Consider the following 136,303-nt stretch of genomic DNA (forward strand, 5'->3'; position numbering starts at 1 on the left):
AGATTTCCAAAGGCGGCAAGAATAGACCTTTTGCAAAATATGGAGGGTCTCTTCCCACTTATTTTTCAGAACCACACTTCAGATGTTTGAGTGTCAACACCTGAGACACCAATGAGATAAACATGTTCACAGATGTGTGCGTGACACAGAGACAAGTGTCCACACAGAGGCAGTCTTGGGGAGGAGGCCCTATCACTGATGTCTCTCAACTGTTCTTCCTCGGACATTAATGTGATGGAGCAGCTTGAGCCACCTAGGCATGACTGCTGAACGTTCCACTGATCCATCCACCACAGGTGGGCAGCTTCATGGCAAAGTCCATATTTATTTATTTAATTTTCCTAGGCTCCTCCCCCCAATCTTTGACCAATTTAAAAAAGCAGGAAGTTATGAGGGAAATAAAGCAAAGATTATTCCGTCTGGATTTCAGCAGTACTCAAATACAGCACATTGAGTTTGCCCTACTGCTGCAGTGGGAATACCTCCCCCAGAAGTCCTTCCCATATATTTTAACGTTTTGACCCTTCCTAACCAAAGGCACGCTTTTACTTTTGCGAGACTGAACGCATTCCCTACTTAGGTATTGAATGATTGTTTTTTTAAAAACTCATTTTAGCAACCTTCTTTGTGACTGTGGAGCCAGGGTGGTTGAAACTTTCGATCACCTGATCCTCTTTTGTAAGAAGTGGAAAGCAGAGAGAGAGAACCCTATGGATTTTGCCTATTTTAGTAAAGAACGGTCTCCCCTTAAAATCTTGGATTATACCATTTATTTTATCAGATCTCGACTCAGATACTTAGAAAGTACATCCGATAGCGAAATATGTAGCATACGTAATGGCCCTCAAGTTATCAAATAGCTCTGATAATGTAAGTTTATCCTGTACCACAAACGGATATAGTATTTTATTAACTGTGTTTATTCTAAAATTGTAAAACTGCTTATTTCTATGTTTCTCTGGTTCTCTAAACTATGAATGCTTAAGACTTTGTCAATGAGCAATGAAGATTTTTTTGGACTATTTATTTATTTATTTGCCCACCTTTCTCCTGAGCTTCTCGGGGTCCAAGGCAGTAGAAATAATATAAAAATGTTTTTACAAAACAAACATTTAAAATGTTAAAACTAGTCTAAATCACCTCAAGCCACTCACCCAAGGGTATTCTACCTCTGCCTAGGCTCAGACTGCCACCAAAGCATATGATAAGCATGTCATTGGGGCAGGGGGAGAATAAGCTTCAGTCCAAATAGGCTTTTTGTCCCTTCGTCTGCCTTTGCTGATGCCTAGGTTTAGGGTTGCCAACCTCCAGGTGGTGGCTGGAGATCTCCCGGGATTACAATGGGTCTCCAGGTGACAGAGATGGTTCGCCTGGAGCAAATGGCCACTTTGGAAGATGGACTCTATGGTATTATACTCCACTGAAGCCCCTCTCCCCCCCAAACCCCATCCTCAGGCTCCACCCCCCCCCCCCAAACTCCAGGTATTTCCCAATCCAGAGCTGGCAACCCTAGATGAGAGAAGGTTATTGGAAGCAGAACTTTGGCCTGTATGACAAATTTCTTTTCACACTCACCTGGTTCAGCAAAAGCCTGCAACGTTGTGCAATAAATGCTAGAAAACTTGCACACACAGCTGCTTCCCAATCCAGTACACAAAGAGCCTAAGTATGCACAATACACAATCTGTATTGTTCTGGCTGGGTCCAGCTGAAGGACTTTCTATCAGGCTTGAGCTGTGAGCTCCCCACTGGCGACTCAATTCCCAGGTGTGTGGAGGCCTTGGCTAGAAGTGGGACCGTGGCACATAGTGAACAACATGATGCTCACACCATTTTCCTAGATTGAAATGGTCTAGGGAGGGGGATGCTGTTTGTTCCAGTGGGGAAATCTACATGGAGTCGTCAGGATACGTGGAGCTCCCAAAAGCAAATAGCAACTCTCCAGAGGCATTTTGCTGGGGGAAGGCCCCCACCTGCTGTGATTCCCATTGGAACTGGACTCCCACTCACCTGGGAACTGAGTCCCTAGAATGGGCACATCTGTTGACAGTCTGCATGCCTGCCAAATGGAGTCTGCAATGTTTGAATCAACCTTAAAGGCGAGGGGCCCATTTCTCTAGAATTCCACAGGCATATTAGGATATAGTTGCATGCAGTTGGCACAGGTTTATTCTGACAATGGTGTTTGGCGCTGTGTTGCCGGTTGGCACCATCAAGAGCAACCATTAAAAATAGCACCGTAAAAGCCTCTGAGAAAAAAGAATGCAAGTTTCTAGCCCTCATGGCTGCAAATACAAGTGTGACACATGTGACACAACAAAACAGTTACTAAAGGGCATGGTATGGATTCAACTGTGGGATAACCAGGCTGCTTTTCTGTATGAGCAAGGAAGCCTAGTGGTAGTTGCTGCTGCTGATTCCTGGTGTGCCGGTCTAAGACTGATCTCCTCCTGGGGACACATTATAGGCTTTGAATGATTTGCCTGTCTTTAAAAAGCAAGAATGCATTGCCCAAGTTGTCTCAATGCGCTTCAACAAGCCCCTTTTGTCAAATGAGGCCAGAATAAGATGTGTTCGGAAGTACCAAAAGATAAACCACAACTTTTCCCTTCCCCCTTGCCATTCGGGCCCGGGCCGTCTAGATATAAGGACCAGGATCATAGTGCCTTTTCCACATCAGAATATGGTGAATGATTCTCCTTCCAATGGGTTGGAACCAACCAGCTTTTGGCTGACCAAACTAAAAGGCTATGCTGGGGATCATGGGATCCACATGTACCCCCCCCCCCAAAAAAAAAGCCATGCATGAAGTAAGGAGCAGAATTGGATGTGACCGAATGAGAAAGTTGACTGGATCCAGCCCATTACGTCTACTTTGCATGTGCTGCCAAACTCAAAAGAAGTCAACAAAAAGCAATCAAACCTTTCAATGGACAAGGGGAAGAAATAAACACATCTGCTTTCAAGGCTATATTTTGAAAGTGTAATTTCTCTTTTGGGTTAGAAAAAAACCAAGAAAGATTCCTGACCAATTAATGTTTAACAATTTTAAAATACATTTGAGTCCATTTACATTGCCATTTGCTTAAGAAAAAAGAAGTGTGTGTGTGTGTGTGTGTGTGTGTCTGAATACTTTTTTTTTTCCAAAATAAAAAAGAAAGACATGAATGTACACATTACATTGGTTTGGCACTGGTATGATCATTTGTTAAAAAAACATTTTTTTTTGTTCATATCGATCATGTTTTGTACAAAACTGTAAACTATTTTCAAGTTTGTTCTTTAAACATTAGTTCATTGTCATCTTCCAAAAACTGTCACTGTGAAATTAACAGGAGCACTAGAAAAAGAAAAAAAATAAGCAAACAAATATCTTCAAAGGAGACAGTTTTTGAAAGGACATGCAGTGATGCAATTGGTGAAGACGCGCTTCCTGCAACAGCGGCTTCCCTTCTGCAGAATGTGGTTCTCAATGGCTGTCCAAACACAGGAAGTGGCTGCTTGGGAACAGGAAGTGTTTGCTCACCAATCACATATTCACACCTGTAGAGTAGACAAAGATGGCTCTTTAGGTAATTTAATTTTATTTCTTTTTTTTTCTTGATTTTTCTTGCCTTTTAATACAAAAAGTCTACATCTAAATCACTTTGCTAGAAACATTTTTTTTCCTTTTCTGTTTTATACATTTTTAAAGCAGAATCCTGCTTTTGTGGGGGGAAAAGAGAGACAAAGATCGTTTTGTTTCATGCAGGAAAAAAATGCAAATTAAAGAAAGACCATAAAAACAGGTGTTTTTCCCCCCCTTTTGTCATTTTGGAAACACTGTACAGGATGCAAAGCAGCCACCCAGAGAAGGTTAAAGATGGTTCAGAGCAGTTCCTTCCACCACATACACTCCAATGCCATGACAGTGACGCAGGTCTCCTTCCCTGATTTCCTCCTTTGATTTTAAGTTCTAGCCTCCCATTTGCAGGTGATGTTGCCTCTTCACTGGCTGTCAGATTTAGGTGGAGGCTTCTTAAATCAGCAGCTTGCCTGCCTCATCATCTGAAGACCCAGTTAGGTGTTCTCCTTGCCTATGCCGTTTCGCATCGTAGCGTGAAGTTGTGGATGCCACCTCAACCTTTCCATTGATTGATGTGTAGCCTGTCTTGCTGAATGTTTGACATATTTTGTGTTTTTGCTGAATTGCCATGCTGAATGTTAACAACCTAGCTTCCCTTCTGGAGAGAACTCACCTGTTCATGGAGAAATTACCCAGTATGCCAAGCAATATCTCCTGTTACCTACAGCACAAGATCTCACCAGCATCATGGCATCCACATGCGCCTACCAACAGCTTCTTAATACAGTTCTGAAAATGTCCTGAGCTTGCCATCCTCCAAGTCACTTGGCCTTAGTTGGTTGACAAATTTCCTGTAGTTTTCTCCCTGTCTTGACAGAGAGAGACCAATACTGCCATGTTGGACTTAGAGAATAAGCATTAAAACATAGACAATGCAACAGGTTCTAGGGGATTGAGGTCCACCCTTGTTAGAGTATGAAACACTTCAAATTCCACAACATGATTCATTGGGCAGAATGAAGTCATTTTTGTAATGCAGAAGCTTGTATATTCTTACACGTGGCCCATGAAAGGTAACACATTCTCAGTATCTTTTTTTTATTTCAAAGACACTAACACATTCAATCTCCTGCCTCCACCTAAAACACATAATTGATTTGCCTTCAAAACAAAAAGATCTGCATGATTTGTCTTGTTTAGGGCTTGATCTGAAAGGGGCTGGCCCTCTTTATCCCAATAAAGCATAGGGATGAAGAGCATTATTATGGGAAACCCAATTTCACGTAAACTTTGGGACCCTGTCTTGGGGTAACAACATCAGGAGTGAATCTGATCTCATCCTTGTGTGAGCAGCTGCACCAGACCAAGGCCTTCCTGAGTTGCTTTTGATTGGCGGGTCCTGATTTCACCACCCACCCACTGCAGATTCATTCAGACACTGTTGAGCCCCTCTTTATACCACAGTGCACATTAGAACCTCCAGTTTCTACAAACATGTGTCCCATAAATATCTCAAGCCATACGGCCTTTTAGACAAGTGTTTTAGGAATAGCAGATAGGTAGCAAACTCTGGGCTGGAAAGAGCGAGAGAAAGCACACTTTTTTTCTGGAACAGGATGTAGACATGGTACCTCTCAATCATCCAAAGCCTTAGTGAATAGGGTTGCCAACTCCAGGCTGGAAAATTACTGGAGGTTTGGGACAGATCCTAAGGAGGGTGGAGTTTGGGGAAAGGAGGAATCTCATAACAGATGTGGTGCTCTAGAATCTACCTTCTGAAGCTGCCAATTTCCTCAGGGGAACTGATCTTTGCAGTTTGTAATCCTGGGTGAACTCCAAGCTCCACCTGGAGTTTGGCAAACCTATTAAAGAAGCATGTGGGAGGAGAGATAGAGGAGGCTGTTCCATACCACTGTGAGGAAGAACCACTGGAAAGGCCTGCATGAGGCACTGCTGTGTGCCATATCCCTCCTCTCTCTGGCCTTTTCCCTGAGCATTCAGCCCTCATCCTTCTGGCAACATAGCAAGAAGGCCCATGCCTATCCTTCCTTTCTATGGTTACTTCTAAGTGCACAGTGGTAGCAGCAGAGGCGCCCTGGCAGTACTGGGAGCAGGGTTGCCAAGCTCCAGGTACTAGATGGAGATTTCCTGCTATTACAACTGATCTCCAGCCGATAGATATCAGTTCCCCTGGAGAAAATGGGCACTTTGGCAATTGGACTCTATGGCATTGAAGTCCCTCCCCTCCACAAACCCTTCCCTCATCAGGCCCCACCCCAAAAATCTCCAGGTATTTCCCAACCCGGGGGTTGGCAACCCTAACTGGGAGTGGTATCTTTGCAGGCTGGGATCCTGGGACAAATATCTCTGGCCCTGCATTTGAGGCACAGTCTTCTTGTCCAGTGCCATTTCCAATCATTTTAACCATCTTCCTTGCCCATAACATCTGCACATCAGAGGATGGAAAATTTATTCACTTTTGACTGGAATCTCACACTATTTCCACATGCAAACGGCTCGTGCTGTCACGGCCACATTATGCTCTAGCGCAGTCAGCTGAATAAAACAGAGATCGTTGGAACTCTATCCAACCATGTGGCAAAAGAATCACTGGGTGCCCCACAAGTAACACTGCCCTAGGGACTGGCCTAGAGGTCCTGGAGCTGTCTCCAAGCTATTGTCTGAGTGTCTCCCAGAACAGGAGTGCAAAATGTATCCTTAGTTTTGGGGAGCCATATATACGCTGATAGGCATAATGAAAAGAAAGAAGGGAATATGGACCAATTCCTCTCCCAAAGCAAGGATGGAACAATCCTCTCCTTCAAAATCTCTTGTCTGCTCCTTGGCCCGTCCCAGATTCACAGTATAATTTCCCTCACATTCAGACCTTCTGAATTCCACAGGAGCTCAGCCACCTGTTTATATCTTGAGCAGCTAGGCCACTAGTTATGGGCCAACTGAGGAACTGAGCAATATATACTTAGTCTGAATCAGACATGAGAGGATGGCCAACTTGGGTTGATCATCCTTACCTTAAGGCCACCGCCAAAGACACAAAAACAATACGGCCAGATTGAAAAAGAGGCATTGAACATCCCATGTGAATGTCTCCCAAGGTCTTATAATTGATTTTTTGATTGAAACAGACCATGAACTCCTGCTTTCAACGGTGATCTCACCATTGAGGAATCCAACAGGAGGGGGAGGTCTCCTCCCTCATGCTTAAAAAGAGGCTTGAAGGACCTTTGCCATCTGAGGGCCCCCACCAGCCAGGCCATGGAGAGCATGGAATGGATGAAGAGTTTATTAAGAGCCCAATCAATGGAAGGCCAAGTGAATTTGACCCATGGGGCTCAAAAGCAGTCGTGGGCAATACGCAATTGAAAGGTTCTATTAAATTGGGGTGTGAGTGAGATTTAGATAGTTTCAGAGATATTCAAATCTTTTCACTACTTTTCAATACAAGTACATGAGTTTTTTATATGAGAAATGTAGGAATGAGCGTCTGGCTTTCCCAGACACTGGAATTGGGTTTGACTTTAGATAGCACTGCTTGTTGAACCTGATTATAGCATGGCTGTGAGACATTCAGAGTGGAAGTCTGGGAAAGTTTGATTTTGTGCAAGGCCATGCCCCCTCAGTAATCTCAGACTTTGTCCATGCAAAAGCACATAAGCACATCAACCCCCATGTCATGACCCATCTTGGTTTTGCACCACTTTTGGGTTTTCTTACCAAAAAAATCCAGTCAAAGGCCCCAGTTTTCATGCGACAGGCCTGGCAGCCAGACTTTGCACTGCCCCTCTACTCAGCCATTGTCCTGTTAGAGAGCAGTCGCTTCTGAAAACCTTTCACCGGTGAATTTGCAGCCATGCAACTTCGAGGCTCTTTGCTCACATTGTTTGCTAATGCCCTTTCCAGCCACTTCACAATCCCATTCTCAAGTCAAGCCCCTCCCCCACTTAGTGGGGGGTGTTGTTGTTTTTTGGCACATTGCATATTAGATATGAGAAGAGCACAACTGCACTGTTGCAACATAGATAATCAACTTTTTTTAAAAAAATCTTACAACTATGGGAGGAGCCATGTGCATGCCCAGAAAACACACACACACACATACACACAGAACGGAGCGGAGGGACCAAATTGTGGGCAAAGGGATGAAATGCAATATGATGTTGCTGGTGTGAGCACAGCCTCAGCATGAGGCTCGTGCCTCTCATGCTCCCTGCACACTTGCGCATAAGACAAAAGCTCACTGGCAGCATGATGCCTCCCACAAAAAAATGGCCTGACTGAATTGCTCCTGAGTTGAAAGAGAGGAAAGGACTCAGAGGGACTTTCCTCTAAGCAGGATCTTTGGAGGCTCCTCAGGATTACAACAGGGGCTTAGGTCAGGGCACACAGACGACACTCTGCAACAGCAGGGCAGGCGCTGCTTTTCAAGTACCCCACCACTAAGCCAGTGGCCTTCTCCAGCCTCTCCTCTTGCCGGGTGTCTTGAGATTCGACCTCTCTGCAGCTAGAGACAGAAGCCAGCCTCCTCCGTCCCACCTCATGCTCTCTTGCATCCTGCAATGGGGAGGGCTAGATCTCACTCCTCCCCATGCAGAGAGCTGCCATACCTACTTATTGAGCCTGTGACATGTTTGCTGCGGTAGCAGGGCTGGGCACCTCTATGCCCCAAAGACTCGCTGCTTTGAAAGATCACAGCTTGTTCCTTTCCCCTTTGAACTTGCCAGTCCTTCTGTCTCATAAATCTTTCACAAGGAGAACGGGGCAGTTGGGGACTAGCATGTCCGACCGAGCTCCAGGCCAGGGATTTAGCTCTTGCTTTGCCTGCCATGTTCTCCTCTGGGCTGATTTGGGAGGAGCAGCAACCAAAGAGGGGAGGGGGTATTGCACACACATCTGTCCCTGCTTCTCTCGCCTGTTTCCCTCTGAGACACCTTGTAGCCAAACTCTCTTTCTGCAACATGACCACTGGACCTTGCCAGCTGTTCATGCCACCTTTCTCCTGAACTTATAGAACCACACTTATTTGGTTTAAAATAAGACATTGTTAAATGGAAAAAAAAACAAACCCAAGCAAATGCTATATACAGCCCCTTCCCACCCTCCTATCCCCACCCCACATCCTCCCATTCTTTGTCCCCACAAAGTGGCTCCCTGGCCAATCCCATATCATCAACCATTGCTCACCCTTTGACTGGGTGGCATGGACCTTTGGCGCAGGGAGTGACCACCTGCTTTGGGGCTCTTACTGGCAATTAGGATGCACCTTATTATCCCTTTCTGAGCTACCACAGAGCCCTATCAGTGCCCTCCCCCCACCCTCAGTCAGAATACTCTTGGAATCTATACAGGCCAGGGGGTTGCTTTAAGACTCCCTAGCCAAGGCCCTCCCACAATCCCATCACTCCCCCCCCACCTTGAATTGCATCCCAGGCTGCTTGCTCTCCCCTCCAGCCCAAGAGACTGGTTTCCAACCTCCCCTGTCTAGCTGGCACCACACACTTTATTTCCCCAGAATTTCTCTGATACACTGGCCAAAGCTCAAAATCTATCACCCCCCTTGCCAAATTACCAAACAGTAGGAACTTGGGGGTGATCACGGCAGAGCAGGGGAGAGCTGAGCCCTGGCCCCACTTAAATGTGCCAGATATGCCGATATTAGGAGCCTACAAGATGGATGTCCATTGAGACACTCCTCTTAGTTCCAAGGATTGTGTACTTTTCCCATATCGGGGACAGGCAACCTTCTGGTTGAAGCTTTGAATCATAAGCATAGAATGTCTTTCACCCCCAAAGCTGTCCTTTTCTCCATTCACATGGCATTTGATCAGCATGTTCATTTCCCTTTGTTCTTCCTCCATGGAGGAAGGAGTGGAGTGTGGAGGGGGAAGGGGGTTAACTTGGTAGGATGACAGTCCCCAATTCAGAAAAGTCCCTGAGTGACGGCCCTATGCCAGCAGCGGGAAATGAAGCACACGTGTTGGTTGCGCTGTCCTGAGATTGTCCTCCTTTCCCCCACCTCGCAAAAATGAATTTTGATGACTATAAAACTTCACGTTGCTCCTCCAGCTAGTCCACAGTGACCCAAATGAGCAACCGGTTGAGCGATCCCGGTTGTCGCCCAATTTTCACTTGTGCGAAGATACTCTCTTCTCCCTTGTGGTTGCATCCGCATCACAAACAGAAGCAACCCGTGCTTTTTGCACAGGCTGTAGAGCAGAGGATCAGCCCAAATGGTCTTGAAATCCTGAAGTTCGGGGTGGCCTGGAAGAAGGCTGAGCAGCAACTGTGGCTCATTAGCCTCCAGCCATTGGAGAAGATGTCGGTCAAACTCTTGCTGAGGAGACAAAGCCTCGTGCGGGAAGCCCTGGCTGCTTCTGAACTGTCAGGATGATTTCCAAGCAAGTCCTTGACGGAAGGATAGAATCGTAAAAATAGGGCTATTTTTGGTACAGGAGGTGACTAGGTGGAACTGCAGTCAATGAAAGACGTTAGTGATGGTGACAGACGCACAGAACGCAGGAGTTGCAAGGGACAGCTCTGGTCCTGTAGCCAAACCCTTTGACCAAACAGTGAGAAGTTTGTGGCTGCTGTGGGGCAGCTACTAAACGATGATGGCCTCTACCCCCCTCCCCCACAATTTGGCTGGTGCCCTCCTTTCCTTGGTCGAATGTACAAAGGTTCCTGCTTTGCAGCAAATGAGGTCCGAATACAGCAGACAGAGGTGCAGTTGCTAGATTTGCACGTCTGAAGCAAATGCACATTTGCGAGTGACAGAGAGACTCACACACACCACTAATGACCCAAAATGGGCCTTGCTATCATGGATCAATTCAGGATTTCTTGGTACAAAAGGGGATCCAACAACCCACCCCAATATGCAGAGAACTGTTCTGTGTTTCTCCACAAGACATTCTCAGCCAAAAGCATCAGTCTTTCATGAGCTCAAACTCAGCTAAAGACACACATGCTCGATACAGCATGTAGCTGTAACATGCAGCATTGATGTGTTACCCCTATTCCCAACAAGAAGCGCATCCCCAAATCTGGAGTTGACCAGATAACATTGGGCAGAGCATGGAAAGCTGCCCATGGAGGGGGTGGTCTCAGAGGGGGATAACTCTTCACTGGTTTAGCTGGAGTAGTAGCTGAAATGCCTGACTAGGACCTGGGAGACCCAGGTTCAAATCCCCACCCGGCCATGAAGTGCACTAGGTGAACTTGGACCAGTCTTTCTCTCTCAGCCTAACCTACCTCACTGGGTTGTTGTGAGGATACAATGGGGAAGGGAGAACTATATATGCCACCCTGAGAATAAGGGCAGAATAAAAAAAACGCACTCAGTAGATGGTGCACATGAAGTTGGAGGATCCTTCAAAACTTTGTAACTCACTATAAGCACAAAGGATAAAAAAAGTTGCATTTATTTTTAGTATGGCATTTGCATCTGCTGAGGTGGAATGTCCCTTGGCTTTTTGAGATGCTCCCAGTTCGAGTCATCTGGCACCAAGAATGGAGAAGGGGATGAGGAAGATGCTGGAGATGGAAAAGGGCAATTCTGGATCAAGGCAAAGTGTGTGAGGAGAGAGTGGTAGAGAATAGCAACAGGAGTCCTCAAAAGAGCTGACGAAGCTTGTGCACGTCTGGGTTTGTTTTTCACATGGTATTGACTTCATGCAGTGATGAAGGGAAACACTGAAGCCAAAATGTCCAAAGTGCTTAATGCAATTCCTCATCATGACTTGGTAGCAATAAGATCTGAGGCTTGAGACAAGCAGATGAGGATTCTTCCAAGCACTGCTGAGCTGCTTGGCCGCTTTCACTTCCTTGCAGACCTGTGCAGTTTCCGGCATGCTTCACCAGACTTCAGGCATTCCCTGGGCATCCGAAGGAAAATTGGGGTGGTAAGGGACAGTGCTTTGGGCATGCCTCTTCTACAGCATGCCAATTCAGGCCATGATGGGAAATCAAGGTTCACTTGAAGGATTGGGCATTAGATCTCCCCCCCACACACACACAAAAAAAACCCCTGGTTCTTTCTTGCCACAGAGTTTGGGAGGATCTCCCATAGCTTTCTCTGGCTAGAAATGAAATGAGCCAATTCCAGAACCTTGTCTGCAGAAAGATGCTGCCCCAGCCTTGATCGCCACAGCTGCCACCATTTCCCTCCCATCTGGGGACACCATGTTATGAAAGCAGTAAGTGTCACCATCTTCTGAGTTTAGCTGCCTGAACATACCTGAGGCTGGGATTCACCCTTACATTCCTGGGACTCACAATACAACCACAAGACTTCCCACATTCCAGATATACCTCACCAATACCTTCTTTCTACAAAAGACATTACAGCTCCCCCCCTCCCCAGGCCAGAAAATGTGTTTGCACGCGTGCACGCACACACAGACGCTCGCACATTTGCACCAGAAACAAAACGACAGCTCCCAAACTCCTGAAAAAGGGGAGAGGCAGCTTAGAAACGTGCCTTTGATTGATGTGGGCCTTCCCTCCCTGCCCCGCCCCTTTCTTCCCCTTCCCTTGGATAATTTCCTGTTTCTGCCCAATGGGGATGCAACGTAGACATTTCCTTTTGAGAAAGCTTCTCATAGACTCCGGAGACAGAGAGAGAGAAGAAGAAGAAAGGCAGTTCATGCTGTGTGAGAATGCAGTTCCTTCTTCAAATGAAATAAATGAGAGAGAGAGAGAGAGAGAGAGAGGAAAGAAAGAGAGAGAAATGACCCCCAGAACAAGGAAGTGAGAGTTTCACAAGCCGGTGGAGCTTAATAACTGTGCATCTGTCGGCACCTTCCAACTTTACCACACTCAGCGCCACCCTATTGATCGAGTCAACTGCAACATTGGGGGGTGGGATGCTTTGTTTTTCAGGAGGAAGATGTTTTTCCCCCCAAAGTGGTGAAGTTCATCAAGCAAGAAACTCAAAACCAACCAAGAGAAAGATGACCCTGTTCATCCCCGAAACCAACCCCTCCCCCCTCCACATGCCCGTTTCCACCACACATAGGCTGTGTGTCGAATGTGCTGAAAAAGAGAAGAGATATCTAGGAGAAACTTAAACCAAAGGTGGGGAGGGGGAGAATTAAGCATTGGTCATAAGTAAGAGAAAAACCCAAACCCCAAAGACTGCAGCACTCCTGTGGTGTTGTCATAGTTTGAGTGTCTTTCCCTATTTCTCGCGGAGCCTGCAGGCATCAATTGACATAGTACAACCAGTAAACCAGGTTGAAGAATCCAAAGGTGATTGGGAAAATGATCCGTGACCACTTGTCAATGGTGCTGACATCTGCCAGGTCCGGGATTTTGAGCTTCAGCTTTGACGACCGCCGGCGGAGTCGGCAGTTAGCACGGTTGCGGGCGGCAGTGTGGTGGGACAGCGGGACGTGGCGGTCTAAGGTGGGGTGGTGTCCAAAGCCATCTCGGGAGGCCAGCGGCTTGCGGAACTGGATCCCTGATCCTTCAAAGGACATGACAGAGTTTCGGGAGTCTCCCACGGTGCTCATCATGTCCGTAGCCAATAACTCATTGTTCATTTCTAGAGTGCTGAGAAGGATGTTACCGTACGGGTCGACCTGGAAAAGACGAGAGACATTGTACGGAGTGAAAATTCAATCTGTTGTTGGAAACTGGGCCCCTAGGTGTAATTGATGGCTTGTTTTGGCAGCATCTGCTCAATGGCTTGTTGGTAGCAGGACTGCACGGAGACAATTCCATAGCGCTTTCACTCGGGGGGAGGGGGGTCACAGACTACAGTAAGAGATACCTGCTGCTTTCAACCAGGTCTCAGCAAAATGTATTTAACTTACAGCAAAACTGCAGTCCTATTTTTAGATTTCATGTAATAACGTTCAAACTCTAACTCTGAAAAATCCAGAAACAAACAATTGTAATGTGTGTGTGCGTGTGCGGGGCAGGGGGATAATTGGACAAAATGACTGGTGTTTGCCAAAATAAATTCCAAAATTTTTTGGAAGAAGTGTTGAGATATAGGATTACAGCAGCCAGAGTTTGCAAAATAGAAAGCCAAAATAGAAAGCCAAAGAGTGCCCATGCAGAGAGGCCTGGGAGAGCAAACTAACTGAATATGCAGTAATGGTAAAATTGACAAATTATGAGAACAATAAAAAAAATCCCTAAAAATGAGAACTAGAAAAGGAGATTATTGATAGAATTATAAATTCTGAAAAATCTTCTTGATATATTATATCAAATATGTGTCAAAAATGGGGAGGGGGACTTAATTGTCAATGTTTACGAAGTATTCTTAGAAACATAAAACAATAATTAAGTATTATTAGAAATATAAAACAATAATTAATACTGTATATACTTTTTATCTGTTTTACTTCATAACTCATTTTAAAACATTGTTTAATATAAATATTGTGTTTATTACATTCCAAAGCATTTTATGATTTATGCTAAAATATTACAATAATTATTGTTTAATGGTCATTATTACTTTATTATATACTGCTCATAATTGCCATTGTCCTTTATTACATATTGTTCATAATATCACCATTGTTATATATATATATATTTCTTTTTCTTTTGGTGTAATAGATTTCATTGTAAATGTGGTCATGACATGGCCCTTTGTTTCTCTTTTCTTTCATGTTTTGTTTATATTCTTAAAAAATAAAAATAAAAAGGAAAGGTTAAAAACCCTCTGCCCCCACACTCCCCCACCCAGAACCTTCAGAACCTGCTTTGCAGATAGAAACCTGTACATGCTGAGACTTCCTTGCATGTCCTATGTGTCCCCCCACCCTGCTGCTGCAGCGAGAGTGTAAGAAGGAGACAAACCTGCTCTCTCATCCGCTTCTCCTCGTATCGGTGCCTCTCGTTATTTGCTCTGTTGATGCGCTCGCTCTGTTTCTTCTGTTGTTGAGGGCCTCGCCCAAAGAAAATGTAGTTGACAAACGCGTACTCCAGGAGTGCCAGGAACACAAACACGAAGCAGCCCATGAGATAGACATCGATGGCTTTGACGTAGGGGATTTTGGGGAGGGTCTCTCGCAAGTGGGTGTTGATGGTGGTCATGGTGAGCACCGTGGTGACCCCTGCAAAGACACAAGAGCATGCGCTGTTCCTCAGCAAGGGCTCTACAGCAAGGGATAACTCCATGTGGTTGGCTGCTAAGCAAAGGGTGGCTGCAGTCACTTTGCTTGAGCTTTCAACAGCGGTCCGTGCCTGGCATCTGTCTATATAGTGGATGTGAAAGAGGAGTGAAAATGGACAGACATGGTTCGCAGCAGAGCTTAACTGATGCTTGACATGCATTTAGATGAGATAAAAAAAACACATAAATTTCAAAGTCCAAATTAAAAATTTTAAATTTTGGGCCCCATTTTTCAAATGACTAATTATTATGTGTCATCAAAATGACTGGTCTCAATAGTTTTAATATCAGAGAGATATAAACCCCTTCACGAAGGACGGCTGTTAATCCTGTAAAAAAAAATGTTTTTTTAACTTCCCTGAAAAATCCTACCAATGGTTTGTCAGATGCATGATTTCCATAGACAAGCTCAAATTTTCCCTTTAGGCAAAACTCAGGAGGCAATGTAGAGATGGTCAAAATCCACCTGAGAGAAATTTCATGAATGCTGACGAAATTTCTGTAGGCAAAATTCAGTGGCAACTCGAAAACGGGCAGATGCAGCTTCCTTCTACTATAAAATTCCTGAGGGGGAGCCGTGTGAGTCTGCAGCTGCCAAAATAACAAACAGTCTTGTAGCATCTTAAAGACTGATGAGTTTGTTGTCGTAGAACCTTTTGTGGACTAGAGTCCACTTCATCAGATGCACATGATGTATCTAACAAAGTGTGCTTTGGTTCACCAAAGCTTATGTCACTAGGAATTCATTAGTCTTCAATGTGCCACAAGACTCTTTGTCATCGAATCTGTATTTGCTCATCAGGTAGGTAAGGCCCATCAATAGCTCACTAGCCTTGGTGACTACAGGAAACGTCCATATTTAGAGGCAGCAAGCTTCTAAATACCTGTGCTAGTGTGAGCCAGCGTGGTGTCGTGGTTAAGAGCGGTGGACTCTAATCTGGTGAATGGGGTTTGTTTCCCCACTCCTACACATGAAGCCTGCTGGGTGACCTTGAGCTAGTCAAACTCTCTCAGAACTCTCTCAGCCCCACCTACCTCACAAGGTGTCTGTTGTGGGGAGAGGAAGGGAAGGTGATCGTAAGCTGCTTTGTGACTTCTTAAATGGTAGAAAAAATCAGGATATAAAAATCAACTCTTCTTCTATTCCTTGTCCAATGGCCCTCCAGAGCAACTGGAGTGGCCACTGTGTAAAACAGGATTATGGACTAGATTGACCACTGGTTTGATCCAGCAGTGCTCTTCTTATGTAATAATAATAATAATAATTGTGTAGTGTGTATTTGCAACTGAGTCATGGCGACCCCAGGACCATGGGGTTTTCAAGGCAAGAGATGCGCAGTCATGGTTTGCATTGCCTTCTCTGCACAGCAACCCCCGCCTTCCTTGGTGGTCTCCCATCCCATAGCCAATCCTGCTTAGCTTCAAAGCTCTGATGAGACTGGGCTAGTCTGGGCTACCCTTCCCAAAAGGAACATTGCAAAAACCTGGGACAATTAGATAGCTGAGCACAAAACAGGGCCATCAGCAAGCTGTTCTTAAAACTGAGCTTCTTGGTGTTTTGTGTGAAATGTGACCTTCGTTGTCGGTGTCAGGTAGAGAGCTTGTTCTGCACTGACGGCTGTAGCAAACATACCATTTGAGGCGCAACTTTTTAACTTGACTGTTTTGCATATCAACATAATTTGCATAGTATTTAAATGATCCTGGGCCAGTCAGTAGTGGGTGAGCTGCTCATCTGCAGTACTCTTGTTTGAAAATGTTCCCTTCTGAGTGTGAAATCTTTTTGTCAGTCTTCAAAAACTGAAAAAAACAGCCTCTTGGTAGCTGCCTCCTAGTTCAAGCAGCACCCTCCAGTTTTTCTTAAAAGCTCAACTCTGCTATGCACCAAAAAGGTCTGTTGGCCCATCTCCAGCATACATGACATTTGCAACCAATTTGTAAAGGGAACCAGACAAATTACAAGGGAACCAGAAAAATACATAGAGGCCAAGAGGCCTATCAAAGGCCACAGTGGCAAATTGTGAACTGATGAAGCTACTTTCTACTGAGTCAGACCACTTGTCCACCTCCTCTGACTCGTAGGTGCTTTCTAGGGTCATGGGTAAAGAGGGGTTTTTCCCAGCACTGGCTACTTGTGCTCCTTTAAAATGGAGATGACAGGGATTGAACCAAGAAGCTTTCAGAAGGCAGAGCATGTGCTCTCCCATATGCCCTTCCCCTAAAGGTGAATTTTGCTTGATTCCACATTTCTCCATTATAAGACACAAAACTTCCCTTTTCAGAAGCAGTCTACCTCTGAATACCCATTGCTGGGGGTCAACAGTGGGGAAAAACCTTCCCATCCTGTTTGTGGCCTTGCTGGAAGCAACTTGTTGGCTATGGGAAAGGGGATGCTGGCAACTTTGCAGGTCTGATCCAGCAAGTTCTTCTTATGCTCTTCTTATGAAAAGGAGTGTTTGAGATACTCCATAAGTGATGAATGAGCAACATTTCAGACAGCCACATGGTCCTTGTTCTCTCTCCCTCCCTCAAGCCAGGAAAACCTAGAAAGCAGCTTGGAGACAAAAGACCTACCAAGGGCAACCCGGGCAGCAGAGGCATCATAGTTGATCCAAAAGGAGACCCAGGAGAGGATGGTGATGAGGATAGAAGGCATGTAAGTCTGCAGGATAAAGTAGCCGATGTTCCTTTTGATCCGGAAACTCAAGGATAACCGAAGGTAGGATCCTGGCAGAGAAATGATAGGTCAACTTTAGGAAATGGGCAAAGACAGAATTTTTTTTCTCTACAGTGGGAAGAATCTCTTACTTTTTGGTTCTGACTGCACAAATCCCAGCACTGGGGGGACGAGCTATCCATCTTAGGGAAGAGGTGCAATTTTTTCAAACCCCAGGGTATTTCCCTGCAAACTGTTCATTGATGGGGGTTAGGAAAGAAGATTAATTAAGAAGCCGCATTGGTCCCAAATTCCAGCTTGTTGCCTAAAGCTAATGTTAAATTACTGATCCTATACTGGGCAACCACCAAATAATGAGTGACATAAAAACAACACTTAGAAAGGCTTTACTGAACTGGCAAATGCTGTGGAATTTACAGTATAGGGCCGTAGAGTATGAATGGAAGATGTTAAAGCAGGATAGGCAAGAGAGCCCCAAATAACTCAATGAGCGACAAAGAACAGGAAGTAAATGCCACAAGTAAATAATGTGGTGTAATTTTGCACAGGTAAATGTAAAGGCATAATAAAAAAGCGGAAAAGAATACAGACATTCAAAAAGAAAATGACAAGAAACTTCAAGAATAACACAGAGAGGGAATCCAAGAGCCAAAGCAGAACCAGACCATAAATATCACAACACACTGAGCAAACCACAAAATTTGTCCAAGCTCTTTGCAGGCTGAATGATAAGCAAAAATGTGTTGGGGGAAAGAAAAAGATGGTGCTGGGCATGATGGAAAGCTGGTGACTGCAGGGTCTAGGGAGAAAGAAAGAAAGAAAGAAAGAAAGAAAGAAAGAAAGAAAGAAAGAAAGAAAGAAAGAAAGAAAGAAAGAAAGAAAGAAAGAAAGAAAGAAAGAAAGAAAGAAAAAGAAAGAAAAAGAAAGAAAAAGAAAGAAAAAGAAAGAAAGAAAGAAAGAAAGAAAGACCCAACTATTGCTGCTACCAGACATCATAAATGAGGCACTGGGATGGCAGAGTCAGGCTTCCTCTGCATAAAGGAGGAGGGCTCAGCCAAATGGTTTGAACCAAGCAAATGCACACAAGGAAAGACAAAATTTCTTCCTCAGAACAGGTCTCTCTCTTTAGGGTTGCCAGCCTCCAAGTGGTTGCTGGAGATCTCCTGCTTATAACTGATCTCCAGGTGACGGAGATCAATTCACCTGGAGAAAATGGCCGCTTTGGAAGGTGGACTCTATGGCATTATATTCCATTGAAGTCCCTCCCTTCTCAAACCCTCCCCTCCTCAGGCTCTACCCTCAAAATCTCCAGGTATTTCCCAACCCAAAGCTGGCAACTCTCTCTTTGAAATCAAATGATACAGCAATGCCTTTCGATCCTTCTGATCCAGGCAAGGGTATATTCTTTTACGGGGGGTTTCTGTGCCTGAGCCTTTCCCAGCTCCCCAAGATGATTGTTCTGCGGGTACTTTGAAAGGTTGCAATCTCAGTTGAATTTTATTTTTAAAGTTTTTTCTGTTTGAATTCTGTTGCTTTTAAAATTATGTTTTGGGGTACTGTTTTTATTGTTGCTACACCCTTGGTTCCAGCACTGGGAGAAAAGTGGCCTAATAAATGTTTTAAGTAAAGCAAACAGATAGAATAACAGTTTGCTAAACTGAAAACAAATATGAAAACACCAATCCAGAAGTTCTTCATTTTGCAAAGCTAAGCAGTTAGAAAAAGGCAAGAGAAAACTGGGGGGAAACTTGGAGTCATGGTTGCTAATCCTAGTAACCTGTGCCAAAGAACCATATTTAGAGAACATCCGAATGCCTATAAAATCCTTTTCTTGCCACCACTCTTTTTCTCTTCCCTGTCACTTGCTCCATAGAGGGTTAGGCATGTTTGCTGCAGCAAAAAGTAAACAGGAGTTATGTGGCACTTTAAAGAGTAAGATTTTATTCTGGCATAAATTTACATGGACTATAGCTGCTTTGTTAGATGCTGATGAAGTTAGCTCTAGTTGTGAAAGCTTCTATTGCAATAAAACCCTGTTAGCTTTTTAGGTACCTTAAGAGTCATGTTTATTTTTTTCTCAACCAATTGTCTCTCTCCAGGGCCATCCCTGCAGCTTTCCCCGGAGAGCCAGTATGGTATAGTGGTTAAGAGTGGCGGTTTGGAGTAGCGGACTCTGATCTGGAGAACCGGGTTTGATTCCCCACTCCTCCACATGAATGGTAGACGCTAATCTGGTGAACCAGGTTTGTTCCCCACCTACACATGAAGCCAGCTGGGTGATCTTGGGCTAGTCACAGCTCTCTTAGAGCTCTCTCAGCCCCACCTACCTCACAGGGTGTCTGTTGTGGGGAGAGGAAAGGAAAGCGATTGTAAGTTGGTTTGATTCTCCCTTAAGTGGTAGAGAAAGTCAGCATATAAAAACCAACTCTTCTTCTTCTCCTTCTCCTCCTCCTTTCCAGCCCTACCTACTGAAGAACCCTAAGGTAATGGAGTCTGTGGTTTATGCTCAAAAGTAGGGTTGCAAACCTCCAGGTACTAGCTGGAGATCTCCTGCTATTACAACTGATCTCCAGCCAATAGAGATCGGTTCACCTGGAGAAAATGGCTGCTTTGGCAATTGGACTCTATGGCATTGAAGTCCTTCCCCTCCTCAAACCTGCCCTCCTCAGGCTCCACCCCAAAAATCTCCCGCCAATGGCAAAGGGAGACCCAGCAACCCTACTCATAAGAGTGGGATATCTGTGGAAGTACCACCGCACAGAACTTCCTGTAACACTCCTGAATGTATACAATACAAGGGATTGCTTTTTAAATCAGGCCTGTAACTTCAGCTGATTAATCGATTAATAGTGCTAGCCTAAAAAACATTTTCCTGGAAGCAAGCCCTTGCTAAGAATATTTCAGTAGGATTCTGAGTAATCTTGCTTAGGATTGTTCCACAATATAAATGCTGGCCCAATTAATATCGATACTTCCAAAGCCAGCAAGAGTAGTTTAGGTGTCATTCTAGCAGAAGCATTTTTCTCGTACATACTGCAGGGGGAATGTCTCTTCTAAGGAGAAAGATGTTTTATGAGCCTGGGTGACAGATTCTTCAACAGCTACAGCAAGGCCTTAAGGCTACAGCCCTTCCTGGGAAGAAAATGTCTTGCTCCTTTGGTGCATGCACTGGTAACATCTAGATTAGATTACTGCAAGGCACTCTACTTGGGGCTGCCCTTGAAGACTGTCTGGAAGTTACAGTTGGTACAAACTGCTTCAGCCAGAGTGTTGACTAGAGTGGGTTGTAGGATCCACCTTCTACCATATAAACATACCCCTCTCATTCAAGTCATCTTCAAAGGCCCTGCTTCAGTTGCCCCTGCCATCTGAGGCTACACAGGTGGTGACTCGAGAAAGAGTTTTCTTCGTGTTGGCACCAAAACTCCCCAGGGAGATTCATCTGCCTCCCTCTATCGGTGTCTTTTGCCAGTAGGTGAAGACCTTTTTCTCCCACGACGGCCCAGCGCTGGCCTATCCCCCACCCAGCGACTTACCCAAGAGCCGGGAGAGCCGGTAGCCAGCCCAGCCCCGGAGAGAGCGAAGGGCCGGGTGGGGCATGCCCGGGAGGTCCACCCTCCGTCCCGTTTCCCCCAGCGGCTGGAGCCGGGGGAAAGAGGAGGCCCCGCCTGCAAGGGCCGGGAGCAGCCGAGCCAGCTTGGCGAGACCTTACCGGCCCATCCTCTCTCCCTCGCAGGACGCTGACCGGGGGGAGGAGCCGCCGGAGAGTCGAGGAGAGCGTGCTGGGAGGAGCCCACCAGCCAACAGGATGGGGCTGAGCTGGCGTCCATGCGCCAACCGCCCCACCCACCTGCCGGCCAGCTGATCATCGGGCGGGCAAGACTGGAGCGGGAAAGGGGCGGGCAGGGCAGCCCGGGCTGACGGAAACAGGGCTGATACTTGTAAACTCAGGGGAGCGGGACAAGGGGAGGAAACCATATAAAAGGGATTGTGGGGTGGAGGCAGAGGAGGATTGCCTGGGTAGGGCTGGTTGCGCAGAGCCCACAACACTGGCGGACTCAGATAGGGACAGAAGCTCCAGTTCCCCGACTGAGTGGTCTGAGGCCGAGGAGACCCCACAGCCCAGTGAGTCGGCAAAAGGGAAAGCACGCGAGGCCGCTACTGCGGGCTGGGGTCTCTACAGAGTGGTGGAGAATGCGGGCACAAGAGGGGGGTCACCGTGAAGAACCCCCCGCCCCAAATTCCCACACCGCCAGGTTGGCGGGCAAGTAGGCCCCTGCTGCGGCCAGCGCGTCTGATACCCTCAACCCCCGCCTCTCGCAGTCCCATGGAGGCCACGGAAGCCGGGGGTTCCAACTCAGCGGATTTGGGACAATTTGGAAAATGGCTGGCAGCGCAACAAAGCCTGCTCATGCAGGACATGATGCACCAACAGCAGGAGGCACAGCTTCGCCTCATGAAAGATATGTCGTTGCAACACCAGGAAGCGCAGGCAGCGCTGATGTGGGACATGCACAAGGCCTTCGAGGCGGGACGGGGCGCCACCGGAGGGGTCGGTGGAAAGGGGACACTCGGAAGAGTGCCCCCGATCCCTCTGGCCAAGTTAGGGCCCGAAGAAGATATAGACAGCTATCCCGACACCTTCGAAGTGACGGCCGAAGCCTTGGGCTGGCCCATAGAAAGGTGGGCTTTCATCATAGGGCCCCAGCTGACAGGGCCAGGCCAGGTGGCTTTGAGAGCAATGTCAAAGATGGATAGCGCCAATTACGACCGGTTGAAAGCCACCGTCCTAGAGTGCTACGCTATCTCCGAAGAGACCTACCGCCAACGGTTTAGAAGTATGACATGGAAGAAGGGGGAAACCCCTAGGGCCTTTGTGACGGCCCTCCGGGATGCAGCCTATCAGTGGTTGCAGCCCACCACCGCAGGGGAGCACACTATCAGTGACAAAATGATACTGGAACAATTGGTCCAGGTGGTGCCAACCTGTGCCCAAGATTTGCTCCAGTGTAACAAGCCCAAGACACTAGAAGAGGCCATGACGTTCTTAGAGAACGTGGCATCCCTGGAGATGCGAGATGGGCCCAGAAGGGAAAGTCGAGCAGGGAATAGTACCAGCTTACTCCGGGGAGGACGAGCATGGTTGGTACCTTGTGTCCTGAACAGCTTCAGCCCCCGTCTCTGGGTACCTCCTCCTGGGGCCCCAAGTCCTGTCCTAGGGAGTCCAATGGATGGGCCAAAGACGCCAGCCGAGGAAGACCCCAGCGCTGGAGAGCCAAAAGGGCGTGGGCCCTGCTACACCTGCAGTCAGTGGGGGCATTTTAAGAGAGAGTGCCCCCTCATGGAGTGCGAACTCGGATGGGAGGAGGTCATGCAGGTGGGAACTGGGGGGCCTGGCCCCCTCCGTTGATAGCCTCCGTCATGCTTCAGGGGAGGTCTGTACAGGCGTTGGTAGATAGCGGCTCTTCCATCTCTATGGTGCAGACTCACCTTTTGCCTGAGGAATTGTCAGTCATCTGGGTTGCGACAGTGGTTGCTTCCACCGGCACCTAGAGAAGTACCCCGTAGTGGCCATCGGCTTAGAATGGGAGTCTCGCTATTACAAATGTGAGGCTGCCCGAGTGGAGGCGTTGCTTTACCCGATCCTGATTGGGCAGGATGCCCCCTGCTTCCACGAGATGATACGTGCCCTTAGTTGCCATCGGGAGGAGGATCCAGTGAAGGAAACCAACCTCGGGGAAGAGAAAGAAGCCGACAGCCTGGGCCCTTCAAGAAGTGAGGAGACGACCGGAGGAACCCAGGGGATGTCTGAATGAGCCCAAGACTGGGTCGGAGACCCTGACTTCCAACAGGCCCAAGGCCAAGACTCGTCATTACAGGCCCTGTGAGGAATGGTGGCTGTGAGTGAGGGTCAGTTACAAGATGGGTGGCGGGCGGGGTGGTGGGTGCATATCGCCTTGCGGCGGGGTAGTTGGTATCGGATGGTGAAAGAGGCTGGGAGGGAGGTATATCAGCTGTTGGTACCCCAGAGATACCGGGAGGAGTTACTTCGTTTAAGCCATGACCACTCCTGGGCGGGCCATCAGGGGGTAAAGAATACCTTATCTCAGCTCTTGGCCCGGTTCTTTTGGCCTGCCATCTCCAGGGAGGTAAAAGCCTTCTGTCGGTCCTGCCCCCGGTCCCCGCAGTGGACCCAACAAGCCCCGCCCTGGGCCCTGCTTCACCCCTTGCCAACCATCCAGACCCCGTTTGAACATATAGGCATGGATTTTGTCAGACCCTTAGCCCGTATGGCCCGTGGGTTCCGGTACATATTAGTAATTGTTGACTACGCCACTCCGTTCCCGGAGGCAGTACCCTTGAGAAAAATGCAGGTGCCAGGGGTGTGCTGAGTGCTGACCAACTTGTTCGCGAGGGTGGGGTTGCCCAAAGAAATCTTGACGGACCGGGGGGCTTCCTTACGGGAGCCATCACGAGGCAGCTGTGTAGGGTCCTCGGCATATGACAAATCTTTACATCAGTCGCCCATGCCCAGACGGACAGGCTAGTAGAGAGGTTCAATAGGTCCCTCAAAGGCATGCTGGGAAAGTTAGCTGGAGACTGGCCCCAACTGTGGGACTTGTACCTTAGATCCTGTCCTATTCGCGTTGTGGGAGACTCTGCAGGCCTCAGCTGGGTTCTCCCCGTTTGAGCTGCTGTATGGGCAGAACCCCCGAGGGATTCTGGGGGTTGTGGATGGTTAGTGGGCCGAGCAAGAGCCTGTGGAGGAGGGGCAGGCAGCCCCAGAGTACATGAGGCAGCTACAAGAGAGGCTGCGTGTGGCCCCAGAGGTGGCTGCCCAGAACCTGCAGGAGGCGCAGCAAGCTCAGAAAACTTACTATGACCGGATGACCAAACCTTGAAACCTCCAGTTAGGCAGTCAGGTCCTGGTCCAGAGTCGAGTCTTTGGCCCAGGGGGCGGGGTACCTTGGCAAGAGCCCTTCGAGGTCACCAAGGTATTAGGACCTTGCATCTATGAGGTACAGTGTGGTCCGGGATGCCGACAACGGAAACAAGTACACCTCAATGACCTCAAAGAGTGGGTTCCCCAGGTAGTGGGGCAAGATCGATGTAGTCTGGGGGAGGAACCACTGGACTTACCCGAAGGAGAAGTACCCTGGGAGCCCGGTCGGCAAGAAGGGTTGATGCCTCAAGTTGACAATGACCTAACGGAAGAACAGAGGGCCCAGGTAGGGGACGTACTCCACCAGCAGGCCACAGCCTTTCCCCTTAGACCCGGGCATACCATAGTGGTCGAGCATGAGATCCGGACTCCTGAGGGCACGGTTGTGAGGGCACCCTGGAGGCCTATTCCCTGAAAGCGGTGGCAGGAAGTGGAAGCCGAGGTGGCTAAGATGCTAGAAATGGGGGTCATCAAGCCCTCGCGCAGTGCCTGGTGCAGTCCGATTGTGCTGGTGCCCAAATCGGACGGTAGTGTCCATTTCTATATCAATTATCGGGAGATGAATAAGTCAGCGCAGTTCGACACCTACCCCATGTCTTGAGCTGACCTCCTTATCGACCAACTGGGCACCACCCAGTACGTGTCAGCGTTGGACCTAACCAAGGGGTATTGGCAAATCCCAGTGCGACCCAGAGATCAGGAGAAGACAGCATTTGCCACACCCTCTGGCTTGTATCAATTCAAAGTAATGCCGTTCGGATTGCATGGGGCCGCCACCACATTCCAAAGGTTGGTGGACAGGGTGTTGGCTCAATGTCACCAATTTGCTCTAGCCTACATTGATGACATCGTGATCTTCAGCCCCTCCTGGGAGTCTCACCTCCATCACTTGGCAACCATTCTCCAGGCCTTGGTGACGGCCGGGTTAAAAGTCAATGCTCCAAGAGTTGTATAGGGTTCAGGGAGCTCCAGTACCTCAGGTACATGGTCGGTCAAGGGCAGCTGAAACCCCTGCTCGAAAAGGTGGCTTCCTTAGAGGCCCTTCCTCCACCTCAGACTAAGCGTCAACTCCGCAGGTTTTTGGGCGTCGTGGGCTATTATAGCTGATTCATTCCCCATTATGCCAGCCGAGCGGCCCTGCTGACTGATAGTCTCCAGAAGTCCCAGCCGCAGAAGATCTAGTGGACTTCACGGCGGACACAAGCTTTTCAGGATTTAAGAACGGAATCCCAACTTCGACCGCCCATTCCTCATCCATATGGACGTCTCTGGGTCAGGGCTGGGAGCAGCCCTGATGCAGGTACATGACGGATGGGAGCACCCGGTCCTATACCTCAGTCGGAAGCTACAGGCCACCAAGCGTAACTACGCCACGGTCGAGGTGGGCCATAGGAGCCCTACAATACTACCTCACCGACAATCCGTTCATACTGGTCACTGACCACGCCCCCCTCCAGTGGCTGAGTCGGGTGAAGGAACACAATGCTTGCATACTCCGATGGTATGTGTCTCTCTTACCTTTCCGATTCACCATTCAACACAGACCCGGGGCCCACAATGTGTTGATGGACTACCTGTCACAAGCCTATGAAATGACGGACGACCTCTCTCCGGTCCGACCTAAAAGGGGGGGTTGTGTCCCACGACGGCCCATGCAAGGCCCGGTGTGGGCCTTTCCCCCACCCAGTGACTTACCCAAGAGCCAGGAGAGCCGGTAGCCAGGCCAGCCCCAGAGAGAGCGAAGGGCCGGGGTGGGGCACGCCTGGGAGGTCCACCCCCCGTCCCACTTTACTCAGCGGCTGGAGCTGGGGGAAAGAGAGGAGGCCCCGCCTGCAAGGGCCAGGAGCAGCCGAGCCAGCTTGGCGCGACCTTATCGGCCCATCCTCTCTCCCACGCAGGAAGCCGGCCGGGGGGAGGAGCTGCCGGAGAGTCGAGGAGAGCGTGCCGGGAGGAGCCCGCTGGCCAACAGGACGGGGCTGAGCCGGTGTCCGCGCACCAACCGCCCCACCCACCCTCCGGCCAGCTGATCGTCGGGCAGGCGAGACCGGGGTGGGGGAGGGGCAGGCGGGGCAGCCCAGGCTGACAGAAGCAGGGCTGATTCTTGTAAGCTCGGGGGGTCGAGACAAGGGGAGGAAACCATATAAAAGGGATTGTGGGGTGGAGGCCGAGGAAGATTGCCTGGGTAGGGCTGGTTGCGCAGAGCCCACAACCCTGGCGGACGGGGACAGACGCTCCAGTTCCCCGGCTGAGTGGTCTGAGGCTGAGGAGACCCCACAGCGAGGGAAAAGGGAAAGCACGCAAGGCCGCTACTGCGGGCTGGGGTCTCTACACTTTTTGTTTTGTCTGCCATACCCCCAATAATGGTATCAGCCCTCCTAGTGCTGTGTGTTTATGTGTTTTAACTGAATTTTATAACTGCATTTTTAATTGGCATAACATGTTTTAAATAAATAAGTAAAATAAACTTAAGGCAACAGCTCTGCTTCTGCTAGCCAAGAGAAACTCAGGATGCATCTAAGAAGGGAGCCCACCTGTGGTGAAGACAACTTCTCTTGTGACCAGCCTCTGCTCAATGATGGTGAACTGAGGCAGCTCCAACGTCTCCATCCCAGTCACAGCTGAGTTGTTTCCTTGCCAAAAGAAGACAATATCATCGATCGTGTAGCCATCTGGATGGAGAGAGCAAAAGGGGAGCACAGTGAGAACTAAGACAAATAGCTGCAGTGACTAGAGATGTTTGACAAAGATGGCAGCCTCCTTGAGGCCATGCATGACCAAAACTCTTGCCCAGCCCAGATGTTTTGTGCTTCCTGACAGGGGCAGGATAAAGGGGTTGGAAGCCTTGGCATCTGCAGAGTCTGGGGCAAAGGCCTCTGGGTACAGTGACATTACTCACCCTCTCCGAGACAGACTGGCTGAAGGCTTGCATTGGCAGTACAGATTACCACTGGCTTCCTTCCTACTAGGGTAGGTGCACCTTGTGGCATCACAGATTGGGTCCTTTGCAAGCCTCCCTGGAGTCTGACCAATCTCCATGAGAGGATGGGAAGGGATAGCTGAGGGCCTAGGGTTGCCAGCCCCAGGTTGGGAAATTCCTGGATATTTGGGGGTGGAGTCTGGGGAAGGCAGGTTTTGGGGAGGGCAGGAAGCTCCACAGGATGTGATGCCATACAGTCTACCCTCCAAAGCTGTCAGTTCCTCCAGGGAAACTGATCTCTATCATCTGGAGATCAGTTGTAATTCCAGGAGATCTGTAGGCCCTCCCTGGAGGTTGGCAACCTTACTTGTTCTGTGCTGGTTCTGGATTGGGGGACCTACGATGGTCAGCTGAAATCAAAGATTTGAGTTCTTGGAGTCTGAACCCTTTGAAAGTTGACTTTTTAAAAAAGACGTCAAGGTAGTATTGCATTTGGCAGCTGATGCTTCACATGATTACCTAGAGCAGCTCTAGTCTGTAACGGCCAAGAAAAATAGATGTGGACATTGCCGCATTCTGCCTGGGGCTGAGCATCAAGAGGAAGAGGCTCAGGAGTGTTCCAGTGGTGGCAGAATGCAGGAGGAAAGCAGAAGGAGCCCTTTTGGCCCTTCCTCCAGGGTCACACCCCCGCTGTTGCCAAGGAGACCTTGGGCCCAGGTATAGAGATACGCACAGCTCTCGATTTCCAGCGTGCAGTTTTGCTGGTCCAGAGGGTATCTCCTCAGGTCCATCATACAAGCAGCTGTGGTGGTGATTCTGAAAAAACGAGAGAGAAGGAAGACAAGTCAGCATGAGGAGCTGCTGTTGCTATGACAACCAGAGAACGAGACTGTGGGGAAGGAGTGTGTGTAGGGAGTGCAGCGCATCTCAACCCCAACTGCATGGTTTAAATCATTCGTGACTCACTGCAGCCAGCCTGTATCTCTATTAAAAGGGGGGAGGAGAGAGAGCGCATGGGAAAGAGTGGGAAGAGCGACGTTTGTGTTTGTGACGGTGCAGGGGGAGGTCTGGAAGAAAACAGATCTACCAAAGAGAGAACGCACATGACTCGGATCTTCTAGGCTTGTTAGGGAAGAGATGGTTCAATCATGTGGTCTGGAACAAAATGGGCCGTTTTGAATCTGACTTGGAAATTGCACGTCACTGAGCGTTTGGGTTTTCAAAACATTGCTTCTGTACATTCGATGCAGCCTCGACTCCTTCCCCACATGCCACTGTGGTACATGCGACCCACAAATCACCAGCCATAAGTTACATAAACAAGTTACATAATCCCCAATTCACCAACAGAGAAGAGAGAATTACGAATTCATGAATATCAAATAACGAATTCATGAATGCCAAGATGGCAAACGCCACCGTGATCGGCAAATGCAGAATTGACACACTGAAAGAGGCCTTCCATTTCAGTCCACAAAATCAGCCAGGTTCAGTTCCGCAGGACAGCCTGATCCAGCCTAAACACAGCGTCTCGGTTATCCATCCCAATCTCAGAGCGCCCCGCATGCAGAATAGGTCTGCCGCACCTTAATGGCTGCATTAGATGGAATCGTGTACACATGAGAGTGAAAGGAGCGGCACTTGCCAAATAATCCCACCAATGCAATTCTTAGAGCCTCTCCAGACCTGGATTTACCTGGAAGCGCCACACACACATCACTAACTCCTCGCTTGTTCACTCAGGCACTATTGCACTTTACAAGAGCTAATACGGATGGTTTCCCAGCACACAGCTCATCAATTGAAGCTGGTGCGTGCTACTTGATCCATAGCTTAGCAAGAACAACTATCCCACAATGTTTTGCTGTGGAAATGGCGGTCAAGAGAATGCTGTTGGCACCTATTGGATGGTGCCGGTGACATGACTGCCTGCCCATAGCATCACTGGTCCCTCCCTGCCTAGTTGTACCACTTTTAAATGATCACAATTTGCAAAAAAGTGTTTTTTCCCACCACTCCCTTTTAGTTATTTTTATGTTTTTTCTTCCCCCACCAAATAGCTTTAAAGAGTCCCGCTGGGCCTCTAGCAACATGTCAATAAATCAACAATAAATCCTGCCATCATAGACAAAATATAAACAGATGAGCATCATCAACTTTAAAACACACACACACACACACACACACACTCAAGCCATCACCTAACAGCTATTCCCAGAAAGAAAGTACAAGGAAGATGAGAAATGCAATCATTGTTCCCAAGACCCACTGGGATGCCACATATTCCTCTACTCAGACAAGCACTTGCGGTTTTTTCAAAGGGAAAAGGAACCCCTCCTTCTCCCCAGCAGCTAGGATAGCTCCGAGCCATGGCAGCATGGCCCTTGCTTACAGATGGCAAGCGGCAGTCCAGAGCTATCCAGCTGATGTGAGGCTGTACAGAAAGAAGCCCTCAGTTTGGAAACACCTTTAGACTCATACTACTTTAGCGACCACCTGTGTGATTGTGGAACCAGTGAAATAGAAACCTTAGGGCACTTCTATTTTGCAAAAATTGGAACAAGGAGAGAACTACGTGGCTCACACCTAGCTTAACAAAGTACAATCTTCCCTCTGAAGTCTGGATTGTTCCCTTTCTCCTATCAGATTTAGAGGTGGATATCGAGAAAATCCATCAGGTCGCCAAATATTTAACCCAGGTAATGGTTTTAAAATTGTCCCAGTAAATGACGCTGGCATTTGGCCTAAGAGATTTTGTTGAACATGTATAACTTTATTATAAGCTTTATACACTTCATGTATTTTATACATTTTAGGCATCTATGTGTTATTTGTATATGCTTATGACTTTGTTATGCAGCCTCGTGGCACAGAGTGGTAAAATGCAGTACTGCAGTCAAAAGCTGTGCTCACGACCTGAGTTTGATCCCGACGGAAGTCGGTTTCAGGTAGCCAGCTCAGGGTTGACTCAGCCTTCCAGCCTTCCAAGGTCGGTAAAATGAGTACCCAGCTTGCTGGGGGTAAAGGGAAGATAACTGGGGAAGGCACTGGCAAACCACCCCGTAAACAAAGTCTGCCTAGTAAACGTCAGGATGTGACGTCACCCCATGGGTCAGGCATGACCCGGTGCTTGCACAGGGGACCTTTACCTTTTTATGACTTTGTTAATGAGCAATAAACAACTACTACTAGGCATGAGGATAGCAGTTTTTGTATTTGCAGTTTGTACCTTTGTCTCCATTTGCTTATAAAGTGGAGAGTGAAGGAGGAGAGAAATCTCTATTATTAAAAGGAGGTGAGAGGAGCTGATCCATCTCCTGCCTATTTGCCCCATTGGGGCAAGCATATGGATATTGATATGGGTACCTGTCTGTTTCCCCAGTGGGGCAAATAAGGGCTCCTTGTAGCAATCTGTAGACAAAGGTACCACATACTGAGTCAGACCTTTTGTCTAGCAAGGTATTTTCTGCTCTGACTGGCATCAGCTCTCCAGGGTATCAGGTGGAGGTTTTTCACATCACCTCCTACCAGGTCTTGTTAATAGAGCTGCTGGCGCCTTTAGAATCCAAAGCAGATATTCTACCACTGAGCCATGGCCCCAACACAAGGGCCAAACCAGATAAGATGCTGGGGAAACAGGTGGGATGAGGGTAGGAAAACGTATATTTATTTATAAATTAATTGCTTTTGTCCCCAATGAGGACCCAAGGTAGCTTATATCACCGCTCTACTCTGCTCCATTTTATCCTCAGAACAACCACTCTGCAAGATAGTTTAGGCTGAGAACAAGAGACTGGCCTAAGGAAACCCGGTGAGTGGGGATTTGAACCTGAGTTTCCCGGATCCTAATCTGGAACTCTAACCAGTACGCAATGCTGTCTTTCTGGTATTGGGGGGAGGTTCAACTCTACCTCCTCTCATGCCATGGGGCACTGCAACCTGATAAATACATTTTACAGAATGCTGGAAGCTCTATTTATGGAGTTTCAGTGTCTTATCTGATCTGGCCCTTATATTCCTCTCTCATGATCTTCAGGTATTTGTGAAGGCCTTTGGTAAGCTTTTTGGATGGGCCTTCTGGAATATATATTGCTGACGGGTTTTATCTTGCACAAGTGTAATTATGAGTTTTTATATTACATTCTACAAGGATTGGTTTTAAAACTTTGTTACAGTTTGTGCTGGGAAAGGCAGGACAAATATTTTCAGTGCATGTCATTATTGTATGGCTGATGAAACCCGGGAGATTTGTCTGGAGAAAAATAGTGGATGGCTTGTATATGTGAACCAGTTGTCAGAACAGTTGGCATGCAGGGATTTCATTGGACAGTGATCAGACTGACTACTGCTTTAGTGTTCACACAGACACATCCCTTTTGCAAGACTGATGGGGACCATGGCTATCTACAAGTGCAATGTTGAAATTGCTTTTGTTCCCATTCTGGGAACAGGAATCTGCTCTTCCAGTTGGAAGCTTGTTGAAAAGCTAGCTTGACTAGAGTTCTCAGTGGGAAAGGAAAAATGCACACAGGTACTCTGGGCAGCAGTGGTGCTATCTGACTGGCTTCCACTTCAACCAGAACCAACGGGTTGAAATTAAATCAAATGAGTTTCCATCTAGACATTAGGAAGAATCTTTTAACAGAGCGGTTCCTCAGTGGAACAGGCTTCCTCGGGAGGTGGTGAGCTCTCCTTCCCTGGAGGTTTTTAAACAGAGGCTAGATGGCCATCTGTCAGCAGTGCTGATTCCATGACCTTAAGCAGATCATGAGAGGGAGGGCATCTTGGCCATCATCTGGGCATGGAGTCACTGGGGGTGTGGGGTGGGGGAGGTAGTTGTGAATTTCCTGCATTGTGCAGGGGGTTGGACTAGATGACCCTGGTGGTCCCTCTATGATTCCTCTGAAAATCTTACATCTGTACATAGCCTTGTGGTTGGGATTGTGTGAGTTGATGTGTGAGGATCTGGTAACATGCAGCTGTGTCATGTGGCTTGTAAGGGTAGCCAACCCAAAGTGAACAGAGAACCTTCCCATGGGTTCTGCCCCCCCCCCCAATATACTGAGCCCAGCCCAAGTGCAAGAATTTTAAAATAAACAGCTGGCAACCCTACAATGTCAGTTCTGTGCCAGAGGCAGCTTTCACATAGATTTGCTCCACCCTGGCTCTCAAACTGCAGCAGGATTTTTTGGACCATTCTAAAAACGGTGACACCTATAAATCACTGGATATTGCTCTATCATTACACTGTAGCGATCCTTTGCAACTGAATTGGCTTGTTTATGTGGGGAATGGAGAAATGCCCTCCCTCCAAGAATCCACCCCCAATATTTCAATTAATGCCATGTACAGGAGCACAGCTGCAGACCAGTAGCTGGCAGAGAGGAGGAGCTGAAGAAGACAGCCATCAAGCACAGGGCACTCAAGATCTCAGTCATGCTAATGGTACTGGACAAGGTAGGACAAAGGCTTACCAACTCACACCCTGCTAGTAGGTCAGGCAGAGCCATGAAGCTGGGAAGACTAAAGTGTAGGAAGGAAAACTCTTCCTTTGTGGCAGGAAGGGGCAGGAAGGTCATCCCAAGAGGGGAGGGAAGAAATACAGAGGTTATTTAAACTCAGGACATGAGGAGGAAGCTCTCTGACTCTCTTGCTCTGTTGTTGGGAGCACGAGCCATGATGGATTTTGCTTATACCTAAGGACTCCATCTTGTCCGTGTGACAAGAGACAATGGACAGAAGTCGCAGCCACGAGATCTAATGTAATGATGAACCTCAAACGACTGCACCTTCAAGAAAAGTTAGCCCATATAAACACCATTTAGAAACTGCTTAGTATAAGGAACCAGGATGGTGTTTTCACCTTTTCTTTGTTCCCTTGCTGAGCCTGAAACACTTGAACACAACTTGTGCAATATTTTTATTCATTTATTAAACTTGTTTATATTTTAAATGCTCCAAGTCTGATCTCTGGGGGGAAAAACAATGCCTATTCAGCCATTTATTTGTTATTTATTTATTTATTTTAACTTTACAACGTTTATACCCCACTTTCTGTCCTGATAAGGGCCACCAAGGCAGCTAACAAATTAAAAATGTACAGAATTATCCAGCAGTAGGCCTGGGTCTAAGAGCACCCCTAGACTATAGACCTGCTCCTTCAAGAGGAGTTCAACCCCACCCAGAACAGGTGACACCTTAAATTCTTGGCCAGACCTTCCACTCACCAGTAGTACTTCCATCTTATTGGGATTAAGCATCAGTTTTATTAGCCCACATCCACTCCAAAACTGCCTCCAGGCACAGGTTCAGGGTTTTTACAGCCTGGGATTGTCTGGAAGTCTGAGAAAGAACTGTCATCAGTACATTGGTGACAACCCAGCCCAAATCTCTAGATGACCTCACCCAGTGGTTTCACCTTCTGAAACCTACCCTCCAGGTAGGACTAGAACCACTGTAAAATTGTGCCTCCCAATCCCAGCCTGGTTGAGAATTATACCATAATTGATGGCATTGAAAGCAGTTGAGAGGCTGGAGAATCAACAGAGTAGCACACCCTCTGTCCATCTCCCAGCACCAGGGTGACCAAGGCTGTTTCAGTCCCATAACCAGCCCTAAAACCAGACTGGAAAGGATCCAAACATGCTATCCAAGGTGCGGTAACAGGGAGAGGCAGCAGAGAAGCTTGCCATCCCCGGAGCATGATAGCTCTAAATTGCAAAGTTGCGATAGATCACTCCCACGCTTGCTTGTAGGAGTGTAGTGGGAGATGCAGCAACTAGGCGGAGCCTCTAAACAGCAACACAGGTACAGAGTTGTCTGGCAGGAGATACTGTCAGAGTCATTGGTGGCAGCAGGTGGTTACCCCAATTGTTTTAGGCAATCCTGGGGAGAAAGGGGAAGGGGTGTCATCTCCAGGCAGAGACGTAGGAGAACGGCAGGGTTTTTTTTCTGACGTCCCAGGGAACAACTTGAAGGAAAGGGAGGTGCTTGTGAGTCCATTCCTTCACAAGAGATAATGCAGTTGCGGGTGACTGCTACAGCACAATGATAGCACAAGAGCTGAAGGTGTATGGATACAACCTATTCTATTCCTTCCATCACCTTTTGTGGCTTCCATTCCTTTGATTCGATGTTTCCGGACACATTTGGAATCAAAGTGGGTTAGCCGCCATGTGGATGGGGAAGGTGTGGATTTCCAAAACTCCTGCCCGCATCCAGCTCCATTCTTCCCAATTCCCCTGTGCTCAATGCCTTACCTCCCCCACAAGCCCTGGCTCATAACAGGATTTTGGATAACTTTGAAAAAGAAGAAAGAAAGAAAGAAAGAAAGAAAGAAAGAAAGAAAGAAAGAAAGAAAGAAAGAAAGAAAGAAAGAAAGAAAGAAAGAAAGAAAGAAACAAAGAAAGAAGAGGCAACAGGTATATCGCTGAAACACTGCAGTGATGTGCTTATTACTGGTTTTTTTAAGCCAGCCCCCCAAAAAACCCCTCTAGTGGTGAGGGTGGGGCAGGAATTGTGGGTGCAAGTTAATGGGAAAAACCTGAGAATATGGATGTTTCACTGCTGCTGAGAATGCAGCAATGAGACCATAATGAGGAATCATCTCAGTGTGGACTCATCCAGAATGTTATCACACTTAAAATAGTCCTGGCTAAAGAGAGGATGCTGGTGGTTCACTACAATTTGTAGGGTTGCCAACTCCATTTTCGGAAATTCCTGGAGATTTGGTGTGTGGGGGGTGTGTGCCTGGGGAGGGTGAAGTTTTGCAAGGGGAGAGAGCTCAGCAGAGCTGTGATGCCATGGAGTCTGCCCCCAGGAGCTGCCATTTCCTCCAAGTGAACTGATCTCTGTAGACTGAAACTCCAGGTCTAGGCTCCACCTGGAGGTTGGTGACCTTAACAATTTGGATATCAAGTGGAGTTGAAAAGGACCAACTTCTGGCAGAAGGAATCATATATCTTTATAAAGCTCACTTTCCAGCCCCCAAAGTCCTCCCAGCGTAGCCCTTGCCTATCCCAGGGGCCCAAAACATGCAGGATGAAAAAGAGTTAGTTTTTATACGCTGACTTTCTCCCAGGGCCTACCAAAACCTGGAACCGGCGCTGGTCAGAAGGGCCATGCATGTTCCTTGCATGTGCCCGGGCACGCATGAAGGCGGATAGTCCACATTTGCTCTTTGCAATTAACCATTCATAAGGCATGAATCAAGCAGCACATTTTATGATGCAGGCATAACCAGCCAACTGTTAAAGCTTTGTTATCCCCTAAGGCTAAGCCCTAGAGAGAGAAAGAGAGAGAATGTGGATGGAGGAATAAGAGAGATGGGAGGGGGGAGGCAGGGAAGAAGAGTGAAAGAGGGACGTGGACGCAGGATGGGAGGGAGCCAGAAAGAGCCCCTCCCAACGAGAGAACAGGGCAGGGAATAGCCTGGTCAGGCTGCTGTCTCTTTAAGAACTCTTGCATGCTAAATTTATCTCTCTGCTGTCTGTGACGAGGGTTGTAGGAAGCCTTGAGGAGTGCCTCTGCCACTGCTTGTCATGCTATAAATAGATCTGAAGAGACAGAGGGAATATATATATACAGGGTGGAGATACTACATTGCAAATGAGTAGTGGGTCACCCCTTTGCAGGAAGGAAGCCGCTATCTGCATACACCTTGCAAGGATCTGTGGGGTGTGTGCATGAGTGTGGGTATTACACTGCCATTTTCCAAATGTTTCCTTTCTATGGTGAATGAAAGGCCCATTTCCTTTTCTTCTTCTTTCCCCCCCTGATCCTGTTCCTAGAGACCGGAGAGAATGAAGGCATCCTCCCAGGGCATTCCCAGCCCTCTGAGAGAGATGCAGCAGTGGAAGACTGAGGGACCGCAAAGGCCTGTGACTCATCCCGCATGCTGCACACGGCTTGTGCTGTATATATTATCCTGCACCCGTGGGAAACAGCATCCACAACCGCATCTTCCCTCTTTCTTTTCCCCTAAAGTGTGAGATGCAAAAATGTATTAAATGACATTTTTTCCAGCTCATTTGCAGGACCCCATGGGCTACAACCTCCCTGCGGTGACCATCCCAAGATCAGTGCCAAGCGAAGGCTGGCAAGAGGAAAGCCCTGGCGTTTGACTGGCCCTCTGGCTTTGTGGGCAGAAATTAGCTCAGTGCCACCTGCACTCTGGAGACTCCCCGGGCCAAATCTGCAGGTGCTCTCTGTTGAATGCCCTGGATTGCCTTTACTTTTATACCAGAAGATGTAACTCTCTGCCTATTTTGTAGCAAAACACCATCTTGCTTCTTTGCCAGGGATGCTTCTATTTAGGGCAAAGATGCCGTGGCATCTTTAACAGTAAGAACGTGGTTGTGGCAAGGACTTCTGTACACAGTAGCCTTCTTCATGAGGTGGCTGAAGTAGTCGAGATTTTGGCGGAGGTTTATTACAGCCTTTCTAGATGAGGGCATTTTCTTGCAACACGTGCAGATCTGTTAAGTTTTTGTTGTGGGGATTCTAATGTCTTTGCGTAGTGGTTACAGATCTGGTCAGTGGAACAGCTGTTGCGGGAAAAGCTTGTCTTGCCGGAGCTCAAAGCTCTGTTTCTAGTTGCTAACAAAACTAAAATCCCTCTTCACTCATACATCTGCCTTTGTTTGAGGAGAGGGGCTGTTTGAGGGGAAGGGATGTGGCTCAGTGGTAGAGCATCTGCTTGGCATGCAGAAGGTCCCAGGTTCAATCCCCGGCATCTCCAGTTAAAGGGACTAGGCAAGTAGGTGATGTGAAAGACCTCTGCCTGAGACTCCGGAGAGCCACTGCCGGTCTGAGTAGACAATACTGACTTTGATAGACCAAGGGTCTAATTCAGTATAAGGCAGCTTCATGTATGTGAAAAGTGCTGTGAAATGTCATCTCCTAAGCATCATGGGCACCTGTTGGCTAACACATCTGTGACATCACAGGATCATCACCACACTTCTTCTTTGGAACCTCTTTTCCAAAGAGGTAATTATGGGAATGCTGCTCTGCTGTACTGCCCAAGCATGAGCGCTTTACCAATGAAAAAAATGTATATAATCAAATGATGGTGGGACAGGTGAGTGTGCTCGGCTGGGATTCTCAGAAACATGCTGCCTGCTTCTTTTGCGCTTGCATAGAGTCAGAGTACATGCACAGACCTGGGCATGTAGAATCACCAGCAAGATACATAGAAGCTGTGCTAATTCTGGGAGAAGTCACCGCTGGGGGTGGCAAATTTCCCTCCACTTTATTCACTGGGGAGAAGCTGCATGGATTCAGCCTCAAGCTACCAAATGTTTCAGAATACAACCGCGCTGCTGCTCTGGAGAACTTTTGTGGGGGAGACTATAGAAGCATTTACATGGGTGCTCCGTTCCAAAACCACTTCCCTCTTCCTGCCTCTTAGAAATGTGCTGGGAGTTATTTATCTTTGCAACACCATTTCTGTAGTTACTGGTGCTGCCAGCAGATCTGTCCTTTAAAAAAGACTTTAAGTGTTCCAGATCAAACCGGAGCTCAAGATGTCAATATGTCCTGGCTTCAGATTAATGGAGGGTGGGGGCTGGATGTCACTTACATGGGATTGTGATACTATGGAAAATGCACAGGCAGAAGGGACATAAAACAGAGGTGTACTAGCACAGGTAACTTGTACACATATTCTAATTCACACAGTGAAAAATGAATGAGAGTGAATGGATATACTGAAATTGAACCTGGGCATGTCCAATGCATTCAGTGGCATGAATAAGGAACAAAATAACAACCTGGCAAGGCTGAAACTCTAGCAAAGTCTCACACTCTTCTTATGTGAGTTATTATTTATATATTTCATTTATATCCTGCTCTTCCTCCTGGGCAGAGCAGTTTGCAAACCATACAGTCTGAAACGTGCTTGGCTCTAGCAGCGAAGCAGCACTGTGTACCCACATATCGTTCTCTGCTCCCCCAACCCTGTTTTTTTTTTTTTACTGTGGGTGCCACTGTGCTATCTTTTGCAACAACATAAAGACAGAATTCTATCAACTGTAATCAAAAGCATGTACACACTGTGATATCGGCCAGATGTGATAACTTTCTGACATCTGGTACTACAGTGCTATAGATTTGAAAAGGGGCAATATCCTGCCCATACAGATGCCAGACTTTCCACTCCCATGACCTTTGTACAAATAAATTAGATTAACTAAACAGTCCTCATAAAGGTAAAGGTAAAGGTAGTCCCCTGTGCAAGCACTGGGTCATTCCTGACCCTTGGGGTGATATCACATCCCGACGTTTACTAGGCAGACTTTGTTTATGAGGTGGTTTGCCATTGCCTTCCCCAGTCATCTACATTTACCCCCAGCAAAGATGCCTATTTCACAAACTTGGATGAGCATGCTCCATAATGGCACAATTCTTATTGGAGTATATTGTTAAAGGAAGCAGCAAATCCATATCCTATACAATTAGCTGAGCATCACACCACCCTACAGGGACATAGGACGTCCTATGTTCTAATCAGGACATGAAACAATTTACCAAATACACAGGAACCTGACACAAGAGAAGAAACCTGCAGCACAGGCTTTGCCTAATTCATCAGAACTCCCTGTCATTGCAATGGTCCTGTAAAATTTGGATAATTTGATGCTCACCATGCAGACCATGCAAAATCTGTTGTGAAATCCATTAATCAATATTACAGTCCCTCTGCATACATTCTACTGGACTAACTGGCACAGGAGTCAACAACCTTTTATAACTAAAGAGCCATACTACTTCACAGTTCAGAGCAAGAGATCAATTGAGAACTAGTATAAGAGACACTGTTTGCATAACAAAACATGCAACTTTACATTACCGATAATTGACATGTGGATTAATGATCCATAAAGTTTTTGCAGTCCAAACACTGGCTGCTGTGAGTTCTTTATTAAGAAGGCAGCACACATGAGTCACTAGAAAAGATAGCCATGCTAGGAAAAGTTGAGGGCAGCAGGAAAAGAGGAAGACAAGGGATGGATTGACTCCATAAAGGAAGCCACGACCCTCAATTTGCAAGACCTGAGCAAGGCTGTCAAAGATAGGACATTTTGGAGGACGTTGATTCATAGGGTTGCCATGAGTCAGAAGTGATTTGACGGCACTTAACACACACACACAGCACACATGAGGTCTCCCAATAAGTAATAAATACACACAGGATCACCTTGCATAATTATTTTAGTGCACTGGTATTAAACTGCACTTGATTCACAGCTGGAGTCCCGGCAACTATCATTTCCCTTTCTGCAAAGTAGGGCTCCCCAACCTTTTTGAGCCTGTGAGCACATTTGGAATTCGGACACGGCATGGTGGGCACCGCAACAAAATGGCTGCCACAGGTGGTAGAGCCAGCCACCAAATGATTGCCACAGCTTAACTTCAGTAACACAGTGTAAATCCTTCTGCTGTAGTGGCAGCTGCTGCCAAAACAACATTAAAAAAAAAAATCTGTACAGCCAATCAAATCTCCAATAGTTAATCAGAAACCTTGCTGGGCAGAAGCCCCATCTGACCCCACTCAGTTCCTAAAAACACCTGGTGGGTTCCAGAAAAGGTGTCAGCAGGAGGCATGGCACCCACAGGCACCATGTTGAAGATCCCTGCTGTAAAGCATCTCTAAGAAGCTCTTTAGTCCCATAAAAAGTCTTTGCCTACCATTCCCTTCACAAACTAGTTTGTCTAGCATCCCACCACCCTCTCTAATATACCTTATCGTAAACATTTCTTTTTCTTTTTCAAAGAGACATATTTGGTTCCGTGCTGAGACACCTGTGGCTCTGGAGTCATAGGTAATAGATCCCTGAGCTAGAAGGTTCATTATTTTTACCGATAACATGGAGCAAACATTACATTTTGAAATGGCACTGAACTTTGAGTTCTGACGCAACCTTATAACACCTCTAGGAATTTGGGCAGAAGACCCTCAAACCCAGTTCAAATGTATTTCAGTGGTCTGCCGGTAAACTGAGCTGACAGCAAATAAAACAGATGCATCCACATCTGGGGTACAACCAGAGTTGCCAACTCTAAGTTGAGAAATACCTGGAGATTTTGGGGGTGTAGCCTGAGGAGGGCTGGGTTTAGGGAGGGGAGGGACCTTAGCAGGGTATGGCACTATAGAGTCCATCCTCCAAAGCTGCCATTTTCTCCAAGTGAACTGATCTCTGTTGGCTGGAGATCAGTTGTAATAGTGGGAGATTTTGGAATTTCCTGCATTGTGCAGCGGGTTGGACTAGATGACCCTGGTGGTCCCTTCCAACTCTATGATTCTATGATTCTATGAGATCTTCAGCCACTACCTGGAGGTTGACAACCCTAGGTACAACATGCCATCAAATCACACATATATGACAAACTCTCAAGCCGCTCTCCCGCCTCCCTGGTTTTTTTTTGCATTTTCCCTGAAACATTCAAGTGAGGTCTGGAATTGGATGACAGAAGAGTGCCATTCTGCAAGGACTCACCTCAAGCCATACAGGACTGTTCCATCTGGGTGCAGCCGGATCATCCGGTTCTTCACTGTCACTCCATGCAGGAAAGACTTCTTGTCGTTCAGGAAGTAAGTGTCGGGGAGCCAGAGCTGATCAGCCACCCGGTTGTCCAGAGTGAGGTTCAGAGGCAGATCACTGTATGCTAATCGCTTGTCTCGCCAGCTTTGCTGGAAATACATGGTGATCGTGTAGTCCTGGAAGCACAAACATCGCAAGGGTTAACTCTCAGGAGAAAGGACCAGCTAGCTCTCCACCTGCTCTGGTAGGGTTGCCAACCTCCAGGTACTAGCTGGAGATCTCCTGCAATTACAACTGATATCCAGCTGATACAACTGATCTCCAGCCGATAGAGATCAGTTCACCTGGAGGAAATGGCTGGTTTGGCAATTGGACTCTATGCTAGGGTTGCCAGTTCCCTCTTCACCACCGGTGGGAGGTTTTAGGGGAGGGGCCTGAGGAGGGCATGGTTTGGGGAGGGGAAGGACTTCGATGCCATAGAGTCCAATTGCCAAAGTGGTCATTTTCTCCAGGGGAACTGATCTCTATCAGCTGGAGACCAGTTGTAACAGCAAGAGATCTCCAGCTAGTACCTGGAGGTTTTGTGCACCTTATAGTAATATGTGTGTTAGTTCTCCTGCATGTTAAGTTGATTACGATGTAGTTATAGTGTTAGTCTTAGTACATAGAAATAAACCATTGTTAAGTTCTAATTATAGTATGTCTGATACTTCAATTTGAAGTAATTTTCAATAGAGCCCTCATGCGGTTTGTTTTCACAGTACCTGGAGGTTGGCAACCCTATATATGGCATTTAAGTCCCTCCCCTCCCCAAACCCCGCCTTCCACAGGCTCTGCCCTAAAAACCTCTTGCCTGAGGCGAAGAGGGACCTGGCAACCCTATGCTCTGGTGCTGAGGGGTGATGCAGGGCCCTTGCTGGGAAATTTATTCACTTATTTATTTACTGCAGTTATACTCTGTCTTTTTCTTCAGTGAGGACCCAAAGAAGCTTACATCTTTCTCCTCCCCTCCATTTTATCCTCACAACAATCCTGTGAGGTCAGTCAGGCTGTCAGTGTGGGACTGGTTCACTCAGTAAGCTTCCGTGGCAGTGTGGGGATTTGAACCTGGATCTCTCCATATCCTAGTCCAACCACTATGCCACACTGGAAATGGAGCAAAGCCCCAGCCACAGGAAGAGGCAGGCTGACCCTAGGTGCTGCCGGTCTCAGCCCATGTATGAGGAAGCAGTAGCAAGTGTTCCTGTTTGGGGTCTATCACCAGCCAGTGCAGCCCCACAGGCCAAGGCAATGGGGCCCCCTGTTGAGTCGAGCTGCCAGGGTCCCATGACTGTCGGCTGCCATAGGAGGGTTAAGGGTTGGCTGTGAAGTCCAGGGGGAAGCCCACAAGCATTGTGTGGGACTAGGGTTGCCAACCTCCAGGTAGTGGAGGAGGAAAAAAGACACCTCTGTACAAATATCCAGGGGATAAGAAAATCAGTAGAGGAGCGAATATTATTCAAATCAACAAATTCTTATTGTGACTACACACATATATATTACAAAAATAGTCACTTTGACCATCAACATACAAAACGCAACATGCATCATGCATCAGACACAAAAGGTGGGTAATAAATAGGGTGAGTACACTTCAGTCAATAATCTTTCTATGTTTCTTTTTCCACAGGAGCAGGTTTGTATGGACGAAAGGATGTCAATGGACACAAGTTCATCAAGAGGATACGATCGTTTCGAAGTCTCAAAATTCAAATCTTCATCAGTCCTTCATAACAGAAGTCTCATAAATTCCTATGTTATCATCCATGTTGCACAATCCCCTTAGGGTAAGGTTGCCAAAGTATTGCAATATCAAAATATCCCAAGCAGGGTAAAATTCAAAGTTCCTTCCTCTAAGGGTAAGGTCAGACAAAGGCTTTGTGCAACATGGATGATAACATAGGAATTTATGAGACTTCTGTTATGAAGGACTGATGAAGATTTGAATTTTGAGACTTCGAAACGATCGTATCCTCTTGAACTTGTTTCCATTGACATACTTTCGTCCATACAAACCTGCTCCTGTGGAAAAAGAAACATAGAAAGATTATTGACTGAAGTGTACTCAACCTATTTATTACCTATTTATTACCCACCTTTTGTGTCTGATGCATGTTGCGTTTTGTATGTTGATGGTCAACGTGACTATTTTTGTAATATATATGTGTGTAGTCACAAGAATTTGTTGATTTCTAATAATATTCGCTCCTGTACTGATTTTCTTAACCTCCAGGTAGTAGCTGGAGATCTCCCTGTATTACAACTGATCTCCAGCCAATAGAGATCAGTTCACCTGGAGAAAGTGACCGCTTTGGCCATTGGACTCTATGGCATTGAAGTCCCTTCCCTCCACAAACCCCGCTCTCCTCAGGCTCCCCCCAAAAAATCTCCTGTTTGTGGCGAAGAGGGACCTGGCAACCCTACATGGGACTGCTGCTTCTCCATTGCTCTAGAGCTGGAGACTGATGAAAGAGTGGGATTGTTGGGCGAGGGCACCCTTGTAGCTCTCTAAAGGGGCAATTGCAGCAGTTCCCCTGGGCACCCTCCTAGGACAAAGTGGGCAGCTGCTGCTGGTAGTGCTGCTGCCAGGCTTTCCCAAGTGGGCTTTGAAGGCCGCACTGCTGGAGAGGAATTCTCAAGCAGGATAAAGTGCTTTGGTTGGCACGATTAATAAATTGCACAGTGGTGGTGTGTGGTGGGGGGGGGGGAGCATAAGAGCCTAACAGGATCCTTGCTGGAGTAAACAAAAGATCAGTCTTGTCCTGTCTCTTGTTTTCCACAGTTGCCAACCAGCTGCCCCCAGGAAGTCCCCAAATGGGGCGTGGAAGCCAGAGCTCTCCCGTACTGCCACATCGCTAGGGTTGCCAGGTCCCTCTTCACCACCAGCGGGAAGTTTTTGGGGAGAAGCCTGAGGATGGCGGGATTTGGGGACGGGAGGGACTTCAATGCCATAGAGTCCAATTGCCAGATCGGCCATTTTCTCCCAGTGAACTGGTCTGTATCGGCTGGAGATCAGTTGGAATAGCAGGAGATCTCCAGCTAGTACCGGGAGGTTGGCAACCCTGTCACAGCAACCAGTGCCAGTGCCTCAGAACACAGAGTTGGCATTTAGTCCTCCCGGCTAATAAAAAGTGATCTAGTAGTCATTAGCCTTCCTGTGGCAACAGTATGTTACCACCAATGTTCTTGTATTGCTCCTCATTTTTCACTCTGCAGTCAGAAAACATCTGTGCATTCAACTTGCATGGTTTGGAATTAGAGGGGCTGCTGTGTTTTTTAGCACAGGGGAAACCAGACATTGTGGCAAGTAGGTAATTCCTTTCTTCTTTTGGCCTCTGGCACTTACGATGGACCTGGTCAGTATTTTAATTATTTATCAGTGCAGTAGATTTATATTTCACCTTTCTCTTTTAAAACACCCAAGGGGGGCTCAGCAATAATGCAAAAACACAAGTCAGTACAATCAAATGCAACATCATTAAAAGCAAGCAACCCGAGGCAGCAAAATACAAGCAGGTACTCTGAAAGGCCTTCCAAAGCAAATAAGTTTCAAATTATGCCGAAAGGCCTGTAAAGATGGTGACAGCTGTACCCGGGGTGGGTAGGAGGGTGGTTGGTTCTATAAATTGCCAGTGGCAGCTGAAAAGATCTCTTCCAAATGAAGTTTAAGCAGTGCAAGTTCAGCGACTCATAATGAAGGACACTCAGACACCTGCCCATTCAGCTCATGCCCTGTTCACCAGTGGCAAACAGGGAGCCGATTTCTTTTGCCAATGGTTCCTCCCTTTGTCAACCAGTTTGTAGCTAGCCAGCAGGATGCCTCGCTGCATTCCTTCCTAACAGTGCAGTCAGCTTGTCATGCGTGCGCATTCTCACTCAGGGCCCCTTTGGCTGTGCCACTGCTCCGCTCGACCAGCCGTTGTTTGAACAGACAGCTCAGTCAGTGACAAATTGCCTAAACCAGTCACAAATAAATGCTGTCTTAAAAAAAAAAATCCTACCATTTAATATTATACCTAGGTTTATATTTTACTTGCAATCCCTTTCTATATCACTTGCAAATAGTCATAAAATTAATACTTTGTTTTGGAAATTTATGTGGGGTACCTTATCACCTTGGATTTCTTTAAAGAGGAAACAGCTTCCATTCAATGAAGGAGGATTAGGTTCCCTGATCTTAGTTTATATCATCAAACATACTTGTTAACTTGTACTAATTATTGGGATTGCTCCTTGCAGTTGGGCTATTCATCTTGGACTCTTTTTGAGACTTCTTGTCTTGCCCCCGTCTTTAAGTGGAATGAATTAGGGTCTACTTATGCTAGAGTGGATCCCATTCTTCCTGCAATTTCTGCAGCTATGGTGCATAATGTCATGACAATATCAGTTTGATTCATTTTCACATGCTAAATTAACATTATGGGTAGGGTTGCCAGGTCCCTCTTCACAACCGGTGGGAGGTTTTTGGGGTGGAGCCTGAGCAGGGCGGGGTTTGGGGAGGGAAGGGACTTCAATGTCATAGAGTCCAATTGCCAAAGCAGCCATTTTCTCCAGGGGAACTGATCTCTGTCGGCTGGAGATCAGTTGTAATAGCAGGAAATCTCCAGCTAGTACCTGGAGGTTGGCAACCCTATTAATAAATATGACATGCAGAGCCTCAGGAATGAATGGAATAAGGAGCTAATTCATCCTATTTTGCCAAAGCAATGGGCTGTCATCTTAAAGTTTATACCTGCTCACTCCATTGATATTGTGACTTATTCATCAAAAAATTATGCTTAGTATATACTGGGCACCACAGAGTGTTTAGCAAAGGATTGAGTAAAATGTCTGTTGGCAGTGTAACTCACAGGATGCATCCCTGAAACATGTGCTTTGGGTATGTCAAGTTATTCAGTTTTTCTCGGAAGCAGTTATTACTCGTATCAGTTTTGTATTAGAACGTTCATCGATTTTTAAGGATGCTTATGTACTTTTAAACTATCTGCCCATCTCTTGGAGGCTAACTGATGTTCAACAAAAATAGACCCTCCATGCCCTTATTACAGTTAAGAGACTCGTCTTACAACATTGGAAAGATAAATGCCCTCCTCCAGTAAATCAATGGATTGAGGACCATAGAACTCTATCAACGCATGACATATAGACAACAATTACATATTAACTTATTTTTAGATATTTGGAAACTTTTTATAGAATCTTATGTGTAGATCTGCCACCACTGTTGCTATATTTTCCTCTCTGCTTTATGTGTACCGGTACTTTGTTTCCTTTTTTCAAATTCTGTTTAGTTGCTGGGTTTGGAGTCGGCCCCCCCATTCCTTTTTTTCTCTTTTTTGAGAGATACTTTTAGAAATGGAATAAAAAACCCAATGTTCATCTAAGTAGTCCTGAGCGATCTTAACAGTGCTCACATTGCACGCACAAACTCACCCAGCTCTTTTGCTTACACATTTTTTAATTACAAAAACCTGGTTTAAGATCTTTAGTAAACGCGGCTTCTTTCCCCACTAGAACTAAAGAGGCCGGCGGCACTTGTACACAAGAACCAGTGCTGGCTAGCAGATCAACATGCATGTATTTATTTATAATGTGCATATCCTGCCTGGAAGCATTGTTCTTGAGGAACATGAGCCTGGACTGAATACTTATTCTCAGTTATGACATTGGGGAGTCTGAAGGTAGAAAATGCTTCCCCTAAGTAGGTAAAAAAGAAGGTACACATGAGCACATGAAGCTGCCTTATACTGAATCAGACCCTTGGTCCATCAAAGTCAGTATTGTCTACTCAGACTGGCAGCAGCTCTCCAAGGTCTCAGGCAGGTAACCTCTCTAAGGTTGCCAGCCTCCAGGTGAGGCCTGGAGAGCTCCTGAAATTACAACTGATCTCCGGGCTACAGTTCCCCTGGAGAAAATGGCCACTTCGGAGGATGGACACTATGGCATTATATCCTGCTGAGATCCCTTCCCTCTCCAAACCCCACCCTCCCCAGGCTCCACCCCCAAATCTCCAGGAATTGCCCAACCCAGAGCTGGCAACCCTACATCTTTCCCAGCTCCCACTCAGGAAGTGAGTTGGTTCCTTTTGTCATCCTGTCTGGGGTTCTGTGGTAACACTGGGAGAAAGTGAGAATTGGATGCAGAAGGTGGGAAAGAAAGAACAACATATGACAAGATGGTGTAGGCTACTCTGATGGCAACTGCTCACTGGAGAGCCAAGTTACCCTGAAACGGGTTCAGTGCATCATGGTCCCGCAGAACGGTCTGGGGTGCTCAGAGGGGAATCAGAATTGGGGCATGCTTCTCAGCATTGGCACTAAGGTAAGACTCAGCCATTCATTAAGCAAGGCTGTCGCTGAATGGCCCTCACTGCAGACTTCACAGTTTTCTCTGTAGAGCAAACCAGACTGTGGACAGGGTTTTGGAGCATCAACCAGCTCGGCAATCTAATCATGCTGGGGGCTGTCTTGGATGTAGAGATCCCCGTCAAACCCCTCAGGTGGGAAGCGTCTGGGGTTGAGACATGCCAGGAGGCAGGGCACATGATTAATTGTGCATCTGTGGCTAGTCTGTACCACTCCAGAATGCTGATACGGAATCGAAAGTTTGAGCACCTCTTCGCGCAGAGAGAAATAAATAAATCACTCTCCGTTCAAGACGAGTTAGCTAGCGAAAAGCTAGACTACAGCCTTCTCCATGACATGCTAATTTGGTATGCATGAGGAAAGGTTTGTTTTAGTGGGAGCGCTGAAATAAGACAACCCTCCCCTCATTGCTGTGGGAAATGATCCTGCCCAGTAACACATTATGCATCAATGCAGGTCTGCTACCTGTGATTCTGCTTGGAGGCTGGAATAAAGTTTTGAAGTGGATTCTCCTGGTACCTAGGCTTGGGGTCTCATTTTCCCATTTTCTCCTGGGGCAAATGGAGTGCTGTCTTCCAAGGCTCCCTGCCAGACTGCTGCTACCATGCTCTCAAGGGGCATAGAAACATCTGGGTGCCAGGGGACTTGTTTTCTTGGAGTCCTCCTTCCATTGATTTGCTGCCGCGGCAGGTTTATTTTAATTCACGGGTTTTAATTGCTGTACATGAGTCTTCAGCCTCGGTCGGATAAATCATCCAATCCCTCATGGGGGACTTTAAGTATGAAAACTGCCCCCTTGTTTGGGCTGCTTGCCATCTAATAGCCACGGATAAACAGGCATGAGGAACGTTGATTAAGTATATGATGCGGTGTTTTATTTGTTTAATTAATCTTTTCATCTCGTTGGGCTATTGCAGGCTTTGCAGAACTCAGCCTTTGCCAACGGCTGCACCTTCAGCAAGAACGAGGAGGTAGCATTTGGGGCTCAGCAGACACCAGACAGCGGCAAGCATTCTTCAACATGAACTCGTGAAAGCAGTGTGCGTTAGGCGCTGCACAGGAAAGGGACCCTGCCGCACATGAGAACTGAGAAGAATTCCAGATGCCAAGCTAGGCTTTGGAAAGGGCGGAGAGAATGCAAGGGGCCGTTATTTGTGAGATGGTTAACGGAAGTGAAAACAGGAGCTTCTGAGGTCGAGGGAAGTCTGTTTCTTTGATCAAGCCTCCCTTATCCCAGGAACCAACAGTAGAGTTAGGAGTCACCGAGGACCTTTGATTTCTCTCTAATTTCTCACCGCTCCAGCTAAGACGGTTTCGTACAAAAAGTCTACCGGCTGGTACTGTCACAGAGCTCCAGTTTTCCTTTCGTACCCACAGAGGGCTCAGTGATGGGATATGCTTTATTACGTTAAGCAGTGGGCACATGGCCCCCAAGAAAGCCAGAAAGGGGACACTTTGTCCGAAATGCTGCTTAAACCAAGCCTCTGAACAGAGGGATGGTTCACAGTTGAACAGGACTTTGTTACATGCCCGTATTTCATCTCTGTCCAGGCTATGCCACAGGGCAGGGGCTCCTATAGTCCCACCCTAGTATCACTGCCATGTCAGAGGGAAGCAGCCCACCAGATGTCCCAGAATCCTCTGCTACCACAAAAAGAAATACTGGGCTTCTTTGCCACAGGTGCTTCATTTAGGGTTGCCAGGTCCCTCATCGCAACTGGCAGGAGGTTTTTGGGGTGGAGCCTGAGGAGGGTGGTGTTTGGGGAAGGGAGGGGCTTCATTGCCATAGAGTCCAACTGCCACTTTTGGTGGAGCCAGAGAGTGGGGTCTGGGGAGGGACTTCAATGCCATAGAGTCCAATTGCCAAAGTGGCCATTTTCTCTGGGTGAACTGATCTCTATCGGCTGGAGATCAGTTGTATCAGCTGGAGATCAGTTGTAATAGCAAGAGATCTCCAGCTAGTATCTGGTGATTGGCAACCCTATTTAAAGTAGGTTTGCCAAATCCAGGTTGAGAAATTCCTATAGATTTAGGAGTGGAGTCTGGAATCTGGGGAGGGTAGAATTTGGGGAGGAACCTCAGAGATGCCATAGAGATGCCACCCTCCTCAGGCTCTGCCCCAAAAATCTCCAGTTATTTCCCAACCTGTAACTGGCAACCCTAGTAGTATTCCAGGTGGGGCCATACCACAGATTTATAGAAGGCTGTTACTGTATTTGTTCTTGTTATGCCTTCCCTAACATTTTAGGAAATTTTAACTGCAGCAAAAACACAGCGCTAGTAACTGATGTGGATTTAATCAACAAGGGTGGATTCTGACCTGCAGGGAGCTGCCTATCAGCTGGTGAGTCTGCCAGCAGGACCTGTCTCTTTGCTTCCACTTTTGGAGAATCTAGGTGTAGGCAATCATAAGGGTGATGATGACAGTCCTTTTGCAAGTGGGGAATCCTTAGCACATCCCTCTGGGCAGAGTCCAAACTAGGAGGAGTCTGTAGCCTTGCAGCAGCCTTCTTTTCATGGGGAAGCTGCTCGCAGGGGGCAGGCACAGCTCCAACGGTGCAGCCGCAGCGTTCCCAATCTCCCCTGAGCCCTGCTGTCCCATGCTACATTTTGTTGCCGCCCCTTTTTTATCTGACCAAAGGGCCGATCTGCTCTGGCCCTCCATGATCTCATTAGCTAGTTTGCCTTTCCAGTTGCTTAGCAACTCTGCATCTTGCAGAATACCAAGTACTCCCCCTGCCTCCCCTTCCATGCATTTGCTTCTCCAGGGGCTTGAAAATGTGAAAATAGGCAGGTGGGGCAGGAGAGAAAGGGGAATTCACAGAATGCCTCATTCCAAGAGAGCCATTCAGTTATTTTGCATCTGCTCTCCTATCCATCACAGAGAAGTAAGCATGTGTATGTGTGAGACTGCATCATTACACGTGCTGGCAATCAAGTCTGGCATGTATTCTGTCAACGGCCTTCATCCACATTCATTCCTGCAGATGGGGCTCTTCTGGTTTGTCTGGAAAGCAGGACCACAGCAGCTTCCCAAAGTGTGTGTCTGTTTTGCCAAATGGCCTCAATTTTCAGGTGACGGGCATTCACACCCACCCACATCAGTGTATGGGGAAGATATTGCATGTGAAGCATTTTATCTCAAATTCATGTCTCCCATTAAGCATTATCATTATTGGAAAAGGTCATCATAAATTGAGGGTGAGGGCTGTTCAACCGTGGAATGCGCTGCCTCAGAGGGTGGTGGAGTCCCCGTCTTTGGAGGTCTTTAAGCAGAGGCTAGATGGCCATCTGTAGGGAATGCTTTGATTGTGGGATCCTGCATGGCGGGGGGAGGGTTGGGGTCACTGGGGATGTGGGGGGAGGTAGTTGTTAATTTCCTGCATTGTGCAGGGGGTTGGAATAGATGACCCTGGTGGTCCCTTCCAACTCTATGATTCTATGAACTCTTTTTCATCACCTATGGAAACTAATTTGACTAAATCTGAAATGAAACAAGATTGTGCACACATTCAATACAGATTTTCAGAAATATAGAATCATGGAGCAAGATGGGACACAGTGTTGCCAACCTCCAGGTGTTGCATGGAGTTCTCCAAGAATTACAACTGATCTCTAGACTACAGAAATCAGCTTCCCTGGAGGAAATGACAGCTTCAGAGGGTGAACCCTATGGCATCACATCCCTGCTGAAGTCCCTCCCTTCACCAAACTCCATGCTTCACATGCACTGCCATCAAATCTCCAGGAATTTCTTAACCTGGAGTTGGCAGCCCAAGGGGAGCACCAGTGGCTCCAGGTTTGCTTTAACTAGAATGTACTTCTATGTAACTTCTTGTACGAACAAGTTTTAAATATATAAATGAAATCTGCTGTGTCATATATTTTAAAGCTTCTTTTTAAAGAGAAAAATCTTTGGTGGGCCAAATGAGCACTCTTGGTAGGGTGGTACACTGCTAACCCCATCCTGGTTATGGCCCTCATTTCAAGCATATTCAGGGCTGGCCCCTAAAAGAAGTTAAATCTTCCCAACTTTCTTCTAGTCCAAAGATTCCATAAGGCACCAGGCCCCTTGGGAACGATGTCTTTCTCGAATGACTTTTGCTTGCTGCTGGAGAGGACAGAAGCTTAACTATTAATCAAAGAACATGGAAGGGGAGTAGGTTTAATAGATAAAATTTATTGAAGGCATTTATGTTAACTTTTCTACTTTTAAAGAGTCTACAAGGCAGCTTACAGATATTACATATTAAATAAAATGTTAAAATCATGAACTCTAATAAAACATTGCTATCACAGAAAAACCAAACAGCATAAAACAAGCAGATAAATCCAATTCCAGCAGTAAAAGTTAAACTAAGTACTGGTTGACTCATCAGGGAAAAGGGACTGGCTTAACCTACCACATAAATGAAGATAAGGTTTTGCAACAAGCAGATCTCTCTGGGAATGGACTAACAGAGCAAGGCCCCTTCACTAATTGTCAACAGCCTAATCTCAGAAATCAGAAGCATGCAGAGAAATCAGGGGCATGCAGAAAATATCTCAATTCCAAGCAGGTTTGTAGGAGAGAAGATGGTCCTTTAGTCCCAACCATCTAAAACTTCCTAGGTCAAAACCAGCACCTTAAATTATGCCTGGGAACAGACTCTGAGCAAGTGAGGATGCCGTAGTACCAGCCTGACACCATAAAGCTGACATGCTTCAATCAACAATTCAGATGCCCTTTTCTGGCCCACAAACAGCACACTGCAGTAGACCAGTCTGCTTGTAGCCAATCTGTAATTAACTAGGGCCAGATCGTCTCTTCCCAGAAGTGGACACAACTTGCAACCAGCATCCATATGCAAAGGTAGCTCTGAACACAACCATAAAATGTGCACTTAATCTTTAAAGAGGAGCACAATCCGTTCCAGAGGAGCAGAACCACCCACCCACCTAGGGTTGCCAACCTCCAGGTACTGGGGGAGAAATAGACACCACTGTACTAGTATCGGGGAAATTAGGAAATCAGTACAGGAGCGAAATCAAATTTAAAGTGCAAAAATATCTTTATATGCTACTGTGTCTAACCTTATACATCAATATTCTAAGTTACCTATGAATTGTATACAACACACAAATACAACAGTAAAACAATCAACCACCTCAAAGGTGAAGGAAAAAAGGGAAACAGTTCATATATGACGTGTCTCACAGAGTACAAACATCATTCTTCTGCATTCTTCTCAATGCAGATAGGTAGGAGAATATCAATATTCATTGAGGAAAAAATTCATGGAGGATACGGCCATTTAAAATTCTTTGAATATGAATTCTTCATCAGTCCTTCAATAAAGTTCCTCTTATATTGCACATCTTAATAATATTTCAAAGTGCTGGATACATGTTGCTTCCCACAAGGGGTAAGATTCAAAAGTGTAGACATGGCTACACTTTTGAATCTTACCCCTTGTGGGAAGCAACATGCATCCAGCACTTTGAAATATTATTAAGATGTGCAATATAAGAGGAACTTTATTGAAGTGGTATTGAGTGGTAGGGTAGGGGTACAATCCACCCCCTTGTCTTCATGTCCTGAATCTGGATTTCCCAGAAGAATCTGGCTGGTCATGTGAGAAACAGGATACAGGATACTGGATGGACCTTTGGTCTGATCCAGCAGGCTGTTTTCTTCTTATGCAATGTGTGTGTTGGGGGGTGGGGGTGGAGAAACATAAAATGCCCCAAGATGATGACAATAGGTTAGGGTACCCTTTAACCCACTATCCTCAAATCCTTTCACTTCTTTTCAAGCAAAGGGCTTTTCTCTGTGTGTCACATCTGACTTCCTTAACCTAAGCCTGAGGGTTTTATTGGGCCTTTTAAAGACTGCCAAAATAATCAGCATCATCCCCTGCCACACTCAACAGAGGTTCTGAGCCATCACCAAGAGAAATAAGTAGATGCCCTTAGAATCGCACAGAACCAGCTTCTTCCTTCATACCTTCTCAACAAGAAGTGCCAACATTTTCACCTAAGAAAGGGATGAGGAAGGTAGAAGAAGAACAGTGGTGCTGGCCAGTGGAGAAGGTCACAGGATATCTGGGCTTGCAAGATGGGGCTTCTGGCCTATCAGGTGGGAGGAGGGATTTGGGAAGGCATGTAGTAGAACTCGGAAAAAGAGCTTGGAGAGCAGGTATATGGGAGTTGCAATAGACAGCTAATTACGAGGGTTTGCAGCAGAGATGTGAGAGGGTGGGATATTGGCTGAGGGATAGATAGTGAGAGGTCTTTAAGCTGGAAATAAAAACAAGGGTTCAGACAGCATCAAATTTGCTTGTACCCTCTGATCTGGAAGCCCAGGTCTGTACAGGTTGTGTGTGTGTAAAGTGCGGTCAAGTCGCAGCCGACTTATGGCGACCTCTTTTTTGGGGTTTTCATGGCAAGAGACTTAACATAGGTGGTTTGCCAGTGCCTTCCTCTGCACAGCAACCCTGGTATTCCTTGGTTGTCTCCCATCCAAATACTAACCAGGGCTGACCCTGCTTAGCTTCTGAGATCTGACGAGATCAGGCTAGCCTGGGCCATCCAGGTCAGGGCTCTGCCTACATATTGTCACTTTTGCATGTTCTTTCCTCCTCAAAATGACTCTGCAAGGTTGATTGGGCTTAGACTGGCCACTGCACTGGCTGAACTGAAATCCAATTAGGGCCCCAAGACACAGAAAGCTATTGCATAGTATGTATTTTTGCCATCGTAGACATGATATAATGTTCAAGAACATTTAATCAATGATAAACCTTTTAACCATCATGAAATACACTCTTAATAAACCGGTTGGCACTTCTTTTATTTAATATTATTTCTAATATTGCATATAAAAAGTACAAGTATGAAGTCTTATCTTAGAAAAACCATTCCCCTTCACCCAAGGTGATATGCTTCTCAGATGGTGTTTGCAGCAATACATATATCTGCAAACAAAGAAATTATGTTTTTTCCTCTTACTGTTCTATTCACATGCAAAATTTATATAAATTTAATTAATCATTTCAAAATCGCTTGATTAATCATTTGACTTATGTTTCTTTAATTGTGTGACACTCCTTAACTTGCAAGTCTTCGGGAACAATTTCTAAAAGACGATTTGCTAATTATTTATCAGCTTCTTTATTTATAGAACTTTTAAATTGTCTTTTTCCTAAAAGGGATTCAGGGTGGCTTACAGAAACCAAACAAATCCTAAAACCATATTATATCAAAAAGAATACAACACTGGTCTGCATAGCATCAGCTGAACATCAACCCGTCCAAAACTAATGCAGAAGTCCTGTGCAAACCACACACAACAGTACTATCCCCTGCTCAACCAACTAGCTAAAACAATTAAAACACATTTATAACATACAGTGACCTCAAAAGCTCTCTTTAAAAGTGTAGCCTTGCAAAAATATTTTTTAAGCCCAGAGTGTAGGAGCTTCTTTAATATGGTCTGACAAACTGTTCCGGAAAGACAGGACAGTCACAAAAAAGCCCGCAACCAGTTAGTTAACCATTGACATGTCCTGATAAGAGGGGACAATCAGAAAACCTGGTTGAGAAGAATGAAGGGACCACATGAGCTCACAGCCAGAGACAATCCTGGATAGATTTACCATCTCCAGCTCGAGTAATTCCTGGAGATTTGTTGCCTGGGGAAACTGAAGTTTGGAGAGGGGAGGGAGTTCAGCACGGATGTGATGCCATTGAGTCTGCCCTCCAAAGCTGCCTTTCCTTCCAGGGGATCTGATCTGTGTAGTCTGGAGTTCCGTTATTAAGTCTGGGAGAATTCTAGGCCTCACCTTGAAGGTGGTGGCCCTAATCCTGGAAAAGAGTGTTTGGTGCACAGTTCAGCTGGAATTAACTTTTTTGATGAAAAACTACCGGTGAGAATCTTGTGGCAGGGGATAAGGCTCCCCCCCTCCATCCTATTTGCTCTTGATATCACAGATTTACGTAGGGGTTTGATGCCTTCATAGCCTGAGATTCAATCTTTAATAAAACAGTCATAGACCAGCACAGCTCTTCACAATTTACCGCTGAAACCCTTAGTATTACACTCTACCCACAGGTTTATACAAATTGTAAAATAGTTATTTGCACAACTATTATAAACTATTTATACTACCCATTAAAATTATTGGCACACCAACGTTCTCAGCAGTGACTGACAGATAACCTGTGATTCTTTTACTCTAACTGGTCCTGGATTGCTCTAAATAGCCGTTTCTTTGGGTAGATCAATTTATATTGCAATGGAAAATATTTTTTAAATGTATTCTCTGATAATTATTATACATGTTCTATAGCCCATCACAAAATCCATTATCCCAAATGATAAAAACATGAACTGCTATACCAGTTACAAAAGACTAATGCCAACAACCCGAAATCAAGGGTTTTTATATTGGAAAAGTGTAGTTGATTCCCTGAAGAAAAATCTTCTGAACCCAAAGTGCTTTGTAGAATAAAACTTGGGTAGAACAAAACCTGAGATTTGGAATGTTGCCTACTGCTCTTCCTTCGTGATACCACTCTGAAGGCTACCCACCATTCTGGGTGATGGAAACAAAATAAATAACAGCAGCAACCACAACACCCAGACAAATTTAGGATTTTGGACAAATGAGGAAAAAAATGTTCTTTTAATGTTTCCGAACAAAGTGCATAACAGCTCCTATTTTATTTTCATTTACTTTATTTATACCCTGTCTTTGTCCCCAGTGGGGACAAAGTAGGGTACCTAATTCTCCTCTCCTCCATTTTATACTCACAACAATCCTGTGAGGTAGATTAGGCTGAGCGTGTGGGTCACCCGGCAAGCTTCCTTGGCAGAGTGGGGGATTCAGTTGGGTCTCCCAGATCCTAGTCTCTTTAAGCACTATACCACACTGGCTTGGATTCTGTGTTGTTGTGAGTGGAGCCACACTGCGTAAATGGTAACTTCCCCGCCTCCCTTCTCCTGCCCCCATCATCCATGCCCCTCAAAATTATTCCTCCCGGGTCAGTGGAAACCCCCCCCCCCATCAAAATGAACATGATGGGTAGGGTTGCCAGGTCCCTCTTCACCACCGGCAAGAGGATTTTGGGGCGAAGCCTGAGGAGGGTGGGGTTTGGGGAGGGGAGGGACTTCAATGCCATAGAGTCCAATGGCCAAAACAGCCATTTTCTCCAGGTGAACTGATCTATATCGGCTGGAGATCAGTCGTAATAGCAGATCTCCAGCTAGTACCTGGAGGTTGCCAACCCTAATGACGGGGGGGGGGGGGCTGCATTGAGAGGGATGGTTGGCTCTCTCTCTCTTTTCTGAGTGGGAGTGTCTAGCACATGTAGAAAAACAGCTCCATGTCCATCCTATGTCTTCATTCAGCTTATTTCTAGGACCATACAGATTTTTTGGGGTGGGTGGGTGATAGTTTCTAATGTGTTGTTGTTTTTTAAATAAAGACTGGCTAAAATAATGGCAGAGAAGCTACAGAAGGGCTCCCTTAACGTAAAGCAGAGACTGGACAGGAATGAACAAACACCATGGGTCATTGTCTCCCCCCTGCCCTTCTGGTGGTCTTCTCTTGCCGTTTGTCTGGCAGCTCTCAGAAGCTGAACAAAAGGGGCCACTGGGCCTGACCCTGCTTGACAGTCTCTAGGCTCTCTGATGGATGGGCTGCTGCCTGCAAGGAAGAGCGGCAGCAAATCCCTCCTATCTCCAAGCCCCCCCCCCCCCGCTGTCCTCTGCTGGGAAAGGCAGGTTGCATTTTGTGTGCTCAGCTAACTTGAGTAGCAGATTTGTTTATTGTTTCATGTACATTCCGTTGCCTGCAAGAGTACTGCTGCTTTTACCTCTTTGGACAATCCCCCCCACCCCAAATAATTGTGTTTCTAGGGGGTTCAGAATACCAGGCACAGTATGTTACCTTTCTTAATTCAGGCAGACATGCCAATGTCTGCTGCTCCCCAGCCATCTCCCTTAAGCAAGCATACACAAACAGCCGGGCTTTCGCTACCCAAGAAAAAGACGAGAGAGTGACCTTAAGTGAAAATATCTGACTTGTGCTTGCATTTCAGTCAGCAAGTCCCCCAGGTGCAGAAGCACTCATAGCGCAGGATGGCTCCCTGCTTCCCCACAGAGTGACAATACTCCCAAAACTCTTAAGATGGGCTCCTCCTCCAAGCCTTACAATGTTTTAAGGTCCTCAAACAATGATACTAGAGTTATTTGAGCATGTTCATAAATGAATAAATACAGAAGAAGTTGCAAGAGCTGCACCCACAAAATCACATGAAAATAGGGTGCTTGCTTTCCTGTCTATAGCATCTTTCTAAGGACAGCTGAACATGAGCTTTCTTATAGGGCACAGAGGTGCTTGGAAAGTTGTGGAGGATTATTCCCTCTCCATTTGTGTAATAAAAATCAATAGAGGTTGGGGCTTTATTATGCTGGAAGACTATGCCAACAAGTCCTCTCCAATCTCACAGCCTCAACTTTGTTCTGCTACATAGGGTTGCCAACCTCCAGGTACAGCTGGAGATCTCCTGCTATTACAACTGATCTCCAGCTGATAGAGATCAGTTCACCTGAATAAAATGGCCACTTTGGCGATTGGACTCTATGGCCTTGAAGTCCCTCCCCTCCCCAAACCCTGCCCTCCTCAGGCCCAAAAACCTCCCGCTGATGGTGAAGAGGAACCAGGCAATTCTAGTTCTACAGAACTCAGGGGCAACTCTAGTTCTACAGCACTCAGGGGCTAACTCTCTTTTTCCAGGTCCATCCCTAGATCAAGTGGACAGATGTGGTCTGGGAGTTCCATGCTTCCCTTTGCTGTTTTTCCTACTGACATGGACCCAGGGAGCTAATATTTGCCCAGTTGGGGAAATGTAACGTGTGCCCCATGAGTACATGTCACATTTCCCCTTGGGATAAACAGAGGCTTCTCGTGGCCATTTCAGGTCAGGAAAATGGAAGGGGAGAGATCGAAGCGCTCTCTCTTTGCAGGCTGTGTTTTTGATTCAAATTGGGCATTAGTAAACACAGAACTATCCGCCTATATCTGTTGAACCAACCTGGGGACAGGCCCGGAGAAATGTAACATGTTGTTAGGCACTCACTGCTCCATACTGGCATCCAGTGAGTAATAAAGCCAACAAACACCCCCCTCATAACAAAGGGACCATGCAGGTCCATCCTGCTCAGTCCCGGTGAACAAAAATTCTAAAGAAGAATGTACCTGGCAGATTGCATGTTGTTGTTTTGGAGAAGAGATATATGTAAAGCAGTGTCCCTATTATTTAGCCAGCTCATAATCTCTAGATGACATCTATTACCTTCAGGTTTACAAATTCAACTGAGATCTGGCAGGCAAACCAATTACACATTTTCACTGACAGTGCCAAAACACTACTATCAGAAGCAGTGTTGGGCTGAAATGGGCAGAAAAGTTCCATGGACATCTTCATGACTCCCCTTACCATATTTGCAGGGGCAGGGGAGTGCACACCCCTTGCCAAATGCACCAAAAATAGGCAGCATTCTCCTTGCCAGGCAGCATGGCTGATTCTCCTGTCTTGTTTTGCTCCACTGCAGCAGTTTCATCACTCCACTGGAAAAGGGGGAACATCAGCCCAGTTACCTTGGCAATGGAGCCTCATTGCCTCCTTTTCAAGCAAGACCGGGGTGGCTTCATTTGCCTTCAATAATATCGCAATCTAGTCAGATCGGATTGGCTAAACCAGAGCCTGCAGGTGCTTCTGGAGTTCTGAGAAAAGGGTAGAGGGCACAACCACAAAATGGCTGCCACGGGGGCCATAAATCCTAACCCTCTTCCATATATACATTTAAAATAAAGTTTCAATTAAAGTAAACATTCAGGATGGAAATGAACATTTTCCATTTTTGTTGGGGGCCAAACCCCCCCCCCAAACAATTCAGGTGTACTTGCACAACTGTACTAATATTTAAGGTAAAAGTAGTCCCCTGAGAAAGCGCTGGGTCATTCCTGACCCATGGGGGGATGTCACATCCCGACGTTTCCTAGGCAGACTTTGTTTACGGGGTGGTTTGCCAGTGCCTTCCCTAGTCATCTTCCCTTTACCCCCAGCAAGCTGGGTCCTCATTTGACCGACCTCAGAAGGATGGAAGACTGAGTCAACCTTGAGCCGGCTACCTGAAACCGACTTCCGTCGGGATCGAACTCAGGTCGTGAGCACAGCTTGGACTGCAGTACTTCAGCTTACCACTCTGTGCCACAGGGCTCCTTAAAATATGTCATGGAGGGTGGCCTTAGATATCAACTGCAAGTTTTAGTGGGATGGGGACTGAGTGAGGAACTAGGGTTGCCAGCTCTGGCTTGGGAAATACTTAGAGATTTCGGGGGTGGAGCCTGAGAAGTGCAAGGTTTGGGGAGGGGAGGGACTTCAATGGGGTTTAATGTTGCATTTCTTGTGTGTTTTATAATGGGAATCTAGCCTCTTTGATATTGTTTTATCGCTTTAACTGAAGCAGCCTATAAATCTAAGAGGCAAATGGCAAAAGCAAGCACCAGCTCCACCCACGCACAGCAGAAGGATTCAGGAGGTCAAGGTTTGTTTTTATTGTGCTGTTTTGCAGCAGGGACATTTACTCTGCTTCGGCACATTCAAAGTAGACCTGTAGGTAGCACAGGTTGCTGCTGCTTCTCCAGGATAGACACTGCAGCTACTGCATCTAAAATGTCCCATAAATGTGTTTCATCCTAGTAGTGCCTGTATACAGCTCCCTGACTCCCCACCCCCTGCAAAAGCTCTGGTCAAGTTTCCTGTCAAGTACAATAAAAATTGCTCTAAGGTAAACATGGTGCAGCTGGTCCCATATAGGTATATAGAGAGCCAGCATGGTGTAGTGGTTAAGAGCAGTGGTTTGAAGCAGTGGACTCTTATCTGGAGAACCAGGAAGTTCAGCCTCTGTCTACCAGTCCCCGAAATGTAAGGAGTCTTCATCTCCGCGATGCCCGAGAACTAGTGTAAGTGGAAGCTGAGAGGCTCAGCACTCTGGACAGCAACCCAGATTCACACAACTGTCTTGGTCCCTCTTGTTTTAGATCCTGAGATATTAATATTAACCATTTGTATTTTAAATATCCTTTATAAGACACCTGTGATCACAAGATTGAAAGGAGGCAGGCCCTGTCCCTTGGAGCATCTTTTTCTAGGCAAAACCTCTTAAGACAGACTGGTCCTCCTTAGCTGACTCCAAGCACACCATCAACCAAAGATTTCAGAGGATGGGAAACAGGTTCCTTCCAAAGCCAGCTGGAAGGAGCCCCTTCCTTTGGGGGAGCTGCACAGTATACTGCCCGGTACTGCTTGAGGCCGGAAGGGGAAATGCCTCTGATGTACCAGGAAGGGATATTTGGAGGTGAATTAACGGCACTAAAAGGAGCTGTGCAACAAGAGAAGCCAGTCCATCTCCATGGCAACTCAGTGGCTTGTGCACCTTTGATTTATTGCATGCCTGGTCCTTCCCGCCCTGCCCACAGTATGGAGAAAGGCTGTCTTGTGTGCTTGGATACAGGGTGCCCTGCATGATGCAGAAAGTATAAAACAGGAAGCTGTTCAGTGCAAACCACCACCACTACCCCTCACAGGCAGGAAGGAAAACATCTGCTCATTGGATCCTTTACCTGACTCCACTTTGCAACCCCATCAGTAGCTGCATTGGCTAGTGATTGAGGTTATGCCACCTTTGGCTACGTCTCCTCAGGCCAGGAAGCCAAAGGGACATCACATAGGAAGGAAGGAAGGAAGGAAGGAAGGAAGGAAGGAAGGAAGGAAGGAAGGAAGGAAAGGAAGGAAGGAAGGAAGGAAGGAAGGAAGGAAGGAAAGGAAGGAAGGAAGGAAGGAAGGAAGGAAGGAAGGAAGGAAGGAAGGAAGGAAGGAAGGAAGGAAGGAAGGAGGGAGGGAGGGAGGGAAGGAGGGAAGGAAGGAAGGAAGGAAGGAAGGAAGGAAGGAAGGAAGGAAGGAAGGAAGGAAGGAAGGAAGGAAGGAAGGAGGGAGGGAGGGAAGGAGGGAAGGAAGGAAGGAAGGAAGGAAGGAAGGAAGGAAGGAAGGAAGGAAGGAAGGAAGGAGGGAGGGAGGGAGGGAGGGAGGGAGGCATAGCCAGACTGCATGACCCAAGCTCCTTCCCTGTGCCCTGCTGCAGACCAAGGAAAGAGCCTAGATTGTATCTGTGACTTGACTGAACTTGAATTCCCAACACATCTACATTGAAACATGTTTGAAACCAAACCAGGTCTTTTCTTCCCCTTTAGGGTCACTGCGGCTGGCCACAGACAATTATTTAAGATGGAACTGCTGCATTTTTATGCTGTGGTGGAGTTTGCTGGATCTGAAACTTTTTAGCAAGGAGTGGAACAGTAATGCATCTCTGGGGAAGAGGCTGTGTGGGAGAGACCAGTAGCCAAGCTGGGCAAGGAAGCTTTAAACCTTCCTTTCATAACCATGATAGCTGTAACGAGTGGAGGGTCCCAAAGGTCTACTTTTCCAATGCCGATTAAGAGATTGCACACAATTTAAAGCTCTTGCTTTGAACAGAACTTGCCCTCTTATCTAGTCTGTGGGCGGAAGGGTTCGGATATTTTGCCTCCTTTTCCACTGACTAACGACAAGTGTGTCCTGCCTCACAGCACTATCCCAAAACAAGCTTTCCCTCTTGTTCTGAAAGGTTCTAGCACAACATTGCATTTCAGCTGGGGTTTGCAGAGACCCTGCAAAGGCAATCTCCTTCTGCGAGAAGAAATCAGGACACTTCTGCCCTTCAGAACTGGACATCTGGAGAGATGGACGCAGTGCTGATTTAAGACTGCTGAGAAAGGGGAGTGAATGTTTTGTATGCTGATAGGAAGAGGGTCTCCCAAGTGGGGTTGGGGACCCTGCTAATTTTGGACTGGTGCTTCTCCTGGAAGCCTTGGGGGAGGGGAGGGGAGGGAAGGGAAGACAGTCCTTCTTTCCTGGTCATTCATGAAGTCAGATAAGTTCACTTTGAGTTACCTTGACAAAATTTCTTAGCCTGGAAATTAGGAGAACATCTTTGCCTGGGGGACCAGACCACCTTGGCTGGTCCAAACTGGCCTGTGGGCCACACCAAACACCCATGTGCATTAACAGCACTGCTCATTTTCTGATGCTCTTGCTCTGACTCTGCCTACTGCTGCCAAGGGAGAACATTCATGAATGTTGTGGTTGGTATGTGAGATGGAAATACAGAAAGAAAAACAGATACTCAGGATACCATCTACTACATTAGAATGGTACAATGGCACTTAGAATGGCACTATATGACTGTAAGCACGCTTACTGGGGAGCAAGTCCCATTGAACATAATGACATTTATTTCTGTGTATACTCAGGATTGCACTGCATCTCTAAGAAGACAGGTGACACACTTTCTTGCTCTCAAAGATATTTCCATCTCCCTTGAAATGCTAGTATGAACATGGCTCACTCTATCTGGCCTTAGACAACTCCATGGGTGATGGCAAAATGACAGAGTCAATATGGGGAGCCTGCAAGGGGCCAGACTAAGAGGAGTCCCCCCTTAAATGGGAAGATTCCGACCCATGATCTCACCCACTCCAAGGTCGATGCAGCCTTGGCTAGGAGGCAAGAATGTATGCCATGTTGGCTGAGTCATGAGGAGGCCAGAAAGAAAGTCCAAGGCACACAAAGAAGGGCCTCAGGTACTGGCTGCAACCTGGATATGGTCTCTGCTGTAGCCCAGGGCAGCTACGATGCTTGGCTTCATGCTTACAGTCTGCTTGGGTTCTGTGATTAACAGCTAATGCTGCTTAGAGGAAACCTTGGTCTTTCTGCCTTGAACCCAAATGGTATGTGGGGGCTACCACCTGTGATGGACCCTGCCCCCTCCCCCATAGGTCTTTATGTAAAGAAGAACTTCTGGCCAAAGATCCAGCAACTATCTTCTCTTTCTACTATACTGTTAGATTTTTCTTCTGCATTTTTATCACTGTATTTCTGAAGCAAACCCTCCTTTGAGACATTAGAGGTTAGCTTGGAAAGAAGGTGATTAAGGGGAGACATGATAGAGGTCTATACAATTATGCATAGTGTGGAGAGAGTGGATCTAATACTAGATTGCGGGGTCATCTGCTGAAGCTGGATGGGGAGAGATTCAAAACAGATAAAAGGAAATATTTCTTCACACGAAACATAGTTAAATTGTGGGACTCCCTGCCCCAAGATGTGGTGATGGCTACCAACTTGGAAGGCTTTGAGAGGTGAGTGGACATGTTCATGGAGGGTTATTCATGGCTACTAGTCAAAATGGATACTAGTCATGATGCAGACCTATTCTCTCCAGGATCAGAGGAGCATGCCTATCATAGTAGGTGCTGTAGAACACAGGCAGGACGGTGCTGCTGCAGTCGTCTCGTTTGTGGGCTTCCTAGAGGCACCTGGCTGGCCACAGTGTGAATAGGCTGCTGGACTTGATGGACCTGGGTTTGATCCAGCATGGCCTTCCTTATGTTCTTATTATAATTGGGCCTAAACATTTAACGGGTGAGGAACTGTGGTGCTCTGGTCCACTTTGGGAGCTGGAGTTTGTGGAAAGAGAGTACCAATGCCAAAGCAACATCAGACCAGAATCCTAGAAACTGCTTTTGCCAGGCAAACACTTCCTAGCTACCTTTTCCAACCAGGTCCAAACTCATAACCACTCTCTATCTCTCTCAGTTTAAATTTAAATCCACAACAACCACTCCTTTCAGCCTCCTTCTGGGAGGACAGGTGGAGTATGATTCAAATTCTAGGAGCTTAGAGGGACGACCAATCACTAAAGTCCATTAATCAGGAATCCACTATTGAAAAGTGGTTGGGGGATGTTTTGTGTAAGCCAGGACTACATCTGGAAACTTTTAGCCCTAAGGCCAAGGAGTGAAGACTGCAATGATTGGAAAGATGCCACCCCACCATTCCCCACTAGCAGAAAGAGCAAGCCAGAGAGATCACAAAGAACATGGCAAGTTTTATCTAGCTTTGTGCAGCTATACAGGCTAAGGAAAGGTGATCAATACAATGTCAAACACACAAATCCAAGAGGATTAATTCCAGTCCCTCAGTGATTTAACACTTAATAGCAGAAAATCCCCAAACTAAAATGAACTGAGCCTCTGGCCTTCATTCGGCTCTCTCCCAACCAGCTTCCCTTCCCTCCCTCCCCACTACACCATTTTCCAGGCTGACGATATGCTGGGTTTGGCCAGGAGCTGAGGAGTACAAAGGCCATGTAGGGCCACCCAGGCCTTGGGTCACATTCCAGGGGACCCACTTCCAACATAACATTTGTCTCCAACTGGAGGAAAGATTTTTAAATTGAAAACACATGGAAATAGAAGAAGAAGAGCTGGTTTTTATACCCTGCTTTTCTCTACCTTTAAGGAGTCTCAAACCAGCTTACAATCACCTTCCCTCCCCCTCCTCTACAACAGACACCTTGTGAGGTAGGTGCTGCTCAGAGAGTTCTGAGAGAACTGTGATTAGCCTAAGGTCAGCCAGCTAGCTTCATGTGTAGGAGAGGGGAAACCAACCCGGTTCACCAGATTAGAGTCCGCCACTCTTAACCACACCACGCTGGCTCTCAATAGCTCTGTGATTCTTGCAACCTGAGTGGGTTATGTACAAATCCCATATCTGAATAAGCAATTTTTGACAGCAAAGTAAAATAAACTTTAAAAAATGAACCCTATTTCAGATGACATGTCCAGGGTAAGTGAAGTAATTGGTACAGGGGAGCAATGGACCCATTCTTGATCAATCAAGTGAACCTCTGTATAGAGCCTAGACACCTATTATTGTATGCTACTAGGGCCCTTTCTCTGTTGTTAGCAATCTCGGGAAAGCAGAGTTCCTGATCACAGGAAGAGGGAGTTCTGTGCACATTCAGCTATATCCCCCTAACACTATCCCTAACCCAGACTTCAGCAATTAAAGAGCATTTCATTGCCTTTTAAGTACTTACCATATTGACTTCTGAAATCTGATCAATGCTTGAAATACGGATGCTCATTCCCACCGTAACAGGATTACCTGAAACACACAAGGCACAGGGTTAATCCCTGCATATGCTGAGCTAATTGGCAATCTTTGTTCTAGTACCTGTCCAAATATTCACAGTAAGCAAAGTATTAGGCTTGTGATTCATTCATGCCTCTATTGTACGCACAAAGTAAGAAATAAGCAAAATATACATATATTTTAGATAGCAAGGACATTATGGGAAGCCTATTTATTTCCTAATGCCAAGTGCTGAGTGAGCTCTTTATCATGGCCAGTGGGCTCAGTCCCGTCCCATAATTGTTCCTTATTCCTCCCGGCAAAAATAGCAAATGAGTTTTCTTCCAATTTTCCTTGCAACAACTGGCCAGCAAAGTCCCAATTAAATTGCCTTCCACTTAGATCAGTGCACATACCTTCAGGGAGAGAAGGGGCCTTTCCCATAGCACCTCCCTAACTGTTTGAAAGCTTAACTGGGGGAGGGGGTGCAGAAACAATTGCAAAGCATTTTTAATTAGGTATATGCATTTGTTTATTAACTAATAGGACCCCCCCCCAAAAAAATCTTATTTGTTATTGCTAGTATAACAAAAAAACTGACAATGGTAATTAATGTTTGTTTAGCGAGTTCAAACTCTTTCAGACTCAGAGAGAGGAGTCAGGAGATAATGTAACTGACAGGGACCTTTCCAATTAGCACAGTAAAGCAAATTTTGCAACAGAAGAGATTTTTTCTAATAGGACTTTCTTTCCTCAGTGTTTCCACTAATTATCACTGGGTTGTGTGCGTGTGTGCATGCATGATAGAGCTTTCTTGATTCTTTATAAGCAAAGCTCCCACTAGTTACTTGCCTACAGAACAGGGTTGCTAACTCTGAGTTGGGAAACTCCTGGAGATTGGAGGGCTGAGTTTGGGGAGGGGAGGGAGCTCAGAAGGGATGTGATGCCATAGAGTCTACCCTCCCAAACTGCCATTTTCTGCAGGTGAACTGATCTCCATAATCTGGGGGTCAAGAAGGACTCCAGAACCCATCTGAAAGTTGGCAACCCTACAGAAGTATTGTTCCCATAAAGACAGTGGCTGGAATCTTAAGGACATTCTCCTGAGAGGAGGCCCTATTGCATAACACAGGACTTACTTTTGTGCAGACCAGTTGAGGACTGCCCCCATTCCTTTTATGTGTTTTGCACTTTGAAAACTGTATTTACTATATGAGTGACAGACCTGGGAGTTAGTGTGTGTGTGTTAGTTAGTTAGTGTGTGTGGCTGATCTGCTATTTTTGCTAGTATGAGTTTTGCCAGTATGATTATTTCTCCTATTCCCTTTCGTGTCAGTAAGACCTCCCTGCTCATTCTGCTTACGAATATGTTAGTGTCTAGGGGTGTGCACAGGATTCCACCCCTCCCCATTTTTGTTTTAGGTTCATTTTAGTTTTTAAAAAACTTAGTTAAAACTCTTTGACAGGGATTAAGGGAATAGAAAGCAAACAGGACCCTTCTGCTTATATAGAGCTAAGCCCTCCCAAAGGCAGCAAGACAATTCAATTATTAGAGTGGAAATGCTCCATACAGAAACATCATTTGGGAAGATTATCTGTGGTGAGAACAACTGTTTACTCTTTTAGTTGGAAGATGCTCCTGACAGATTATCTGTTGCTGTCTCTCTTGTTGCCCTTTGCTTCTGAGCAAAATAAAGGAGCCCCGTGGCGCAGAGTGGCACGCTGCAGTACTGCCGTCCAAGCTCTGCTCACGACCTGAGTTCGATCCCAACGGAAGTCGGTTTCAGGTAGCCGGCTCAAGGTTGACTCAGACTTCCATCCTTCCGAGGTCGGTAAAATGAGTACCCAGCTTGCTGGGGGTAAAGGGAAGATGAATGGGGAAGGTGCTGGCAAACTACCCCATAAACAAAGTCTGCCTTGTAAACATCAGGATGTGACGTCACCCCATGGGTCAGGAATGACCCAGCGCTTGCACAGGGGACTACCTTTACCTTAAATATTAGTACAGTTGTGCAAGTACACCTGAATTGTTTTTTTTTGGGGGGGGGGGTTGGCCCCCAACAAAAATGGAAAATGTTCATTTCTATCCTGAATGTTTACTTTAATTGAAACTTTGAACAGGGGACCTTTACCTTTTTAGAATAATAGATATTTCTGCCGATTGTTATTAATTTTAGCAATCTGATAGGATACATTAAATATATTAAAGAATGTAGTTCAGATTTTCATTAGTTCATATCTGAATGCACATTCCTATTTGTGTTGTGCCAGTGATTATTTGCAGCACAACACACACAAATACTGAATTCTTGTGTATTACTCATACTGAATATACAAACATTAATAGTCAGTTTGTCTGCCTCTGTGTGTAACACACTTTGTAGTGTACATGCATTTAAAGAGATTTCTACCAAGCACTACTATTCCTATGAGTGTTTCCCACTCAATACTCATGCCTAATGTTTGAACAATGATGGAAAGTCCTGCCTGACACCAAAACAGGATTTATAGAGCAATCTTGAACAGGTCTACTCAGAATCCTACTCTGTTCTATTTAGTGAGGATTACTCCCAGAGTTTAGGATTGTACTTTAGGATTGTGATCTGCTATGCCACTTGCCTTTTGGGGTGGCAGATAATTATCTCACCCCCATCGATACCTCTGCCTGCCTTTCTTGGGTTGGCAAATGCCTCCCTGTATCCATTTTCAAGGCTGCCTGCCTTCTGGAGGTGTCCAAATTTCTGCTTTTACAAACACTACAAGTTATACATACAACTGATACGCTTTCTTCTCTATGTCAGAGACTTGGCAAGCATGATTGCCTGCATGAGGATTACAATAACATTTTATCAGAATTGGACCGAAAACAATGAAGATACAGCCAGATACATGTTTTGTACTGAAATCAATTACAAATGAATTAATGAAAAAAGAAATGAAAGGATAGGCGTAATTGTACAAATATAATTGTTATGATATACAAATATAATTGTACAAATATAATTGTTAGGAGGAAGAAAGGCTCTGATGCTAGAAAGACCTTCTCAGGAAGATGGTTGGTGGGCAGAAAGTTGTTCTTTTTGTCACAGAATGGGAAAAAGTGATCCTAGATCTATAACTCAGTCCCAGACTCCAGAAGTTAGATCCAATCTGCAATCACCATCAAATACAAACTTAATTCAGCAAATGAGCCACAAAGTTTAAGAATGTGAGCTGCTGCAACCCAGATGCAGGGCCGGATTTAGGTTTGATGAGGCCCTAAGCTATTGAAGGTAATGGGGCCCTTTATATGTCCAGCTGTCCTTTGTCAACAACAAATTGTAGGGAGCAGGCTAGAAGGTGGGGCCCATTACTTACATCATAGGAGCCTACACAACACAAAACACTGTTGCTGTATGTAGGTTTTATTTAATTTGTTTTTTATCTTATATTTTGGAAATGTACATCCATTTTTTTTTCCTTCAAATTTTTTTGGGGGCCCAAGAGAGTGGGGCCCTAAGCTATAGCTTGTTTAGCTTATACGTAAATCCGACACTGCCCAGATGAAAGTCTCACCGAGCCACAAAAACTCAGTCAATGGCCTTAGACAAGCAATGAAGGGATTATAATACTGGTCAACTTTGCAGGGCAGTTGTAAGGATTACTGAGATAATAAATATGAAGGACTCTATCAATAGTTATAACAAGCTTTAACATATTGAACAGAAGACTTTATTTTTAAAAAAAGAGAAATGTTTCTAGTTCTCATGACGAGAAAGCAAACCTTGCCAAGGTGCCATCAGTTTAGAAATGGGGATGGGGGGGCAGGGAAAGGGTCTAGAGCACAGGTGCCAAACACAAGGCTTGCAGACCAGATCCAGCTTCTTGGGAGCTCTTATCTGGCCTGTGAGCCAGCTGAGGCAGCCACCCACTCTCCATCTGGGCTGGTGAGGCCTGGCCTGGTCTGACCAAGTGGCATTTAAGTCATATCCAGCCTTCATAACAATTGAGTTCGACACCCCTGGTCTAGAGTAGCCAAGGGCTACCATACTGGCAAACTTCCTTGATTATTCTCATGAACTCTTGTCACAAGTAATGTATTTATTCATGCAAGTGCTGTCAACACATCTTAAAACATTGTATGATTTTAATCAATTTACTGATGTGAGTCTTGGGGGGGGGGGACACATCCAAATATTCAGTTTAGAGGCTTACAGTTTCATCAGTATTCAAGCCATGAGTCTTCTGTCCTCCTGCTAGTGTACCTCCTAACAACCTAGACTGAGCCAGTTCATCCAAGCTATACACTGACAAAGAAGGCAAGAGAGCCTTCTATCTTAGCAGCTATGCTTTCCTGGGGAAATCCCTTCCCATCCCCCACCCCCATATAGCAATCTGAAAATGAGCAAAAATCCATCCTGTAACAAAGTACAAAAAAACACCTAGAGGTAAAAAGCCCCCCCCTTTGTCCAAAATATACCATGTTGTTGAGCATTATGTAAATAGTATTCATTCATTTATTTGTGTACAGGCTTCTAGATTGCTTTTATACCAAGCAAATACGCAAAGCAACAACATTTTAAAAAATCACATTTAACTTCATCCAGATAACAAATAATAGAAACAGCCCAAATTAATGCAATCAAATGCACACCATAAAATAAAAAAACAAAACATCAGATTAAGAGATGCCAGCAAAAGTCATTCAAGCTATGAGATGTCATTAAATGCTAATATTAATACCGTACTTAGCATTTGTATAGCACTTTCCCATGCTCAAAGTGCTGCACATACATTATTTTGTTGCAATCTGTACAACAACCCTGGAAGGTAGGTGTACATTATTACCCCCCATATTGTGAGGGAAAGGGAATGAGAGCAAGAAGCTTGCATAAGACGACCCATAGGGGTCAGACTTGTGGACTGGGGATTTGAATGTGGTTTGTGTTATCATTACCCTTTTTGACCCTTGGGTTAGTCTTGGGCAAAAACCTGAACGTGTGACTGAGCAAGTCCATTTCCCCTTGTTCCTGACAAAACCACAATCCATGTAGGTGGGTCTGGGGTCTTTACAGTAAATTGAACAGCCTTGGAGTCACCTGATTGACTGCCCTTGAACCAGAGTAGAATTATTACAAATTTTGGTTGCATTACTGCTTCATGTTCATTAGTGTCTTTTTTAAACTCTTCAGTTCAGTTCTGGTTCAGGCTATCTCTGAAATAATGGTTTGGTCTCTGATTCAACAGCTTTGAACTGGTTCAGACGAATTTTATATGGAATTATTAATATGAAACTCATTACAGCTTCAGTGTAGCTCCTATAAAATGAATATTTAAGACTTAAAAAAAATGCCATTTGAATGCACTCACGCAACATCATCCAGAATGATGTCAATCATATCTGACAACTGAGTGGACGGAGATAATATTTGGGGACAGAAATTCATTCTACATCAACTGGCATTGCAGGAATAGAATATATAATTTTAGCTCATTTCAGGTATTTTTCTTTTTCATCTCTCCAAGCGCTGAAAAAACATCCAGCATGAGTACCATTACATAAATACAGCCACACTTAAAATGTCGAATACAACTCTGGCTATCCCATTTCCAAAAGGATATTATGCAGCTTAAAAATGTATAGAAGGGCATCATATGGGTGGATTCTAATTGTGTTTACTCAGAAGTAAGTACCACTTTGTTTAATGGGATCAAAGGCTTACAGCACTTTCCTACAAGAAAAGTCTAAAATGTTTCAGGTGTTTTAGTCTGGAAGAAAAGATGGCTGGGAGGGGGAATTTTTTTAAAATAAAATTACGCATTTCTACAGCACAGATTCTTTTCTCCAAATACTAGGAACTGAGATCCCCCCTGAGGTTGATTAGTGATGGGCTCAAGACTGATAAAAGATAATGCTGCTTCACATATTTGCTTATAGAACCCTAAGATATGGGGAGCTAGCCACTAGCCTAGATGGGTTTTAAGAAACATTAGATACATTCATGGAGAATAAGTCTAACAACAGCTATTTGCCATGGCAGTTCAATGGATCCTCCATGTTCAGAGGCAGTGTGCTCCAAAGTGGGAGATGCTGGGGGGGGGGGGGTTGAGACAATGAGGAAGAGCCATGCTGCCTTTGCCCTACTTGTGAAAGTGCCTCTGGCCTTGGTTTGCAGTTGTTGGTGGAGACAGAAGGCTGAACTTCACAGACTTTGGTTTTCTCTAGTAAGGCAAATCTTCTGTTATTATTCTCACTTTCAAGACGAGGATCAATGACCAAAGAATTCAGTTGGAGGCAAATATGTTTGTGGCCCTTCCTTAGAACAAACTACTCACTTCCTGGAACTTTAAAACACTCAGAGAAGATTTGGGTCATAACCTGAACTATTCATATGCTTCTGACTGAAAAACAACCCAGACATCATCTGAAATACAAGTTTATAGAAATATCCTACTAGCCCACAACTTAATTAAATTAGAATTTATTTTGTCTTTAGCTGAGAAAAGCAGTTTGCACTTGAGGTCAAAGAAATGAAGGAGACGGGATAATCTACCAGTGCCAGAAACCCCTCCTCTGCTTCTAGATTGTCTCCTCTCTTCTTATGAAAAACCTAGTATTTTCACCTGCCTCTGTAAGGTTGAAAAGATGGGGACTGTCTTCTCACCCTCCAAAGAACCTCATGAGATTCTTATTTTGTATCAGCTATTGTGTTTTCACAACTCAGTTCCAGTTCAAGGCAAGGTTTTTTATGATCATCCTGTTCAGTTGTGGTTCTGCCTAATTTAGGGAGGAAACTCCCTGATTTGAAGCTTGGTCTTCTTCAGGACTTGGACAGAGCCAGTGCACGTAGTGGTTTGAGTATCGGACGAGACTCTGGAAGACCCAGGTTCAAACTCCTGCTTTGCCGTAGAAGACTTGGGCCAGGCATGCACTGTCAGCCTAACCTACTTCACAGAGTTATTGTGTGGATAAAATGTATGAGAGAAGAATGATGTAAGCTGCTTTGGATCCCCATTGGGGAGAAAGATGGGACATAAATGAAGCAAATATATAACTTTTGTGATGTGTTGAATGCTGGACATGGCAGAAGAGAACATTATTTCCTTCTCTTCCTTAATCAAAAGAAGAGCTCAACTCTGTCATGGGAGATACCAGTAGGATGTAACAGAATGGTCTGAAGGTTGTTATTACTGTACCCCCTTTTCCCTTATTATCATCTCTGTGCCCTGCTGTGTCACAGTGGATTCAACTGCACCATTTCTGAGACCCCAGGCCGTATCTTAGGCAGCTAATTAATGGAACAGGCCTCCAAAGTGTTATGCCAGCAAGATTTTGCGTCCACCTGGGTCGAGGATCTACACAAGATCTTGTTTGAAGAGGACTGCACTATAGCATCCTTGGCCTATAACTTTCCCATTAAAACCTGCAATTTCTGAAGTCACCCTGTCTCGCTCGATAAACTATACAGAGCCAATTCGTTTCATGGGTTAATACGCGTGCTTCTTTTATATCCAGTTCAAGACAGTGTCAAAAAAATCATGGAAATGTTTGTAACCACATCGAAAAAGAAAAAAGAGGACAAAAAAATTGTTGACACATCATATTTATCAAAGGAACCACAAGGAGGTATTTCCTCTCCTTTTTGAAATTTTAATGAAGAAATCACACGTTGCAGTCAGCATTTGTTTATAGTTCTGCATCAGCACGTGTTGCCATGACTGGGTTTCGTATTCATTTTCATTCAGAGGAGGCCTGCCATTAAGCTGGGAAGTTGGAGAGGCTTTGCGGTTCACTGTTCTTTGTGAATTCGGACCTGGTGTGCTCCTCTCATTGACCCACAGTTACAGAGAACTGTCCTGTCAAACCCCTCGCTCCATAAAGTGGCAGAGAAGGTTCTCACAGCCCCCTTTCGCCAAGTATCACCAGAGCCACACCTCTCTCCATCACAGTCTATGAAACCAGGAAGAAGCAAAGGCATTAAACACAAGAGCTAACGGCCGCCGGTCCAGACTGAGGAGGATCCTGGCAAATTACCACACCCCTCAATTTACTTCCAAGTAAAAAAAAAAAAAAATAGAAGCTGGAATCTCAGCCATCCAGCAAATTTCTGCTAGAAGGCAGGACCAGATCGTCCATTTGTATACGAGCACTTTTGATCCAAAGAGCAATCTTCTTGCTGACAGAATCACAGGTCTGCTATCTAAAGCTTACACCCTATGGAGTAAGCCTCCATGAATTCTTAATTCTGAATGAACTTGGGTTCAGGACGCACAGTAACCTAAGGAACTATATATTAAAAAGGATGGGAAACCAGATGAACTTGACTAACCGTCCAAGACAGCAATGTATTCTGAGGTTGCCCAGAAGCTGGGGGATTTTGTGAGAGGAAAGTGTTCGTGAGGAGCTCTCTGCCTTTTCAGAGAGTTATCTGCAGCTCCTATTGTGTTTCTCTCCATGAATATTTTGCTAGTTTATTTAAAGGGTTGGGATTGTTACAAAAAACCCAGTGAATTTTAAGCAGGGGTGGAAGATATTTGAGGCAATGAATGCCAGATTCAGTATGATGTGGCTGAGGAAATCTTTTTCCCTCTCTCTGTGCCTCTCCCCACTCCAATCTTTAGCTCACACCAAAAAGCCTCAACATTTCCCAAATGCTTATTGACTAGAGCAGTCAGATAACTGGGAACCTTCTTGGTTAGCATCTGTTCTCCACACCCACCCTGTGGCTGTGGAATCAGCCAGTTTCTACATTCAGTAATGATCCCCTTACTTTCCACAGGAAAGACAGTAGACTAAAGCCATTGTCACAGAGGTGAAAATAGGATTGCTAACTTCAAGGGGGAGCCTGGAGATCTCCCAGAATCACAACTGATCTCTACACAACAGAGATCATTTCCCCAGGAGGGAATGGCTGCTTTGGAGGTTGAACTCTATGGTATTACACCCCCGAGATCCCTTCCCTCCCCAAATATCCATGAATTTTCCAACCTGGAGTTGGCAATCCTAGTTGTGATGCCAAGCTTCCTGCCATGAGGGAAAAGCATTTCTTTAGTCTAGCTAAAGTCTGTGTATTTTTTTTTTCTTGGCAGCTTCCACAAAAGGAGATTCCACAGCCTCCCTGGTCCACTTACTCCTTTGCTGGACTGCACTGATGTCCCTAAGACATCTTCTGGGCAGTTCAAAGCTTGGATTTCTGGTTCTGCCTTTGCACTCAGCAAAAATGGTTGCGCCTCTTTTTAAAAACAAACAAACACTCTTTTAAAAGACATTGTTTCCCATGTTGTCCAGCCTGCAAATTATGATCCTCTCCCCATTGTAGAAATGAGTCTACCATTGTCAGGGCTTTTTCAGTGATGGCCCCTTGCTTGTGGAATGCCCTCCCCCTTGAGTCTTGCCTGGCACCGCCCCCCCCTCCACTCTTTTAGGTGCCAGGCCAAAAAGTTTCTTTGTACCCAGGTTTTTAATTAAGAGGTTGACCTTTTAAAATTGTTTAAAATAGTCTGCTTCTAGCCTAAGGTCTATTTTATGACAACCATTTTAGATTGCTAAACGTTTTATGGTGGTTTTATCCTCTGGTTGGGTTTTTAATGACTAGGTTTTTGTTTATTAATTTTAATGAATTTTATGCTGTTTTATGATTTTATCATGCCAGTTGCCTCAGGCAGGTTCTCTGGAGAGGCGGTATAGAATATATTCATAAATGAATATGTAAATACATTTAAGAATTTCAAGTTGAATTCATTCAGCTTTACAAATGCATTTATCCCCTTTCTGTTCACACAAAGCTCATTTCAAATATGATGAGGGTATTTTCTCCGTTCTTTACATGGGGGGCAGGCCCTGTATTACCCAAATCCTCATACAAAATCTAGATGTTAAGCATATGCCTATCTTTCTGTCCAGATATCTCAAAGCTCCAGGGACTGGGGCATCTCTGTCCCTTCTTCTGCAAGGCTACCTGCCTGATTAGTCAAGGAAAAACAGAAGCTGGGTCAGGGTGGACAGAAGAGCTTCAGCTCAAGAATACCTGTCTGGCTCCCTTCTTGGGTCACAGCCTGGCTCACCTCTAGATTGTCACCACCTCCAGAAGTACTTATACAGATGCTATACGGTCTGGGACCTTCATGTCTATGGGACCGCCTCTCCTGGTATGTTCCCCAGAGAAGCTTGCATTGATGTAATAACAACCTTAGGGTTGCCAGGTCCCTCTTTGCAACCGGCAGGAGATTTTGGGGGCAGAGCCTAAGGAGGGTGGGGTTTGGGGAGGGGAGGGACTTCAATGCCATAGAGACCAATTGCCAAAGCAGCCGTTTTCTCCAGGTGAACTGATCTCTATCGGCTGGAGATCAGTTGTAATAGCAGCAGATCTCCAGCTAGTACCTGGTGGTCGGCAACCCTAAACAACCTACTGGTGATCCCCGGCCCAAGGACTGTCCAGCTGGTCTCGACCAGGGCCAGTGCTTTTTCTGCCCTGGCCCCTGCCTGGTGGAATAGCCTCCCTAATGACATCAGGGCCCTGAGGGAATTCTTCTAGAATTCTGCAGGGCCTGAAAAACGGAGCTATTCCGCCGGGCTTTTAGTTGAGGCCAGCTACAGTTTCTCCCTATAAACACTGGCCTCCTTAATCTCTTCTCCTCCCCCGCTGCTGAGTTCCCCCCCCCATTTATACCATCTTGGAGGTGATTACATCTAATTGCCCAACAGCAGACAGTTATTTTTGAATCTAGTGCCATTGGGGGCATTATTGCCCTATTATTGAAATGGTTCGGGCTATTGTAAAGTGTATTTTAAATTGTATTTTAATATTTTATTGTTTTTAGTGTAATTCTGTTTGAGAGCCGCCCTGAGCCCGGCCTTTGGGATGGGGAGGGCGGGGTAAAAGTGCAATTAAATAAATAAATAAATAAATAAATAAATAAATAAATAATTACAGAGAGTGAGTTGCTCAGGGATCCCTGCTGTCAATGTGAGAATGAAAAGGAAGGCAAAATTGGTGCCACTTCCCATTTGCAGTGTCATCTTTTTCTAACACCCCATCCACCTAATTACTACTGGGTAAATGAAGAACCATGCTTGGAAAAGCAATATGATAATATTTGAGAACGAAGGTTGCTAACCTCCAGGTGAGGCCTGGAGATGATGATGAAGAAGAAGAGTTGGTTTTTATATGCTGACTTTCTCTACCACTTAAGGGAGACTCAAACCAGCTTGTAATCACCTTCCCCTCCCCACAACAGGCACCCTGTGAGGTAGGTAGGGCTGAGAGAGAGTGACTTGCCCAAGGTCACCCAGCTGAGTGTATAGGAGTGGGGAAACAAATCCAGTTCACCAGATTAGCCTCTGCCGCTCATGTGGAGGAGTGGGGAATCAAACCCGGTTCTCCAGATCAGATTCCACTGCTCCAAACCACTACACCACACTGGCTCTACTTGAATTACAACTCATCTCCAGAGAACAGTTCCCCGTGGCTGCTTTGGAAGGTGGACTCTATGGCATTATGCCCCTCTGTGGTCTCATCCCTCCCCAAGGACTATCCTCTCCAGGCTCCACCCCCAAATCTCCAGGAATCTCACAACCCAGAGTTGGCAACCCTATTAAAACAGACATTCCCCATAAACACGCAAGGCTCTTGAGAGCGCATACCCTGCTGGGAGCCTCTGGCTTCCTCCGCAGAACCATGACATGATGATTGCTTTGCCATTAGGAGACAGAACAGAGGTTTGTGTCAGACAGAGACTCTTACCTACTCGTGATAAAAACAAGATTTGGATACATAAAGAGGAATTCATTTCATGTGAGCTCAAACAAACAATGTGCTGGGAGTTCCTTAAATACTGGGAGTCCCAGTATCCCCCCCCCTCTAAAAACAAGAAGCACGTGGTCCCAAATTGATTGAGATCACAGTGCAAGGAGACAATGTGTTTAAGTCTTGCTCTCCCCTTCCATTCTCTTAAACTGAAATAGCCTTGGGGTGCCACTATTTGCCCTGTTGGGGAAAACATAAAGGTACCTTCATCAGTACCTGTATCTTTCCTTGCTTTATTTCTTTATACTCTACTTTTCTTCCCAATGGAGAACCAAAAGGGCTTACAATGTCATTCTCCCTTCCTCTGCTTTATCCTCACAACAACAACAACGTGAGGTAAGTTAGACTGAGAAAGAGTGCCTGGGCCAAGGTCGCCCAGTGAGCTTTCATGGTGGAGCAGGGATTCTAAACAGGATCTCGCGCCCCTCCACCATTCTGGCAAACAAGGCAAACAGCAGGCAACAAACACTATTGTTCCTTTCAAATTCCACCATTCCTCCTCTACGTATGGAGAATATGCTCTGAAGTCAATAGGATCCTCCTTGCATGCCTTGTCTGGAAAGCCCTGTGGAAGTTATGTTGGCATAGGGTTGCCAATTCTGGGTTGGGATATTTCTAGAGATTTAGTGGTGGGGCCCGGTAGGGCGGGGTTTGGAGAGGGGTGGGACCTTAGTGGGGTTTAATGCCATAGAGTCCACCTTCCAAAGCAGCCATTTTCTCCAGGGAAACCAATCTCTGTTGGATGGAGATTAGTTGTAATCTCAGGAGTTCTCCAGGCCCCACCTGGAGGCTGACAACCCTACACTGGAAGCCTGATGACACAAGGCCTTGTCTCCTATGGAGCTACCCACAGCGGGGGAACTCACTCCCATAGTATATATGAACCAACTGCCAGAGAGGAAGAGGGGTTGACACAGGAAATCCTTCTCTGGCCCATCACGCTTTTCCAACAGTGGCCCATCTGATGAACAGCTCCACTGTCTGTTCAGAACAGGCTTTCGAGGCTTATCCCTTACCTCATTGTTTTACTTTTTTATTAAAAGAAGAAGAGGAAGAAGAGGAAGAAGAGTTGGTTTTTATATGCCGACTTTCTCTACCACTTAAGGGAGACTCAAACCAGCTTACAATCGCCTTCCCTTCCCCTCCCCACAACAGACACCCTATGAGGTGGGTGGGGCCGAGGGAGTGTGACTAGCCCAAGGTCACCCAGCTGGTTTCATGTGTAAGAGTGGGGAAACAAATCCAATTCACCAGATTAGCCTCTGCCACTCATGTAGAGGAGTGGGGACTCAAACCCGGTTCTCCAGATCAGACTCCACCGCTCCAAACCACTGCTCTTAACCACTACACCAAGCTGGAAGGGGGGTCATGCCAGAAAATAGACGATAGAAGAGGAGAGGAAGGAAAGAATAAAGTTTTTAAATCCTTGACAAAAGGTGGGTGGGGAGGATGATAGTTGGGGTGCACCAGGTGACCCTGAGATCCAGCCCACTCATCAGCTTAAGGGCTTCAAGGAGAATGGCTGGTGCTTCTCAGCCACTCAGCTCTGCCCGAAGCTAACAAAGCATCTCAAAATTAAAAAGTGAACTGCAATCCCCAACAGGCCTGCCCTCCTTTTGGAATTAGTTGGAGCACTCACTTTCCTCTTCTCCTCCCTTCCCCCCACAACCCTGGATGGGCAGGTTAGCAAATTCAGGGAGCCTAAAACGGCAGAGGATGTGTTGGAAGAAGGAGGAGGTGAGGTTACTGAGGCCTGTCAAATACCTTGAGCAAGACATTCCTCACTTTTGCTGTCCTTAAGGTGCCAATGCTGAGCTGTGCTTGGGGAACCCATTCATGGATCTGATACAGATGTCCTTTCCTTGCCCCATTTATTCTAGGCCCCTACTGACATCCCATGCTTTGTGCTCCCAGACTTTGCCTACCCATGTCCCCCATTCCTCTGCCCTTGGGCAATGCACTTGTGTAGTGTTCTGAGCTGCCTGCAACATATTTGGAGCCTCACACAGTCTTGTAAAGGGGGACGAGACCTTGTAGGTTAGATAGAGCGGTGCTCTGCAGTGCTTCCTGGGCTGTGGCCCTACTTGCCATAATGGAAAGGTTCAGGAGAGGCTTTGCAGCTGCTGGGAGTTCAAGTCCCTGTTAAGGGCCATTGGTCCCAGGTACAGCGGGCATCACAGTGGAACCCTGCCAAGCCTCCTGCCCAAAGGTCTTCAAGTCTGTTGTGCTCTGCTGCTTTGGTCTCATCTCTGAATTTGTAATTTGTGACTAGATCCATGCACGTGATGTAGGACAGTGTGCTTTGTTTCAGTTCATACAGGTCTACATAGCTGTAGAAGAAGAAGCTGTTTGCCAGCCGCTATTTGCCAGCCACTTTAAAATATGGCTGGCAATCAATGTGACAACCCATGCAAGTTCTATCATTTGCAGCCCCTCCAATGCAATCTCTCTTGCAAAGTCAACACCGATGCATGGGAAGTCACTTCACCCACATGGCTGGCCGTTATAGCTTCACTGGCAAAATGACCACATGCACAAATCGTGCATTCCCTGATATAGACCCATTCAGTACCATTAATTGTGGTATCCTTCTGTCTTGGCTAGAGGTACTGTACTCTGGTGGTCGTCCCTTACTTATCGGGTAGGTTCCAGAAGGAGGTCTGGGGACTTTTGCTCTCTTCTTTGGAACTGATGTCTTTGAATAATGATGGCCATCCCCCCACCCCAGCTATACATGAAACTGCTAGGAATGATTGGGGATGAAGCATCCTCAGAGTCCCGATGGCACATTTCTCCTTTGAAGCTGATGTCTGGAATCAGTAATGGGCTGGCTGAAGGCCCATGAAATAAACTCAATCCAGATGAAACAAACAAACAAAAAAGCTAACCATAGTTATGGTGGTCAACTTATTTTGGATGTGGTTGCATTCCCCCCCCCCCCAACAATCAAATTTATCATCTGGGGGATGCTATTAGCTCTTATAGTCAAAATGCTGGCATTAAGCACTTTCCAACAGGGTAGGCTGATGAACCAGCTGAGAACCAGCTGATGAACCAGTTATCAATGGTCTGATAACACCCAGGCTACATTACTTCAGTGCAATCTATGTGAATCTGCTTTTGAAGACGAATGTAAAATATCAGTTGTTTCAGATCACAGCCACAAATTTTGATTAATAATCTGATCATATCTCCCTGGTGTTAAAATATCTTCAATGGCTAGCGTTTTCTTTCTGGGCACAATTAAAAGTGCTGGTTTTGATTTGCAAGGCCTTCAGTGGTCTGGGAGCAAAGGTACTGTAAAGACTTCCTGCTCTCATATAATTTTGTGTAAGATCTTCCTGCCTTCAGTGGCCAGGTAAACCGCAATCAGGGATGGGGCCTTTTTTGTGTTCATGCCCCATTTATGGAACACCCTCCTTAGGGACTTGTATGGCACCAGGGAATGCTGGGGGAAAGACTAATGTTACCTGGTTTGGGAAATGATTATCTTTCTAGCTTCTTATTTTTACTGCTGGTGGTGTTTTTTTAATCTGGTTTCTGTTGATTTCCTATGTTTTAATCTGATTTTGTGCTGGTTGTATTTTATTTAATGATTGCAAGATGCCCTGGAGGTTACAATGGAAAGGCAAGATATAAATATTTAAATCAAATGAATAGACCTGGCAACATTGTGCTCTGAGAAGCTTTATCACTGGCTCCTGCTGGATTTCATTCAAAAATGAACCACCTGAATTGTCTGTCTTGATCTTTTCCCACACCAGCCTCTACCCAACACCTTCCCAAAAACACACAAATTATGCAGCCCTCTCACAATCCCAGGGCTGTCTACTCTACTTTCACTTCCCCAAAGCACTGTTGATAAGGGTGCACAGGACAGGAGCAAGGTGTTAAATGGTAGAACTCCCAATTACTGCCATGCTGTTGACCTCTGGCTTCTGAGCTCTTGAGGCCTTGGCAAAGGAGGGCCCTGCCAAAGTCATCCTGGGGACTCGTAACGCTTTGCTGCTCCATAAGTGCACATGCCAAACTGAGTGCCAAGGCAGGAAGGGCCATTCAGGAACCCAAGGATTGTCAATGAGAAGATTCCTTTCCAAAAAGTGGGGCACTGGGGGGACATCCCACAAAGCAAAAACAAAGCAGGAAGCACACGATACATACAATGAAGATTTATGAAAATACGATCATCATAGAAACATGTGTGCCAAAGGGCAACAGTATCCTGCAACAAAAAAATCCCAGTTCTGCCATCAAAGGCCAAAACCGGCATTTAACTATCATCCTGTTGGGACTGTATCTGGCGCTTGTGGGTTCCCCCTTTTTGAGCTTAGCATTCTCTACCATCTCAGGCCAGTTCTCGGCTTCTCCTGAATGAATATTTCATCCTGTATTAGTGGCACTTGAGAGCAACAATGCAAGCGAAAGCTCCATGTATACTAGTCGCCCAGCCAGAGGAGACATGGATGGATGGATGGATGGATGGGCCCAACACACTGCCAGGAGAACTGATATGCCAACCACAACAGAGAGGGGGAGATGCTCGCAGCCCAGGAAGGGTCTACTGTTTTGCAGGGAGGAGAGCAGAGCCGAGATGTGTCTCCAAGGAACGTGGCCGTCGCAGTGGCTGCAGAAATGCCAGCCACAGACAGACAATAGCTGCTTCCCCCCGCCCCCAACATCTCAGGCCTCAGTAGACTAGGAAGGATGCTGAATTTGACCTGGCATCGTTCATCTGGCTGCTGGATTGCATGTCAGAGCCAAGCAGAGGAAATGGGGAGAGAGAGACAGGGAGGAGGGTACTGGGAAAGACAAGGCAAGGTTTACCAACCAGAAGGCGCAGCAAGGGAGAGCAAGAAGGACAAAGGAAAGGAAAGGATGGAGCAAGAAAGAGCAGGGAAGCAAATGGGAGAGTTGCAAAAGAGTCTCACAGGCGGCTTTGAAAAATGGCATGCAAACAATCCTCAGTGTTTCCACCCCCCACCTCCCCCAACCAATGAGAAAAAAGGGACCAGCCTACCTCCAAAGTCAGGCCGGAGGCGGACATCGTACCCCTTCAGCAGTTTGTCCACAATCCCTTTCACCACTGAAATATTCCCAGTGGATGGGCTGAAAGACAGAAGAGTAACAAGGCCTCGTTACCATTGGTGCCCCCACAGAAGCAGCACGTGGCAGGGTGCTCATCGGCCCACAGTACGCACATTTCCTGCTTGGCATCACAGAAAGGGCAGAATCTGGTGCATAATAACAAGCCAAAGTATTTTCGGTTGATGATGGATTTGGCAACGGGAGTGGTGGCAACGGGGGCCAGGCCTGCCATGGCCAGTGTGGGATAGTGCAGATGGAGCCAGGGTGGTATAGTGATTTGAGTTGTTCTAGGATCTAGGAGACCCAGTTTCAAACCCCCACTCTGCCATGGAAGCTTGCTGGGTAACCTTGGGTGAAGCACTCTCACTTGGCCTAACCTACCTCACAGATTGTTGTTATGAGGATAAAACATTCTAAAATGAATGTTGTAAGGAATGATGTTGTAAGGTGCATTGGGTCCTTATCAGGGAGCAAAGTGCAGTATACATATCTAAGTAAGCAGGTAAGAAAGAATTCTGGGAGGCTGTTGCAAGGAGGCCAGCAGCACCTCAGACACACACCCACTCTTACCATCACTCCTACATGAATGCATGAAGCTGCCTTATACTGAATCAGACCCTTGGTCCATCAAAGTCAGTATTGTCAACTCAGACCGGCAACGGCTCTCCAGGGTCTCAGGCAGAGGTCTTTCACATCACCTACTTGCCTAGTCCTTTTAACTGGAGATGCCGGGGATTGAATCTGGGACCTTCTGCATGCCGAGCAGATGCTCTACCACTGAGCCACAGTCCCTCCCACATATGCATGCCTTTCCTCCTCCTGAGCATATACATGAGCTTGTTCACACACATAATCTTTTGGCAACCCTGATGTTATCTCCTAACCTTCCTTTCACTTGGAAACATGCCAGAGCAGCCCAGGAAAGGCCCTAGCACAGTTGGAAGGAAAAGCTCGTGGAGTGTCTTCCCTGACCGATGGCTTTGCTCATTCCCCCTCCCAGGGCCTATTCCCCTAGCCACAGAGCTAGCCCAAGGGGCCTGTTGGCTCCATTTGGCTTCTGCAAACCTTATATCCTTCTTCCGCACATTGTCAGAGGTCCCCAGTGTGCCTTCCTACATACACTCAATGCCCAATGTTGTGTGTGTGTGTCTTCTCCCGATGCAAACCCTAATCGCTGTCCTCTCTCCTCTTGCACACACCCGCCATCCTGTTAACAGCCTCTGCCTGATCTATCGCACGCACAGCGTCTGCATTCAGTTCACAAGTCTACTTGCTCTGCCAGTCCACACCCCCCTCCCTTTTACACCCAAAACATCCTCAGGTCGCTTACGCCTCTCTGCAAGCAGACACGTTTTCTGTCGCTCCGAAGAGCAACTGCCCCTGCAGACTATGAGAGGCAAGCCTCCATCTTTGTATCCATGTGGCAAAGGATGCCATCTCTGCCTAAGCCTGCTCATTTCCACCTAGAAGCTGGTGATTTTGCTTTCCACCCCAACGTCTCTCTGTGTGTGTGGGTGTGTGGGTGTATGACTGTATAAGCACTCTTTGCAGGCGGTGGGGGAAGGCAAGCAAGCAAAGCACTGTAGTGAAAGAGGAGGAGGGAGCGAAGAAATGCAATCGAACTGTACATGGCTTCTCTAGCCCAAAGCTGGCAAGATGAGCCTTGCTCTATGCAAAGGACGATGCATAGGGATGCCGTGCCATTTAACAAAGTGCTTGCTCAGCCCGAAGGCATCTTTGGTGGCCCACAGGTGTTTGCTTTTTCTTCAGGCATTTTCTGGAGATGCCTAGTCTTTGTCCATCCAGGCAGCACTGGAGCCTATCCTGATCATTAATGGGTCAAGAAAGACAATCCAGTCCCCTCACTTAACTGTGTGTGACTCATACCAATGGAGCTAATGTTGTGGGAATGGCACCATGCACTTTTGTGTCTGTGGGTGCAAATAAGCTAAGTGAGATCGAGAGGATGCCTGGCTTGGCATGGGTACAACTCTGCCTGACCTTTTTTTTTGGGGGGGGAGGTGGGCAGGATCGGGGGCAAGCTGAGTTCCTGACCCCTCAGCCAACTGGCCCTGGAATTCCATCTCCCCACCGTCCATGACCAGCCACTCCTTGGCCAAAACGTGGCTTCAAAGGCCACAATGCCCTGGCTAAGATCTGGCAACTGCAGAGCAGTCCCACTTGTGGAAACTGAAAGCTCAAACCAAGCATCCTGTGCAGCACCAGTGGGAGCTGGTGATTACTGCTCTCCATGCAGAGTGCCTGAGCTGCAAGTGTGCAAGGATGCAGACTGGCGGACATGAGTTAAGATCTCAGAGAATAAGCACAGAGATTGTTCGTGCAGGCATCTTTCATTTGATACATCACAGTAAGCAAAGAGGTTTTTTTGGGGGTGCACTTGTTCTAGGTACATAGAAAAAAGCATTTCAAAGTGTCTGCTGATGAATGTGTCTCCATGGGCTCCTTTCTCCCTTCTACTTACATTCTATGCTTGTATGTATACTCTGTATGTATACTCAGTGCTTATAGATGTGCAGGTAGATGTTTACCCCTCTCTGCCTTGTGCCAATACAAAAAAATTCCTGTGTGAAGGCTATAATGTTGGTTTAGATAGTTGTCTTACAGATATAGCTATGTCTACAGCAAGCTTTCATGTCGCACAGATCTCTTTTTCATATAGGTAGGTATACTATTCTACCCTAAAACCACAGTGGGTAGCTTTGGATGATTTCCCCTGTCCCCCCCAAAAATCTAGTCTTCTGTTAATATAGAGAAAATCAGTTTCTAGATATCAGCTGGATGTGCAGAAAAGTCAGCCAGGGGCAGCCCAGGCCTCTGGGCCCAGGTATCATTAGCAGGCACCAGGGCCTGGAAGACTCTGAGGGCCTGATTCATATTTGAGACAGACTGAATGGTCTCAAGTCTGGTCTGAAGTGGATTCAGTGAGCACTCCTCTACATTTTGGAGAGCTCACCCAGGATCTTATATAGGGCAACCATGCAGCTATCTTTGCAATAACCCTGCTTTATGTTTATTGGGTTTCAGGTTGGCCTGGAGAAATGACTGCCTTCATTTTATAGGGAGTCATAGCAGCTAAGCAAGAGGTCACAAACAGGATCTGTTCCTATAACAAAACTACAGCTGGCTCACCACACCCAGCCTGGGGCAGAAGCACTATCTCCTGGGCAAGACCAAGGGGCCTGAAGGCACCGGTGGCAGGAAACGATCTAAGCATGTGACCTGGCTGTCTCCCTTGTCCCGGGATATCCTCCTGTCTATGGGTCTGTGCCAAGCACTTCTGTGCATTTGATCAGGGGCACGCAGGTATGTAGAACATGTCTTCACCAAATGTCTGAATCATAGATAGATGCAAATCTGCCCGGGCCAGTGAGCACTCGCTACAGAGGGGTGGGGGGGGGGCAGCAGCTCTGCATAGTGTCCACAGAAATGTGTGCCATCAATAGATGGATGCTGAGATGGAGGTTCTGCACCTCTTCCTCAGCATGCGCAGGTCATAGAGAGTATGGAGACACGATCCGTGTCTGGCTATGCAAATGTCCCGGGTGCCTCCGTGATGCCATTTGCATGAACATACCCGCTGCCCCAAACCAGAAACATGGGTTGTGTGGTGTTTGTGATGTGTCCACACATGCACTGCCTGGCAAGATCAGCGGTGGTGTGTGGCAGGGCTCCATGTGGTCATCGGGGGAGCAAGGTTCCTGTCCCCACCACCTTATTGTACAGACAGACCCCATTGGTGACTTAATCCACGGCAGATGCATTGAGCGGTGAGCCCCCCCACACACATACACACTGGTGTACCCTTCAGGCTAATCCCAGTCCCCACACAACAGCAGGGGGAAAGCGAGGCACGGGTGCCAGGAACACCTCCGGCCACCCTGACAGCACCCTGGAAACGACAATCGGCTTACCTTTGAGCACAGCAGGCGAGACAAAGAGCTGCTAAAGCAGAGATGAATCCACTCAGTCTGTCTGCCTGAAATCTCCACATTTCCACCAACACCATGGAGGGAAAAAGGAAGGTCTGGTGGGGAGGGGAGGAGGGGAGGGTCGTGCTTCTGGAAATCACCCTCTCCGAAGGGAGAAAGGAGCAACGAACAGTGTCCTTGGTTGGTTGGGTTGTTTTTTTTAAAAAAAAGTAAAATCACATAAAACGCTTTTCCCAAAAAAAAAAAAAAAAAAGGAGGGGGGGTCCCACGCCGCTCAGTGCTCCTCAAAGAATCGGCTTCTTCTGGCATCCAGCATCGTCTCAACGAGGCATCTTCTGCCAAGAGAGAAAATCCCGAGGGGGAAAAAAAAGGAACAAACGCCCGCAAATGGACTCAGCAAAACGTGAAATCCGCTCTTACGGTGGGGGGAGAGGAGGGGGAGGGAAGGAGAAAATAAAAGAAAGAAAAGGGACCCCCGATTTCCCCCCCGGGACCCTCCACTTGGCTGGCTGGCTCTGCCCCCTGCTATTCTGCCATCCAGCCCTGCAGATGTTGCCTCGCTCCTGCCATCCACCTTCAGAGAAGAGGAGGAGGAGGCGGAGGAGGAAGAGAAGAGGAGGAGAGTCGATGTGTGTGGTGGTGGTGGTGGAGGAGGAGGGAGGAGGAGGAGAGGGAGGCCGGGCGAAGAGTTCTCCGCCGATGCGATTTGGACTCCCGGCCCCCACCCGCCCCCCTCTGCCTGTGTGTGTCCCCCTTCCCTATTTTTAGCCCAGGGTCCGGGATGCTCGGCGAGCGGCTGGCTCAGGGCTTGGGACGGGCTCGGGGGAGCGTGGGGAGGTGGGAGAGAGCCGCTGGGGCGGCGGCGGCGGGGGGGGGGGAGCAGCGGCCAAAAGCGAGCGGAGGGGAGACTCCAGACACGCGGGGGCAGCGGCGCCCCCCCTGCACGCCGAGGCGGGGGGAGGAAGAGCGAGCTGCCCGGGCCCCCCTGCCGCTTATTCTGACCATTGCAGGGACAGAGGCGCGAGGGGGGAGGAAGGAGGTGGAGGGAAGGCTGGGCAAATGTAACCCCCCCCCCAAAAAAAATCTCCGGGCAAATCAATGGCATTCTGACGTCACACTTGAGAACATTAACCCTTGCTGGTGTGCATGGGGGGGTCTGACGTGGTGGAACCGGGAGTGGCAAAGGCGATGCCCACTTTTTTTGGGGGGGGGGGATTCTAAAGCGGAGCCTCCTTGGTCAGCAGTCTGGCGGCTGAGACCGGAGAGGGAGCAGGGACGCAGAGGGTGCAGCACCTGCGCGGGGGGGGGGTTTGCCTGGGCCTCCAGCCCTGGAAAAGCAGGATCCCAACAGGAAAGAGCCTAAGGCAGAGGGGAGATGAAACGTTGGCCAAACCTGAGCTCGCTGTGTGGTTCCTGTGCACAGCCAGGGCTAGAGGCCAGGGGGGATTCATGCAGGGCTTCTCCCGTCAGGCCTTATGAGCCCAGGAAGGGTTCTTTCTTGCCCCCCTGGCTGGCACTGGCCCATCGCCTAGCCTGAAGGCTCTGAGTGCCCAAAACAGAGCCCTACAGCCGATCAGCTGAACTGGGAGATGAGACAGTCGCCAGTAGGAAAAATAGTTTTGGACTGGGAGACCTGAGTTCAAACACCTTCGCAGTAATGAATCTCACTTGGTGATAAGGTTGCCAGCCTCCAGGTACCGGCTGGCGATCTCCTGCAATTACAACTGATCTCCAGCCAATAGAGATCAGTTCCCCTGGAGAAAATGGCCCTTTGGCCATTGGACTCAATGGCATTGAAGTCCCTCCCCAAACCCCACCCTCCTCAGGCTCCGCCTCAAAAACCGCTGGTGGTGAAGAGAGACCTGGCAACCCTACTTGGTGACCCTGGACTACTCTCTGACCTACCTCTCAGGTCTGCTGTGAGTAGGATTGCCAGCTCCAGGTTGGGAAATACCTGGAGATTTTTGGAGCGGAGCCTGAGGAAGGCGGGGTTTGGGAAGGGGAGGGACTTCAATGCCATAGAGTCGAATGGCCAAAGCAGCCATTTTCTCCAGGTGAATTGGGGATCAGTTTTAATATCAGGAGATCTCCAGCTAGTACCTGGAGGTTGGCAACACTAGCTGTGAGGCTAAATGGAAGGTGGAAGGCTGTATGCATTTTGAAGACCCAGTGGGCAAAAACATAACAGAACAACTCAGTGATCTTCACAGTTGTCACAAAGGCCACAGGAGAACCTGCCAGGAGGCAGCTGTTTGTGCAAAGATCAGACATCATCACTGACCTACTGGCTGGAAGCAGAATCCCCATCCCCCTTTTCAGAAGAGCTCACCCTGAGGTCCATTTTTAAGTGTAACCCCACCACCACCACCACCATGTGGCTAAAGTTCGTTTGCACAAAGCTTTGTTAGACTGATCAATCATCCATGGTGTTTCTGGACCTGGCATCTCTCAGGTGGGCTTTTACTGGGGCAAACCTGAGGTGTGGGTGGCCATCCGTGGGTGCCCTCCTCCACTTTGTATTGTGTGTTCATGATGTGGCCCATGTCTTCTGCCAGGGCTCAGCAGGCAGGAGGCAAACCTGACATTGATGACACGTGAGCTGGCCTGAGTGGCTGCTGCAAAGATTGTGGCATGAGAGGTTATTCTGCCCCACTCTAGCTAAATCAGCTAGGGAAGCAGGCCATAGTTTAGACCAGAGTTTCCCAACCTGTGGGTCAGGTAGTTTAGTGGCAAGTCATAGATTAGTGCCAGCACAAGCTGAGTCTGCGATCAAAAATGTCCACAGGTCTAGCAATCCTTCTATCAATAACCCCCAATTTCTAATTTCTTATATGACTATGGTGTTCTCGGCAAGAGGGTGCTTCTCTTAGCCATCTGAAGAAGTATAGTATCAATCTGTTCAAATCAGTCTTTTCACAGATATGTCACCCAAAACAAGAGGGGACTGTCTTATATTTACATACAAGTTACAGTTATGTCCAAAGATAGTGTGTGTGTAACACATTTAAGGGGGTGATCTTACATTTAGGGTCATATTTCATATGAGCAAATATGGTGACCACTGGGACTCCTGTCCTGCCTTACAGGTTTTGGTTGAATTTTTGTTTTCAGTATTTGGCCATGACCATATTTAAGTAGAGTGAATTCCAAAGAGTATTGGGAGGGTGGTGGTGGAGGGAAATAAGATGGGGATAGTTTGAATACCACTTTAAGCATTTTTAAAATAAAATGCAATTAGTAGCAGTAGTAGTAACACAAAATTGCAAGTAGCCATGCAGGTTCATTTGGGGGGGGGGGGAATTCCATTTGAAAAAAAAATCCAAAATAACCTTCATTGGGACTAAGTAAAATGTCCCAAAGTTGCAAGAAAATGTTTGAATTCCCCAGAATGCTTTCTTACACTGTATGCTTTTGTTTGTTTGTTTGTTTTTAAAAGGAGACATAAGAAAAATGTTTCCAGCACGACGGAGAAGTCCCACAGAGCGCACCTTGTACTAATCTGAAGATGGTGCACCAGGGGTGTTATTCAGACTTAAATAGGATGGACCATTCTAGGTACAAAGCAGATTTCAAGTTGCACAGAGGGCGACTGGGACAGACAAACAGACATTGGCTATTACCTCCTTTGAAAATATAAACCCAACAGCAATTCACACAGAGGGAGATCCTTTATTTAGAACCAATAGTATGCAAAGAATAAATAGTAACCATCCCCAATTTTCATTGCAAATTAAGGTGATGAGTCTTAAGCCTTCTAAGGTCATCTCCATGTGCCTGGGCTGGGATCATCAAGCAGCACACAGATGACTGCAATCTGTGCATAACAGGACTTTAACCTACAAACTCCACCAGCCCAGCACATTATAGGAGAGGGTTCCTGCTGCCAGCTCAATACTTTATTTTTTGAAAAAATGTCTCCCTTTCTAGGGACACTGTCTGAGCCACTTGCCAGTCCCAACCTGGGATTATAGGCACTGTCAATGTGCTCCACAAATGTACCCCATCCCCTTTTTTCGTATGGAAGCAATCATAGCAGATGCATCTGGAAACAGAACAGCGACATTCACAGACAATCCTGTGTACAACCTAGGCAAGGGCAGCAGCCATCTTGTGTCACCAGTAGGCCCGAAACCTCTACTAGTCCACCCTTGGCAACTGGACTCTATGGCATTGAAGTCTCTCCCCAAACCCTGCCCTCCTCCGCCCCAAAAACCTCCCACTGGTGGCAAAGAAGGACCTGGCAACCCTAGTCACTCAGCAATCTCCCATGCCAGAGTGGGGAACTGAACCTGAATCTCCTAGATCCTAGTCCTAGACTATAACAGCTACACCACACTGGCGGTCAGTGATTAGTATAACATATAGAACTAGGGTTGCCAACTTAAAGATGACAACTGGTGGGAGATTTACAGGGGTGAGGACTAGTTCTTGGTTGTACAGGGGGCAATGCTCTAGCATTCAAAATTAAATCTAAAATTTTTGAGCTCGTGTCACTTCCCCCTGCATCCCACCCTCCACCTTATATCACTTGAAGGCTTCCGTTTGTGGGTATTCTGTATAGGGAGGCCAGGTCTCCTGCTTCAGTGGGAGACCTTCTGCCTCCCCCCAACCCCCCAGCTATGCCCACCACCACTCAACTGGGCAGCAGGGGGGAAATTCTGGGGAAAATGGGAGAGGGAATTGGTGTCTCCAGCAATGCCATAATGTCACTTCCGGCATGACTTGGAAGCGACATCATCACATTGGATGATGCCCTAGCATTTGCACAAAACTCATAAAGATTCTTGTTGTGTGGTTATGGCACATTGTCCTAGTCTGGATTATGGTTCTTTGGTACAAGTGGCCTCATATCACCCATGGGGGACCTACCTTCTTCTTGAGTTAAAATTTGAGTCCTGACCAGCCTTCCTAACGCACATGTCCTCACCAGCATACAGCCCCTCCTGACCACGAGCACTGTGTAGTTTCTTCAGAAGAGCCCCCTCTCTGGTTACCTCCTTTTTGCCTTGGTTCCCCATCTCCTGTCACTTAATTCAAGCCTCAGTCTCCACCTACCTTCCAATTAGATACCTTTCTCACCCCACTTCTTAGACTGTGACCTACCTTCAGCCTGTTGGTCCCCAGGCTGTCTGTCCCTTAGCTTGCTGACCTCCTTTTTATGGTCTTCATTCTGAGATTTAAATCCCTGCCAACTGACGATTGTTTAGTCCCTCACTGAAGAATTCCCTCACTGAAATCTATTTAGTTCCCTAGGCAATTGAGCACTCCTGGCCGCTACAAGCACAAAGCAGTCTACGTTCCTGATTATTGTGCCCTTTCTAAACTTGTTAGGGTGAGAGAACAGAATGCAAAAAAACACTTTCTAGGAGTTCAGAGCCTATTGTTCAAATCACATGTAAACCCATGAGCGGGAAGAGGCCCAAGAGGCAATATGCATGGCATGAACAGAGGCAGAAGTGAAGAAACACAGTGAGTCATTTTGCATAACGCTTCTCTTGTTACTAACTCATTGTTTTGGGTCTAGAACCTATAGAAGCCCTTCATGTCAGAATGGCTGTGTGGCTTAAGAGCCTGTGCTGCCTGCTGGCCATATTCCCTACTCAAATGAAAAGGACTTACCCATTAAATGCATTTTTCAACAAGAGTGGAAGGAAGTAAAGGATTTTTTTTTTGTCATTAATGAAAGTAATTGCCCTGTCTGGAATGATGCCTTCCTACCCCTTGCCGAAACCAAAGGAATGCAGATTGGATCTCATCTGCTCCAGGGACTGCAGCTGATACAAGAAGCTGATTGCTCTAACTGTCAGCAAGTCAGCAGGTTTTCCCATCTTAAATTAGAGGTGAGAGCTTCGCATTGGTTCACAGAAAGGGAAAGAGTGTTACAATGGGTGGAAAGTAGGATAGAGAAGACCTGGGTTCAAATCCTCTCTCACAGGGCAATCCTCTGCCAGTCAGTTTCTTTTCCTAACATATCTGTTGTTAAGAGGATAAAATCAGAGGTGGTCTTAGCCAGTGGGCAACAGGGGCAGATGCCCTGGGCTTCATACTAGGGTGGCTACAACTGCCCACAGACCCTCCCCTCAAAGAAAGAAGAAAAGAAGAAGAGCAGGCTCCATCCACCATTTGCACTTGCTCTATCTGGGGCTCAGGCAGCTGGCTTGCAGTGGTGGCTCCTACCCACCTCACATAAGGTGAAGACCACTCCTCGCTCGGTCCTGGGAGTGGCAGTGATTCTAGGGGCCCATCCTGGACTTTTGTTCAGGGCTGCAGAATAGGGTTGCCAACCTCTAGGTGCTAGCTGGAGATCTCCTGCTGTTACAACTGATCTCCAGCCAATAGAGACCAGTTCACCTGGAGAAGATGGCCGCTTTGGCAATTGGACTCTATGGCATCAAAGTCCTTCCCCTCCCCAAACCCCGCCCTCCTCAGGTTCTTTCCCCAAAACCTCCCGCCAGTGGCGAAGAGGGACCTGGCAACCCTACTGCAGAATCACTACAACTACTCCTGGGTAAATCAGAGGAGGGGAGAGCTATGTATGCCACCAACGTGAACTCCTTAGAAGAAGCCATCTGAGGAGGTGGTAATGAAGTCAGGGAGGGAACTCCAATGCAGTCAAGGGGACTGTATGTTATTTTACTTGCAGTTGAGTTCTTCCTAGAAGTAGCTCCTGGGAGCCTCCTCTTGGGAGCTGCAACTATCCCTGTAAATTGGCTGCCATGGCTGGAATAACTGCTTGTACTTCTAGATGGCTGTTGCCTTTTGAAAGTTGTGTTTCTTGAGCTGCTACTTTGTCTTCTTTGAAAAAGTATGGTACTTGCACTTTTGACACCATGTTTTCACAGACTGTTCAAAGACAAAAGAAGCCTAGCTTCATTAACCCAGGTTTATTACAAGCAACTGTAGAAAGAAATGGCAACAGATATAACCCCTCCCTTAATACTTTGACCCTTAGAGTTGCCAACCTCCAGGGGGGCCTGGAGGTCTCCCGCCATTACAACTGATCTCCAGATGACAGGGATCAGTTCCCCTGGAGAAAATAGCTGCTTTGGAGGGTGGACTCTATGTCATTGTACCCTGCTGAGTTACCTCTCTTCCCCAAACCCTGCCCTCCCCAGTCTCCAGCCCCAAAGTCTCCAGGTATTTCCCCACTCAGAGCTGGAAACCGTACCTTAGAGACCAGAAGCTGCATTTCCCAGTCCTTATTGTCTAGATACAGTCTTTGGTGCCGCTCCCTCTATTAGTCAGGATAACTATCAATTCTAACAAAGCGCCTCTTCCAGTAGGAGCCCACATGCCAATTTAGGTCCAGTCCACAGGTCTGTGTTTGCCAGGTGAGGACCTCCATGGCCAAGGCACAGGCCTTCTTGGTGGCAACCTCAGTTCTACGTACTGGGATGCCAAATGATGTGTGGAGGGCATTTTTGTCGCTGGCTTTTTGCCTGCAAAACTGTCTTCCCTCAGACTGAGTTATTGGGATTGATTATTATCTGTCTTTATTGGATATCTGGATTTTTAAAAGCTTGTTAGATGCATTGTACTTTTGTGTGGTTACCTTCGATTGTAAGCCATTTTGAATTTTGGATAAAGCAACATTTATTTGTTCAAATAAACAAATATAAATAAATGGATGAAGGGAGAGACTTGTGTTGGAACGGCGGGCCAAACTGCTGATTTTAAACTGGCCAGTGGCTGCATTGTGAGGTCTGGTGGCCTGAAGCAAGCATGCAGACTGGCAGAAGAACCACAGCGATTCAGGCAGGGCTTCCAAGTATCCATGAGCAGTTCAACCTGCAACTGAACTTTGAGGGGCTAGAGTCAGAACGTACATAAAGCTCAAGTGGACCTCCTGATCTCCTTGTGGGCTGCAATGGTGATGCTTCAGAGCAGTAGAGATGGCCAACCATTCCCTCTGCTTACAAGCTGGCGGGGCAGGGGGATTGTTAAAGTTTAATATCAGCCAGATGATCCTCAAAGATGTCAACTCTTAACACCAGGTTTGGATTTTCTTGTTCCCAGAATTCAAAGCAGTCCCTTGAACATCACTGGGAAGGAGCAGCAGTTCTTGGTTTCCTGTTGGTCCTTTCCATCTCAGAGGGTTGCTTAAGTTTTGGGGCTCTGTATGAAGCTGCTCTGCCATGGAGGTCAAAAGCAGCTCCTGGCACAGGGCCTGCCTACAACCTGCTACCTTGCTGGAGAGGAGTGCAGCAGCAAGCTCAGAATGTGGGAATGTCCATTCTGAAAAAGAAACAGGGAGATTTCCTCTGTATATTTGGGTGAACTTCATTTGATGCTGTGTTGCTTAGCAACTGACTGGGGCTACTGATGCAGTAACAGCATCTCCTTCCCTACTCTGTGAAGACAGAGAATCATCTGAAGATGTCGTGTCTATGTGACAGAGAGTGTGTGTGCGTAATGTGTGAGGGAAAGGGAGAGTTTTGGGAAAGCATATGGTGGAGCAAGCAATGAGAATATTGTAACGTGAGGGAGAGGTAGGCAGCCATGAAGGGGAAATTATCTGCCCCACTAGATTATCTGAGGGAGAGGTAGGCACCCACCAAAACACACCGTTAATTGTGGAACTTGAAGTCTCACAACGATTCTGACAAGCCACTACCTGATACGATCATACAGGTACAGAAACTTTCCTGAGACTTTCACATGAACACATGAAGCTGTCTTATACCGAACCAGACTCTAGGTCCATCAAGGTCAGTATTGTCTACTCAGACTGGCAGCAGCTCTCCAAAGTCTCAGGCAAAGCTCTTTCATGTCACCCAGTGACTGATCTTTTCGGCTGGAGATGCCAGGGATTAAACCTGGGACCTTCTGCATGCCAAGCAGATGCTCTACCCCTGAGCCACAGTCCCTCCCCATACACACAGTGCTCTCCGAGGATCATATAGTTGGAAGGGACCACCAGGGTCATCTAGTCCAACCCACTGCACAATGCAGGAAATTCAAAACTACCTCCCCCCCCCCACACACACACCCCTCCAGGATCCCTGGCCAATCTGGCCTGGAGGAAAATTGCTTCCTGACCCCAAAGTGGTGATTGGCATTACCCTGGGGATGTAAGGAAGGGCCACGAGAGCCAAACATTGATGCAACCTTTCCTGCCCTCCCTCTCATGATCTGTCTAAATTCACAGGATTCTTACTTCAGAATCCACCCAGCACATATGCATAGAGTTCTCTCCCCCCAAGAACCCCCCTACCGCTCCTCCCCCTTTCATATGTGTCTGTCTCATCAGGCTCATACATTAACTCCCCACATTATGGTTTAATGCAGAAAATAGTAGGTGGGAACTTTTCAGCTTCCTCCAATCGTACCCTGCAAGAAATGGCCTCCAGACGAAAAATGGTTAGTAAGGATGCTGCTGGCATGGAATTCTTTTCACCGTGCTACGCTGGATTAAAATCTAGTTAAAAAGCTCAGTTTAAAGCCTCTGTACACCAGCTCTTCTATTAACCCTATGTCAAAGATGCCCTTTCTCCCACGGTCCTGGAGCCAGCTTAAAGTTCTGTCGCAAAGACCCGTGATACAGTTCTATCGCAAAGACCCATGATACAGTGAAAAGAAAATGCTTGGCTCAAAGAGGGCCCGTTTCCTCACATGGAAATGGCTTGAGTAGAGTGTCTTGCAGTGAGAGGAAAAAATTACTTCCTGCATTCACTAGTGGGGTTGGGGGGGAAGGTGGGACAAGGTTGAGGATTGGCCTATCTGGTAGTATCCATCTCTCCCCTTTCCTTCATAAACAGGGAGTATTTCTGTGCGGTAATTTTGAAAGAAGGGTAATCAGTCATGATAGTGGTGAGCTGGGAAAGCTGACAGCTAAAGAGAGACTTGCTGCTGACAACAACTTGCAGCGAGGCCAGAATAAGGCTGCAGCCTCGCTATGACTTCTGAACTTCCCAGGTGCAGCAAAAAAACAAAATGATCATGGGACTAGAGCAACCGCCCTATGAGGAGCGGTTAAAACGCTTAGGGTTGTTTAGCTTGGAAAGAAGGTGATTAAGAGGAGACAGGATAGAGGTCTATAAAATTATGCATGGTTTGGAGAGAGTGGATAGGGAGAAGCTTTTCTCCCTCTCTCATAATACTAGAATGTGTGGTCATTCAAAACAGATAAAAGGAAGTATTTCTTCACACAACACATAGCTAAATTGTGGAACTCTATGCCCCAGGATGTGGCGATAGCTGCCGACTTGGAAGGCTTTAAGAGGGGAGTGGACATGTTCATGGAGGAGAGGCCTATTAACAGCTACTAGTAAAAATGGATATGTCACGATGCATACCTATTCTCTCCAGGATCAGAGGAGTATGCCTATTATATTAGGTGCTGTGGAACACAGGCAGGATAATGCTTCTGCCGTCGTCTTGTTTGTGGGCTTCCTAGAGGCACCTGGTTGGCCACTGTGTGAACAGACTGCTGGACTTGATGGCCTTGGTCTGACCCAGCAGGGCTTTTCTTATGTTCTTATGTAAGAGAATCCCAGCATATGGCTCCGTCTCCACTAGCAAGAAACAACTGGGAAGATCCTGGTGGGCAGCTGACAACAGCCAGCCAGCAAGGGTGGCTCTTGTTTAAAAGCTCTGCTGCACGGACAGTGCAATCCGATGCAGAATGGTTCCAGTCTTAGGCACCGATTTCGATGGGTTTAGACTAGAGTAACTCTGCACAGAATTGGGCTGAGAGTTTCACAAGGCAATGCATAAGCATGTTGAAGGTAACGCAGTGGGATTCTTCTGACCCACAGCAGGATGGCAAGATATATCGCTGCCTCCAGCCCCCCTGGGCGTGTTTCATAGCATCTCCCCTGCTGTGGTATTGGCTCTGATCACCTTCAGATTCCTTTGTTGCAATGACTGGCAAAGTTTTTTTTATGTATTTTGTTTAACTGTTATATAAGTAAATAACAAAATGCACCCTTTGTTGCTACAAAGTGGGGGGAAAAATGAGTTCCGATTATTGAACATTACAGGATATTCAAAACATCACCAAAATTGTTTTTCATTATATTTTCAATAATTCACAATTTTTAACTAATTCTCTCCAAAGAATTGAGGTGCTCACTGGACTGAACTCAGGAGAGCCAGCTTCAAATCCTTGCTTGCCTGAAAAATTCACTGGATGACCCTAGACCAGTTATTCTATCTCAGTCTAACCTACCCTACAGGGTTGTTGTGATGGTAAAATGGAGGAGGAGAAAAACATGCATAGCAACTTGAGCTTCTAGGACAAAAGGCAGGATTTTTATTTATTTACTTCTTTTAGAGCCTGCTTTTCTCACAGAGTCTCAAGGTGGATTACACAGCATAAACAAATGCAATTAAATAACACAAGAGATCTAATAAGCAATGCAAAGGGACCAGGATTGTAAAATGAGAGACTGTGCAAAAAAGTCCCCGAGATGATACACCAAGTGATGGAGAAAATGGAATTACAAAGTAAAGAACAACGCAATAAGAACAGGTTAAAAATGTACTAAACACTAAAATAAAAATCAATGTGTCTTTCCAGAGCCTGTTTCCTTTATGAGATCTTTTCCATTTCTGCTGTTGGCCACATTTTAATTAACTGCTTTTTCTTATCTGAATGTATATTCATTTTTCAGGGCAAGTTCAGCACACAGCATTTTAATTTACTCATCTGTTTTGTTCTTTAAGTCTCAAAAGAACTAGCAATGGTTTTCTTTTGAGTAGGTACCTCTTTAAAAGAGAGAAAGAAAAATCCACAGCTTGTACCCACTGACAGGCAGGCAAGACTGTAGACTGGAGGAGGGGATAGAGAAGAGGTTCAGGCTCCTCCCCCCTGCAGCAGCAGGTAGAATGTCTGCTTTGCATACATAACTGGAGTGGGGGGCAGAGGCAGAAGTAAAGGCTTTGCTTCCCCCATGACAGTAAACACAAACATTTAGGAGTGGTGAAAGATGTGAAGAGGAAAGGCTCTGAGATTTCTCAGCATCTTCTGTTTAAAAGTGGCCATGGAGTGACCTAATGTGAATAGGCCTGTATGTTAGGGTTGCCAGATCCAGATTAGGAAACACCTGGAGATTTGGGGGCAGAGCCTGGGGAGGAGAAGGACCTCAGTAGGGTACAATGCCATAGAGTTCACCCTCCAAAGCATCAATTTTCTCCAGGGGAACAGATCTCTGTAGACTGGAGATGAGCTGTAATTCCAGGAGATCCCCAGATCCCACCTGAAGTCCTCCTGTGATCCCTTTGGACTGGCATTTTTAATTGACTGTAATAATTATGCTGCTGCTCAAGATAAGAGGATCACAAGGTACACTCAAGATGAACCCCAGCTCCAGAGATGGAGATTGTAGCTTAATTGTTAGCTGATGTTGATCCTCATGTGACCCTTGCAGTGGCAAAATTCCTGACTATGGCATTCAATAATAATGATGATGATTCATAATGTAACAATATCATTTAATTATGTATCTTGTTTTCTCCTGTATTTGCTTATGACCAATTGGTTTGTGAGCATAAATGAAGAAGTGAAGGTCCCTTTGGACAGAATTTGGATACACCAGTATTATAAAGGGCAAATCTCACCACTCTGTCCAAAGCAACTGGTCTTTGTGTGGATGACAGAAAAATATGACATTTTATATTAACCAAAAGAACAAGGGGAGAAAAAACCTTTTAAGAAAAGGAATGAAATTGCTCCTGAAGAACACTGCAAGCAGTTGAGTGTCAGTGAAAGGAAAAGGCAGTGCCATGGCTCAGTGGAAAAGCATCCAGCTTGCATACATAAGGTCCCAAGTTCAATCCCAGGGATCTACAGATTTAAAAGAACCATGTAGTAGAGGATGTGAAAGACATCTACCTGAAACTTGAAGGTCCTCTGCCAGCCAGAGTAGACAATGCTGACTTTGATAGTCCGACGGTTTGATGCAGTAAAAGGCAGCTTCATGGGATGGATGGGGAAAATGCACTGAGAGTTTAGAGAATCCAGGGGTGGACTTGAGATTTCCAGACTGCTCACAGCCCTCAGCTTGTTCAATCAAAAATCCACATTTTATAAATTTTAGCAACATCCCAAATGTAAGCATCTTTGGCTTCAGTGAGCAATTAGTGGTTTAAAACCAGGCGGTCCTTGCAATGTGTATGTGTGGTGGGGTGTACTACATTTTTATTCTTATTGGCTGGTTCCCTGCGGCAAATGGATTGTTTCCTGCCCTGGGCCTCCAGTCTGTTGCGTGAGTCACTTAGTGGTCCTTTCTCTGCAGGCCCTTCATGTTTGCTGGGCATGAGATGGCCATGATTTGGCTCCATATATGCAGGATTTGGCTTGAGGATCATATTGTCGGATGACACCCCTGTAGCTTTCTCTCTTGGATGTCTCCATCGCATGATTACTTCTCCACCTTCCGCTGGGTCCTTGCTTTCCCTAACAGTCATTCACTGTGCAGAAAAGGGGCTAGTCAGCCTCCAGTTTAAAAAATCCAGAGTGGAAACTGAAAAAGCACAAACGGTGAGACATCATGTTGTGAGTGACATTTCCCGTGGAAAAATAGATAACAAAGGCGCTTGGCTCACCTTAATTGAACCCGGGAGCACATACACGCATTGAGCATGGGGGAGAAAATGCTGGCTCCACTAGGGATTGAGGGCTGCACCGAAGGGCCGTTAGCTCTGCTCACCAGAGCCAGCCAAAGCCTTGCCTATATTTAACCTGGCACTTTCTCTCGATGTGGACATAAATATATTCTCTGGGTCTCAGTCCCACACTGAGTGCCATATCACACCATCCATCTGCCCAGGAGCGATGCGTTTCCATTAGCACATTTGGTCTTTGCTTAGTGAAAACATGTGAACTCTGCTGGAGAGAGGTGATGGCACATTGAGCAAAGACTGGGCCTTCATGAGCGACAGAAATGCTGCTCCTTCTAAACCTGTGGGCTTTATGGCCTCATTTAAGCCTTGAGAACTGAAGTCAAGTCAGGGAGTGAAGAGCCTTCCGTTGAGGCAGGGCCAGACGAGGCCCTAAGCTGTGTCAAGTTTAAGAGTCCCCTTAGCATCATCACAAACACTGGTAATTTAGCAGATTGTAGCTTACTTAGCTTATACATCACCCCTGCCTTCATTTGTAGGGTTGCCAGCTTCAAGGCACCAGCTGGAGATCTCCAGCTGATAGAGATCAGTTCACCTGGAGAAAATGGCCGCTTTGGCAATTGGACTCTATGGCATTGAAGTCCTTCCCCTCCCCTCCCCAAACCCTGCCCTCCTCAGGCTCTGCCCCAAAAACCTCCAGCTGGTGGCAAAGAGGGACCTGGCAACCCTACTCCAAGCATACTGCAGGCCTGTCTAAGCAAGCAGCAGAAGTTGTCAGATTTTCTTTTTGATCGGTCCAGGAGACAGCATTGGGATAAAGACAAAGTTTCTGGTGCCTTGAAGGCTAGAAGATTGATTGTGGTAGAAACTTTCATGGACTAGAATCTTGCTTTGTCAGATGTGGAAAATGCGTCTTCAGGTGGCAGGTGCCTATACATGGGTAATATGGGGGAAAGGGCAGAGTATCTGGGTGAAATGCCCATGAAATACTAAAAGTCCACTGTGAGATTCCTTTGCAGAACTTGAAAGTATACACGATAAGCATAGCATGGCAGTAGAGTAGTAATTGATGACTGTGGGAGAGAGAACCTTCATCTCAGTTTAAACCTAGACCAATACAAACTTTCTGATAATTTCTAATTTGGCAATTTCATGCTGGAGTCTCCCTTTGAAGTGCTTTTCTTGGAGAATGGTGCTTTTGTGAAGAGCAGAGTGTCCTGGAAGATGGAAATGTTCTCCCTGTTTTCTGAATTTTGCTGTTTTTTTATATCAGATGTTTGTCAGCTCCTTCTTTTGCATAAAAACTGAACTGTTTGTCCTATGTAGACAGCAGAAGACAACTGTTGAAAGATGATTGCGTATATCATGTTGGGGGGGATGAGCAAATGAGTTTGGCTGACATTTGTTGGTCATATAACAGACCTGCCTGAGTGGACAGAGCTGGCATCTGTGTTTGTGGCATTGTCTAGTCCCTGGACTTGTCTCTGTTAGATGGACCATGTGCTGCTGGTGATGAGCTGTAGCTGCTTTAAATTGGGGGGCTGACTTGGGGGCTGCCTCCTCCTGCCTGATAGGATAAGGATAGGTGGTACCAAGCAGAAGCCTACTACTACCATCTGGACTAGTGATCCCCAGCGTGGCACTCATGAGCACCATGGCGCCCACCAATGCATTTCCTGATGCCCACTTCCTTCTCCCCCAAAGCGAATAGCCAGCTCTGGCTTTCCTCTACTCCACTGGAGCAGGATGTGCTTCAGAAGAGCCCAAGAGGCATCACTTTTGTGCCTGCCTTGAGCACCCATTCAGAAACAGCTGCTGCCATCACAGGAAGATACTTGGCTTGCAACCTCTCAACATCTGGCGACTGGCATTGGCTCCCAGGACAGCCATTTTGTCACCGGCCTCAGCCTCCCATGGCAACTATTTTATGATAACACACACTCTCCTTTCTCAAAATTCCAAAGGTGTGCCCATAGGTTCAATGAGATTGGGGACTCTTGACCTAGTCTCTCTTGAGCCAGAAGTAAACTGGTTCTCCCCTCCAGGCTTCTATAACTTAGCTGGTCCTTCAATGGCCTCTTGACCCTGCACAATGCCAAAAAGAGATGGGCCATGGCTCAGTGGTAGAGCATCTGCTCAGCCTGCAGAAGGTCCCAGGTTCAAATCCTGGTGTCTCCAGGTAAAGGATCACATAGTAGGTGATGTGACGAACCCTACCCGAGACCCTGGAGAGCTGCTGCCAGTCAGAATAGACAATACCGACCTTGATGGACCAAGGGCCTGATTCAGTATAAGGTTGCTTCCTGTATTCCAGTATAATGCCCAATGCTGCAACCCTGTTCATTGCTAATATAAGCATTTCTTTGCTTTATTCACTGAACACGCTCGAAGCTAGTCAGGCAAATAGGTCATTGTTTTTATTTTACTGATACCACACAGAACATTGCTAGCATGACATTTATTTATTCGTTTGTTTATTGAGAACATTTATATGCCACCTCTCCCGAGACATGCTCAATTTTAGCAGCATTAACAGTCCGTGGTCCTTTGAAGCCACTGGGTGTAGCTTTGAAGTGGCATGCCATGTATTTTTCAAGCAGTAGCTCGTCAGAACGAGCTGTTCACCTGGGCTGAGCTGAGTTCCCTGAGGAGTCTTTGCTAGCCCACTCCACATTTCAGGCTCCAACTTCACAGAAAACTTACCAGCCAAGATACATTATAAATGAACACCACAGATGAGCAAGCCAGGATCTGGAGTGCTGGCGAATGTGGTGCTGCTACCCTTTGCAGAAGCCTAATGCAGTCCTGAGCGTATTTTCTTGGAATTGCATTGCACTCTGAGAAAGTATGCTTACTTTCAGGTAAAAAAAGGTAAAGATTGAACCGAAAAGAAAGTGGAGCAGCAGGAAGGAAAAGTCACACAGAGCCTGCAGAAATATCAGGGTAAACCTTCAATAGAGCCAAAGAAGATGAGAATTCTGAGAAAGCGTGTGCCCACCAGACTTGGGCAGACAAACTAACCTGGACAGAGAGATGTGGTTTTATTTCCTGTTTTATAGTTAGGCTTAAGAAATAGTGCGGAGGGACCTTCTGGATACAGATAGCAGTGTCCCAGGTATGACTCTACTGTTGTGCACACATCATGCGAATATTCATAGGACTGAAGAATTTGATTTTTGTGCCAGAGATTTTTTTTTCTTGTAGACAAGGGGAAGGGCCAGGCTGGTCCTCTTGGCAGGGGTTCAAGATGACGCCATCCTCATGAATGATGCCAAAAAGACCTCCCCATGCACAGCATAAGAATAGACTCCAGGGAGGGAGAAAGAGGAGAGGGAGTGTGGGTAAGTAAGTGGTGCTTCATGTTAATGAAATTATGATTAACTGTCACAATTAAGCAATGAGGGATGTAGCCTAGTCTCCGGCACCCTCCTCTTGTGACTGATGAGGTACAGAACCTGCTCATGTTCACCTGACAGTTATTTCTGCTGATGGGAGCACTTTTCTGAGATTTTGGCTTCCTCTGCATCTCTAAATTACACCCGGAGAGAGCAGACCTGCCTCCAATGACGTGCTTGCATGCTACTTTGCTGAACTGAGCCGAGAGGAAATCTCCACCTAGCACCAAAGAATGCACCTCCTCCTTCTCAACTGGCCGCATGGAATGGTGGTCAATGGCAGGATATGAGGGAGAAGTGAAAGGCGGGGGGAGGCAAAGGGACTCATGAGCTGATGAGCAGGGAATGGGAAGACACCTGGTGGTAACTGGGGTTCCAAAAGCATCACAATGACCTTGTGGGAGGGCAGAGAAGCCTTGGCCGGGAAAAAGAGCGGGGTAAAAATCTAATAAAATAATAATTAAAAAAAGTGGGCATAAACTGTCAAATGCCTCCCTCTTGTCTTCCAGGGTATGAGCAGAAGCCTGACCTATCAGCATGTGGTGGCCATGTATATCACTTGTCCCATCCGTCCCTCCTGCTGCTGAGATGGCCAAAGGAAATAAAAACCCTCAGTGTGCCATAATTGTATTGACCATGAAGGAGAACAGTGCCAGATTTTGAAGGATCTCAGCATTCCACATTCCACAGCATCCCTCTCCTAGCAATGGCTATTTGTCTCCCTACTGCTGACTGAAGTACTGTTTTGTAGTTCTGCACACTGACCGACTAGCCTTTGCAGAAAATCCTAGGTTCGGAAGCCATTCTGTAGGACTAGATGATTGGGTCTGGTTCTCCCGAGGCAAAATGAAAGCAATGGGGAGAGATCTGGGCTCCTACATCTCTCCCTCCTCCACTGCTGCACTGTTGATCTCCAAAGGAGTGCTCTACAGGTCATACCTGCCATGAAAATGTTTGTATCAAAGGGCTTACCTACATGCACAGGCCTACGCAAGATACATGGCAGGAATCCCCAGAAGGGTTCAGCAGACAGACCCGCATCTGCCTCTTGAGCAAGGCACACATATCATTCCCTCCAACAGGATGAATTTTATTATATGAGTGGCTCTTTGGTGCACAGCTGAGAACACAATTTAAAATATCAGCAGTAACTTTTAATGTGACAGGCCAGGGGAGGGGAGAGGATGGCCCTTCTCTGGCTGACCACCTTACAATGGCTTTGCCACATTGTGGGAGAGAAGAGTTGCTTGTCTGGAGATAAATCTACCCACTGTAAGGGTCGCCAACTGGTACAGCAGTTGTATGTGGAGCTGTCCCTTATACTGGTCTATAAGGTTGCCTCTTGTTCCAGGGGTGTGGCAGTGGCTCAAGGACAGAACATCTGCTTTGTATGTAGAAGGTCCCAGGCATCCCCGGTGGAAAAGAAAGAATCCGGTTGTAAGTGATTTGAAAGATCTCCACCTGGGATGCTGCGGAGCCACTGCCAGTTGGAGTATACAGAACTGACCCGTATAGAACAATGATTTGACTTGGTAGAAGGCAGCTCATACATGTATTCATGTGTGCACACAGCATTGCCACCTAGCAGTGAAGTTAAATGTCAAACAGCAAAAAAGGGTAAAATAAGCAGAATAGCTATGAACATCTCACTGGGTGTGGGGGCAACTGGGGCAGGGATGCTGGGATTCACACAGTAGCCAATGAAATAATAGCACAGACTTCTTATCTTGCTGAATTAATATATTATAAAAATTGGAGACCAGGAAGTCACATGTCAGGTCTGAATTATGCCCGGTGAAAGAACCCCTTGGCAACCTCAGGTGGGAAACTGGCTTCTTGTGATAATGGATGCCTGAGTTCTTTGACCAAAGCTGCATCGCAGTAGGCCAGCTGTAGCCATGCCAACACCAAGCTGTGACAGAACACGGGGGAGTCTGACAACAGAGGCAGAGCTTAGAAGGGAGATGGTGGACTTGCTCATGCATCACTCAAGCAACCTGATGTGAAAGACAAAGAAAGGTAAGTTTAGGCTCTCTAATGGGCACGATTCCATGACTTGCACAAATTGCAATTGAATAGCAATGTTATTTGGGAATCACAAAATTCTGAATACAAACATATCCTGCTCACAATGCCCAGAAGTGTTTTGGGGAGAACTCTGTTGCCCCCAAATTTCTTCTGATCAGAATGTTTCATTCGAGCATATTACAGATATTACCAAATTCCATGAACTTGTTTCAATTAGAAATATCCCACTTTTTGAAATGGTTTGTCCCCATTATGAATGAAACTGAAATTCTCTTCTTTACTACTCACACTAACAACATTTGATAGAACAATTACTACTAACATCATTTCGTTGAGTCCAAAGAGATAATGCAGGATAAAAATGTTTTAAATATATACAATGAAATAGATGGTTTTCTTTCTTTCTTTCTTTCTTTCTTTCTTTCTTTCTTTCTTTCTTTCTTTCTTTCTTTCTTTCTTTCTTTCTTTCTTTCTTTCTTTCTTTTTGCATCAATGGTAAGTAATTGGTATAAAAATGGCACCTAGCATTTAAATGGAGAAAAATCCCATAAAACAAAACAAATTAATTGGAAACACCAGTTGCAAAAAATTATTGAAACAAAAAGGCTCATGATAGCGCACATAAATAAAGAGAACTGCAAAAGGGCATATTTGTGCATCCCTAGAGCATATGCTCCCTTTTTGTGCCTGCGTGGTATGAATTCCTCAGACTAGACGGCACTCAAAAAGGCAGCTGCTGTGTTGGCAATTTGGTTCATGTTTGCTGATCGTTGAAATTAACTTGGGAATTGAAAAGGAACAATGTGTGTAATATACAGAACTATCTCCTGGCCCTAGAGGTCTCCGGTCCAGCAATTTCCAAGTCAGAAATGCTCACCTACTCCCTAAGGGCAAGACTTGCCAATGTGTCAGTGCAATGTGTTCAGACACCAGGAAGGAATGATGGTTAGTACTACTATGCTTTAAAAAAAAACCAAAACCTGTCTAACAAAGATCTAAACTAAGCAAAAAAAAAAAATTTTTAATGCATGCCAACCAGATCACAACCAATCATGTGTGAAGGACTGTAAAAATATAAATGAAGCATCCCCTAGAGAGTTTTAAAATCCCATCCTTTATGACATTTGTTTACTGTTACACTCTGTTGGAGGAACAGTACAATTCCCAAGTGGCAGAGCAAGAACCTACATGTCTCCCCCTCCCACTTGCTGGAAATTAACTGCAATGTGCAAAAAAAAAAAAAAAAATTAAGATTGGGTGGGAAGTTTTTTCCCAGTGTTCTCCATTAATACCTGCAATTGACAAGCCTCTTTGGAACTGAGATGGGGAAATTTGCCTATCACTAGAATTGACTGATGAGAGCCAGCATGGTGTAGTGGTTAAAGTGTCAGACTAGGACCTGGGAAATTCAGGTTCAAATCCCCACTTGTGCCATGGAAGCTTGCTGGGTGACCTTGGGCCAGTAACACACTCTCAGCCCCAACCCTGGCTAGTATTTGGATGGGAGATAGCCAAGGAATACCAGGGTCATGATGCAGAGGCAGGCAATGGCAAACCACGTCCGAATGCCTCTTGCCTGGAAAACCCTACAGGGTCATCACAAGTCAACTGTGATTTGATGGCAAATAATAATAATAACAATGGACTGCGTAAACTCTTAACTTCTCTGGAATGTGTATCAGAAGTGTATCAGGCTGGCTCTCTTGGCTTAGTGTGAAACCCATAGGTCTTGCAAGTAGAACCAAAATTGATTTGTTTGTATTGATACATTTGTTCACAGTTGGAGCTGACCTCAGCATTTGACCAGCACTAGAAATATAATCATTATGCTAAGAGAGTGAGTCTTGAGTTTGGAAAACCACATGCTGTTTGGGTAGATGCTCAGGGGCCTGGAGACCAAGCCCTATGAGGAAAGGCTGAGGGGCTTGGGAATGTTCAGTCTGGAGAAGAGGAGGTTGAGGGGGGACAGGATGGTTCTCTTTAGGTATTTGTAAGGCTGTCACTTATTAGAGAAGGGCAGGGGGCTGTTCCTGTGAACAGCAGAGGATTAGGACTCACAATTATGGGTTAATTACGGGCAGAAAGTACTGGCTGGATATTAGGGAGTTTTTTTTGTTTTTTTTTACAACAAGAGTAGTTCAGCAGTGGAACTGGCTGCCTAGGGAGGTGGTGGTGAGCTCCCCCTCACTGGCAGTCTTCAAGCAGCGGCTGGACAAACACTTGCTAGGGATGCTTTAGGCTGATCCTGCATTGAGCAGGGGGTTGGACTAGATGGCCTGTATGGCCCCTTCTGACTCTATGATTCTATGATTCTGTTTTCTTCAGAGGAAAACATCCAAGACAATTTACTTGCTTTGGAGGCAGCTCTTACAATCAAGCTTAGCCATGGAACTGAATTTGATCATGAGTGCTCAGTCCCATGAACTGATATCTATACATTGCAATTGCTGAACCCAGACAGGTGGAGACAAAAGCAGACAGCAGGACTTGGGAAGTGAGGCTCATGTTGCCATTACTGAGCTGCAAAAGCAATCCTTAGATTTATTATTAAATGGTTTTTTTTAATATAGGAAAACTCTCAATTTCTCCACTGGGAATTTCATTTCAAATTGGAAGCAGCATCCCTGAATCCCTTTGAAAAAGTGCTGGGTTTTTTATTGAGCATTGTAAATTGGATTGTGCATGGACACAGCTACATTTTGGTGCTGGACAGAACAAAGCCATGCCATGCAGGAGATGTTCCCAGTGGATTTTGCCTTCAGTCACACTCATCATAGTCCTTGCAAAGAGCAAGAATGAAAGGGAAATGATGGAGGCCCAATTTGCCCTGGCAGGTGGGAGATCCTGGAGCTCCCCATGGCACCCAATTGTCTTCACAGTAGTTTGAGAAGATTGGCCATTCTCTCATTCTGCTCCTTGGGACATTTGGAAGTGCATAGAAGGGAGGACTCTGCTATCTGAGGCTTCTTACCTGGCAGTTCTATGGTGTCCGTGGGGGCCACAATGCAGTGAGGTTGGGGGGGGGGGTTAAATTCACATACTAAATCTGAACTGATTCACCAGTTCTCTGTGTTTTGCTGATCAGTACTCTTGCTGTCTTTCTCTGTTTGTGGAAATCATCACATGGATTGTGCAGCGTTACCACTTGGAGGTACAGCCCCTGACTTTGAGCATGTGCTTGTTTATTTCTTTACTTCCTTGATACACTGCCTTTCTCCCCAATGGGGACCCAAAGCACCTTACATCATTCTCCTCTCCTCCATTTTAATCCTCCCAGTGACCCTGTGAGATAGGTGAAGCTGGGAATATGTTACTGGCCCAAGGTAACCCAGCGAGTTTCCATGGCAGATTGGGGATTCCAGCTTGGGTCTCCCTGATGTTCATCTCACCATTTCACCATGCTGGCAGTACACCATATTTGCACAGATGGCATTCAGCACATTCCAGAAGTGTACATCTGAATTTGCCGAGATGCTAATTTGTACGGCTGAGTTGAGGATTCTTGCATTTGAGGTTGTGTCCTGATAGTCTGGCTGCGCTACGATAAACAGGGCTCCCCCAATTAATGGATCATTTCCTCTCTTTGCTATTAATTGCGCCTTTGCAAGATCCACCTTAGCCAGCAGAGAGCAGCAGAATCCAGAGAACCAAAGCCTGTTCTCCTGCAGGAGAGAAAAAAGCACTGCTTTTGAGTCCTTCTGAAACCATTTGCCCAGCTGCCCTTAGGGCTGAAAGCAAAAGGAGAACAGCTAATGGAGCACCATTGATAGCCTGGATCTAAAGCAGGGGAGCCAGTAGTCAGAAAGTTCCTTTGCACCCTTGGGGGACAATTCTTTCCATTATGATGGATGGGGGAAAGATCCACACTTTCAGCTAAATCCTCCTTCCCACACATGAAGGCTCAGGACAACCCAGGAGAGTTTTGCACGGTGCAGCATGTTCTGAATCCCTCCCTCCCTGTATGTTTGTCCAGTACTATGGAAAGGTACCTGACAGAGGAGCAAGGAATCTCTCCTGGTTTTGAGTGGGCATTTTCACCAACCAAACCACTCCTTTTTTGTAGGGAAATGCCATTAGCTTCGTTCTTAGAGGTGCTGAATGCTGCAGCAGCAGAATCTATTAACTTTTTAGTTTGGCACTGTTAGCTGTGCTGGGGTTGTCTAACATTCATTCTCTCTCTCTCTCTCTCTCTCTCTCTCTCTCTCTCTCTCTCTCTCTCTCTCCCTCTCTCTCTCTCCCTCTCTCTCTCTCCCTCCCTCTCTCTCTCTCCCTCCCTCTCTCCCTCTCTCTCTCTCTCTCCATTGATGCACAGTCCATCCTCGGGGTTCCTTTGACAAGTGGAGAGATTGCTAAAACATCCAAAAATGGAATGCTGATTCAGCCTCTGTTTTCTTTCTATGCTACTTTAAATTGTGCCTTTGCAAGATCCACTGGGCCCTACAGGGTGAGAGTGTTCTAAGCATTCCTCAGTAGCAGCAGCAGCTGGACTTTAATGCCAGAGCATTAGAGCTGATTGTATAACTTTTTCTTTTTAGGCTGACCTAAAGTATGAGCACAAGATGGCAAAGAGCAAAGTATTCTTGTTGTGCACAATACCAATTTTCATATGAATGCAAAGGGAGCTGCACATACCCTAAGTTAAACATTTCTCCTTGTTATGTGTGTGTGTGTGTGTGTTTAATCTCTGTTCTAATAAACCCCTACTTGCCAATCCCTAGATGTTGCCTGCTGGGCAGAGGAGAATTGGTTGGAACAGAACCTGCTCTGCTCTGTCTATCTGCCTCTGAAACTGTTAATGCCAATCTCACATTGATTTTCACTTCAGTCAGTCATATCCTGAAAGCCCCAGAGGGACCTTCCACAGCAGCTGTAGCTTCCTCTGATTTCCTGCATCTTTTGCCTCTCCAGGATGCTAAATACCTTTGTGCATTGATATGTTATCAAGGGATTCCCTGGGTGTTTGATGAGCATCTGTTCTTGGGGGTTCTCTCTCCTCCTTTAATGCGCTTCCTGATTACCCACTCCGCAGGGGAAGGGAGCCATCTCCTGGGAAAAGACAGACCTTGACTTCAGACCTGGACAACAGGCATTAGACTCCTACTGGAGAGAGATTCACATAGGATTTCAAGAAGGAAACATGCACGCTGGAGAGAACCTCAGACGATAAAGCATTTGGAATGCATCAAACAGGCAGAATGTGAGAAACTATTACTTGGTATGTTCGACTTAGAGAAAAAGGAAACAGAAGAGGTACTTGCCCTTTTTCTTTTCTTTTTTTCTTTTTTTTAAAACAATTTTATTATTTTCCATAATATCATATTCAAACATTTCAACAATTAATAAAAATCATCAATAAAGAAAAAAGAAAAGAAAATATAATATTGTTGAAGGTATATTCTATCTTTAAATAAAAATTGAAACTTCCCCTTCACCCCCCTCCATCTTATTATGAATTTACGTACTCTTTTGTATAAAAATTCTAATCCAATAGTATTTTATATAATTAAATATAGGTTCTTATTTACTATCAATTAAATTGTAATTAGGCATGATTTCAAAACATAAATTCCATTATTTCAGATTAACCATACTATAGTAATTGTAACTATTAGTTATTAGGCATTGTTTATAATAGTAAAAAAATGGATTAGATCAATGAATAACCTTTAAACATCCCCATTTGAAATTCATTTTCACAGTAAACCCTCCACGCCTCCCATTCACCTACTTGCCCCTTTTTCAAGATGCAAAAAAGTTTTTGAAGGATGGCCCAAAACAATATGGGGAGGGGCTGTGGCTCCTCTGAAAATCTTTCTCAAGACAGAATATTCAGAATTAAGTCCAGACTCCAGTCTCTAGTGCTCAAGGGCCAACATAGCACTATTGCATACGGTGCTATAAAATCTCCAAGAACATTTTCCTTCTGGTGAAAACAGAGAGGATCCTGTTCTGCTCAGTGGTAGAGCACCCGCTTAGCAGTTTCAATCCTACACATCTCCAGTTAAAGGGGTCAAGTAGCAGATACAGTGGGAGGTTTCTGATACCCTGGACAGTATCTGTCAGTCAGAGTAGACAATATTGACCTAGATAGCCCCATGGTCTGACTCAGTATAAGGTAGCTTTGTGTGTTCAGTGCATTCAGTTAATACACAGTGATAATGCATCAGGATACATTTCCTAAATGACAGCATGAGCAGATTTTCAGGGAACTCTTTTGAAAGAAACATTTATCACATATCATTCATCACTCAAAGTATAGATATCTCCTTAGGCATTCTGTTTCTGTGGCCGCTGAGCTCTGGAGACAAGACAGAGGGCTTGGGCTGAATTCGGAGTATGCAACCTTCTGAATATGTTTCAGATAAAACTTCATTCTAAGCAGAAGACACTTACTTTGGACCTTTGCTAGACACTCTTAGAGTGCACATGGAACCATTTAAAAATTGATGCTTTCAAACCCTGTAATGGTAAGATTATTTGGCCCTCATCACTTTCAAGGATGGTCTGGAGTCACCTCGGTGGCAGGCATAAGAACATAAGAAAAAGCCCTGCTGGATCAGACCAAGGCCCATCAAGGCCAGCAGTCTGTTCACACAGTGGCCAACCAGGGGCCTCTAGGAAACCCCCGAAACAAGATGACTGCGGCAGCATTATCCTGCCTGTGTTCCAAAGCACCTAATATATTTGGCAAGGAGAGAAGTTCTCCAGAAAAGGCAGCCCAGGAAATGTGAAGCGGAGGCACTGTGGTGTTGTTCACTGTGTTGCAAAAATCAGCAAGACAGATTTTACCACTGGTGAAGACAGAACCTGACTGGAACACACTGAGAGGATGCCTGTTCTGCTACCCAGTATTATGATGGATTGTTCCCACAGTAGCTTGGTATGAACTTGTTTGTCAGTAAGCTTAGAATCAATTAAATCCATTTACTGTTTAAAATGGATTCCCATCAATCTGATCCCATCGAAGTCAGTGAGACCATCAGCTGGAACAGTGCCGAACAGCTGCATTGGGTGGAGGTGGGAGAAGGAGAGAGTGCTGGAGGTGGAAATTGTGTGAGCAAGAAAGGAATGGCTCAAAGCCCCCTCCTTCCCTACGGACCCTCCCAAACGACCATTTACTGTCTGGCTGCCTCTTAAATCTCCTCCGGTAGTAGGGCTAATTGCAAAACTGAACATTAAACATTTCACTATTTGTTTTTAAAACAGTCCTAAAGGGAAGGAAGTGAACATATGATTGGATGCTGTAAGAACTACAAAACCAAGATGTAGTAAGAATGACAGGGAGACGTGAAATGGTTCTTCCACGGCAGGTGTGCACATCACAGAGCCTTTGAAAAGGCTCTGGACAAGTGTTCTCAAAGGCATTGGCGTGAGATCACCTAATAGCCTTTGATCTCCCAGTCCGACTTACAACTGGGGGAGTCTGGAAGCAAACCAGGGAGGATCTCCCTTCCCTGGCTATTTGGTGTGTGCTGAAAGCCCAAGCCAAGTTTCTACTCCACGGTTTTGATCCTATGGAAGCTGGGTGTGCTAGCTCTGGCAGACTCATTGGCCTGGAGCACATGATCTCTAACGGAGCAGAGACCTTGGAGGATGTGGAGCCTCTCAGTTATTCTGAATGGGACAGAGTCAGGCGGCTGACTCCTAGCCACCGAGAGACGGGGGTCTCTGGGAGTTAAGCCGTAGATGTGTTGCCATGGAGACTGGCTAATGAAGCCCTAGGCAGCAGCTGGCTTTGACAATGCATCCCCTGATACAGAAGCATAACAGAATCACAGCACAGTGTGTGTGTGTGTGTGTGTGTGTGTGTGTGTGTGTGTGTGTGTGTGTGTGTGTGTGTGTGTGAAGGTAGGAGGGGGACACGAGCCATGAGCTGAGGTAGGTCTGAGGTGGGGAACACAGTTTCCCATGGACCAGAGGTCTCCCTTGATATGTCAGTGGCCACAGAGAGATGACGCTTTCCAGGGCCTTGAGAGCGAGCACAGAGAGACTTGGAATCAAAAGGGAAAGTTTAAAGGGGAGAACTAGGACAGGACTCAGCAAGGTCATGCTGGAAAGCTCCCCCACCCTCCATCCATCCCACCCTCCTGTCCAAACTCCCCCCCACTTCCCTCATTTTTCTTTCTCGTGGATCTTCCCTGAAAGCTCCATGACTGATGGATGTGCTGAGAGAGAAAAAAAATGAGACTTGGTTTTGGAACAAACTCTCTTTTTGCTTTCCTGACCACAGAAGGGCCTTTCCTGCTCACCAAGAGCTCCATTCAAAAGTGGCCACTGGTTACTGCAGCTCCCAGCCTCCTTGTGGCTTTTTTTAGAGCCAACCTCTGCCACTGTAGCTTTATTAAAAGTGTCACCATAAAACACCTGGATGCCAAAAGTCATTGGCTTCTTTATTGGCTGGATGATTTTCTCGACTTGCTTAGATGAAAAATGACCTCTTTGGACAATTGGTGGTATTTTTTTGCCTGTTCAGTACATCGTACCCATACTGTTCTTGAAGCTTCCACAGGGTCAGCTAGGATGTGAGGCCGGGTCAGATGGCTTTTGCCAAAAGGGATGATGGCTACCAGACATAATGTGAAGCTTTCATCTTGGCTGGCTTCACAAAGTCCCCTTCCAATAGTGGTTGCTTCAGCCAGAAGAGCCAAGCTCACAGAAATGTTGGACCAAGCAATGCATAAGAAACCACTAAAATGAACATCACACTAGGGCTGTTGAAAAAAAAAATTCAGTATAGTTCGGCTTCGGCAAAATTCAGCCCATTTTTTATTCGGGCCATGCCGAAGTCCGAACTCCCCCGCTTCGGATCCCCGGAAATTCGGGGGGATCCGGAGTTCGGGGGGAAATTCGCCCCCCCGTGCGCCTTCAGGGGGCTTCCCAGCTGGGAGGCGCAAATCTGTTTAAAGGGCCCCCCACGCGAAGCCCCCTGAAGGCGCGCGGGGCCCCTTTAAACAAGCCCCTCTGCGCTGTCTGCGCAGGCAGCGCAGAGGGGTTTAAAGACCCCCCTCCCCCCCTCCCGGGACTCCAGGGAAGGCAGGCAGGGGGCTGTCAAGCTCCCTGGAGGTGCGCAGCGGGCCCTTTAAACAGATTGTCTCTACCTTTAAGGATTCTCAAAGCGGCTTACGATGGCCTTCCCTTCCTCTCCCCACAACAGACACCTTGAGGTAGATGGGGCTGAGAGAGTTCTGAGAGAACTGTGGCTGGCCCAAGGTCACCCAGCAGGCTTCATGTGTAGGAGTGGGAAACAAACCTGATTCTCCAGATTATAGAGTCCACCCCTCTTGACCACTACACCACACTGGCTCTCTACACCTCACTGAACCTGGCTGGGTGGACCTAAGAAATGGAGGGGATCGAGCTGTTTTCAAAGGGATAGGGCAAGAAACCACATCATGGATGGTCTAAACTAGGCAGTGGTTCCTGGACTAACCAGAACTGGGCAATGGTTCCTGGACCACCCAGAAGGCTACTCTGTTATAATTGGTATTTGGCATGTGCCGTGTACATAAGTAGAGAAATGGTTCAGCCTTGACCAGAGGCCTCCTGATGGGACCGAGAAGCTGAAGGAACAAGATAAGGATCTTTGGCAGTAGAAAGTGTGGGAGAGACATGTGTTCACTTAGCTTTCAAGCAATTTCTACTACTGTTCCTTCCAAAAAGAGACTTGAGTCTTGTTGTTTAAGGGAGATTGGGGGAAGGGTGGTTGGTATGGGGTTTAATTGTTTTATTACCTCTTGCTTTTATGGCCCCTGAAACCTGGATCTTCTTTGCCTGTCAGACAATCCTCCAAGGTCTTACCACCATGATCTGAAGATTCTGATTTTTCACTCTTTTTTTAAATTTTGTAATATCTGGACTTATGGAGAGTTCTTGGGTACTCGAAAGCTTGCACACTGTTATGTCTCATTGCGTTGCTCCTAATAAAAGTATTGGTGGTGGAAAGTGTGGTCAAGTCACAGCTGACTTATGGCGACCCCTTAGGGTTTTCATGCAGACAGATGTTTGGAGGTGGTTTGCCATTGCCTGCCTCCTCGTGGGCTGAGGAGTTCTGAGAGAATTCTGACTGGCCCAGGTTACCCAGCAGGCTTCATGTGGAAGGGTGGAGAACTGAACCCAGTTCTCCAGATTAGAGTCTAACCACTGTTAACCACTACACCATGCTGGCTTTCAATAAAGGTATTGATAGTAATTAACACACATGAAGCTGCCTTATACTGCCTTGGTCCATCAAAGTCAGTATTGTCTACTCAGACTGGCAGTGGCTCTCCAGGGTCTCAGGCAGAGGTCTTTCACATCACCTACCTGCCTTGTCCCTTTAACTGGAGATGCCGGGGATTGAACCTGGGACCTTCTGCATGCCAAGCAGATGCTCTACCTCTAAGCCACAGTCCCTCCCCTACTTGGATTAATTTTTTTTTTGCTTTTTCTTTTGCATCAATATAGCTGTAAGCAACTTGTTCACTTAGCTTAGCCTGACTATAGCCAATCAGAATAGAGAGGGTTTCCACGGCCATCTTGCCCACACAGACAAGACCCTGCCCTCGCCACAGGGTGTCACAAGAGTGACCTGCACCAAAGGAAGGTGGCTAGGCTTCTGAGCCCACCTGTTACAGGACCTTTGAAGCATCCCTGGAGAAGGCCTCGGGGGAGACAAGAGTTAGCACTGTCTGCTGTGCTCTACTGAAGTCCAAGCTTCTTCTGACCCAATTTTTTTTCCAGCGCATAAGTGTGAATGTTCTGACAAGTTATTTTTAACATGATGTGTTAATTAGTTTTGGAGTGCTGCTTAATTAAGAAAAACTAGTGAAAACAAGTTCGCATTGAGTGCCATATTTGGGGCCTCTTTGTTTAAAAGGTGCCAGTGACGAAAAGGCAAAAGGCTCCTGCTGTGTCGAGTGAGATATTTGCGCTTGATAACCAAGGTCCCCACAGGACCGACTAAAGCCAGACTCCCCTTCTGTAATTGCTAGGCCAAGATTACAATTTGTTGCTCCGCTGTTTTACAGAAATAAGAGCTACCTTTTATTTTTAAAAATTCCCATCTTGAACTTGCAGATACTGAATTTGTACAAACCTTTGTTTGAACTCAAACATTTTAGGGCCTGGGAGTAGAAAACTCAGGTCCAGCCATGAAGCCCCTTCTCATGTGACCTTTGAGGCTCTTTGGAAGACAAAATGAGCCACTCACAGCTTGCCTACCAGGCCTTGGCATTGCCCAGTTCCCAGGGTTCTTCTGAAGGCAAAAACAGTTTGAGACAGAACCGAAGCCTGCTCTGAACTCTTGAGCACAGCAAAAAATGTCACTTGTGAAGCAAAGTAGAACTCAGAGCAATGAAGAAGCCTGGTGGTTTCTGCCACTGGGATTGATAAATTAAGAGGGGGGGGGTCTTAATCTGCCATCCAAAAGGCTCTACCTCAATATTTCAGTCTCTTTCCCCCTTCTACCTGCCTGCCCAGTTTTCCAGTCTAGCACAGAAGAAGAAGAGTTGGTTTTTATATACCAACTTTCTCTACCACTTAAGGGAGACTCAAACCGGCTTACAATTCCCTTCCCTTCCCCTCCCCACAACAGACACCCTGTGGGGTAGGTGGGGCTGAGAGATCTCTAACACAGCTGTGACTTGCCCAAGGTCACCCAGATGGCTTGATGTGTGGGAGTGGGGAAACAAACCCAGTTCACCAATTAGCCTCCGTCTCTCATGTGGAGGAGTGGGGACCACTTGCTAGCAACCTGGTTCTCCAGATCAGAGTCCACCGCTCCAAACCACTGCTCTTAACCACTATACCATCATAGGCAGTTGGGGGAAGGTAGCCAGACCATTAGTGGCATAATCAGATCAGGGTCCAAACAGACCAGTCAGAATTCTGGGGAAAGCAGGGCAGAGCGAGGCAAAAGAAGGGAAAGCAGCCATCTGCCTTCCTGCTTCTTTTTATAGGGGTTGTTGGGAGCCAAAGAGAGTGGAGAAGTCTGGTGGTCACACAATTAATGTGGAGGAATGACCAGAACAGGCAGTTGGAGAGACAGTGACCAATTCTAAGCTCGCACCCAATTGAGCTGGGGAGCTTCCAGTTGGGCTGCCGTCGTGTAGAGTCTGCAGAGTGTAGTGAAGCTGGTCCTGGCTGGGGCAACTCAGGCTACAGGGGTGGTGGTGGCATGTTTCTGCCCCCATATGGGGAAAAAGTACTCTGTACATTGACAAACAGCAAGTTTGGGAGACAGCTAGCTGTTCAACCCTTAACCTTGACCAGCTACCATTAGGAAAGTACAAAGAAGAATCTTAGCAAGATAATTCACATTTTAAAAAAAATTCCAAGGAACATACCTAAAAAATCTTTTCACCTTTGAGCAAAGGACAGCAGAGTCTTTTGGCATTCTCTGTGTGGAAACTTCCTCACTCTGCTTCGGAAGGCCTTACAAGAGGATTGCTGCCTCCCCCCCACACATACACACCTGGGTGACAGCAGGGTGTAATCAGCAAAGGAAGAATTGATTGATTGATTGGATTTATAGGCCACCCTTTCCTGGCCGAAGCCAGGCTCAGAGTGGCTAGCACCATTTTAAAACAATTCATGTTATGCACAATTTTAGCATAAAGCAACAAAACGATAAAACCAGGCACCTTAATCTTTCTCTAAATACATCAGTACTATAGCAGCTATAACAACTGCAACCATTTGCGGGCGCATCGCAGAGGTGGGAAAGAAGAGGCAAGGAAAACCCTCCGGGCAAATTCCTGTACAACAAAATGGAAACAATGCCTGTTGCGGTGCATGCCACGAAGCCCTGCTTTGTTTCTTGTGGCATGTGGTGGCCCCAGGGGACCCTCCAGTGGAAACTTTCATGTGGCACAGCTGGCATCCAGGTCTCTTCCGCCTCTAAGGGTTTGTCAGCTCAGAAGCTACCGTCATAGCATCGTTCTTCAGGCCTCAGGGAAAGGTTGACCCTTCCCCTTGCCCTGCATCTGCACGGCTGTGCCACTGGGACTGATACAGATGTCATCAGCCTTCTCCCATGCCTTCCATCTGCCGGGGGAGAGCCATTCCCTTGCAGTTGACTGGAGATTCCATTCCAGGCAGTCTCCGCATGGGTGCCCTTTGCCAACCTCAGCAGCGAATGACACCTCTTTAAACATAACTCTGGTGCTTGCACCTCTGCTGGCCTTTGGGCTTATAACATTTCCACATCTCTGGTGCAAATTCTTGCTTCTGTTGCTTGTGCCTAGCTTGCTAGGTACCCAAGGTTGGGTGGGATGAAAAATATATATAGATAATGAAAATATATAATTTATTAGAAGCACTATGTCAAGATTAAAATTATTTAAAAATGTTAAAACAGCACAATGGCATTCCCTAAGGTTGATATCTATAACCACATGCCAAACGCGTTTCGGCCTATATGGCCTTCCTCAGTGGTCTGTTTGAAACCCATATAAAACATGCACACATTTACAGATTGAACATATATATATATGAGTACCCAGCTTGCTGGGGGTGAAGGGAAAATGAATGGGGAAGGCACTGGCAAACCACCCCGAAAAACAAAGTCTGCCTAGTAAACGTCGGGATGTGACGTCACCCCATGGGTCAGGAATGACCCGGTGCTTGCACAGGGGACCTTTACCTTTATATATACATACATGTACAGACAATATAAAACAGACCAGGCATGTAATAGGTTGTATAATATATTACCAATTACACCCAACATCTGGTAAGGGCTGTATATGTCTCCCATATAAGATGTGTGCAAGTATCAACCTAGGAAAACAATGTGAAGCTGATGATCTGAACAGCTCTAGATTTAGGGTTTTATTCTAGGCTGGGTTTTATTCCCCTCTTTTTTCTTCTGCTGTTTGTGCATAGCTCTCCACCCCACTTTTGTAATTTCGCTTTGATGACAGCAGGTTTTTTCTGCACACAAATGTTGGCACCTGAGAGAGCATCCTGGTATCTACTACCCGGTCAGCTGGCTTCTGATCCTGAGCCCACTGCTAGAGCCCAGACTGATTGCTCTCGGAACTGGTGACGTTGTGAAAGCCCCGACCATGCAGGGCAATGATCTTTCACATGCTGGAGCCCTGGCAACCTGGGACCTTCTGCATGAAAAGCTGGTGCTTCAAGAACTTTAAGTATTGGGGGGGGGGGGTTTGATTAAAATGAAGTGATGTTGAAGTGCATTTTGATTATTTTTCCTGTTGTGAGTTTTAGGCCCCATTCCCTCTTCCACGGGGTGCCCTGTCATTTGCTCTACCAGGAGCCACCCCTTCTGACAGGCTCAATAGCTACCTGGCTGCTCCCATGGGTTCCTTCATTGAACACACATGAACACACATGAACACACAAAGCTGCCTTCTACTGAATCAGACCCTGGGTCCATCAAAATCAGCATTGTCTACTCAGCAGCTCTCCAGGGTTTCAGGCAGAGGTCTTTCTCATCACCTACTTGCCTAGTCCTTTTAACTGGAGATGCTGGGGGATTGAACCTGGGACCTTCTGCATGCTAAGCAGATGCTCTACCAGGAGCCATGGCCTCTCCCCTATTGCCTGTCTCTTGGAACCTGCTTCTGGCCCCACTGTTCCTTCCTAAGAGCCTGCTGGCCTGCTCTTGCTCTGGCTTGGCTTGTGCAGCAGGCAGCCAAGAGCGCCCTGGTCCTGCAAAGGGTGCCCCCTCCATTCCCCAATGCCTTTCCCTCTCTCAGCCCCCCCCCCATGTCCCTGCCCCGCATTTGTCTTCTGACATCTGTCCTACTTGACATGTATTGCCAGCCACACCTTTTATGCTCCGGGTCCCCAGAGCGGCACCTTCCTTATTGGGGATCATCACCTGTCTATGGGGGGGGGGGGGTCGTCCGCCTGGCTCCGAAGAGCCAAACGCTCAACAGGTCGACATTTGGACGTCTGTGCTGGACGTCATTCCAACAGGTCGCGGCCGCTGCTTCTCCAGGACTCCGGGCAGGTCCCACCTTCCGCGCTGCGCATCCCTCCGGCCGGCCGCCTCTGGCTTTGGGGGCGAAGAGGTGGGGGGGGCGCACCCCGCAGGCCGACAGATGGTGCCTCCGGTTGGCGGAGGAGGGGGGCTGCGCGGCCAGGCCGGCTGAGCCCTCCTCCCCGGTGCGGGGGGGAAGGGGGGGAGGGAGGGAGGGGAGGCGGCTGCCTGGCCTCGCCTTCCGCTGCCAGTCTGGGCAGGGCGCGAGGAGAAGGCAGCCTGCTCTCCAGCCCCGCCGGCAGACGGACAGCCAGCCAGCCAGCCAGTGCCGCCCCAGCCCAGCCGCCCGAGGAGGGGAGCGCAGACTGGGCGGCGACGAGCCTGTCTGGCCGCTTAAGTCTGGCCACCGCGCTGCAGGAGGTAAGCCCGGGCGGGGGGGAGCCGGGAGCCTCGCCCTCTTTCCGCCCCCCCATCCCGGACCCCCGCCTGGCAGGCGCCGGGGAGCGCTCGGGGAACGGGAGGCTCCTTCTCGCTTTCCCTGGGGGTTGGGGGGGGGCAACTCACAACGCAACACAAGCTTTTATTGGCATATCAAAAGGAGGGCGACGGTGGCAATTCGGAGGGGCGTCGTTGCCCGCGCGGGTCCCCCCCTCCCATGTGCCAAGCCCACCCCCCCCACCGCCCCCACGGCTGGCCCTCACTCGCCAGACGCCCGGCCGCTGCGCTCTCGCCCGGCCAAGTTGCGCGGGGTCGGGAGGGGGCTCGTCGGAAAGGGAGAACGCGTGGCTCTGGGAGGCTGGAAGGGCTTCCCCCCCTCCTCCGATGGAACGCCGGGCGCGGCTCCGGGGGTCTTGGGCACAGACCGTGACACGTGTGTCCAGGCCGGCGCGGGTTCCGCGGCGGCAGAGGAGGCGAGCGCGGGCGGCGGGGGGACGGCGCGGCGTCCTTGCCGGGGGATGGATGGCGCGGGCGCATCCCCTCGCCTGCCCGCTGGAGCCGGAGCCGCGGAGGTGGGCTTTGCGGCGCTGGAGACGCTGCTCGGCCGAGGGGAGAGGCGGCGGCCAGCGGGGCGTCCTGGCCTCAGAGGGGGGGCTTCGGAGGGGGGAAGCGGCTTTCTGCAGCCTCTGGGCGCCTCCCTCCAGCCCGACACCTTTGGCCACCGCCGATGATTAATTTGTTGCAGCAGCCACAGGCGGCGGCGGGGGGGGGGGCGGGAACGGGGGGGGGGCGGGAACGGGCTGTGCCCCCCCCCCCGCCGCCGCCGCCGCCGCCGCCGCCGCCCTGAGTTTTCTCCCGGCTTGCGAGCGCAGCGCTGCACAGAGAAACCAGGCGCCTTGCTGATGTGGGCAACCGGCTCATCCAGCATGGGCTAGGAGATGGGGGGGATGACGCCACCCGAGCATTTTCCAGCGCCCCTCCGCCCAAAAAAGAGCCAGTTGTGTGGCCTAAGAGAGGCCTTCGCTGGCTTGTGGTTTGGGCAACTAAATGGGGGGAGGGAGGCGTAGCCCTTGGGCTGGACATTTGGTCTTCGGCCCTCATTTTGGCTCTCAGATGGGCTGGGGCTGGATAGGGCACTCCCCCGACAGAATGTCGAGACACCTGTGAGCAGCTACTATGAGTATGGGGGGCGGGGGACGGGAAATGCTTGAGATACCCATGAGAACCTGAAGGAGCGATTCCTGGATGTGTGGCAAGGGTGCTGGCAGCTACCAGGAAGGGAGGTGCCTTGCCCTGCGGAACCTGGGTTTACAGATATGGGGGGGCGGGGGTAAGAACTGTGCACTGTCAGCTGAGGTGTGCCTGAAAGGCCAAAGGAGGGTGCCACGGGGCTCGAAATGGAGACCGCCTTCAAATGCATCCTGATTAAATCAAGCTTTGGTGAATCAGCGGTGTGAAGAATCCTAGGAAGCAGAGCTGTCACCCATGAATGGTAGCGGCAACAGCCCAGACCTTCCTGCGTGCTGCCTGGCACTGGTGCCCGGCTTAACCCTCTCTGGGCTTGGGAGGCTGGCGCTCAGTTGTGTCCCCGCCCCCACTCTGGAAAAGGTTCCAGGGGAAATGAGTTTCTAGTTGAATGTCCACTGAACATCTCTACCCCGTTTCCACAACTGGTCCTGGATTCTGGAGCTGGTGCTTTTGGCAGCAAACTTGTCAGAATCTGGTGGCCCTGGCAGCTGGGGGGGGGGGGCTTTCTGAAGGCTCCCACCACCAGCAGCACCTGCCGATTACGGTGAGTCTCCCTGGGGCTTCTAACATGGACAGTGCCCAAGACTGGCTGGGGAAGAGGAATTCAGAGGAATCTCTAGCATGTTGCTGCCAAGGGAGCAGCAAGTGTAGGGATGTGTCTGCAGGTACGTGCCCCTTGGAAACCTTGGGAGAAGATGGAAGCCTTCCCAATGGGCACTGAGCAAACAAGGCATCTGACCCCCCCCTTGGGGCATGCTGGCTTAGAAACGACCATATTCACACCACAAAGTGCCTGTTTGGGGAAGAATGGGAAGAAGCAAAGGAGCTTGGGGGAGAACTGGTGGTGAGGGAAGCAAGCCATTAGCCAGGGGTTAGACCACTGAGAACAAAATTTAGTCCTGCAGGTGGGAGAGGAGAGGTGTGTGTGTGGCTGTGGCTTAGTGGTAGAACATCTGCTTTGCATGCAGGAGGTCCCAGGTTCAATCCCCAGCATCTCCAGTTAAAGGGAGTAGGCAGGTAGGTGATGTGAAAGACCCCTGCCTGAGACCCTGGAGAGCCACTGCCTGTCTGAGTTGACAATCCTGACTTTGATGGACCCAAGGGTCTGATTCAGTATAAGGCAGCTTCATGTGTTCTTGTGTGCACGGCTTACAGCTTTGTGCCTTGGGTCTCTGCAAAGTACCCTCTCTGCTCCTCCTAAGGACTCTGTCCAGTGGCCTGCGCATCACACCATTTCTGGTGTGTGGCCATCCCTCTAGATCTGACCCTCCACCCCTCCCCATCTAGAGGGATGCAGATACTTCCTCGTCACAGCTGTGGAACGCACAAAGCAGGTGACCCACTCCAGAATGGCATGCAGATGTCGGACTGTCTTCCCTCCCAGCCCAGGGTCTGCCCCTTGGCTGCTGAAGAGGAGCTGGCATGTTCCACATCTCCATGCTGGTGGCTCTTGCTGCATTCAGCAATCTCTGCTTTCCTTCTGCTGGTGCATTTCCCCCCTGAAGCTGTTCTCTCTCCTGCCTCTATTTATCTTCTCCTTGATCTCTATTGGGTCTTCAGTTTAAAAACAAACAAACAAACAACAAAACCTTGAGAGAGAATAAAGAGTCCGCTCTCTTTTGTCCACCACCTCCCTGCTCAGGCATTTCTCCAACACACACAGCTCTTTTCCATCTCAGGCATTCTCTCGCTTTTTCTCTCCTTCCACACGAGCGATTCTCTTCATTTTCCTCCTCCCCCTCAGTTTTGCTGTATCTCCAGAAAGAGAACCCATCCCATTCTCACTGTGGGTGTATTCCTGCCAAATGTTTACAATGAGTAGCTCAATGTACAGACCGGATCCCAGCTTAATTATACACACAGACGGAGACAGTGTAGTAAATAAGCCAGCTGTTGAGTACGCCCCCTTCTTGAGCTGCTGCCTCCCTCGGGGATTTTGCCTCTTGGCCAGATTCTTTATCTTGGGTATTAACAGATGTTGTTGGGACATATCATGGGATGTATCATACCTGTTGTGGATAACATTTGTATAGGCAGGTGGGGAATGTTTGCAAGAGAAAAGATATTGTTCCAAAAGCAGGTTAGGAAGACTGGTCCAAATGAAAGGGGTCTATCTGTCTCCCTCTGAGCCAGTGTGGTGTAGTGGTTAAGAACAGTAGTTTGGAGCGGTAGACTCTGATCTGGAGAACTGGGTTTGATTCCCCACTCCTCCACATGAGCGGCGGAGGCTAATCTAGTGAACTGGATTTGTTTCCCCACTCCTACACATCAAGCCAGCTGGGTGACCTTGGGCAAGTTACAGCTCTGTTAGAGCTCTCTCAGCCTCACCTACCTCACAGGGTGTCTGTTGTGGGGAGGGGAAGGGAAGGTGATTGTAAGCCGGTTTGAGTCTCCCTTAAGTGGTAGAGAAAGTCGGCATATAAAAACCAACTCTTCTTCCTCCTCCTCCTCCTCCTCCTCTCTTCCCCTGAAGCACCACAGAGAGACCAGCTGCCCAGCCCTTGAAATACGCTCGAGACCCCTAGTCTGACAGATAATTCCTCTGCTTGGTCTTTGTGTGTGTGTTGGGGGGGGATAGGGCTTCTAAGGGCAGAGCTTTGCTTGTCTTTAGTCCCTGCTGACTGGTCCATTTGGCTGTTTCAGCCATAAACTCATCCAAGACACTTTTTTTTTTTGGTCACTCAAATTCTTCCCTGGGCAGCGGAGAACTGGAAACACAGGATAAGGGGATGAAAGCCCCCTCCCCTACAGGGGGCAGAATAGGTCATGCCCACAACAATCACCAGGAGGCTTTCCTGTAACTGGCTGCAGCCTTGTGACAAATGGGCTGGTTGTGAGTCAGAGTTGTTTGCAGTGGCAAGGGTTGTGAGTCGTCCGTCAGCAGTGGTAGTGGTGAGATGGAATGTTTGCCCACCCAAAGAGTCCACTGCCTTGGTTGGAAACCAACATCTGCACCTCCAGCAGAAGGGCACACTGGTTTGGTTTAGTTTCGATTGATGGACATGACACTTTAGGCTAGATCATTAGAGAAATGGCTCCCTTTGGGAGCCCAAAAACATCGTTGTTTCAGGTGAGTAGCCATGTTGGTTTGCAGTAGAAAGGCAAAATTTGAGTCTAGTAGCTCCTTTGGGACCAACAAGCTTTCCAGGTTATAAGGTTTCGAGAGTCAAAGCACCCTTCTTCAGATACCTGACTAAGGGAGCATTGACTCACGAAGGTTTATACCCTGGAAATCTTGTTGGTCTTTAAAGTGAATATTGCTGGATGTGAATATTGCTCAAAAATGGGGTTTGGGGTTATGTGTCCTGGATGATGTATGTGTAGGGCAGATTCTTTGAGTGGTGTGCTGAGATTTCAAGCTATGGCTTCTGAGTTACCTTTAGAGAGACTCTTCTGAGCTGGATGCAAGGTGAAAAGAAGACACATGATTCCGATCGCTGGGAGAGCCAGCGTGGTGTAGTGGTTAAGAGCAGTGGTTTCGAGCGGTGGAGTCTGATCTGGAGAACCGGGTTTGATTCCCCACTCCTCCACATGAGCGGCTGAGGCTAATCTGGTGAACTGGATTTGTTTCCCCACTCCTACACACAAAGCCAGCTGGGTGACCTTGGACAAGTCATGCTCTCTCACCCCCACCTACCTCACAGGGTGTCTGTTGTGTGGAGGGGAAGGGAAGGTGATTGTAAGCTGGTTTGATTCTGCCTTGTGGTAGAGAAAGTCGGCATATAAAAACCAACTCTTCTTCGCAATCTTCTTCTTCTTCGCAATCTTCTTCTTCGTGTTCTTCTTCTTCACGTTCTTCGCATTCTTGGGTGACTTTAATTCAGAAGGTGTGATGTATCAGTGACTGCTGGATGCTCTTGAGCTCTTGCGAGTGTGAGACAGATCTTGGGTTGTTTGGGGCCAAGCAAGGGGAAAGCAAGGACTGCTCAGTCATCAACCACCTCTCAAATCCATGGGCAAATTTCCAAGACTGTGAGGGTACCGTGATGCTCCTTCTGGCCTCTGCAGTGTCTGGCTCTTGGCTTGCTCTGGTTTGTCCACAGGCTAAAACAAAGCAGTATCTGTGAGAATGAGAACAAAAAGCTGGACAGGTTCCTGTCCCATCTGTGGGTCCCAAAGTGAGCATGAATATTACTTCAAGGGGAGTGACTGAGGTTAAACATGAGACACAGAGAGAGATTGGCTTAGTTGAACTGAAACACTCACAAAGTTAGAGGTTGGTGTTATCCTAGAGCAGGTAGAGAGATCTGTTCACCTTTCGTTGTAGTTTGAGAAGAACAGACATGCAGGAATAATGAGTGACCAGAGGAAGGTGTCATCATTAGGAGTGTGCAAAAAAAAAAAAAAAAGGGAGGTTGTATGTCATTCTGTAAACTTGAGCTGGGATTTTTTTTAAAAAAATGTTGGAAGTGAATCAGTTGTATTTGAAAACCAATGCAAAAGTATGTCCATGACTCCTCTTACCAACGATCCAATTGGGATAGAATTAATAAGAGTTGTGTACCCGTGGCAGAAAAAAAATTCCTATTCCATAGGCAATTAAAATTCTCACTTGCACAATGGATGCAGGCAGCCATGGATCGGCATGGGAATGAGCTTTTTGCTTCTCCTGGGAACCTTTGAGCGTGTGTTGAGCCCCCCCCCCCCCCGTTTTTAAGCAACACCAAAGAGCCTTTGCAAGAATGGACTGGCCCTTTAACTTACTGGGAAATTTCCTGGGGTGCTGTTGCTGGGAAGACCGCTGGCATCCAGGAGCAAGCAGATGCAGGGGGTTCTGCTGTACTGGCAGCAGCCCAGAGTCCCCTCAGCTCAGACCTGATGACAACAGGTGGGGTCACCCTTTGGCGTGCCTACACCTGCATCATCACTGCTGCAGCCTGGGGCCGAGTGGAGCGGCCCCTGCCTCTCTGCTAGCACCGCAGGAGTCACTTACCCAACTCTGAGGTTATGTTCGCATCCCAGTCTTCCCCTTAGCACATGCAAGGGGAGCTGGCTGGACCCTGCAGTACTCTCTTTTTACCTTGCTGTATGGGTGCATTCAGCATTTCTCTTCTTAGCCCAGCTTCAGTACTGCTGGGCTGGGGGTGGGGGAAATGCTGAAAACACCACATAAAGAATTGGGGGGAGAGTGGAGCAGGGTTTAGCTTCCATCACCTGCACACTCCCGTTCTGTTTAAAAACAGACATAAAGCTGTCTTTCTCCTTTTAGCCAGGGCTAATAGCAACAAGGGCTGTTTTGTATTGGCAACAAAGGTACTGCTACTGCTTAGTGTTTTTGCATGGAATGACGTACTCTGAGAGACCTCCAGTCCTGAATCAGCAATTCTCTTTTGCCTAGAGAGGATTCCTCATCACTAATTTTCTGTACCTGGCATACGTTCACTGCTGAGTCTCAGGCTTTAGCCTTTTCCTTTACCTCTTCTATCTGTCTGTATTTCAGACAAGTGTACCCACCACAGCAAGGGGATGGAATAGGGTTGCCAACCTCCAGTTATTAGCTGGAGATCTCCTGCTATTAGAACTGATCTCCAGCCGATAGAGATCAGTTCACCTGGAGAAAATGGCCACTTTGACAATTGGACTCTATGGCATTGAAGTCCCTCACCTCCCCAAACCCTCCCCTCCTCAGGCTCCATCCCAAAAACCTCCCGCCAGTGGAGAAGAGGGACCTGGCAACCCTTGGAGGGGAAGAGGGGAAGAGACATGGCCTGGGTGTCTGCCTCTGGGTATCAGCCTCTGTTTTCTGCCAGCCTGCAAGTTAGCAGATGCAAAGTATTCCCTTGTGCCCTGCAGGGAGGCAGACTAACATTGCCTACCTATTGCAGGGAGGGGCAGCATCCGTCAAGACTTCTGTGTATCTTTCACCCATGACCAAATCTGCTGTACTTGAAAATCATGACCTGCCATGGTTTTCCGACTCCTGATCATATCAAGGCTAGATTACTGTACTGTGCTGGAGGATGCTCTCCCTGTATCTGTTTGCCTGGCATGGAGTGTGCTGAGTTTTAAGCAATGGTAGCAATGCTGTTGTTTTCCTGGGCTTTTATTAGTTTCTGATGGATTTACTTGCTGCTGTTGGTGGTGTTGGCTGGGTTTGGATTTATCATTTTAATGTAGCTATTTGTATTTGTGCATTGAAGAACATGGAGAAATTATGGCATTAACCAGAGCTCTTGGTAAAGAGAGATACGCTTAAAAGCAGTCTCCTCTTGCCCTCCATCCTGAGGCTTAGAGCAACTGTGCTTTAGGAGATGTTTATATTCCAGGACATAAAACTCACAGAGACATAATAGCCAGATCTACCCTGACCTAGGATCTGCCTTTCCTTGGGCAGCCACTTTGCAAGAGAAAAGGTGATGTTGACACAGTGATTCTTTTCTGTCATTAAAAAAAGCAAAACCCCATTTTTTGTAAGAACCCCACAAATCTTCCACGATCAACAGAAATGGAACTATCCAATTAATGCCTTTCCTTTCTTCCTCCTTCTCTCTATAACCCCCCTTCTTTCTTTCTTTCCTCTCAGGCAAGAAAGGTAAAGTTTTCGTTTTTAGATGCTGCAAACAAACAGAGAAAATAACATTTTAAAAAAAATCTGGAGATGTTGGAAAATAGGAGACAAACCTTTGGGTGAAAACAACGACTGACGTGTAAAGTGCCTTGAATGCTTTCAAAAGACCTGTATGGATGTGTATTACTGTTGTTAATAATAGCATGGACACCTTAAAGGTAAAGGTCCCCTGTGCAAGCACCGGGTCATTCCTGACCCATGGGGTGACGTCACATCTCAACGTTTACTAGGCAGACTTTGTTTATGGGGCAGTTTGCCAGTGCCTTCCCCAGTCATCTTCCCTTTACCCCCAGCAAGCTGGGTCCTCATTCTACCGACCTCGGAAGGATGGAAGGCTGAGTTAACCTTGAGCCAGCTACCTGAAACCGACTTCCGCCGGGATTGAACTCAGGTCATGAGCAGAACATTTGTCCGCAGTACTGCAGCTTACCACTCTGCACCACGGGGCTCCTTCTTAGGTGGCTTTAAAAGAGGGCCAGGCAAATTCATGGAGGACAGGTCTATCAACTTTTGTTAGTTTACCTCCGAATACCAGTTGTGGAGGGAGGGGGAACCACAGAGGAGGGCTTCAGCCTTTGTACCCTGTTTGTTGGCTTCCTGAAGATTATCTGTTTGCCACTGTGTGAATGAGATGCGGGGCCAGGTGAGCGCTTAGTCTGATCCAGCAGAACTGTCCACATTATCTTGCTGTAACTTTTACAACAACCCTGTAAGAGATGTCACTACTAGTATCTCCTTATTGCAACAGTGACTCGCCCAGAGCCATCAACCAAGATTACAATGAATTCCAAAGGGCGATGGGCCTGTTAACCTTGATGGTGAAGAAACACATAATCTGCTTCAGTTTCACTGCTCATTCCAAGAAACTCTGTGTAAAATAAGAAATCAAAAGTTTTATTTTTGGGGTATATTCTTCTTGGGGGAATGGCTATGGCATATTATGAAGAGCTCTGACAATTCAACATTTACCAATGTTGATCAGTGTTTTGACTGATGGTGTAGGCCACCTTGTGAATGATAGACTGAAAGGCAAGATTTAAAAAAATATTCAAATTACAATATCAGTAATGGGCTGGTTCCCAAATGGCTACCTGAGTCACTTGAGGTATTATTTATGTGTATATGTTTATCCTGTTTTTCTCCCTGATGGGGACCCAAAGTGGCTTAAGAACATAAGAAAGGCCCTGCTGGATCAGACCAAGGTCCATCAAGTCCAGCAGTCTGTTCACAGACTGACCAACCAGGTGCCTCTAGGAAGCCCACAAACAAGACAACTACTGCAGCATTTTCCTGCCTGTGTTCCACAGCACCTAACATAGTCGGCATGCTCCTCTGATCCTGGAGAGAATAGGTATGCATCGTGACTAGCATCCATTTTTACTAATAGCCATGAATAGCCCTCTCCTCCATGAACATGTCCACTCTCCTTACAACATTGTTCTCTGCTCCTCCATTTTATCATTGCAACAACCCTGCGAAGTAGGCTATGCTGAGAAAGAGTGACTAGCCCAAAGTTACCCAGCAAGCTGTGATGGCAAAATGGAGATTCAAAGCTGGGTCTCCCAGATTGTAGTCTGACACTCCTAGCCCTTGGTCAGGTGGACGTTTAATTACCATGAATACCAAAACTCACTTAACATATATATCTCAGGTCAACATATCCTCCAGTTTTAACTTCTCAACAGAGAGATGTAAGAAAGAAAGAGTCACAGAGGATGGCAGAACCCTCCCACTTGGGTTTGATCTAGCCTTGTACCTTGCAATAATACTTCAAAATATTTGGGTCCTCAGAGCTTCTTCCTGTTTAATTCCCCTTTAAGTATGAGACTTAGGATAGCCAAATCTTGTGCTAGGCCAAGGTGAAGTGTTCTCACATTTGTGGTTCATTTAGACAAGAAAAAAGGACAAGGATAAAAACGTATGATAGACAATAACAGGATGGAAGGTTGGGGCTTGTGGGAAAAGTGAAGGAGGCAGGAGTTGGGGCACAAGGGCAGAGGGAGGCAGTCTTAGCAGGTTGTACAGCAAAGATGTGTTCTCTGGTTTGTACGTCTTTTGCATTTGAGGCTATCATGGCTTTTTGTAAGTCAGCATTTCCAAAATTGCCTTCCTGAGTGACTGGCCCATTTTTCCCAGGGACTGATGCTGCCCAGTATAGAAACTGTATGTCTGGCTCTCAAAGCAAATTCAAAATGCAAAAAAAGGCTGCTGAGGAAATCTTCTTTTGCTTGGTCATTTAGTGTGTGGTTACAAGACATGGTAAAATTGGTATAAATTACCTTCTTATAAATCCATGCTAAAAGGTGCCTTCAAGAAATTAACTGCGAGAGAGCAGGTGCAGGAAAAGAAGGCAGAGATGTGTGCGTGGGGGAGAATGTAAAACAACATCACAACAGTTTTTAAAAAACAGTCTTTGTCCTTGTGGTATCTGTCCCAGTTAAAGCAACATCTTGCAGAATGTCTATGGCTGAGACACAAAAGAGAATGAGAGAGGGGTTCTAGCAGGCTTCCTTTCAACCAAGAGACTAGTGTGATTTCTAGGGCTGCCAACCTCCCGGTACTCTCAACAAACACAATACCTATGCTGATATTAACGTAGTTGCAAAAAATAGCAGCATGAAGGCTCTCAATAAGCGTAAATGCACTAATGCAAAATAGTATTCAAATTGTATTCTCAGGTTATTATAACAAAAAACATAAAAGCATTGCCTCATGCATAAATACAATCCAAAGTATGCAAAATGAAAACAAACTCAATAAGGGTACAAGGTAAGTTCATCCACCAAATTGTATACAACATATATCAAAACCCAAAATAAGTTCATACGTGAGTCCACCACAGATAGTGCATTTACACTTATTGAGAGCCTTCGTGCTGCTATTTTTTGCAACCTCCAGATACTAGCTGGAGATCTCCTGCTATTACAACTGATCTCCAGCCGATAGCGTTCAGTTCACCTGGAGAAAATGGCCGCTTTGTCGATTGGACTCTATGGCATTGAAGTCTTTCCCCTCCCCAAACCCTGCCCTCCTCAGGCTCCACCCCAAAAACCTCCTGCCAGTGGCGAAGAGGGACCTGGCAACCCTAGTGATTTCCTGTATGATTGCTGAAAAAGCACAGATTCTCTTTGCAAAGACATTTTTCTTAGTTCCTGTGTGGGAAAACATCCTCCCAATTAAATGTTTCCTATCCTTGCTCTTCTAGATTATGTCAGGGTAGTTTGGGGCAGTCCCAGAAACCTTGTAGGTTTGCCAAGCAGGCCTGCTACAGACCTGTGTGGTTAGTGAGAGCTAAATACCTGTATTTTTACATGGCCACAGATTTTTATAAGGCCAGGTCCAAGTGCATCAGAAAGTGCAAAAGAAAGTATCATAACAGGGTATTTCCAAAGTTACACAATGGTGGAAATATAACTGATCATTATTGTAAAATCCAACCATGTTTCAAATGTAGAAAAACCTATCAGCAGTTCAGATAGGGTGGCCAGCTCTGGGTTGGGAATACCTGGAGATTTTGGGGGTGGAGCCTGAAGAGGGCAGGATTTAGAGAGGGAAGGGATTTCAATGCCACAGAGTACAAAAACAAAAAATAGAGTCCATAAACAAAAACATCAAGATTAATTTAAAATGCAAAGAAAACATTAAACCGATAGAATAAAACATAGAATATAAAAATCACAAAAACGAACTACTGGAAGATCCAGATCAGCTGAATGTCCCCCCCCCCCTTAAAAAAAAAAAAGGATTTAACTACCTTTTCAGAACTCTGAGAGAAAAGTTTTTCTAACTTCTTCATGGAGGAGGTTTAGGAGCCACCACTCTAAAGATCCTGCTTCTTGCCAAGAACTGTTTTGGGCTGTCCTGGAGAAAGAACGCTGAGCACGGCCTCTAGGCTGGCCATCAGGGCCAACTCACATATTACAAAGTTCATGTATTCCTTCTCCCCCTTCTGCTGTGGACTTTGAACAAAGGTTTTCTGGGAGTTCCCAACTGGGAACTGAATTACCAGTTGTGTTCAGGCCCAATTCAGATTGGGACTGTGGTCTTACTTTGCCGTCCATGCATACAAGGAAGGCATACTCCTTCCCAGCGTGAATGCGTTGAAGGACTTATAGAGCTTGAAAAAGTATCGCATGAAATGGAATTTTACCGGATCTCCATTGCTACACGTCCGGTCTCCGCTGCCTAATTTATTGCATTTGCACTTTATGTGTATGAACTCTCAAGTACTGAGCAATTTGCCTGCCATTAATTTATTTATTTCTTAATGCCTTGCGTTTCTGTACTGGGGTCATTACTGGACCATTTGTAAACTACTACTGAGTTGTTTGCTCAATTTGTTTGTATCAATTAGAACCACAGTTGAATGAATATATTTTTTAAAAGCAATTGCATTATTGTTACCCATGTGTGTAATTTTGCTGGTGCTTTTATTTTGAATTGCCAGTACCTGGAGGTTGGCAACCCTACCTGATGGCCTAGGGGAGCTACCATTTGCTTGTTGGGAAAACTTACATGTGCTGATGGCTACATGTGAGTTTCTCCAATGAGGTAAGCAAAGGCTACTCAGAACTATTTCAGGTCAGGAAAATGGCAGCGAGGGGAGGGGGGGAGGGAGCTGAAGCACCTTCAGTTTGCTCACCGAGATTCCTATCTGAACCAGACTCTCCTAGCATGAAACTGTAGGTGCATATCTGATGCAAAGCCCCTGTGGTAACCACATGTCTGCCATGTGGATATTATGTGACCGCATACAGAGAGAGGTATGAGCATCCCAAGCCAAACCCTCAGAAGTATTCTTAGCTGGTAGTTGGCTGAGTCGAACCAACTAATCATTAGAGATGTTCATTTGGGTAATAACTAATCAAAACCTAGGGTTGCCAGGTGCCTCTTCACTACCAATGGGAGGTTTTTGGGGCGGAGCCTGAGGAGGGTGGGGTTTGGGGAGGGGAGGGACTTCAATGCCATAGAATCCAATTGCCAAAGCGGCCATTTTCTCCAGGTGAACTGATCTGTATCGGCTGGAGATCAATTGTAATAGCAGGAGATCTCCAGCTTGTACCTGGAGGTTGGCAACCCTATCAAAACCCAAGGCAAGCACATCTAGGGTGGCCAGATCCTCCCTGGCCACTGGCAGGGAGTGGTTAAATGTAGAATGGTAACTAATTCAAATGAAATTTCCTAATTTTCAGATCCAACTCAACCAGTTTGGGCTGATCTTCTGGCAGCCATTATGTCTGGAGCTGCATTTTTGCTTTCAGCTTCCTATTGCCACAGCTGTCTTTAAGTTTCCATTTCAAGAGGGGCACAGAATAAGGGAAGGGAGGGGAATGACTCAGCAGATATCTGCCTGACTGGCATGCAGTCCCACAAGAACACTTAGCCCATGCCAGCACCAAACAGCAGCATCTCTGATTGCCATTTTTGTGCACAGCATTTTCCCAGTCACATTGCTGGCTCACTGGTTTGGGGTGGGCACTCCTACACTAGTGGCGTTGCTTGCTAAAGCTGTTTCAGCGATCAGGTGCGAGCCTTATGCTAGGAGAGGACAAAATCCTTACTTGCAGCTGATGATAGAAGTTGGGTGGAGGAATGGGGCCACACACACACACACACAGAAGTCCAGAACATGCCTGGTGCCTTGGGAAGAAGAAGGAAAGATCTTGCTTGGTGACTTGGTGGAAAGTGCTGTTATGCAAAGTGCTGTTGGGTCACTTGAGCTAAAGAGCCATCAATTCCTCATTGCTGTTTCTACTCCCCTTTTGATTTGCAGAGCAGAGGTTTCCACCCTCTAAAAGCAAAACAAAAGAGGACAGAAAAAGATGGGTGAAATATCAGACCTAATTTGAAAGCTAGGGTAGAGGAACTCAACTGAGGGCAAGGAGTCCATCTATTCCTGCATGAAGCAGTGGTGGTAGATGCTTAAAAAAAAGATTATGCAGTCAAAGGGAGGTGAAGACCACACCCTGTCAAATCTGGTGCTGCTGTGTGAAGCATTTCACTTTCTCCAGGCAAGCCCATTGACTTCTTGATGGATCCTGGAAGTCAGCTCAGTTAGGCTGGGCTGGAAGAAATGTGTTAAATGAATGAAGCTTGTACAGAGCTCATGTCCATGCGTAAGACTTAGTGCGTCTTGCTGATTCTGTTTTAAAATAGCTTCCCCCCCCCCATCTCCAATCCTCCATTCACATCAGGATCTTAGCAGTGGAAGGGGGGGAACTTTACCACCCCTCCTGCATGTGCCCATTCTGCCAGTGAATGACCAGGCCTGTAAAACAAGAAGCCCTTTTGCTATGTGCATACATCTGGGAGGGAGACTCCGTTGAATGAAGCTACAGTCCCTAAGAATTTCATTTCGAGGAGATGGGCGTTATGAGTGGGAATGCATTTCCCTCTGAAATTAATGGAAATGACTATTAAATTGATAAATGACCTCAAAACATGACATTATGGTATTTTAAAATCCAAACAAAATGTTTAACAAATAAAACGAGCCAAATATTAACAGAAGCATCTGAACTCCTTTCTGCTAATCATCTGGAAAGAAAGTGCCATTTGCAGATCATGCCAGAACTGGGAAATGCAGAACTGGGAAATAAGCACAGAGGCAGAGAATGGGGGTGGAGATGCAAACAGGCTTAGATGCAAGAGACCTGTGCAAAACAGGTGCCCCCAGCCAGGGGTGCTCATCCGTCCCTTTTTAGTTGCTGCAGCTTGGCTTTTATCCACAATCTGGCTATGGTAAAACCATGATCCCAGTATTTCAATGAATAGCAATGGTGAATCACAGCCTGGTACTGGAATATTTTGTAGCTCAATATGATTTGTGAATATTGTCCCTCCCCCCCCCACCCAAAAAATAACAAAGATCAAAAATGTCAACAACCACAACAGGAAAACACCCACACCATGGAAATTTCCATGAAAGCTACACCGCTGTCTTAGCTGTTGCTAAATTTTCCCCATTTGGTAAAAGTAAAGGCCCCTGTGCAAGCACTGGGTCATTCCTGACCCATGGAGTGACGTCACATCCCAACGTTTACTAGGCAGACCTTGTTTACCGGGTGGTTTGCCAGTGCCTTCCCCAGTCATCTTCCCTTTACCCCCAGCAAGCTGGGTCCTCATTTTACTGACCTCGGAAGGATGGAAGGCTGAGTCAACCTTGAGCTGGCTACCTGAAACCAACTTCCGTCAGGATCGAACTCAGGTCATGAGCAGAGTTTGGACTACAGTACTGCAGCTTACCACTCTGCGCCACGAGGCTCCTCTTTTGACTAGGCCCATTATGGTCCTGCTTCTTCTTTCCTTGTGAGGAAGCCCATATGGATTCTTGTGTGGCAATCAGGAAAGGGCCAGCACCACTTGTGATGCATTGGTGGTTCGGTAGTTTACCAGGCTGCTGGAAATCTTGCAAGGAAAAAGAAAATAATCCCCTGGGAGGCATGGTGCATGAGAGACTCGGTGACTAAGCATTCTGACGTGGCTGAGCTGTGGTCTCATGGGCATGGTCTTGATGAGGGCTTTGCCCTGGTGAATCCAAGATGCTGTGACATTGAGAGAAATCAGAGACAAAAAAACTACGACATGCTGGGAATTCAGACCTTTTTATTGTTTCAGGTGAGATCTGTCTTTCTGCAAAAGGAGCACACTCTGGGGGTTGCTGGTGGCAGCCCAATGCTGCATCAGTGCACACTAGGGTTGCCAGGTCCCTCTTCGCCACCAGTGGGAGGTTTTTGGGGCAGAGCCTTAGGAGGGCGGGAATTGGGGAAGGGAGGGACTTCAATGCCATTGAGTCCAATTGCCAAAGCGGCCATTTTCTCCAGGGAAACTGATCTCTTTGAGCTGGAGATCAGTTATAATAGCAGGAGATCTCCAGCTTGAACCTGGAGGCTGTCAACCCTAGTGCACATGCCTCTTGAGAAGTCACTGAGTTGGCTCAAGAACACAGCATTCATTTCTAAGTTAGGCTACAGCAAAAGGCTTGGAGATCTCTCAAGAGGCAGGATGAAGTCAAGGCAGCCAGTCATGTGGCTCGCAAGTGGAAACCAGCA

At 46.8% G+C, this 136,303-nt stretch overlaps 1 protein-coding gene across 1 annotated transcript; it reads right to left on the reverse strand.

The window, feature by feature from the left end:
- Window positions 1-12,526: 12,526 nt before the first annotated feature.
- Window positions 12,527-86,272, reverse strand: LOC130486114 (gamma-aminobutyric acid receptor subunit beta-4). The gene is made up of 9 exons (XM_056859315.1): window positions 86,069-86,272; window positions 82,069-82,157; window positions 65,231-65,298; window positions 40,754-40,974; window positions 27,988-28,070; window positions 26,869-27,006; window positions 17,292-17,444; window positions 14,402-14,658; window positions 12,527-13,164 (listed from the first exon to the last, which is right to left on the reverse strand). The coding sequence occupies exons 1-9, from the start codon at window positions 86,161-86,163 to the stop codon at window positions 12,787-12,789; spliced, it is 1,482 nt and encodes a 493-aa protein (XP_056715293.1). The 5' UTR covers window positions 86,164-86,272; the 3' UTR covers window positions 12,527-12,786.
- Between the last annotated feature and the right edge of the window lie 50,031 nt (window positions 86,273-136,303).

This window comes from Euleptes europaea, chromosome 13 (assembly GCF_029931775.1).
Source record: "Euleptes europaea isolate rEulEur1 chromosome 13, rEulEur1.hap1, whole genome shotgun sequence".
Taxonomy (NCBI): Eukaryota; Metazoa; Chordata; class Lepidosauria; order Squamata; family Sphaerodactylidae; genus Euleptes; species Euleptes europaea.

What these genes read in the sequence shown, in the direction of transcription:
- LOC130486114 (XM_056859315.1), bottom strand. Translation starts at nt 86,163, where the DNA reads ATGGTGTTGGTGGAAATGTGGAGATTTCAGGCAGACAGACTGAGTGGA. An exon ending in CCTCCGGCCTGACTTTGGAG is followed by an intron (nt 65,299 to 82,068) that starts GTAGGCTGGTCC and finishes TGTGTGTTTCAG; the next exon opens with GTAATCCTGTTACGGTGGGA. An exon ending in TGCTGCCCGGGTTGCCCTTG is followed by an intron (nt 14,659 to 17,291) that starts GTAGGTCTTTTG and finishes GTGTCTTTGCAG; the next exon opens with GGGTCACCACGGTGCTCACC.